This window comes from Lutzomyia longipalpis, chromosome 1 (assembly GCF_024334085.1).
Source record: "Lutzomyia longipalpis isolate SR_M1_2022 chromosome 1, ASM2433408v1".
Lineage (NCBI taxonomy): Eukaryota > Metazoa > Arthropoda > Insecta > Diptera > Psychodidae > Lutzomyia > Lutzomyia longipalpis.
In genome coordinates this window covers 21,717,955-21,840,336 of record NC_074707.1, presented here as the reverse complement: position 1 = coordinate 21,840,336, position 122,382 = coordinate 21,717,955, and the positions used below count along the sequence as shown (strand labels likewise).

The window sequence follows — 122,382 nt, the reverse complement described above, 5'->3', positions numbered from 1 at the left end:
CACTTCATATTTTTTTTCTTTAAATTTATTTTCTGTCTCGCTGTTCCATTAGGAATTTCCATCATTTTTTTTAAATTTATTTTTCATCCTTAGTGTGTTATGTGTGTTATATAGCTACAGACGACGAAAATGTAATTTGGCTTTGTGATAAATCTTGCCGAAAAGAAAAACCTTTTAAAATCGATTTGCAATTGATGAAAATCCAATTTTTTTTTGACAAAGCAAATTTAATTTTCTATCCAAATTAACCTTGCATTGAAGCTGACAATCATTCTATTTTTTGTTTTTAATTTTGACAAGATCATCCGTAAACCAAAATTACTTACTCTTCGTTCATAGAAATATTTTTTCTTCGTTAAAATGCTGAATATTATTTCTTTTTAATGAAAAACAAAAAAAAAACACGAAAATTTTATCGCCATTTAATTTTCATTTCCCTCAATTACGTTTAATTTTCATTTTTGCTATATTTTCTTCGCCTTGGTTATATCGAAAGAGTTAAATTTTATACCTTTTATTTCTTTTTACACTCTCAAAAAGTTTCCCACCTTTAAATGAAATTACCATTAATTTTTTTTCGTTTAAAAAAAAGTCAAAATTAATCAAAAGTTAATTTATTCAAAATTGAGATGTGTTAAATAAAAAAAACGCTACAAAAAAAATGGTTATCTTGTGTTTCTTTTTTTTCCAACGCAGTATAAAAATAATTTAAATATTTATTGGTACCATTTTGTGTTCTTTTATATTTTCTTTTCAATTAATCGACTATTTCTTGAATTTTTTTGACTATTTTTTTCTAAATAACAAATATCGATTGTTTTTATGTACAAAACCTCTGGTTTTTATGTGATTGATGGCGTATTTTAGATTGAGGATTGTGGGTTTGAGAAAAAGTTAATGAGAAGCCCCTTTATTCGTGCATTCTGCAATGGAGAGACTGCCTAAGTTTGTGAATTATTAAAGGAACATCATAGATCTTCGCCAAAAACAATTCTTCTCAAACATTCACTTTGATTTAATCAATTTTTTTTATATGAATGTAAAATGTTTTATCCATTTTATTTTAAATTCTCGCTTTCTATTTTTTTCAAAAATGTTTTTTTTGTTCCATTACAAATTTATTAATATATTATTACCAATATTACCATAAGATTACTTTTTTTCCTATAATCCTAAAAATTTCTTATTTTTTGCTATGTACACCATGTAGTGATGGAAGGAGAATTACATTAAGAATTCCCTTCTCAGCACCACAAACACAATATAAAAAATATCTCATCTTTCACAAAATAAGAATTAAATAAAGTCCTCTCTTAAATACAAAATATTAAACTTATAATTACAATTTATTATAATAAAAAATATGAAAGAGTATCATACTCTTTCCAAATTTGTACAATAATTCAAAAGATTTGCTAATGGAAAAGATGTTGTAAAGGAGGGAAAATCCGCAAGATAGACTTTGAAGTTCATTCAGTCAAAAATTCTTTTATTTTTGACAAGTTTTTGCAAGATTTTGACAGTTTGGATGTTAAAAGTCTTCCTGAAATTGCTATAAAACGGACAAACAGCGCCCTCATCTTGCATAAACGCTTGTGGTGGTGAATTTTGAAAGTTAAGCATGTTATAGCTCTTAACGTGCTACAAGATTCATTAAAAAAAAATTTCCACAAACCTTTTAGAAAGATCTTTAAAGATTTCTAGGAAAGAATAGTCTTGTATAGAATATGACTAAAAAAGAAAGAAACAAGGAAATAATTAAAGATTTTTGACAGAATCCACCCCTTTTCATTTTTTTAAGAAAACTTTTAATTAGAACCCAATAACTTCGCGCTCTGGAGCACCTTTGTTTTTTTTTTACACATAATTCAGCTACCTTCTGTCTTCACGTGAATATCACGTCCAAGGGTCATTTATGTTTATGTATCGTTCGAATGCAATTCGACCCCCAAATGGGAGAAAAAAAAGACGTCACACAGCACCCCAAAGAGCTCCATGTCACGCAAAGAATTGCCGCCAAAAGTTTATTTGGCGTCGCAAAAGGAAAGTAATAAGCAGTGTCGTGTAATAAACATGCCATTCAATCCTAACCTACATGGGTGACCAAAAAGGGTGGAACAAACTGAAATAAGAGATACACACGTATCAGTCGTATGAGAGACGACAAAAAATTCTACCTTTCTCATCTTATTAATTAAATATTACAGGTAGGATAAAGTATTAAAGACTCAGAGCGCTGAAAAAAATTCTCATTTCTCACCATAGGGTGTCTCTCAAGTGCAATACATAATTTTCAAATAAATCACGTTATTAACGAAGAATTTAGTTTGCTCATAATTTATGGATAAGAAATTATTTCATAGCGGTAAAGTGCAAATCCTGAAAAGGAACCAGAACACACTTGGCAATATTTCCTCAAAAAAAAAAAAGCATAAATATGATCACAGCATTTTGTAAAATGCTTCAATCAAGAAATTTAATAAATTAAAAAAAAAACAAATTTTTGGAACTGAATCAGATTTGTATTTCTCTCGAGAAACCCTTTACTTTTCCCTCTTTTTTTTCCATTTAGCTTTCTTCACAGTTTATTCTGTGAATGTTCGTCACAAAATTATTCAACTAAAGGAGACACAATGAAAATTAGATAAACTAGATAAATATCATAGATTTCATTGATAAATTTTAAAATAAAAATACCCCTTCATCGTCTCTTAATAAAACTCTGAAAATAGAGTTATTATTGTTTTCAAATATATGTATACGTGAAAAAAAAATGTTTAACCACCTTATAAATTTATAAGTTTGTATTATTAAATCCTCTATCATGTTATAATGATATTAGGTATTTTCTTCCTTCCTCCAAAATGTGTAATTATTCTCTATTAAATTCAAAAATTGTGTGTGTGTCTTTACTGCAAAGATTTTCCACAGCATCCGTGCACACAAAGTGTACAGAATTTCATCCAAAAAATTATTATTTTTTCATTTATTCTAATTCCCATCGCGGCAAACTTTCAAAATGTTGTTCATTTTGCTCATTGTGGCAGGTCTATATATATTTTTTTCCAAATTATTTATCTGCGAAAGAGCAGCATCTTAAATGGAGATGCAAAACGCATGCACAATACATTTTGAAATAAAAAATTGTATATGTGCTGCACAAAAATCACATTTTTTTTCAGCCAAAAAACATTCTCTTTCTTCCACAACATAATTCCAAACCCCTCCGTAAGTTTTCTTTTTTCTGGGACAATATGCAGCAAGTCAGTTCCTTTCGGAGGGATCTCACCAAATAAAAAAGCTCATAGAGTCCAAAGGTCAGGTTCTCAGTGCCAAATATGTGTAGTACTCTCACTCCCCCCGTAAGGATGATGAAAAGTTCATTTCATTGGTGGCTCACTCACTATTCCACAGTCACAGAGGTAGCCAGATGGTGTGGGAAGTCCACGGAATATTCTCGGGGGTATCTGGAGGCGGGGGACGTAGTTAAGTCTCCCGCTCCTTCTTCACCTTCAACTCTTCACCGAGAATTGTGGCAATTTCACCTTGCATAAAGGCCCAAGGTATCGTCGAATTGGCCAATGGACACTTTTCCCCGCTCGGGCAGTACACTTCCGCACCGGAGCCCTGAAAAAATGAGAACCAAAATTACCAAACTAATATACCTTCACACAAGCAAGCTCAATCACAAGTCGATTGGGGGTAATTGCTTCGAAATTACTTGGCCATAAGCCCAAGATTGCCTTATCTGAGGTTAATTTCTTTGCGCAGTACATAGCAACTATTATATAAACTATCCATACTTTCCTATATGTTGTACATACATAATGTTCTAGTACATTATAATCTAGAAAGTGTAATCAATGAAAAAGTTTAAGGCAGTCCGTGCTTTATATGCTTTTAGAAAAGAAAAAAACGAAGAAATCTGAACACTCTAAAAAATATTCAATTTCTTCTTACTTCAACAACAAGTTACATAAATGTCTGGAAAAATATGATAAATTTGAGAAGATTTCAATTTTGTTATTCATTCAAAATGCTTTGTGAATTATATCACTTTTATGATCATTTTTATGCTTCGAAAAAAAATTCAGCAAAGGGTTCAAAGCCCCTAAATTAACTCAAATGACTTGACTACATACACGTACAATTTTGCAAAACCCCTCGGCAATCATCAAGTGCAAGACATTTGCACGAAAACAGAAGACGGACTTGCTTTTAAAATGACTGGGGTTGCATTGCATACGGCAAAAGGTGAAGAAAAATGTATAAATATTCACCTGTCGCTTTATGCTCTCGCGACTGCAGGGGAAGCAGAATTTGTGATGATTTACAGATGGACACTGGACAAAGTGTGTGTCCTCGAGTCGCTCTTGACACAGAGTACACTTGAGGGTGGGATTGTTGGACGAATTACTGCCTGGGGCACCACCAGGACCCGCCTGGCTACCCGCCGATGGAACAGTAGCTCCACTTCCATCAACTGCCGGTGGGACACCACTTCCAGTGACGGGATTAGCTCCAGTACCAGCACCAACTGCAACACTCTGCCCTGGACCCGGAACACCACTCGGAGCTGGACCACCATTACCAATACCCGAGCTAGCTTGTGCCTCTGTCGATGTCACCGTAGTACTGGATACATGTCGCGATCCCGATGAGCGTCGTCCCGACGATGATCCTGCAAGTTAAATAAATTAAAGAAAACTATTAGAATTTTGAGGAATATTCTAAAAATTTTTATAAAATATTTTGAGATTTCTTTAGACAGAGAGACATATTTTTGTTGTTAGTAACAGAGACAAAATACAGGACAATTTGTTATGATGTTAAGTATACACAATTCCCGCGAATTCATCATCATCATCATCGAATCTTTTAGCATATTCCTTTTTCTCTCTTTCTCTCTCTCTTTATCTACTACCATATTCCTCATTCTCTCTGTCACAGAAATCCTTGTGTGAACCAAGAGCCTTGTTCCCCCTTAAATGCACCCTCGGACCGTGTGATGAAAAGCCCGCCAAAGTACCTGAACTATTGGGCGAATGCTGACTTCCCCGCGACGCTGATCTGGGTGGCGGAGGTCCTGGCGGACTTGGACCGCTCCTCGGACTTCCGGGCGGCAATGTCTCTGTAATAGACATCAGATTAGCCATCGGACTTTGCAATGGTGGTACTGGTGGTGCTGGAGGCGTTGAATCTCCCAGCGACACTTGTGGTAGTGGCATAGATGTTGGATAGACTACAAATCAAGAAAAAATTAGATTCACTGTAATTTGTCAATTTAAAATAATCCAATCTAAACTTTTGCTATGGGCTTTTACAACAAAACTAGCCTTCATGAAGATACGCAATGGTCGCAACATTTTTTTGGATAAATAACTAAACCTCCCCCTTGGCCAGAAATATTACAACATAATGCAGCATATCAGCATATCAAACTTTCTCTCCACAAGAAAATTATTTGTCCGGGATTTTTAAATTTTAACTAATCTTTATTATATTTCCACAAAAAAAACTAATTAAAATTATGGAAATACTTGTATAGTTAGTTAATTCATTTCTGCCATGAAGAGAGGTCTTTAACACAAACACTATATTTAAATGCATAGGCAAATGAAATGAGTGCCTAACTACATGAAACAATCATGAAATGCATCTATGTAATGTGAAAATGTTTAAAGAGATTTGATGTCCTTTTACAGTCTTATTGTTCTTTCTTAATGAACTTGCAATGCAACAGTTTGAATTAATCGGAATATAAACAGATAAATGATGAGCATGAAAATTTCTGGAAGTTGTGACTTGAGTACTAACTCTAATTTGGCTCTAGTTCTAACTGAAAGAACCAAAGTTTTCTTCCAAAGATATATAAAGTATAAGAATGTCTAACTTCATTCAACTATTTCAGTCCTAAACTTTAAATTTTAATCTCAAATAAAATCAAGTCTCAGAGCTAATCACTGACTTCTATGAATAAGTGCTACGTTGTGATAAACCTTTCGTCCTCTTTCTCCATTGATAAGATGTAGTTAGACCACTCAATTTGCACTACACACAATACCACAGGGCTCATCTTATTCATTTATTTGTGTCATCTTATCACAAAATGCGATAAGCGTGCTAAAAATTCATCAGCGTATTACTGAAACGGAACATAATTAATACCTATACGGATTTACTAGAGATAGATCATCAATTTCTTCTTAGTTGTTACAAAGAAAAGGAAACAATAAATATGAGATTTTCTTTTTAATTAGGTAGGGGTGATTGGATCTAAGAAAGTCAGACAAAGCGTTGGTGATAATGGATCTTTCCAACTTTATAAGACTTTCTTACGATCGGTCCAGCCGTTTTTAAAAAGTTCAATTGCCACAGACAAAAAATCAAATTTTTTTTCATAAATCTGCTTTTTAAAAAAAAATTGAAAGTAGTTTCATTCGATTATTCAAAGGCTATTGAATGATATAAGATTCTTAAAATCGTATAAACGATTCATTTTAACCAAATACGTAAAATTACATAAAAAAAAAGTCATAAGACTTTACTTGAAAATTGTACCTCATTCAAGTGATATTTTTGCAATATTATGCTAAAAAATATTGGTTTTTTAGATAAACACGAAAAAATATGTATCATCATTAACAGATGGGTTAGTTTATTCTCCTCTTGCTGCTTTGGTAAACATTTACACACTGACGTTGATTACGACAATCAATTCACAACGAATACGTTAACTGAGAATATATATACGAAAGACGTCGTGCCAATGTACAAGATGGAGTGCGCGGGGGGTGAACCTTTAAATGGCGAGTGGTGGGACGTGTAAAATGAGGCAAATGGCAAACCATGCGCATTCCGATACACTGACGTCGGCATATGTAATCTCAAATTTTTTTTTTTATTCTCAACTTGCATACTCTTCGTTGCTATTCCTAGCTTCGTCGTCTTCTCCTACACGAATCTCCGATATATCGTGTCGAGAGCGTCGAGAGGAAACATATGAAACCTAACCAAAATATTCCGTTTCAAATCTTATATAGACGGTTGAAACTCAGCACGTTTGCAATGTGAACTCATGCATCGGGCTCATACAATGTTGGAATCCATCGAATGGCGTTCAAAATTCAAAAAGGCAAAAAAACTGCAGCATTGACGCTTTATGTGATAATTTTCCCCTTTTTATTTGCAACTCGTGTCTTGTCTCCGATCCCGACACCATGGATATTTCGTAGCAATTCTACCATTTCTCTTTTGCTGACTCAAATGGCGTCACAGACACATTCTCGTTCACCCGACCGCTGCTATGTGAAATTCTTTTGATTGAGCTTTTTTTATAGAATCATTATCAGACAGAGGAGGAACAGAAAAAGAGGGTCCAATTTATTATGCGATAACAGCGATAACCCATCCCATTTTCGCGATAAGTATGACTGTAATTGGAATTGGACTTTTCTGTATAACCATTTAAGACGCTATTTTGCTGTGATTCCTCGAGAAAGTACATAATAAATGTTCTTCTAATTGAGTCACCAAAAGTGCTCTAGATCGGCTTAAAATCTGGTATAAAAGAAAGAAAGGAAAGAGTTAGAACCGAAGTTATGTTAGAAGATCTATTTCAACCTCCTCTGGTCATAGTCTAGAAAGTTTTGATATGACTCTAACTTCTTATCAAGGGTCAGTTCCATCACTTAGAATCAAAAAGCATTTGGTCTTGGTAACTGTTCCAATAATTGGGTTATTTAACAACTATTCTAGACGTTTATAGAAATTGAAATTTAACCTTGTTCCAATCAGAACCAAAACAGTTTTAAAAAAAAAAAGTCTATGGTTCTGCACGTTAGGTACTCAGACAACTTCTTTGGTTCTAAATGTTTAATTTGGTAACTAAAATAATCTTAAAACTCTTGTAAGTGCCTGAGTTTACTTCAACTGTTTTCTTATCTACAAGTATGTATGATTTTAAAAATGGCGCTCGTGGCTATCAACGTTCAACAGTTCACATTTTTCATTCGAGACAAAATAATTTAGAAGTTGTGTTTTGCTTTATCTCTCTCCACCATAATTGTATAGGGGAACGTGGCCCAATTGCGACCCCCTAAATTCTGTTTCAGAAGGATTGAAAAAAGTCATATTAAAATGAATTAAATCTTCCCAAGTTTGGTACCATTGGAAAGGTCATTTAATAGGCTAACTTTGTTCTATAGATGCAAACATTCTATCTCTTACCTGTTCTGAGTAATAATGGAATTAAAAAAAGTTGCTAAAATTGCACTTTTTCACCACGGTGTTCTAATTGCGACCCCCCGAGTGTTCTAATTGCGACCCCATATTTTTGCTGTAATTTGTGGGTTTTTCACCAGTAGATCACTTTTATCACTACTATAAATAGGAAAAACGCCATGAATTACCCGGAAAAGCCGGAAAATCAAGAATTTATTTTCATTCTTCCCCACATTTGTTTTGACATTTCGCCCTTGAGGTGACTACACACACTTTCACACACACCGACAATTGCGCACTCACTGACGTAATTCCCAGAAAATCCACGAAAATTCTTCTGAGGAATGCGTAAATTACACTAACTGCACTCCCCTTTGGCTGTAGGAACATTTTCACTGCGAAAAAACTTTCAAGAAACGTGAAAAAATATTGATTTTCCCGAAATCAAAACACAGCGCGGTCTGTGTGAGAGAGACACTTCCACACCACTACACGCATGCGCGACTGCTTTACCGTGGTGAATGGTGGAAATAGACGGTCCGAATTGAAACATTTTGGGGGACGCAATTAGACCATTCTGCATGTATTACATTTTCACTTAATTACTTAAAACACCTAAAATCTTTCAAAAAATTGTAAATCAAGTAATAAACTAGACCCTCTAAGCTACAGAAACGCGGCATAATATGAGACATAATAGTGGGAAAAAAACTCATATCAACTTCGTTTCTAAAATCAGAAAATGTCGGCCAAGTGCTGAAAATGAATTTTGATTTTTAATTCGTCCTGTTGTGTACCAAATTAATTGATTTTAGGCGCTAACATTATCTTACTATAATATCTTCATAATGTAGTGAAACTAATTTTATAATATTTCGTCATTTACGAGAAAAAGGGGCGGTCGCAATTGGGCGGCGGTCCGATTTGGGCCACGTTCCCCTACCCTAATAGTCATTTCTAACACACAGTTTTAAAATTTCCCCGCAAGATTTTGGAGGTGGAGACGCAAAAAAAACATCTGCCGCCTGCCTTATATTTATTTATAAAGTGTATTAATTTACTGTAAATATTTAACATATCACAGCATTCCAAGTATAAACATTTACCATTGTGTCATACCTTCCTGTTGAACATAACATATATACGACTTTTTATCTTCTAATTTGGAACTTTTTGATCTTTTGCGCAATTCTAAGGTCAAACAAATCTGTATTTTTTTTCTTAAATTTAGTTTATTATTTTTTTCTTAATCTTAAAAAGTCTGTCTCAATTGAGAGCTTGAGAGGGAGTATTTTTGTTTGTTTTAAATTGAAAAACCTCCTTGTAAGACAATAAACAGAGAGTCATATCTTGCTCAGTCGCGTATTTTCCAGCCAGATGATTATATTGCATATGTGAGACGAATGTCAGTTGAGCAAATGTGATGAGGAATGAAGAGAACCTTGATATCGGGCGCGATGACGTCAAGAGACTGAATGTTGGAGGTTTCAAAATTCACAGTTAGGTCAGGTTCGGTGGCAGAGAAAAGAAATCTTCCATCTTAAACGCGTCTCTTTCTCTCTCTCTCCACGTTTTTTTGCTAATATTTGAATCTTTATTAAGAAAATGTTGAGGAAACTATCAAGCAAAGGTTAGATTGAAAATATTTCTGTCGTCTGCATAGCTAAATAACCATAATTTTTTGGATATTTTTTCTATTTTACTACATCCGCTAAAGAATAGGTTTATGATATGTTTTTTTTTTCTATTTGTATATAGTTCACTTGTCATGTGTGTATGTTTTTTTTTTCATTCGTCTTTTCAATTGATTTTATTTTTATATACAGTCGTGCTCTCGTGGTAGGACCGTCGTCAAAATGACTTCTCCGCGGTAAAACGGCTTCAGAATGAAGAATTTTGCCTTCGCAGTGGGACAATTAGTATCCTACCTTTCCAATAGTACTAATTGTCCCACTGCGAAGGCAAAATACTTCATTCTGAAGCCGTTTTACCGCGGAGAAGTCATTTTGACGACGGTCCTACCACGAGAGCACGACTGTATTTCGTTTTTTTTTTTCTACAAGCAATGTCGGTCGAATATCACGTCACGCCAACCTTCCTCGCTCTCCGCGACAAAACAGTTTTATCCAATTGTGTACATTATGTATATCATACCACATGTACGTGAGCAATTTATATATAACATAAAAAGCAATTTAAATATAAATTGCGTGTTTTACCTTCTATCTTTTTTCTCTATACTTCTTCATTTTACCCGTCTCATACATTTACTCACAAAACTTTCCCATCTACAACGAGGAATAAATAGAGAAATATACTTTTTTTTTCAAAGTCGTGCCACCTAGAAAAAATTGTAGTGTATATAAATATACTTATCAAAAGATTTTCTTCGTCATGTGTTTTTCTAATTGCAATTATATGTATATGTGAGAAAAACAGACAAGTTCATGGGAATTTAATACAATTAGATCATAATTAAATTTAATTGAAACCTCCTTAAGTTGTCTGTACTGTATATAAAAGAGCCAGAGAGAAATCTCATTTTACGTTTAATTAACTGGGAAATTCTCGATGGACGCACATAATACTTTTTGCGGGACATGCTCGTAATACAAAACTACAAATTTTATCGATTTTGTGGCGAGTGGTGTGGCAAAAAAAATTCACCCCCGCCAGCGGGGGCGAATCATGTGAAAATGGGTGAAAAATAATATGGCAACGTCGCATTTACCGGATGCTGTCAGTCTAGTCGAGTAATAATCGAGTGTTACTAACGATTTCCTCCGCGCTACATACCGCGCATCCCCTTCACTACCCACCTTCGTCAACTTTCGGCTTAGTTGTCGTCGCGACTTCGTAGCTATTTACACATTACCCCCTTTCCCATCCCACTGGCGCGTTACACCCCGCTCCTACCTACATACCTACCCAAATCCCACATCACATTTCACATTCATCCAAACCAAACTCACACACAAGCGCAATTGCATAACTCGCTGACACCGACTTTCAATTGCGAGTCGATCGTGAAACCGTTCACGTGAATGTGTGTGTGTATTCAGTCGATACGTCAGGTGACGTCACGCGACCAACTATTTGTATGGCTTCACGCTGTTGCCAGTTTTGCTTGCGGCTTGCGCTGTTGAAGCCATAATAATACCAACACAACCATCTCTGTCGTACCCAAGCGCAACCATTCTTCGTTTTTTTTTTTCTTTCATCTGCGCAAAAAAGGCACTGCGTGGTGGCATACGTATTTGCTACATTCTCGTATGTCCACTGAGTGGAAAGAGAATAGCATACAAAACTATATACATATGTGGATAGACCGGTTTGAAAACCACTATATATATGCATAAATTGTGTGCTGTAATAAAAAAAAATATAAACTGCAAAGATAAAAATTAAATATAGCATGGATGGAACAGTATAAAGCGAAAGAACGGTAAGTAAAACTTACGGGCTGTGATTCTTTCTTTGTCAGTGAAATGTGAAATTAAATGAAAATTGAGGATGGGCAAATTTTGAGGAAGGCTTTCGCGCGCACCGAATCACAGCCAACGCGCAGATAATTTGTGAAATGCCTTAATCGTGGGCGTTGGCTGTGATTCGGTACGCGCGAAAGCCTTCCTCAAAATTTGCCCATCCTCAATTTTCATTTAATTTCACATTTCACTGACAAAGAAAGAATCACAGCCCGTAAGTTTTACTTACCGTTCTTTCGCTTTATACTGTTCCATCCATGCTATATTTAATTTTTATCTTTGCAGTTTATATATATTTATCTTTGCATTTTTATATGTATATATAATGTATATATCTATGCATTTATATATATTTTACTTTACTTTTATATGTGCATAAAAAAAAGCCCCGCTTCGCGGGGCGTTGGTCTTATGCAACTCAAGATATGACATGTTAACTTTAAAACGCGATATCTCCGGAACGGCTACATAGATTTTCTTCATTTTTGGCATGATATAAGATATTATAGCCAACTATAACATATCAAAATATGAAGCAAATCTATAAAGCGGTGCTCGAGATATTCATCGAAAACTCATCGAAAATTTTGTTTTCGATTTTAGCGCCACTTGCGGTCATTTTTTGAACTTGCGATGTTCCGAGCAGTTGTAGGGCTCATTAATATCTTTCATTTGAGTCCAAGTTGATCAAAATCGGTCAAGCCGTTCTCGAGTTATGGCCGATTTTCGATAAAAAATTGTGGCGGCCATATTGGCTAAACGGCTTGGCCGATTTTCGAAAATGAGGTATCGTTGGAAAGCTCTTGATGTCCCCTACAACATATCAAAATTTCAGATTTTTAGCTATTACAGGGGCTGAGATATAGCGAAAACAAAATTTAACAGTTATTCAAAATGGCGGACGCGGGGGTGGGGGGTTGGATTTGACTTCATAATCGGATGTCTTCCACCCGATATATGAACTTTGCCGTTGACCGCAAGTCTCTATCTATCACCGTTCTCTTGTAATTAAGCGAAAGGTTCCGGACGGACGGACGGACGGCCGGACGGACGGACCAATTTTTGGCGCATACGTTTTTTGGAATGTGGGGACCCTAATTCGTGGTCATCCCAAGTTTGAGCCCGATCTGACGACTTTGCATTTTTGAGTGTACACAGAAGCTGTGCTTCTTTGAAGAAAGAATCACAGCTAAAACGAGCCTGTTGGTGGATCTCTTGCGCTTCGCTGGGTAGCTGGACTAACTGGCTGACTTCACACACTCTTACATATTCTTGGTCCGTATGAACAACTTAGCTGTTCTCCATTCGTGCCATTATATGTATATATTTTGTTACGAGAAAACCCGTCAATCCGCTCAAGTGAAAACACACCAGCAGCGTCGCCATCATTCAATTTTCTGTGTCGTGCTGCTAAAAATCTCCCAACAAAAGCCATGAGGATTCATACAAATGCAGTATGCTAACCAAACCACAGTCAACTGAGCTAAAGAGAAAGGAAACCAGCACAAAATAAAAGCTACAAAAGAATGACAACATCGAATTGCATATGCGATTTTAGAGGAGGTGACAAGTGCATGATGTCAGTCAGAACCAGAGGAACACATTTTCAATGATTGTATGATGAACCTGAATCAAATATGACGAAGTCTGCCACGTATATAAGAAAGGATACAAAAGTTTGTAAACAAATCTTGAAATCCTAAACAAGAAGAAACAAAATCTAAGATCAGCATGTAGCTGATGATATTGTACTTGACTCGCATCCATCCCCCTCTGTGCAGTTTCAACGGATAAGCAAAAAAACAGCAATATCGCGAAAGTGGGTTGAGCGTGAAATGTTGCCTGATGGCTGCCTTTCCAGCTCTTTTTAATACTCGCCGCACAGTATATTTATTTAACTTCCTCTTGCCATCTTTTGAGCACCAAACGAAAGAACCAGCAAATGCGATACCACCGGTGATGTTGAGAGAAATGGAAGGGGGAGAAAAAAGAAAAAAATCGAATTCATGTTCCCAGAGGCGGAAAGAACCGTTAGGCATCGATCGAGGTTACCACGGGATTCCTAAAGTTATACCTCTTCTTGGAGAACTAACATACATACATATAATGCTTATACTTTTGTCCCTCCCGAGAAAGAGTCTTCAACCAACATCTTATGCTTTGAAATTAATTCACATTTAATAGGTGAGAAATTCACTGTTAGAAGAATTTACACAAAATCAGAACATCTATATAGGAGAAATTGCAAAAACACACCATCCGGGAAAATAATATCCAACAAAGAAATCTTTAGTTTAACTTTAAAAAAAACTTCTGTATGGTTTAGTAAACCAAAAATTTAAATAAATTTAAACTGATAAAATAATCAAAAATATTCTTAATTTCTTTAAATAGATTTGAAACCGAAATTGCGTCTTTGTTATGACGCCTGGCCCTAAACTTTTTAAACAAAGGTCTTTACAACACAAAAATCGAAATAGGGCTGAAATATATGTAGGTACCAGATGGATTCTCACATGCACGGAAAAGGCAGTTCGAAATCCTTTACGTTACTCCCCAAAAAAATGTCTTCTTCACAAAAGACAATTTGAAAAAAAAATCAGAATGGATTATAGAGAGAGAAAAAAAAGAATAGGACACAGAAACACAACACAAATGGGGTTGGTCACTTACCGAAAAAAACTGAAACGAAAAAAATTGTGTTATATTAGAAAAGTATTTGTGTCTTTCATCGCTAGACAACAATATATTGTGAAAACGTTAAAGAAAATGTGAAAAATGTTAGGAAACACACAAGATAATCTAAGAATAGGTATACATTCAACTTTCTGAATATTAATAATCCCTTTGTTGTCAAATATTCCGCAGATGGTGTTTGGACAATGTAAATAAAAATTTATATACTTTTGATAAAATTTCTCAATCTTTATTCTTATCCCATATCTTGAAAACCAATCATTTCGTTTCTGACAGAATCGATAAGAGTAGAATTTTAAATATAAATTTGTATCTAAAGAATTTGTCGATTAGGTGTGTCGAGTGATGGTCAATTTAGCGAAAAAAACACGCAAAGACGAGAGAGAAAGAGAGAGAGAAAGTGAAGTCTTCATGTCGAGGTCACAATAAGACGAAAATTCTTCAAGCTAAACTTTGAGACGCGATGATATTGCTAACGTCGATGACGATGATACAACAAGCATTCGCGCCGGATTTTTTTTTAACATAAAAGCCGAACATTTAAAACACAACACAAACTAGACAAAAGCCCTGTACTTCTTCAGTTCTTCTCTTTGTTTTTTTTTTTAAGCATGCCAATATTCATGTGAATTGAAATTGAAAAACAAAATATGGTAATGAACAATTTAACATCCAAAATTGGAAGAACCAAAGCGACAGGGTGCATTGGGTGCATGATAAGGGGAGTTTGATAATGTAAAAAGCTTTGTAATAAAAAAATATGCAACTCACCTCCGGGCTTGAAAGTTGCCGTGTCAAATGATGGTGCCCGAACTGGATGCTTATCCTTAAATGTGGGTTGTCTGTCGGGTACAAATGGGGCCGCAGGAAGGGATTCACCCCGTGTCAGTGGTGGTCTAACTGACGGTACATCGTCAGGACTACGCTTAACGCTGACACTCGGAACGCCGTCGGCATGTTCATCATCATCCGGTGGTGGACGTTTAAGGTTCACTGATAGAGCTGGTGGAGCTGCAGCAGCTCGATTAGACATGGGTAGATGATGTGGCGGCATATGAGACGATATACGCACAGGTCGTACCGTAGCTTCATGTGGTTCTAATTTTGTTGTATAATCCATAAGTCCGGGCGCCGCAGCGGCCGGACGCTGTAGTGCATAGGTGTGATGATGTGATGCAGGTACACCTCTATGTGCAGCTGCTACTTCACCATTTTCATGGGCCCTCTTGCCAGCTGAATGGGCACGTTTCATCTGACGTGCTGTATCCAGCACCAACTCAATCCGGTCGGCACCCTCATAGTTGACACAACCACGACATACGGCCTCACTGAAGTCATGGATCATAGCCCACGGCATCCGGGGTAGATCACATAAGTAGCAATGCTGGCGTTTTGTCTGTACAGACATTTTGATCCTTATATTTAAAAAGAAATTCTTCAAACACTACAGCTGCTGCTTGCTAATTGTTAAGGTATATCCTCTACACGGGATAATATCTCCTGAGATCACTCGCACAAAAATTATGACGAAAAATGTTTGTGAATCTCACATAAATATATTACTTTTTCACAAATTAGAATTTCCATCAAGTCTCAAGATTTAGTATTCCTGGATCTCAATATTCCTAATGGTTTAATTGCTTCCAAAATGTAAAAATTATTCACACTTCCCAGTTCAACTTCTTAACCGACGGCAAAATGATCCTTTTACAACAAATGCATCTATTTCTTTAATTTTCACTGCTGCTCCTATTTTTTTTTTTTTAGTTGTTCTTTGACCACAAATTAACTACACATAAGAATTATTATTTTTTCAAACTTTGCAGTTATTTTTTCTGCCTCAAATGTTCACATCACAAAAAAAAACAGCGAAAAGAAGTCTGCGTCCTATTCTCTATATCCTGGTAGAGAATGGAGAAAAAAACAACAAACACTTTCAATTTTGCTCTTATAATTCGCGAGTAGAGAATTTTTGCTCGTAGTGTGATGAAAATCACTTCTATTGGAATTGGATTGAGAATTATATTTTTTTCGTTTCACACAAAAATTCCACAGTCGCGAATCGCGCGAGCCTATCACATTGAATGAAGCGATGCTAAAATGTTCAAGTCGGACCTCCTTAGCCAACACACTCGGCACACCAACACAGCCCCAAAAAGCCGTGAGAGGCGTGTGTGCGGCATCTGGCATCCCTGTTCCTCTTCATGAATTGAGCATCTGGCATTTTACGGCGCGCAGAGGGAATGAGAAGTGAGATCATTGCCTCTCTCGCCTTGGCACTCTTTTGTATGCGTGCATGGTGTTTTCATCAAAAGCAAGTTTAGGTAAAATTAATGTATTTCACTTTTCATAAGACATCCCATAGTTTACTTTTATTCAAAGAAAAATCGTCCTAAATGAGTCAAACTATACAGCAATTCGATTTCCTTCTGATTTTGTTAGAGACACATTTGGGCACATCGAACTTTGAGTGTCCTGCTGGGACGTTTTAATCAAACAGTTGAAAAATTTCAGCGCATAGACGCCATCAAAAATATTCTTTAAAATTCTTAATTTTTTATTGAGAGACTGTGGCAAAAAGTTTGTGAATTGAAGAAAAGTAAGGAAGAGGATTCTAGTTTGTTTTGTGTGTGAAAAACAAACGCAACGACAATCCAACGTATCACATCATTGTAACAATTAACTGGCAGGCAATTTGCCTAAAACAATAGAAAAATTTGATCCTTTTTGCCGGAAATCTAAAGGACCTAATTGATTTACCTATATCTTTAATGGGTGCTACTTTATAAAATACTAAAATACCTTATCCCGAGATAAATCGAGATAAAAAAAAAGTAATTTCATTCAGTAAAACAGGAGGGATTGAAATCAATATTTTACATTTTGATGATGACATATTTTTTTCAAATAGTTTGTTTTGTAAATAAAAACTACTCGACCGATTTTAATCAAAATTTGTGGAAATCATCTTCGAAATACAGAGAATATTAAGAAAATTGTTTTGTTCAAATCGGATAGGTTTTCTTAGAGGTCAGGAGCAATCTTCAAGAAACTTAACCTCAATCTTCTTTTACGCGTTCTTATCACGTAATATCTGTTTTTATACCTGATTGTGAAGTATATTCTGGACTTCAAAACGTCTTAGTAAGAATGTACAATATATAAGAAAAAATTGTTTTTTTTTTAAGATCTAACTAATTTTTCTACAAATGCAGACTTATTTTCGTTAAATACAGTATACCGGATTCCCTTTTAACGTCCAACATTTGCGATAATTCTGTACACCATCTATGTGTGAGTGAGATTTTTCGTCACACAATCGATGCACTATAGAAACATATGTATATGTATATATTTCATTTTCAAGTATACGTTTGTCGCGTTCTCTTTAAAAAGTACCCTACTTTATGTGTGTGCGTGCTTCGTATATGCGTGTTCCAAATTCGTCACAGAACAAGAGCTGTGTTTGTAACGTTTTTCCCACCGAATGGTTCTTTTTTTGCTGCTCCGACATCACAGGGGTGGGAAAGTATCGCAGCAAAAAGTATCGTGCAAAGGAGTACATTAATACAATATTATTTGTCAGGGATAGATGTGATAGGAGAAAGAAGGGATCCATTTCCATCCACTCCTGCACACAGTCAAACAAAAAGTTGCCCCCTTGGATCTATTGATTTTTCCTTCTACCCAACTCGCAAGTGAGAAAAAAATGCCAAAATGGCGAAACCTTATTTTTCACGACTCTCGCAAAACGTGTAAAGTCACTTTGCACTTTGCTCGAACTTTGCTTCAGGTTAAAAACCTGAAAATCTGCATAGGCAACATTACAGAACTGAATTCTTTTGTATTATGCGCATATACATAGATATGAAAATATCAATAAAAAAAATTATAATTTGGTGCGACCATATTTAAACGTCCACGTCATTTAATTGAGGAAGAGATGTATGAAATTTTATCTACCTACATAAAAATGAAATTTGTGTACGACGTTTTTCCTCACTTTCAAGAGTAAATGAACTCGTCCAAAATTAACTTGACACCCATACTAATAATGCTTATTTCAGTTTTCTAACTGCATTTAAAGTTCCTACGTCTTCCCTCCACCCCTTCTATGCTTTTGCCCTCATACTCCATTGCATGTATATATAGCTGTTTCGATGTGAGTGAGTAGCTTTAACGGGCACGACGAAGGCAATTTCTGGGCCGAGACGGCTGCAGTGGGGTCTTCAAGTAGTACAACAGAGATACCACACTACCCAATGCATGTGCGAGAGAGGGAAGGAGAATTATGGGTAGGGCTACATCTCACGAAGACCCATGTTGGTGCGGAGAGACCGGAGAAACGTTGATGAATGCAGAATTATTGAATAGCATGACGTCACTGACGTCAAAGCCGCATGCGTTACAAAACGGAAAACCTCCCGTCGCTCTAGGTAGCGATTCAACATTACACGGTCGTCGAGCAATGAGAGACCGCTATTGCTTATCCTTACTGCCTGAACTACAAAAGTGGGAATGAGATGGGATTATAGCTACATACTGTGATGATGTAATTTGAGGAAAAATTATTCATCAAATAAAACAAAAAAAAAGTAGAACTATATATTTTGGAGGGACATGTCAAACATATTAATTATGTATGATGTACGAGTATATGCAATGTCAAAGTTGAAATTAACGTGACAGCAAAAAATTGCAAAATTAAAATTCTATGTGAAATGAGCGATTTTTTATTCAAACAAGTATGTAATATAGCATGTCTATTTTTATCATCACACAGCGCTACCATATCACCAGCAATAAAGTAAAAAATGATCATATGGCAAGGCAGAGATAAACACGACACACTCGTGTTTTTATTCTGATAAAATGTGTACATGGAGTTCGTAGTGAAAATTGCGTCTTGTATTATTCATCAATTCATTTATAGCTCTCCAGAGGGCGCAAAATGAGACAAAAAGCATTGAAAAAAAATCACGAATGTCGAAAGTTACATAACAAAATATTCCACATTGGCAGGCGAGGCATTTGCTTTGAGTGTGGTAGGATGTAAAAACGAGTCTGCAACGTCACGATGGGCTACTTGCCATGCACTACTACATCCTCAACATAGCGTCACACGAAGAGAGCCGAAAAATTATCGTGTGGTATTCGGAATATATATATTTTGTAATATAAATAAATACGTGTCCACATTTCCTCTCTCCCTCACTCCTCCCCCTTTCCATATGCTATGTACATATGATATAGTTATGTATGGATGACTATGCCTAGTTATGTTGACGTTTTCTTTACTCTTAAATTTACTTAATTAATTTGATTATTCATTCGTAAGTCACTTGCAGTCTTACTTGGTTGTAATAAGGCAAGGTCTTATGGTAGCCCCTTTATACGCTTTTAAATTTATACATATATAGGCAATGGTATATGAAATGTGAGTCATGGTGGGGTAAAATGGTATGGTAGGTAACCGAGAGAGATTCCTTCATGCACAGAAAAGATTCCCATGTGCCTCTTTCACGTTTACAACACAATATTCTAAATTTATACAGTTTCACTGGCTTTTTCGCCTCTTTTGCAGGTTGGAAGAAAATACACAAAGAACTTATTCGTTTCGTATATTCCCTTCAGAGCTCCTTGCTTTTCCTGCATTTTATTCTTCTTCAATAATTGCACTTTTTGTGGGTTTCTAAAGGAAAATCAAAGTTTACAATACATAAAATATGCCTAAAATTCTTTCTTTACTTCGACTGTAAATGTTTTGGTAGTCTTGGTTGTCTAACTAGGTAATTTTCATACCTAGTTCTTTTACAATTCAGCTTTACGAAAGCTCATTTCTAGGTTTAAGACTATATATAGCTTAAAGAACTAAACCGATATAAATTATTTTCTATAATAAATAAGGAAATGTTAATAAAAAAAGGTCCTACAACTTTTATATAGTAGGGCTGGTAGGTAGTAGACTGTTCAGACTTAATTAATAGATTTAAGCTTATATCAATTACTACAAAAACATAGGCAATTTTAGGCTTAACCCTAATAAGAATATTAGATTAGCATACAATATATGTACATTTTTTTAAAGTTTTAATGATGAACTCGGTTACTTTAAGTTTTAGTATTCTTTTCAAAAAACGCTGCGCTGCATTAGATTAGATAGTTATACAAATGCCAACCGTTGGCAAACATAAGTTAAGGAAAAAAACTCATAAAGAGAACAAACTTAAATTGCCAAAGCTTTTTAAGTCCTCAATAATAAAACGAAAAAAAAAGAATAGCCGACAATAAATTCAAGAGTTCCTCATATTCTGAATATCTTTTCACATAGGTATGGGTATCTGTGAACAGTTATAAGAGACAAGGAGTGGAAAATAGGATGAAGATAATAAATGAGGTGTGCTGTAAGTGCTATCGGTAACACGCGTGATATGTTATCAGAAGGGATGAAAAAAAACCTAAAATAAAGCTGTTTAAATATAAAGCTAACAATAGAGAAACTCTATGTAAGTTCTGATACTGCTAATCTTATCTGCTAAAGAAATAAACGAGATAATGGGGTTCTTTTTGGTGATACGCTGTCTTGGATACAATAAAGAGCCTCATTTTGAGAGTCTTATTTTTCACACTTCCCTGCTTTTCCTACCCACCTTAGGGCATTCACCTTTTCTGTCTAAAAAACTTTCCAGCTGCAACATTTTGTTAGTATGTATAAGATAGAATCAAGAACCCAAATGAGAAGATTCAATGCGGATGCATTTGGTGACCTCATTTTACTACAAAATGTTATTCTTTCACAACATCACCAACTGGAGTTCAGTAAAATATCTCCAAGGTGAGATGCTGGACGCGCTGATGTATGTTTCAATGTGAAATTTTACCTCGTCGTGACGACGATGATGGTGGAAAAGTATAGCGAATGAAGTGAAAAGTAATAGCGTGAAGGAGATTGGTAAGATGAGCAGACCATACCAAGATGGGTTAAAAAAAAAGAAAGAAAAATTCTTGAGTCTCGGAATCCGCGTCTTTCTTGTGCCTTTGAGGTCACACACCAGAGTCAAAAACGAGTTCCGAAAGTGGTCCATTGCTCTTTTCTTGGCTTTCCCCTTGCGGCAGACCCCGGTTCACCCTCCAACCTCTTAAAAATACCATTCTCTCTCAGGTGGATCAACTCTCAATCAACTTTCAATAATATTATTGGGTCGTATTAAGAATTCACAGCATAAATTTTCAAGTTGGCGAAAAGATGCAGAAACTATTCAAGAGTATAATGTAGGTTTTACTATTATAATTCGTCGTTGTTGTATCTTCATCGTATCAGGGTAACATAGGGCAAGCATTAAAACTAATTAAGACCTTCCTTATTGTCGAATCCCTAAAATCTATTAATTTTAGACAAAGAGCTTTTAAAATGGATAAGTACCAGATTTTTAATTAATTTTTTAGGGCGCTCTTTCAATTCCTCCCACCCACTAGCCGGAAAATCTTCTACTGTCCTATCTTCTTCTTAATATATAAAGCTGAAATGTTTGTCTGTCTGTGGTACATGAACTCCTCCTAAACGGCTGGGCCGATTTTGATGAAATTTGGTATGGGGGTAGAGGGGGTCAATACGAGTTGCAAGCGCTATATGGGATTCCGCTCCAACCCCCCTTTATAGCGCCCCCACAGAAAAATTGTTTTTTCCCATTTTCTACCTGCTGAAGGGTCAGATAACGGGATTTTTTTATTTTTAGAATTTCTCGGGGTACCGTATTATTCATCCCCCCTATTAATATACGCCCCCCTTTTATAGCTTAAAATGGTGATTGCTCACACATGATTGGGGGCTCGGGTTGACTAGTTCATTATGTATGAATGCAGCTTTAATTTACAAAATCCTTTACTTATGAACTTGCCAATATTATTAAAATATTTTTCAAATCACTCTTTTTTTTCCCTGTAACAACCGCTATTTTTAATAAAATTTTAATTATTTTGAACATTTGAGATTTTTCACATCTTCCCCGAAAATGAGCTATAATTTCAATTTCTGTTAATAACTAATTTAATCATTTTTTCTTGAATTATTCACATATAATTAGTAGAAAAGGTTTTGAAAGCATAAAAAAAAAAGAACTAAAGACGACTCTGAGTCACGCAAAGCTTTCGGGAAAGCTAAAAAATCGCATTTTCCTCTGATTGTGAGACAGATCATAAACTTGTTCTTGGTAAATCCGATAAAAATTAGAAAATATAGGTAGGTCCCATAGTAACATTATCTTTGAAGTTGGGCGCATGAGAAGAGATATGCTGAATATGCTCTATTGATTAATATTCAAAAAAGAAAAAAAAAGAAAAATTCTTCTTTCAGCTCTGTGTGCAACTCTCCAGAAGTAAAATTTATCCCGTAGCTATATAGAAGTATAGGATCGAGTACATGTAGCAGTTAGCTGCTTCGATGAGATGCTCTGCGCACACTCAATTCCTGGTAGCGAGTCCTGGCGGTTACCATGGTTCCGTTCTTGCCTGTGTATGGTACGGATATTACCCTCTCTTCCTGTGCGTCCTCTGTTGGTCCACCCACTCTCCTGACGTCGACGCGGTATGCTCATGGATCGATTGGAGTGCGAAGTTAGCCAGGGTCTGGGACGTGTTCCCGGAATTGAGTTGCGCGGGTGAGTGCCAAGTAAATGGAGGGTGGGGGTTTTAGATGAATTGTGTAAATGGGCCGCGGAAGTCTCCCCTCTTCGTCCGGAACTTGGGTGAAAAAAGGGAGAGAAAAAATGGTCATATGACACAGTAGAAAGATACTATAGGGTTGTGAAATGTGAGTGTATTTGTGCGCAGTGTAGGGTGAGTAAAATCAATATTTAGAGAATTTTCCACCCCGTCACACCCTCACACACAGGCACATAGCCAGGAGAAAGCTTTTAACGGGATAACATTAAAGTTTTCTCCAAAAAGGAAATCATTGACTTTTGCATGGTCAAAAATTAGTAGAAAAACATGAAATTTGGACTATTTCCATGTCTAATTTTATCAATTCCATATTATCAGGAAAATTCTTAATAAGTTATGTAATGTAATCCTTAATTTTCTTATATTTACATTTAGGAAAATTCACTTAACATCGTAATAGTAGATATTTAGCAGCAACAGTTTTCTTTTCATGTTACTGCCCACAACGTAGAATTTACTTTTTTCAATGAATTTTTGAAAGCTAATCGCTTTTATTTTCTAACGTTAGTTGTGGCTATTCCTTTTGTCTAGAATTTATATTAATTTAGTCTTCCTTCATTATAAAAATCAAAATCTCTTATTTATTATCTTTTATTTCTATGTGTATTAAAGTTATTATTATTATCATTTAGCAGTTTCGTTTTCGTAAAATGCCAAAAAAAATTATTTCCGATATAAAATTTACATAAAAAGAAGAATTTTCAGACCTTTTAAAAAAAACTTTAAACTTTAGAAGAGTTAGACTTAGAAGAGTCATAAGTTAGAAATGTCAAGAGTTAAAAAAAAGTCAAGATCTAGAGTTATAAAAGAAAACGTCTAACGTGTAAAGAGTTAAACATTCAAAGCTATTTTCAAAAGCTTATGTAACTAATGATAGAAATGTCAAACGTTCGAATTTTACGAATTGTCAAAGCTGATAATTGAACGCATAAAACGCCCCTTTAAATAGATTTCTAACTATGTACAACCCTGATTGAGAATATGGAGAATATTCTTCATAATTTTTTTCGTGCTTTCTTCTCTTTATTTTAATACATGATGTTTCGGAAATCTTTACCCCTTCTTCAGGACTAAAATACATTTCGGGGTTTTAGTCAGTAAAGTAAAAGTACATAACTTCATATTCGAACGGATAAAATATTATATACTTACATATTTCATTTTATCACATTACCCAACTGAACAACAATTGAAGGCAACGATAAGATAACACTGAAAGTATTTTTTTATCAGCCTCATGCTCGACTTACAATTATTCACGCCAGATATCAATTTGTTGTGTCATATTTTTTCCCTTGCTTATCGTATTTGGAGTGTGTATACATATTTCGTGTTTTATTGGAGCACATTGTAAGATAAGACTATCAACGTACATATACCTAAATATACATATACATATATGAGAAATGGAAAGAAAGTGATAATATTACTTACTGGGGGAAAATTAATATTTTACTTTTTTTTGGCAAGTATATGTGAGATTGGGACAAAAATGAATAAATGGGAATTTTTATTGTTATCACAAAGTTGATACGGTGTAATCTCATCATTCAGGAGTGCGATGTTGGAAAGACAGAAGACATTTTTTGGGCTTGTCATGTGATTAATTACGTTCGAACGTTAAATGAGTGATTTGCTGTGTTGTTTGCCACCCACTTAATCTAATCAAACACGCGATCATGCTATACTTTTATCAGCAAGTATGTAAGAAGATTGCCTCAAGATTGCCCAGTTGAATTACTCAAGCATCCTCGTGCTACAATCTTGTGTACAATCATTTTGGTTTTTCGTGACAATGTTGGAAAGCCCCATCGATTTTTTCATTTATTGCGCGTAAATGATCATAGAAAAGAATCTCTCAAAAATGTTTGAAATTCAGAACATGAATGGGCTCCACTTAAGAAACATGCTCTCAATTTAGTTATTATAAGATAAAGATTTGTTTCACGTTAAATTGCTTTTGAAAAGTCTCTATAATAAATTTTTTAGTATACTATACAAGCTTTTTCCCCTGGCCTTTTAGATTTATGTAACATTGCTAAGTAATAAAGTTTGTCGGTCAATTTGTACCAAATGAAATCTTCCAAAACGGCTGGACCGATCACGATGAAATTAATTATTGAGAACGTGGCCTATTTTGAACTTTTCAATGTCTTTTAATCTAATTTATTTGAAATCGATAAGGACTTAAACTTAGAAATTTATGGGATTAATTAGGGTATTTAATAAACTTTAAAATTATACCAAATTAAAATAAATTCAAGGTAAAAAAAATGTCGAAAAAGAAATTTATGCAAAATTTACCTAAAAACGGTAAAATTAGAATAACAAAAATTAAAATAACATATCTTTTCCAGTTAAAAGAACGTGTCGTATTCAGAGAAAAAATCTAATTGACAAAAAGAGTCAATTAAAATTAAAGAAATAAAAATCTTAGAACTAAATTTGATTTTTTTAGTTTATATACTCATATATATACTATACATATATAAAACCTAAATTATATGTAAAGCAGATTAACCATTCTGTAGATCACAAGTGCCTGTGGGGAAGATATACGCGGGAGACGGCATAAATTACATCAAGGCCTCAAGATGAGGTGGCCAATGTCTTGCAAACACTGGCAGAATGATTAAGCAAGTGAGCGTCGTAGAACGTGTTGTGGGTGCATAAAAGATGGAATTGTGTGACTCTCTGTACTGAGGAGTGTCCAATGTATGGGGTGCTGAATCCGTAAGACGTGATTAAAATAATTTCGGTGTCGCGTCACTCAAAATGGAATTTTAAATTGTTCAAATTTTCTCTATATGCCTTCCGTATACTACTCATGCAGAATCTCTTCGATAAGAAAAGGCGGATTTTCTTTTCAATAAAAGTTCTTCTCATAATGCAATTTCTATGAAGTCTTTGTATATTTCCTTGATGAGAAATTTCTGAAATTTCAATAATTTATGCACATTTTAATCTTCTTTATAATCCATTTAAATTTTTCTTTGAAAAGAAATTGCATTTTGCAGAATTATTTCAAGAAATTTCAGCAACAAAAAAACATGTCTTTAATGCTAAAAATTATAGTCCAGAAAAAATTTTCCTTATTAATTCTATTATAATAAACAAGTAAATGTTCTTTGTTCTAATATTTTTTGATTCTCTCTCATCCACTGGTAAAAATTACCGTCCGAATACATGCGGTAGAATTCTTTAAAAAAAAAACGTCCATCCGGTAGCATACCGTCAACGTTTCGACGGTGGTGTTGGCAAATGACAAGCATACATTGTGAGACGTCGCCAAAATTCCTTTGAGATTCATAAAAAAAATTATGCTTAGCCTCATATCGCATGATCCAAAAAGTGATCGGAGGCCCTAATCTGCGGATTATATTTGTCTAATATATCAGCATATGTAATTTAGGATATACATATAGCTCCAACATTTTTTTATAGTTTTTTAAAAACATTGGTATAAGGTGATCCAATTGATTAATCATTGATAATGTAAACTTTGGCGAGAACAAAATGAAGAAAGAATCACAGCTAAAAGACATAATACAGTCAGATATTGGTTAGCGTCACATCGGATGTACTCCTTTCGCTCGTTATTTTTAATGGGTGAAAAGAGTACGTCCGACGTGACGTTAACTAATACCTGACTGTATGTAGCAAATCTTTAAACATTGCAATAATGTTGTAGTTTGATTTTAAGTCAACAATTTCGTTACTTAGAGACCACATATGGGAGGCATTTTGCCCTAGGCCAGATTGTTCTTTTATGATTTTACTTGGCTTTGTGCCCGGAGGAAATTTGAAGTTACTAATTTTATAATTTTTTTTTTTAACAATGTTATTGTCTTTCTTTTTTTTAACTCAAGTATTATAAATTTAGTTATTCTTGGACATATGCCGAGCAATACATCATGCATCAAATCTACACAGCAAAATTTAAAGATGTCAAAATATTTTAAATCGCAAAATACTGTGCAATACAATATACTGTATTTCTTTTTTCCTCTTTTCAGACGGTCTTTCTGTTAAGACGGAGTCTCCGGCAACTGGTCGACGGTAATTTTTACCAGTAGTGTCAGTTTCTTCATTATATTTTCTCTGACTTAATTATTTTTCTTGTTTTTGGTTTTCATGTTATCTTTTGCTGAGACTTCATTAAAAAGCTAAAATAAATAATTTTATGATTTATTTTGTAAACTAGCGTGTGTACCGAATAAAACACTTGAACAAAAAACTATGCTTAGAAGCTTCTAAGTAAGATAGTTTCTATATTTTTATTCCATCTAATACCAAAAGGAATTTATTTGCCTTTTTTTTCGCTACAACTGTAATTCTAGCAAAGTGATCCCATTTCCTCGTATATACATACATATGTAGGTATCAAACGTACAGACAGCCTTTAGCAAAAAAAATCTCACTCTGGGGCTAAAGGGGGATGGAGGGTCGTGGTTGGACGTGACTTCCATAATACCAATGGTGTGAATGTTCGTAACTCTTGAGCTTGATATTTGCGTCAATACGTGAGCGGGTGGATCTTAACCGTGAGTCTGCAGACACACAATGACTAGCAAATAAAAGAAAAAAATATATAACATTTGGAAACTGAGAGGTGGTGAGAATTTTTATTTGTTTTTCTTTCTTATATTTCTAGAAGAAGAAAGTTTTTCTTGATGATGATCATATTGAAGAATATCAGAATTTATTGCTAAACTGAATTTAAAAATTTTAAACTTTTAAAGACAAAGTTAAGATGGGTTCCTGTTTCATCCCAGTTTAAAAGCGGTTGGATAGGACGTCTTAATAAAATTGGTCAAGACGGTTAGGTCCAACAGAACAACCTTGACGATCATAATCATTTATAGGTCGGTGTATAAAATTGATAACTCGTCATGTTATCAGGTTAAAAATGCGAAACCATTAACTTTTATTTAGCAATTTATTGGCCCATCTGACTTGATAACTTTTAAATGACCTTCAAAGGTGTGATTTTAATTTATCATATCAATTCGCACCACCTTAGCACATACCTATATGTTGGTACTTCGTTTAAACGGTGATAAAATAGAAGAAAGAGCGTGATTACAAAAATTACGCACGTATAGAATTTGTGATAAAGCAAAGGGAAACGCAATTGAGTAACATTTTAATCAGCTTGACGTTTTAGATACGGGGTTGAAATAACAATTGCCTGATGTTCCTTATCACACGCAATTAGCCACCTGATAATACTCCTCTTTCGAACATAAATGGTCTTTTTGTGCCCCCTCTACCTACACAATGTAACTACAAAGATTCACGAAAAAGGAAATATTTAAGATTTCTCTCCTAATTGATCCAAATTTTTTATGGAGCTTTTAAACCAATTTTAGACACATTTATACATCCAAAACTAATATTCTCAAGATTAACATCCACCTAATTTTATTTCAGAAGAGCCCCTGTGTCTCACATGAGGAAAATGGAATGATGGAAGCAATGATATGCAGAAAGAACATCTTTTCAAATATTAAAATTTATTAATTCATTTTCTTGTCTTTCATTTCCAAATATTTTGAAGAAATCTTTGATTAAACTTTCTATGTCTTTCTACTTTATAAATAAAATAACGTGATAGAGACTAAGAGTTGTGAGTGACTCAAGAGCATCCGGGAGCGTCATCAAAGTTTGTTGTATCAATTCAAAAGAATTTCTCCAGCCAAAATAGTATTCAGAACACTCAACATAGAAGCACGTTTCTGGTTAAATTCTTGGGATATACTCGGCGAGAGACGACGCATATTTCGTCGAGAGACTCTCACATGGGTTCATGGAGTATCAGAATTTTCTGAATGTTAATACCAGAGTGGAGATGATGGAGTGCTCATATTGATGCTAAATTTACTCATTTTCCAACATAAATTGCTCACAATGAATGAGTCTTTCATGTTGCTTCTGTAGCTTCAGTGTGGAAAATTTTTAGCTTCTTTCGATTTCTTTTCTTTCAAAACGTTCAGAATACTTTTCTTCTCAATTTTTTAATGCTGAAATCTCACTAATAAAGCAGAGCTTACAAACTACTGATTTCTCATGTCTGTAGGTCAATTTGGGAGAAAAGCTAAGATTTTTTTTTGATCTCTAATATTTATTTTCAAAAAAATATCTAAATTCTACAACATAAAATGAAATTTTTAACAAGTGAAAGCATATAATGTAGTAAAAAAAATGCTTCATGGATATTCCCCAATGAGAGGAACGCTATGAGATAAGAATACAAGACTTTGAGGGAAAGCCGGGCAGGAAATGTGGGTTCTACCGTTCTATGAGAGATAAACAAATGAAGTAAAAATAGTATAGGAAGGAGGCGATAAAAATTGTGTAGAAATTCTAAAATAAATACTATAAACAAGAAAGTAAGAGCAGAAAGAGGCGCGAATGAGCTTAACTCACTTAAGGAGCTGTGATTCTTTCAGTTTGCTGGCAGTTTAATTATTTTGTAGAATTTTGTGATTTTTATTTTGTCACAGCAACGTAATATAATTTGAAGAAAATCTACAATGATGGCGAATAAACTCCTTTAACCTAGCCTTTAATGCTTTTTTTTTTAAATCATTTTTTGTCTATCTTTTTCTTCCTTAGTTTGCACATTTTTTTCGTTTTCATTTTTTAAAATTATTTTTAAAGGCGAGAGATTTATTTGACACTGAAGAAAAGCCGGAGTTTTTTTTAATTTTTTTTTTTCATTAATAATTGATTTTCAGGTGAAAACTTTAATGGTAAATCGTTGAAAATTGGCATCGAACGTGTTAATTTTGATCAAATAACACGCATAATCATCGAATTTAAATCTCCCGCGGCACAGATGCAACCACCGGAATGTAGGCAATTGGCGGTATGAGTGAACCAGACCGCACTATCGTGTTATCTCGCTTACTCTGCTGGGTTTTCGCATTTTCCGGCGAATTTTCCGGCTGAGTGCAATTTTTGCACAGAAAGCAACTCCATGCTGATTAACAACAGGAAATTGGAATTTAATTTCTATAAAAAAATGCGAAAAAATGCACATAAAACATTCAGCTCCAAAAATTAAACCTTTCAAAGGTCACCTCATATGCGATGTGGGGTAATTTAGTAGGCGATTTTTGGACAAAAACATATGAAATGCATTGTATACAGTGAAAACTTGATAACGTCATATCTAATGCACTCTTCATGCCTATGAGCGAGAACAATACATCCTATATTATGCCAATTAGATCCTCAATGTAATATTTTGGCGTTCGGTGGAATTTTTGTTTACATCGAAGCAATTTTTCGATAAATTCCTCCAGAGAAGCTCATATTGTTGCAATTAATCAATAAACTCCACTAGCATGTGCGTAGACAATTTATTGCGTTGATTCGTGCGAACATGGACACCGAGGAGAGACAAAAGAATCTCCGGAAGAAGCTCGATCTTCTTGGTTTTCGGCAACCACTTCCTGTTTCCGGTGTTGGACTGGTGTCAGCTCTCCTGGAGGATCTCCTGAAGACTACAGATAGCTTGAAAGTGGCCAAGAAGGAGATTAATCAACTTCTTCAGGTAATTTTTCGAGTTTCAAAATTCAATTTTAGATTTTCCTTCTCATTTTTATGGATTTTTTCGTTTCTCTGTCCAGGAGAAGAGTGCCTGGGAACTGGGAGCGGAACCTTACAAGTGTGACAACTCAAAATTACTCAAAGAGTGCAACAAACTCAATTCAGACCTCATTCGGCAGCATGACAATTTTGAAATCAAAAGAGCGGAGTTTTTGAGGAAAATCCGGACGTTGGAGCTGGACAAGAGATACCTTGAGGAGCAATGCAAAGAGCTGGGAGGACGTGTGAGGGAGCTCGAGGTGAAATTCGTCCCTAAGGGAGACGTAAAGCACCACAAAGATGGGATGAATTTGATCAGGAAGCCCTTTGTGTCCACCGTGCGTTCCGGACTCCTGCCCAGTATGCCGGAGGGAGAAAAGGGTCCCTACAGGGTGTGTAGTGTATGCCCCAATGCTCGCTCTTGCAATGGGAATCGTCTGGAAATGGAGAAGATACAGAATGATGTACAAAATCGCGATGACTGTAAGAATTTTCATGAATTTCCCGATAATTTTCCTTTTCCCCAATCAAATCCTTTTTCTTTCCAGGCATTCAAGTTTTGAAGAAACAAATTGAAAGTAGAGATCGTGAAATTGAACGTCTAGGAAGTCTCTTGAGTGGTGGACGTCCTGTAACAACTTTGGCCAGAGATTGCTGCTTCCGCGGGGTTGGCTCAATGGCGGAAGACGTGGAAATTCTTCAGAAGCAAAAATGCGACTTGAAGAAGGAACTCAATGAAGCCCTCGTAGCACAACATGAAGCAATGCAGAGAGCAATGCGTCTTGCGGAGAGAAATTCAATTCTAGAACAAGATTACAGTGAGCTGGAAAAGACTGCCCTGGATCTGGAGACAAAGGCCAATAGGATGGCTTGTGACAAAGATCACGAGAATAGTGATCTTAAGAGACGCATTTCCGATCTCATGTCAACCATTGAGGTACTCCGTGCGGATGCAGAGAGGCTGGAAATGAACGAAATCTCTGGTTCGGTACGTGAGAAACTCGTTCAGGCACTGAAGAAGGAGAAAACCCTCCAGATGACAATTGAGAAGCTCCAGAAAAAGGTGACAAAGCTCAAAGCTAAGCTCTCCGAAGCAAAATCATCCGATGACATGAGTGCACGAGATTCCAGCCAAGTGAGGCGGGAAGAGACTGAATCTCTCCGGAAAGAGATAGCCACGCTACAGGACAAAGTGAGGAGCAATAGCGAAGTTAAGGAACTCAAACTGAAACTCAGCGAGAAGGAGCTGGAGATCAGGAATCTTCATCATGAGCTTAATCAGTTGAGACGGGATAAAATGTCCAATTTGGGAGAAATTTGCTCAGCTCGATCTCTCGGGCAATCCTCGGCAACGTTGCGGCAGGAACGGGAGAGGGAACTCATGAGGGGTGACTTGGAAAAGGCTAAAATAGAACGAGATGCCCTCCGAGATCGCCTTAAGATGGCAACTGAGGCACAACTGGAGGAGCAGAGGCGGTACGAAGGACTTCTTCAGGATATCAATGGAAGAATTGGCCGTTTGGAGGCAGAAAAGGCAGAACTCCTGAGTGCTCAAGGTCCCACGCAGATAACGGTGACCTTGCTGAAGGAGGAACTAAAGGAAGTCCGGGATCGCCTTAAGGATCTTCAGAATGAAAACAATGCTCTCAGAAGTACAAATAGCCACCTAAAGATACTCAATGAGCAAACGGAGAAGGTTCTCGTGCAGAATCACAACAAACTCATCCATTCGGAAGCCCAATTGGGTGAAACATCGTCCAAATTGAGCACATTGGATGCCACAAAGGAGCAACTGAGGCAGGAGCTTGACTGTGCACGAGGGCAAATAAGTCAGCTGCGTGCAAATGAGATTCAGCTGCAGAATGAGAAGGACAGCGTGGTGATTGAGCTTGATCAGAAAACAGAGAAAGCCTTCCACTTGGAGCAGGAAATTAAACGCCTCAAAATGGACAAGAGGGATCTGGAAGTGGTGCTTGATCAACTCAAACGACGCCTCGATGAGATGAGGAATGACAGCCATGAGCGTGAGAAGCAGTATCAGGATGTAGCGTGTGAAACGGGAACACTTCGGAGTCAAATTGGTACACTAAAGCGCAATGCTGATACAGCAAGGAGTGAGAATGGGCGTCTTGTGACAGAACTTACGGATTGTCAGTCTGAGTTGAAGCTGACACGGCAGAAGCTTAAGGAGACACAGAAGGAAGTTGATGGGTTGAGATTGCAGCTGCAGCAGTACGTGCAGGAAGTGGAACGGGCGGAGAATCTTCTAGCTAAGAAGGAACTCGAGCGTGAGGAAATGCTTGATCACTTCAAATCCCTCTCGCAGGATACAATAATGCTGGAGGGAAACAATCAGGCGCTCGAAATGATGACAGCGGAGACAAAGTGAGTAGTCTTTCTATCTTTATTCATGGCAAGAATACTCGCTAGACGGCTAGACTTTTTTCAAATCAACTATGCACATAAGTCCCGCCTTTTTGATAGAAGTAATGTAGTTCCGTAATTCAAATTCACTACTTAAGATCAGGCTAAAGTTTACTTTAACCAGGTTTGAATTTTTTAAGTTAGGCCTTCAAGTTTTTTAGGCTAGGCCTAAGTGTTTGAAGCTAGATGTAAGAGTTATAAACTAGACTTTCAGCTTTTTGTTCTAGACTTAAGCATTCTTAAGCTAGGTTTCTATTTTTCAAGCAAGGATTAAAAAATCAGAGCCAGCTGTTCAGCTCTTTTAACTAGGACTTCAGTTTTCTTTAAGGACCTTCAGGTCTTTTTTTTTAGACAACGCTTAAGCTTAAGTAACTCAGATCACGTTGACTGGCTGGATAAGGAGATTGATACACTCCTATCCGTAAAGTAGGTAAGCCGTCTATTACTTTTCTATAAGGAGAACAATAACACTAAGGGACCGGCCTAACTTTCTATACGGGACGTAGATCCACAATGTTTTTTTTTTTTTTCAATTGTAAAATTGGGCTCTCAAGTTTCTTTTTTATCTAGGACTAACGTTTTTTTTAATTTTTAAGCTAGACTGAAATTCTTAAAGTAGGCCTTACTTTGCATTAGCCAAAAACGTAAGTTTTTTTTTAAGATCAGGTTTTGAAGTTTTTAGCCTGATTATCTGGAAACCTTAAAAGTTTGATCGTACAAAACCAGACTTGGCCTAAAGACAACAAAACTTTTCTTTAAAATCTTAAGCCTATGCTTAAGAACGGATCTAAACTACGTTCTATTTAAATGCTGGGCTTTAGTGCAAGTTTTAATTGATTATTTGTAAACTTTGTAAAGCTTCCAAGAAGTACCTGCCTATTTTACTAAAACTTTATTGTTATCTTAATATTCTTGCAGGTTTTACCACACTTATTAATCTTTTATTTTATTTTATTTTGTTAACTTTTTATTTTCCTTTAACCCACCTCGAATGCACGAATGACAGGAAAGCTCTAACGGAATCAGAGGATCGTGTTTCTGCCCTTCTGAGTCAGCTGAAGCTGCGTGAAAGTGAAATTGAGGAATTTGAGAAGCAAGTCACAGTCCTGTCATCCCAAGTGGCCGTCCTGGAGGGAGATTTGGAAGATTGCAAAGATGACAAGAATAAACTTAAATCAGATCTCGATGCAATGCGTGAACTTTGCTCGAAGCTTGATCATCAGAAGGATAAATTTATGGAGGAAGTACAAGAGCTCACGTCAATCCGGGCAGATCTTGAGAAAGAACTCGAAAGGCTCCGAAGTCAGCTGGGAAGGAGTATTGTTAACGAAGGGGCCACCGAAAGTGCGAAGGATTTTGAGCAACAAACACTCCTTATTGCAAATCTCAATCAGGAAGTTTCGCATTTGCGTGGGAAAGTGGCCCAGTTGGAGATGGAGCTGAAGGAGGAGCATCGTGTGTGTGTTAGGAATGAAAATCTCGCCATGGAGTACAAGACACAACTACAGGAAGCACAGCAGAAGCTAACAGATGAACGCTATGAGCGTACAAAGATGCAAGAAGACACCGAATCAGTCAGCAGGTATCCAACTCTGTAGTTAGTTAGTTTTAGGTAGTTATTTAGCATAAATTAAATAGTTAAGTTTTAACGTGAGATTATCTTTCATACAAGTGGGAGAAGAAAAAGAAAATGCCTTAGATTCCATTGTACGGTGCGTGGAAAGAATTTCCTTGTGAGGAAGCCTTCAAAGGGTGTAAAAATGCGTCGCAAAAGAATTTATGCGAAATCCTCGAAGAATCCCTCCGAATCCTCAAAATCCATCTTCTCAGACGATACTCTCATCTGCTGGGATGATACATTTCCATCAACTATGCTTCCTTCAGGCATTGATGTTTTCCACGAGATTTCTCTTCATGATGTTCAAGAAGATGAAACTGAGGACAAAGCGCTCGACTAAATTATAATTTTTTTTTCAAAGAATCTGTGAGAAATTAACAAAAGAAAAAACATTTTATTTTCTACTCATTTCCCTCTGTATTTTATCTTGTCTTTCACTGTGTTACAAAAAAAAGATAAAGAAAAACAATCTTTTATACGTTCCTCTCTAATTTGGAGCTACACAGAATTCTATGGAGAAACGTGGAAAAGCTGCCAAGGGAGTTCTTCTCTAATAGTTGTTAAAAAGGGAGTTTTTGCAGTTTTTCATCGGGAGGATTGCCACTGTTTTTTTGTCAGATCCTTTCTATGGAAGGTCACATAATATATTTTATATTTAGTAGGTATTTTATAGAACTAATTTTACATAAAATTCTCTTATTTATAGTTGTTTAAATTTAAGGCACAAATACATTAACGAGTACTTTCCAATCACTCGCACTATTTTTCTCAATGTTTTCTCTAAAAATAAAAGTTTTTTATAAGCAATGAGATAGCTGTTTTTATTCTTCTTCCTCTCCTTTATTCTTTATTGTGTTTTATCTGTCTGTAGAACTGCTACATAAAATTTTCAAATTAGCAGATAATGGGGAAAAGGATGATTCTCTCAACGAAAAAATATAAAGAAGCATAAAAAAACAAAAATTCTTTAATTACTGTTGCAGCTCTATCTTATAATTTTCTTAAAATTTTTTAACAATGCCAAATACAGTGTAGGTGTCCCTTCAAGGGATGATTCAATTAATTTTTTTGCAACATTTGTGGGAACATAAAATCTTCATTTCCTTCAGCTTTGTTATACAAAAATAAACCAAACATGTTCTCTATGTTTTAGTTCTATTTTCCCCCTTTAATCATTTTTCTTCTTTCTTTTCCTCCCTCATTGTTGTTTCCTTACAAAATATTGCACTTAAAATATTAACTTTCTCATCGTATTATGTGGTGTGATAAAAAGAAACGTCTACAATGATTCATTCTTCGATAAATTGGTGCTCAAACTATCTTCTATAATGTTCTGAACTTCACCAAAATCCGTGCACATCTTACAGATCTTTATTTTTCTCTTACAAGAAAATATTTTAAAATAATTTTAAACAAACAAACAAGAAATAGGACAGAAAGTTTTTATAAGACAGTGTTTTTGTTGCTTCCCTTACTACATTATAACCTTCCATTCGACTATACAAATAAAATTAGGTTTCATTTTATATTAAAATTAGATAATAAAAATTATTTTAATAAAATCAGAGTATAAAGTAAAGAATTAAAAAGGATTTTTTTATCGTAATTATTCTCTCGTTATTTTCTTATCTATATATAATTCACAGCTGCAATGATCATTTTTTTGCAAAAAAAAAACTAACATTCACTTTTTTTTGTTACATCTCCACCACCCCCCGCCCAACAAATGTGTCAAATTGTGGTAAAATTTAAATTTTTCTCTAGCGAATTGTCCTTTTTCTCTGTTGGTATTTTATAAGGTGTACAATACACCCCCTATTAATAAATTACAATAAGCACTTTGTTTCATTTTTTCCTCTCGTTGTTGTGATTTTTTATCCTTCGAAGTTTTTTTTTCTTTCACATTTTTCATTAACTATTTTTCTTTCTCTTAAATTGGTGCATAACTTTCTTGTTCAGTTCATCTTTAAGAAAAATGTCCTTTTCGCAAAAGAAACACACACACACTGTTAATACCTAACTCTAAGAACTCTTCGAGGATCCTCTGGCCAGAAAATAAAAAAAAATTGACAATGCCCCAGAGATCTTGTCCAATTTATAACACCTCATCTTTTGCTCTACATGTGGATGGTTGCAGCCGTGTAGCGAGCTTCTCCCCTTCTCCATGACCACTGACTTGGACGGTACTGAAATTTCAAATAGACACACACACGAATATAGCATAAATTAGTCGCATTTAAAAAAAAAAATGTTAATAAAAACAATGCGAATTTATGGAGGGTACCAAACCAACCAAAAAGGAACCGAACTGAGAGGTTCACAAAATTCAATGAAATTTTGCAATTTCCAATGTACTTTCATATCATCATTCCCAATGTTTTTCAACTCTATTTCTTCAATGCAGGAAAACTGCTAAAAAATCTAGCAGGGCAAAATTTGTATTAACTAGCAGAATTTAAAATTCACTAGAATACACCGCGCTGATCTATATTTTTTACGCCCGAGATGGAACGCATCATCTCTCAATATGAACTACACGTTTATTAAGAATCATTTTTTATTCAAATTCTTCTTTAGGTCCTGAAGGGATACAAAACAAAATAAATTAAAATGAATTAACAATTTGAAATAAATAATTTGCTACAATTAACTCCCTTCAGGACCTTAATAAGAATTTGAATAAATCAATATATTGGAACTGTAGTTGTTTGATGTACTACTTTCCCGATGTTCATTGAGTATCTTTTTTCAAGCAGCCATTGGGCCAAATTATCTAATTTAACATTCTCCCACTCAATTTGGCGTTTTCTCAATTTGTTTCCGAAATGAAGACTCAATTTTTGCTGGAGATTTTGCAGATCTTCAATGTAGGAGGACCATTTTATCAAATTTCCCTCGGAATACTTCATTTTTACCGCTGTCGCGAAGTACCACCTCATCAATTTCACCATATGGGCTCCATCCAAATATACGTGAATATTATGTTCTTGTGTAGGATGGCTGAAAAAAGGGATCTTTCATTTTCCATTGTTCGAAGAGCTTCTTTCGCGACTCTTCGAATCCAATCAGTTTCATTTTCGAATTGCACCAAGAAGGGATACCTTTTTTGTTAATTAAGCTTACGTTTTGCCCATTTATGACTGCTTATTTGCATTTTGAAAATTTTATTTCGTTCTTTCGTCTTGAAAAATGAGGGAGGAATCTCCCTTTTTCAAGACTTTTTGTGATGATTGAATCCACATGGTTTTCCATTTATTACAATGCAAGCATATCATTATTTGCACAAATCTAATTTTAGTTCATATTCCATGTAAAGTAATTTTATTTTTTAATAAGACATCTATCTGACTTCTAAAACCCTATGCTTTGATAACTCCCATGTGCTGAATCAATCCCAGAAATATTTAAAATTATGAATTGGTAATTATCTTACCATTTCAAATGAGATAAGGAACTTTGGTGAAAAGATAGGAGTTTCAGGAGAGAATTTTTATGAAGATTTTAACCTACAATACAAAATTAAGAATTACCAAATAAGCAATAGTGCTTAAATGAAATTCTTACTCCATTTTCAGATCACAGATTATCATATTGTTCCTTTTTGAATTCCCATTTTCTCAAAAGCTATTTATCTCTTATGGCTTTTGTGTAAGCCTTTAAATCAGTGAAATGATTTATTGATAACTGAAATCAAATCGCTGAGATACTCTTTTTGTATATCATACAAAATTGTAAAATCGTCATCAACTTAAAACCCAATAAATCTAATGGCGAAGGAACGCGCTTTCTAGCTTCTGAGTGCTCATTTGGTCAGAACAGAATATCCTGATCGTTTCCTGACATTGTTCATGTTCATGATACCCAGTTTAATCATTTTTTGATTGAACTCTTCTGGCTCATTACCCAAATTGGGTAAGAAGAGTTCAACCAAGACATGATTAAACTGGGATAGGACTACATAGTTTAATAAAACTAATAAAGTTCTTAAGTCAATCTTATGCACTTGATTTGAGCATTTCAAACTAGCCATTCCAGTTTCCATATAAATTTTAACTGCTTCACAGCATAAATAAAAATTTGCTGAGAAAAAATGACCCATCAATCAGTGTTACAATGTAAGATTAATAAGACCTTTCGATTCAATCTCCACACAGGTTCCGCAACTATTTAGCTTACATTAACCTTTCTCTCTCTCTCTCAGTTCGCTTCATCTTGGTTTTATTTCTTTTTTTATAAAACTATATCGCAAAATTGCCAAGGAAGGTCAGGGTTTGATAAGAGAATCACACACAAAAAAGTGAATCATTTAAAATTAATTGAACACCAGATCAAATAACCTTGTATCCTCTTAGCTGCATTTGGTTGGAGGAGAGTAAAGCAAAGAAGAAAGAAAAAGTATATCAGACAATTACTAGGTCACCCAATGAAAGAGTCAAAGAAAAAAATATGATGACTCTGAAAGTCTTGAGATTCTTTCGTGAAAAAAAACTCAGCGCACGTTGTTTTCTGTCCAAAAGAAAACAAAATGCTAAATGAAAGTGAAGACTTCTCCTACACATTTTTCACCTTTACTTTGTATTTTTTTTGTTGCAGAAAAAATATGCTCATGTTTGTTTTTCTATGATTTCCTTCTTTTCCCATTCAATCTATACTCTAAAAATTACTCAAGTCTATCACATTGAGAAGCTAAGAAGTAAATAAAACTAAATATAAATTCCTTGCCATATTGAATATCTTTTGGCGTCTCTTTAGGCACAACAAGCAAAATATTTAATTCTTATTTTTCTTTGCATTAAATTGTTGATGTTAGCTGGTGAAAAAAAAGTTGTGTAAACATAACTTTATGTTTAAAAAAAGAAATTCCTTTTGCGTCAAATAGCCTGATAAACAATTTACTTGCAATTCAAGGAATTTGAATTATTAATTTATAAAAATTCTTCAATTTATGCTGAATCAAACATACAACATTTCTCGGAAAATTACATTTGATTTGCAAAAGAAAAAAAAATCAATAACTCGGCAATTCTAAAGTGAAACGTAACAGTTTTTCCACGCTGCTGTATGTTATGTCCTTCACACCAAACGGAAAAACGTCTGCGTGAAAAGTGTTGTGGAAAAAATCGACCATTGACCCTAAACTGGCGTCTCTAGCGATGTATGTTTGTTATTTTACTAATTCATCAACAAGTGAATTTTATATTAAACTTGCATTTTGCTTCGAATACAATGAGGGTTTGTTGTGAAATTTTTTTTATTTAACAAAAGCTTAGGAAATAAAACTTATTTCAATAGAAAATTTTCTTCATTTGATAAAAAAGCTTTTAAAAAAAATCTCAAGTTTCTTTCAAAATCATCTTTGGGGTTTTTTGAATTATTAGATATTGGGAGTTAAAGAATTGAAATAGATGCTCTTACCTGTATCAAAAACTGCCCACTCTTGGTATGTGGATTGCGGTAAGCGTATAAGATCCAGAGAACACCGGATAGAATGAGGACAATGGGAATGAGGAATCCAAGGACGGTTCCAACACCAGCACTATGTCCCGATCCATTGTCGATCGAGTCACTTGTGATGAGTTCTTTGGACACTGTATCAATGCCTCTGTGTACATCCTCGTGATTATCCGCACCACCACCCCCACGACGTCCCCCATCACCATCCGATGCACCCGAATGTGATGCATCCCATTGCTTCTCCCCACTTTCCGAACTATCACGCACACTATTTGCATTGTTACCCTTTTCACCGAGTGCTGGACACTTGAGTTCATCCACTATTTGCACCTTTTCGCATCCCTTCTGCACCCAATCATGCCTCTGACGATCCGTTCCTGTTGAGCACCTATTCACAGTTGGGCACCAATTGCACTGTAAAAGAAAGAAATCCCTTTTTTTATACATCTAATTTCAATGTAAAATATTCAAAAGATAATTTTCTTTTTATAAATTCTTTAATAGTTTGTTATGACTTTGTGCGATGCTTAGCTTTTAATTTGGAAAATCCAACAATTTTGCAATAAACATTTCCGAGAATAATCACTGTGAATGACACATTTAATGACTTGATTTATTTGCATGAGATGTTATTTGTTCATCTCGCATGATCATCATCGTCTCTCTATATCAGTATTTGTATACAGACTATGTATACCTAAATTTTGTTTATTAATTCAAATTAGAAATAAAAATAAATAAGAATAAGGGAGAAGTTTTTAGCTTTTTTTTTGAAATGCAAAAGAGAACAAACATGAAATTCAAGTCAATAAACTGAAAATGATCTTAAAATTTTATGGTCAATTTTTTTTAAATTTTAAACTTTACGACATAAGTTTTAATATCCCTCATTAAGACGAAAACGAGAACAATGATCCTTTTTTGCCTTTTTTAGAAATCTTAAGTTTCTGCGTAAAAATTATCACTAAAAGGCGTCTATTCAGAGGTATTCACGCAGGTTAAACGTATTCTTCGAGAAGACTAAAAACAACAGATGCAGCAATCACCAAACAGACTAATAATTTTCCTATGGGATTAGTTAAGAAATTCGTAAAAGAATTGCTTCATAATCCAAGCAATAACACCAAAATTGTATAATCTGAAGTTTTAAACACGTGAAACATTCGCGCTAACGTTTCATCTTAGAGTTTCAAAAAAGTTTTATTAAAACATTTTCATTTAGACCGTAATTAAATGTAAAAGTTTACAAGACAATCATTTCCGGATAAAAAATAATGTAGTCATCGACTTGTTAGAAGAAGCTGAACAATGTAAAAAAAAAATGATTCGAAAATATTTTGTGAAAACATAGCGCTGAAACATCAGCGTGAATGTTTCACACGCCCAATTAAAAAAAAATACAAAACAATGACGTCATGACTTCAAATTTAGGGTAAATCTTTGAGAATTTTCTCAGCCAATCCAATGCAAAAGTTGTTAGTTTGTTTTATGATTTTTGATCAATATTTTCTTTATTCTGGGTTTTACCACTGCGGAAAATTCTTTCTTCAGAAATTAAGAAATGTTTTTCCAGAATATTTAGTTTTATTAGAAACCTTCATCAGTAGTTAAAAATAAATATTTTCCAATTTTTGCTTCCTCAAAGAACGTTGTGACATGACCATACGTTAATGAATAGGCTCCTTTAAAATTTTCTTATAATACGTAAATGTTTAAAGGACTAAATATTAAACAAATAATTATTTTAAGAAATTATAAGTGAATAAAATGATAAATCTTCTTTTGATTCCAATGAAAACAATAATGAAAGATAATAAATCTCTCACTCTCAGCATATCAGTTATCTTTCTGTATACAGATTACAGAAAGAAAATGGGAGAATAAAAAAAAGAAAACGTGGAAAAAGTGAATGAATGACAATTAAAATCTTCCCTGCTCGCGGGATTTCTTCATTAATATATACCTCTATGTATATTGTTGTATATAAAATAAACTAAATAACCAATTTGACTCACCTTGAATGAGCTCAATTTTGTCAAGCACGCTACACAATCAGTGAGTGAGAGACAAGTTGGTTGTGCACTGAGATAGATAACCGTTCCATTCTTGATATCGCTGCTCTCGAAAGTCACTCGATGATACTCATAAATTGTCTTTCTCCTTGCGACTGAAATGAATTGAAAGAAAAAAAGAAAAAAAAAAGATGAAGTTGAGCATGCGAGACGATGTGAATTTAGCCGCATAGACTGAATGGGCGCATCACACACATTTTGACGACATAATATAGTTTAGTTTACTCACAGAATATTGTCTTGTCGCTGATGTATGCATCCGAGAGGCCAACTTTGACGGGATGCTTTTCATCTTTGATAGCTTCAATTGGCATCGGTACGGAATAGTAGGCAAACACAATGTCTCCACTCTTGTGGAGTGAGGCACTGAAGGTGAATGGCTTCTCTGTTTCATGATCCTGTAGAAATAGATTCTCCCACAATACTGTAAAGGCCGTTCCTGAAATATTTAAGAGAAAAAAAAACAATAAAATATTAAGTAAAATTGTTTAGAAAAAAAAAATATTCTTCCTGCAAAACTTCTTCGCGTTAAATGTTTTTTTTTACATGACACACCGTTGTCTTATCAACGAAGCAAATAAATTTTGTAGTTAAATTATCACCCCGGAAAACTCTCAAGGCACCCATTCTGCAAATTGCCTATATATACATGTGCAAACACATCACACACGCACTTTTTGTATGGATAGTTGCAACGCTTTTTAACAACATACTCAACATATATTATACAACTCACCGTTATCCAAATATTTCACATAAGACTTGTCGGAGATGCGGGAGTCGAAATTAGCCATCAATGGAGCAATATACTGTGTAGCTGCTAACCAGGAGTGAACGTACTCGCCAGTATAGAGAAATCCTCCTGTTGCAATTGTGATGTTTCGCAGGGGATTCCCATAGAAGGGGAAGTCAAATTTCAACTGAACCGTCTGGAAAATTGTATGTGAAAATAGAGTTTAATGATTGTGGTTTTATCGATAAAACATTTTCCATTTTATATTAGTTCACCTACTTTTAAAATTACCTACCCCGCGGTGATTGATTTAAAATTGAACAAAAATTACGAATTATTACAGAGAAAGAAAATTTAATTTAGTTATTTTTGTATTTTCATTATAAAACCTGCAAGCTCATTGAGCTTTTGTTTGTTAATGAAATTTTGAATGTTTTTTCCCTCCATTGAAAATCATTAAATTTTCCTTAAATGACTCTTTTACGGAATTTATGGAAACCGTGAACTCCGCCCCCACAAACATACCAACAAAAGTCATCGATCTCTTTCACCAACGCATAAAAAAGCAAAGATTTCTGTTACACATACCATTGCTCTTCTGTGGGATTTTGAGAGAAGCGTACTGATTGATAAATTCCCTAAACTCTGCAATACTTTATTAGCCATATCAGGATCCTCCATGACTGTGCTGTTGTAGTACGAATGATATTCTTCTTTGAATTGTGTGATGTTGTGCTCCAGAAGAGTTTTATTCATATCCACGTCGAATTTATCAAAATTATCCACAGAAATGTCATCATCTTTAACCTCATCACCGAGGAATTTTCCCAAACTCTGATTACTCGACGATCCTGAATCCTGTGGTGTGTTAATGTTGATGGGATCGGAGACTTTGGTTGGGAGTGGTGTTGTTGGGTAAACTATGAGAATATTTATGATTTTTTTTTTCAAGTGGAAAACTAACTAACTAATAATTGATTTAATGCAACAACATACCTTTCCTCTGACCCGTGCCATTGACACCCAACAGCTGCTGTCTGGAGTCCTTGAGAACCGGATCAACAGTGACAGTGGCCTCTGTAGAACTAGAGTTGGATGCTTCTGAACTTGTGGCAACTATGGGGGCTTTCGTTGTTACAGTTTCTTCTGATGCAGCCTTTGCCGGTGGGGTGGCTTGTCTCTTAAATCGCTCAACCGTCACATCATTATCATTCAGATGGGGTAAAAACGACTCACTTGTCTCATATTTGTGATAAATAGAAAGATCTACGAAGAGATAAAGCGAAAAATCCCCTCTGTAGCATACAGAAAATTTCTATTTTGAATTTCAATTAGTTAGAATAATACGAGAATCTGTTAAAAAAAAAGATGCGAAATAAGATGCCAAAATGCTTAATCTTTGAAACGTTATCCTCTTGCAATGCAAGAGAGTACCCAACTTCTCTATTTCAAAGCTTTTTTTTTTTTAATGATTTTCTCAAACATATCTCTCGATGTATTTTTCCACCATTACTCGTGACACTTTAAACAACAAAAATTTGTTTGCAAAATAGAAAGTCACAGAGAGTGGTGGAAAGCGTCTCTAATTCCGGAATTTCCCTCATGCTCTCCACTTAGAATATACAACACATAAATTGTTTTTCATCATCAGATATACAAAATAATTCCCACACAGGGTACACACAAAAAAAAATATAAAATCTATTTCTATCATAAATTTTCATTTTAAATCAGTATAAATATTTTTGAGTAGGAAGTTCTTATTACTCGATTCTATCGCACACACATATTCATATAGGAAAATAGACAATGTAGTGCCTATGCGATGATGATGACTGTAAATCATTGGTATTATTGCAAAAGAGCAAAAACACGCGTCAATTTCAATTAAATATTAAATTGGCGAGGAAGGCACGTCGTCTTATTTATATACTTCAAAGTCAATCAATAAAATGTTTTCAATCAAATTTTCAAATAAAGTAATTAAAAATAGATATATGAAAATAATAAGTGAGCAAAATAAAAGAATCAAAGAAATAGGAGTGGGGACAAAGACACCAGTAGCGTAGCCACAAAGAGCATGTTTAGGTGTTTGAATTAAAAATTCAGGCAGTTTTGCATTCGATTCAGAGAACAAAAGAAATAATTTCCAAGTAAAAAATTCACATAAAAAATTTAAAAAAAGGGAAATTTTCAAATTTTATTTAATTAAAATGAACGTCAGAATACTTCCAACAGCTGTAAAAATAAAAGGAACAGGATAAACGTTAGAAAAGGAGAGCCAAACAACATGAAAGAAATGTCAAATATTGGAAATAAATTATAAAGCGTTGGAAGAAAAATCAATTGTTGACCAATTATTGAAAAAATAAATACGATTCAATGTTAGAAAAAATGTCAATCTTACGAATAAAAGTTCAAACGTTGACAAAAAAACGTTTCATGTTTGAAAGAAAATATCAAATAATAGAGAATAAAATATGAAACGTTAGAAAACGATAGTTAATTTAAAAAAAAAAAGAAACTTCCGAAAAGAAATGTTAAATTTTAATACAAAATAATGTCAAATATTAGAACAAATGTCAACCGTTTGAAAAAAGGTTGAACGTTAGAAGAAAACGTCAAAAATTGGAGTAAACAGCAAATATCAGAAGAATAACATTTAACGTCTGAAAAAATATGTCAAACGTTCGAAAAAGAGCTTTAAGAGTTGAATGAACGTCAAACAGTGGAATAATGTCAAACATTAGAACTAAAACATCAAATGTCTCAAATAAAGTTAAACATTACAAAAAATTGTCAAGTTTTTTATTCATTTTGTGTAAAATTAGAAATTTTAGAAATTAAACGTGAAAATTAAAAAAAAAAGTTATACGTTTGTAAGAAATGGCCTGGGGGGGGGGTCGAACTTCGGGCCACCCACGGCCCCCAACACAACCTCCGCCTGCCTCAGCCATGTTCAGACTGACTAACTGTCAATATATCGGTCAATAGATTGACAGTCGGCCATTTTTTCTTCGAATTCAAATAAAACCAGTTGTGGAAAGGGCCCGCAATGGTTCAGGTGTATGGTGTAAAAAGGTGTGGGATTCCGGTCGACCACATAAAGGGCACGATGGGACTCGTCCCTCCCACGCTGACTGTAAAGGCACTGAACACAAACTCGAATATGCTGCCGCACCAGTTTCCTCATGCGAGGGAAGTAGAAGTTCCTTTTGATGGTGTCCAAACATCGCTGCATGCCATGATGGCCCATCTCATCATGGGCTCCCCGGATCACATGATGATGTAGTCCCTTGGGTACCACAAATTTTGCTTTTCCTGAAAATCTCACTTGTAAAGCCGACCATCGCACAGCAAAAATTCTTTCTTCCACTGGGCTGCTAAGTGTGAATCTTCTGACTTCCCTGCCAAAACTTCCATGATCTCCGCTAGTTTCGGGTCTTCCCGCTGTAATGTCGCCATCCAGCTTTCCGTATCCAATCCACCCATGTTAATGGTGATGGGTTCGACGGGAGGTACCATCAGAGAGGCTCGGCTGAGAGCATCAGGAGCTTGATGGCGGGATCCCGGTCGGTGTACAAGATCAAAGTCATACTGCTGTAACTTTACCCACCAGCGGGCAATTCGAGAGTTTAAGGCTCTCTTGGACTTGGTAGCTTGCAGAGACTGGCAATCAGTCACAACCGTGAATCGCTTCCCAAGAAGGTAGTACTGGAATTTTTCCAACGAAGCCAAAAGCCAATGTCTCTAATTCATAACTACTGTATAGAGATTCCGCAGAGTTTGTGGCACGGCTGAAGTAGGAGACGACTCTTTTGACCCCAGTGGCATCCTCTTGAAGGAGAATTCCACTAACTCCCGAACTACATGCATCGGTTAGCACCTCATGTCTCGCTTCCGGGTTGTAGAGCGTTAGAATTGGTTTTCTTAATAATTTTCTCAGATCTCAATAAAAAATCAGCTTCTCCGATAACACGTGGTTGACATCAATGACAAATGCCGGTTCCGCTGTAGGGTTTCTACTTCCGCTTATCTAAACCTTTCACGAGCAATTTCTTCCCGCGCGTACAAAATTTATTGGTTTGTCTAATATTTATTTTTATTCAATTTTTTTTTCTTTTTCACCACCTCCTGAGGGTTTTTCTCTCGGGAATAAAATACTATTTACATCGTAGTTTTCACACCCACACACGCACTTCGCGACATCTGTGGGATTAAATCCCACTTCTGATTTGTAAGAAATGGCCTAGTAGGGGGGTCGAACTTCGGGCCACCCACGGCCCCCAACACAACCTCCGCGTGCCGCAGCCATGTTCAGACTGACTAACTGTTAATCTATCGGTCAATAGATTGACAGTCGGCCATTTTTTCTTCGAATTCAAATAAAACCGTATGTGTTGGAGGCGCACCCGAAGAACACCTAGTGTTTCAGACGAAATTGGCCACTGAGGGGATTTTTTTAAACTCAGCCTAGGCCTCGGGATCTTACACGTTAGAATTTTACAAACTGTCAAAATACTGCTAATAATACAATTTACTCTCAATCTTCATAAACCTTGAATTCTAACCTAAAAGACTTTCTTTTTATTCCATTTTTAGTATCTTTTTTTTTCAGCGTATAATAACAATTTGTTTCCCTAAAAACACTCTCTTTGAATAGATTTCTAGCTACGCCCCTGAGCGACACTACCAATCTTACCCACTAAATACAAAGAGTTGGTTATTCAGAGAGAATCAAAGGAGGAAAAAAAGAGTTTGATATTAATATTCTTTTTTCGCCTTCAAAGAGGCGCCATGAGCACGTTCCTACTCAAATGGGTGCAAAAAGAATAAACTACTTTTTCTCCTAAGTATATATACGCCTTTATACAACATGAGTTATTAGTTAAAGCTTGTCTGTATAAAAATTGAAAATATATTTAATTTTTTTTATTATTCGTATCATCATATGGGATTCATTAATAAAACATCGTTCCAATTAGTGAGCAGAAAGCCAGTGTCTTTGAAAGCGAAATAAGTATGACTGGAACAGAGAGCAAAAGTATAAAACTCTCTGCAAATGCATTCACATCAATTAGTTACTTTATTATTATTAAAATCATTAAAATATTCCAAGTGTGAAAAAAGAGAATTTATATTATTTATTTATCTATTTTTATTTATTTCCTCATTCTTTGGAGTTTGTAGAGAAAAAAACTAGAATATTGAAGTTTGGTTCCTATGGCAGAACCAACATTAAAAGAAATAATAAAATACGATCCAGTGAATGTCTTTGTTTTTATTCTCTCTCTTCGTCTATTTTGCAAAAGATAATATAATTCCAGTCTAAATCTATAAAATTAATCAGCGTGAAAATCTGCTATGGAAATCAGCTAAATTTTCCTCTTTCCTAGAAATGATAATTCTAACTACCCTCTATTCCTTAATACGCGACTTTTGTTAGCTTAAAATCTTCCTCGCGTGTTTTTTTCAGCAAAAAATCTTAATTGTTTAATCGCCCAGAGTTATTTCAATTGCTCATTTTCCCTTCTATTTGTGAGTGAATTTTCAATGAGTTCACTCGCAGCTTTTCCTCTACACACAACACGCAAATTGAGATGAAATCCCACCGTATTTTTTTTTAGCACTTTTGCAATACATATTGTCATTTTCATTACAACAGTGTGTTGAAGAGAAAAATCGTCTCATTCGTTGGGGCGGTGTGTGTACGTTTAAGCTAATTAAATTACCTTCTGAACTCTTCAGGAGAGACAACGTTTTGTATTCTTCTGCACGGAGAAGACAAATGAAGAACATTATTCAGACACGACCTACAGTTTATGTACAAAAATTGCGCTACTTGTAGGTACCTCTATACAACTTTTTTTTTTCTTGAATGAAAACTCCAATACAGACAATACGAGGCAATAAAACTTTAATATGACACCGATCTTCATAAAAAGTTGATAAAATTCAATTTTTTTTAAATGTTCAACTGATGTCACGAATTGTGATCAAGTGGATATATTTGCAAGAAAAATGCTGTGTCAACCGTTTTAATAAAATTTTCACATGACCTAAATTAATCATGAACTTAATTTTTACCAAAAGTATACATATCAGCAAAATTGGAAGTTAAATTGTTTCATTTGGTCCCGCACAAATGAATGTTGAGAATTTAATTTCATCGAGAATAATTTCTTCGTTCTACTTGAATACACAAAAAAACAGTGACTTAAAAGCCTAAAATGGGGCAAAGTGGATCAGTGGGGGTGAAAAGAATCACATTTCATTTGAATAATTGGAATAACTTAATGTGCAAAAACAAATCTTCTTCACCAATTTTGATAGATTTTTTCCTTGAACTTCTTTCAAAGACAAAGGAATTGTTTATTTATTTAATTTATATAGAATAAAACATACAGAGGAACACAGAGTTAGTATATAGAGCTCTTAATATACTAACGCTCACTCTTTACACTTTGGAATATTCTATGAAAAGTAACAAGTAGTGTAATCACTTTATATTTTGTGATTTATGTGATTGTGTTAAACGCAAAATAACCCGAAAAGAAATAGAATGAGCAAAGATCACGAAACTTTTGTTTACGCATCTTCTTTCTCCAAAATGGTGATTCAATATCATTTGAAAAAAAAAATCTCCAATCGCGCCCCGCACACACACAAACTTTCCTGGACATTTGGGCACGTGGGCAGAGTGGATTGTCCTCAAAATGTGACCTATTAACCCCGCCAAAATTAATTTAATTTGTTTTTACTGCACAGTGCCATCACTCTGCAAAATACTACGTTGTCTCACAATCTCCTTGTCTAAATCATCACTCAAGGCATTTTTAACTCTCACAGACATTTATTTGATCGTTGCATTTTCAACTTCCCAATGCGAGTAGTGATTTTATGCAGATTTTTATCGAGGAGTGTGCATGCAAACATAAGTGATCGAATGATTTAGATTTTTTAGCTGTGATTCTTTCTTAAAAGAAGCACAGCTTCTGTGTACACTCAAAAATGCAAAGTCGTCAGATCGGGCTCAAACTTGGGATAAGCACGAATTAGAGTCCCCACATTCCAAAAAACGGTGGCGCCAAAAATCTTTCCGGCCGGCCGGCCGGCCGGCCGGCCGGAGTATAACGCTAATTTGCGCGAAAACGGTAATAGATAGAGACTTGCGGTCAACGGCAAAGTTAATATATTGGGTGAAAGAAATCCGATTATGAAGTCAAATCCAACGGTTACGTTATAATTCCGTACGTAAACCATGCGTACGTGGTTCATTTTGTGTACATTTGCGTACGTAATTAAAAAACAATTAAGTCAGGTAGTAATTCTTCCGTAGTTGGTACACTGCAGTAAATGTTGCGTCCGTTGCGACTTCTTAAAGACTTATTTTTGGTTGTCGTAGAAATGAGTCGGTTACATATAAATATTTTTTTTTATTTTCAGTTTTTTTTTATTGAAGAAGTAAAACCAAAATTGTATATTCCAAGGATAAATGCAGTAAATAAAATTATTATGTAAATAGTTTCTCTAATCAAATAATAAGCACGGAAATATTCAATATTTTATTCAACGCATTATGACTTCTTTAAGATTTCATTTTGGTGGTCATTCGCTTGTTTCTTTTTAACTGCGTTTTATTGTGATGTTAATTAACATTTTGCACTAAAATGTATCCATGAATTGTTTATAAGTAAATTACAACGATGAAATCATTTCAAAATGTGATTTATATTAAAAGATGAAGCAAAAATTGAATTTTATGTTCACGACTACCCACAACTTTACGTATCCTCATTACAAAGTGTTGTCAGAACTACGACAACACTACGACTACTTCTCTTAAAAAGTACCAAGTATTTAAATTTTTTGCATTATTTTATTGAAAAATCGTAGAGAAATTGTTGACGACTACTTATATGATTGCTTAAAATGGTATGTTTCATTTTGTTTGTAAGTTGACCTGTTGGCGCAGGTAGTGACCTTTTTTATTGGTCTTTAATTGTTTTTAAATTACGTACGCAATGCACTCGAAAAAGGTAACGTACGCATGGTTAACGTACGCAAATAACATGACACCAATCCAACCCCCCACCCCCCCGTCCGCCATTTTGAATAACTGTCAAATTTTGTTTTCGCTATATCTCAGCTCCTATTATAGGTAGAACTCTGAAATTTCGATATGTTATAGGGGCCATCAAGACCTTTCCAACGATACCTTATTTTCGAAAATCGGCCAAGCCGTTTAGCCAATATGGCCTTCACAATTTTTCATCGAAAATCGGCCATAACTCGAGAACGGCTTGACCGATTTTGATCAACCTGGGCTCAAATGAAAGATATTAACGAGCCCTACAACTGCTCGGAACATTGCAAGTTCAAAAAATGACCGCAAGTGGCGCTAAAATCGAAAACAAAATTTTCGATGAGTTTTCGATGAATATCTCGAGCACGGCTTTATAGAATTGCTTCATTTTTTGATATATTATAGTTGACTATAATATCTATCACCATGCCAAAAATGAAGAAAATCTATGTAGCCGTTCCGGAGATATCGCGTTTTAAAGTTTACATGTCATATCTTGAGTTGCATAAGTCCAACGCCCCGCGAAGCGGGGCGTTTTATATATATACATATAAAATAAAATAAAATATATATAAATGCATAGATATATACATTATATATACATATAAAAATGCAAAGATAAATATATATAAACTGCAAAGATAAAAATTAAATATAGCATGGATGGAACAGTATAAAGCGAAAGAACGGTAAGTAAAACTTACGGGCTGTGATTCTTTCTTTGTCAGTGAAATGTGAAATTGACGGAAAATTGAGGATGGGAAAATTTTGAGGAAGGCTTTCTCGCGTACCGAATCACAGCCAACGCCCACGATTAAGGCTTCTCACAAATTATCTGCGCGTTGGCTGTGATTCGGTGCGCGAGAAAGCCTTCCTCAAAATTTTCCCATCCTCAATTTTCCGTCAATTTCACATTTCACTGACAAAGAAAGAATCACAGCCCGTAAGTTTTACTTACCGTTCTTTCGCTTTATACTGTTCCATCCATGCTATATTTAATTTTTATCTTTGCAGTTTATATATATTTATCTTTTTTCAATAAAAAGAAGGAATTTTTGTTACAAAATTCATTTAACGTCTTTTTGAAGAATTTTAGGTATGATTTAGAAGACCTGGAGCCTCGTTGAAGTATGCAATTGAAAAACAAAAAATACCTGCAACGAAGCATTTGTGGTGAAGAACACAAACACACAAAGAAAATGTACTGGTAAGCTGACCAAGCTTACGGGAGCTGTGTTTCTTTCAGTGTACCAATTTTGTGAGAGCAAACTAGAACGCAAATTAATTTAAATACGCGCAAAGTCGGGAGAAGTTGAAAAGTCATCCCCCAGAAAATCTTTAAAACGCCATATCTCGGGAACGGCTCCATAGATTTTCGAGTTTGAGCTATCGTTGGAAAGGTCTTAACCTCAACTATAATATATTAAAATATGAAGCAAATCGATAATGAAATTTTCGAAAAATTCGAGTTCGAAATTTTCGAAAACTTTGTTTTTGACTTTAGCGCCTCTTGCGGTCATTTCTCGAAGTTGCAATGTTCTAGACATTTGTAGAGTTTCTCGAAACCTTTCATTTGCGCTTGAGTTGATCGAAATCGGACTTGTAGAACCCGAGATATGATATGCCAACTTTGGAAGGCTATATCTCGAGAACGGATCCATAGATTTTCTTCATTTTTGGCATGAAGCTAGATAATATGGTCAGCTACAACATATCAAAAAATGAAAAAAATTTATGTCGCCGTTTTCGAGATATTCATCGAAAACTAATCGAAAATTTTGTTTTTGATTTTTGGCCCCCTAGCGGTCACTTTTGAAACTTTGGATGTTCTAGAGAGTTGTAGGGTTTGTTGAGATCTTTCATTTGAGCCCGGGTTGATCAAAATCGGTCAAGCCGTTTTCGAGTTATGGTCGATTTTCGATAAAAAATTGTGGCGGCCATATTGACTAAACGGCTTGACCGATTTTCGAAAATGAGGTATCGTTGGAAAGGTCTAGATGGCCCCTACAACATATCAAAATTTCAGCCCTCTAGCTATAATAGCGGCTGAGATATAGCGAAAACAAAATTTTGAGGTTATCCAAAATGGCGGACGCGGGGGTGGGGGGTAAAATTTGACATCATAATCGGATGTCTTCCAGTCGATATTTAAACTTTGCCGTTTACCGCAAGTCTCTATCTATTACCGTTCTCTTGCAATTTAGCGATAGGTTCCGGCCGGACGGACGGACGGACGGCCGGCCGGAAAAATTTTTTTTGGCGCATACGTTTTTTGGAATGTGGGGACCCTAATTCGTGCTCATCCCAAGTTTGAGCCCGATCTGACGACTTTCGATTTTGCTCGGTACACAAAAGCTGTGTCTGAAAGAAACACAGCTAAAATAATTCCTTAAGTATTTTTCCGGTAATTAGTTCAATAACTTAAATACCTTTTATTTTATCTTTTTGATCGACAAGAGTTTGTAATAAACTTTTGTAATTTATCTTCTAGTCTAATGTAATAGTTATAACCCTTTACGGACTATGGAATCGTATACCCTTATCCAAACTTGAATCCTATCGTTATTTGAAATTTTTTAATAATTTTCTAAATTATTTTAGTAGCCCTGACCTAAACTAGGGTCTAGATAACAGTGGTTCTAGTTGCAAAACCCTTGACTTGAGGTTTCACAATCAAATGAGTGCAAATTCTATTGACTTGCGACTTTCTAAAATCTTTCACCCTAAAATTTCTTTCTATCCCTTACTCTCGAAGATCCTAGGGGAAAGAACTAGGTCGATTTTATAGAAATCTGAGTCCAGTATCCTTTTCTGTTCTTTGAAGGTTAAAGCGGTGTATCTTGTCTTGCTATTTTCATTCGTAGTTTCGTAGACCATAGGTCCAATTTATTGGCCCTGAACCTAGACTAAACTATTGTTTACCATTAACTTTTCCTGGAATCTTTTTAATTCTGTCAATTTCTTAGTCTTAAATATAAAACTTCTTTACACACACGTTATGTATATATATACATAATATACATAGAGATTCTACCACAAATGCCTGATACGTAACCACGAAGCGAGGGCATTTTAATAAGGCATTTATGAGTGACAGAAAATGATGATAAATGAAAAATAAAATGTACTCGATTATAAATTAAAATGTGCAAAGGATAGGGCAAGCAGAAAAATTCTTCTAGCTATTAAAAGAAAGAAAATAATATTCCTCCTAATAATAAAAGTACACGAGTTCATAATTTTTTAAAAAACTGTTTACATATTGGCAGATATGACTTCTTTGTCGTTCTCCTTGAGAGGTTCTGCACACATTAATACGCGATCTCTGCGGTATAGAGATGTAGCAATTTTTTATTGAGCTTCATCATATTTTTGCGAATCTCTGAACCCAAACGCCTTCCAGTTTGTTTTGGAATCCACGGGATTTCCAGTCTACATCAAACCACCAACTTCTTTCCTCATACACCTCGACTTCTTTCTCTCACCATCATTCCATTAAAAATAAAATATAACGGTAAAATATAAATATATATAGGTACATGGTACAGATTAAGGAGAAAAGGGAATGTACATGGTAAGTTTCACTTACGGGCTGTGATTCTTCCTTCAGAGGCCACGTTAAGTATATGTAAATGCAAAGTCTAATAGATAGCTGCAGAGTATGGATTAATCAGAAAAGGGAATGTACTGGTAAGTTTCACTTACGGGCTGTGATTCTTCCTTCAGAGGTCAGTCTAAATGTGATATTTGATATAAGTTTGGTGGTGCAAACTCTGGGGGAAGGCTAACTCGCGCATTGGCTGTGATTCGTGGCGCGAGTCATCCTTCCCCAGAGTTTGCACCACCAAACTTATATCAAATATCACATTTAGACTGACCTCTGAAGGAAGAATCACAGCCCGTAAGTGAAACTTACCAGTACATTCCCTTTTCTGATTAATCCATACTCTGCAGCTATCTATTAGACTTTGCATTTACATATACTTAACGTGGCCTCTGAAGGAAGAATCACAGTCCGTAAGTGAAACTTACCATGTACATTCCCTTTTCTCCTTAATCTGTACCATGTACCTATATATATTTATATTTTACCGTTATATTTTACTTTGCATTTACATTTATATTTATATACCTTATATATAAGGCGCCCCGCTTCGCGGGGCGCCAAATAGTTAGCGTACTAATTAAACATGCAACTATATATATTTATATTTTACCGTTATATTTTACTTTGCATTTATATTCATATACCGTATATATAAGGCGCCCCGCTTCGCGGGGCGCCTAAGATTTTGCGTATTGATTAAATAAAAAATTAAAACCCTTATATCTCTTGAACGGCTCCATAGATTTTCTTAAATAACCTATTGTTGGAAAGGTCTTGATCTCAACTATAACATACTGAAAATTTAACGAAATGCATAGTACAGTTTTTGAGATATTTAGACTTAAAAATTTTGGATATGCAAAATATTGACTTTAGCGCCTCTTGCGGTCACTTTTGAAACTTCGGATGTTCTAGACATTTGTAGGGCTTCACGAAACCTTTTATTTGCGCTTGAGTTGATCAAAATCGGACCTGTAGAACCCGAGATATGACATGCCAACTTTGGAAGGCTATATCTCGAGAACGGCGACATAGATTTTCTTCATTTTTGGCATGGAGCTAGATAATATAGTCAGCTATAATATAAGAAAATTTGAAGAAAATGCATCGTGTAGTTTTCGAGATATTCATCGAAAACTAATCGAAAATTTTGTTTTTGATTTTTGGCCCTCTAGCGGTCACTTTTGAAACTTCGGATGTTCTAGAGAGTTGTAGGGTTTATCGAGAGCTTTCATTTGACCCCGGGTTGATCAAAATCGGTCAAGCCGTCTTCGAGTTATGGTCGATTTTCGATGAAAAATTGTGGCGGCCATATTGACTAAACGGCTTAACCGATTTTCAAAAATGAGGTATCGTTGGAAAGGTCTTGATGGCCCCTACAACATATCAAAATTTCAGACCTCTAGCTATAATAGGGGCTGAGATATAGGCAAAACAAAATTAGGGGGTGTTCCAAAATGGCGGACGGAGGGGTGGGGGGGTGGATTTGACCTCACCATCAGACGACATCAGGCCGATATACTAACTTTGCCGTTGACCGCAAGTCTCTATCTATTACCGTTCTCTTGTAATTAAGCGACAAACTACGGCCGGCCGGCCGGCCGGACGGACGGACGGACGGACGGCCGGAAAAAAAATTTTTTGACATACGTTTTTTGGAATGTGGGGACCCTAATTCGTGCTCATCCAGAGTTTGAGCCCGATCTGACGACTTTGCATTTTAGGTGGTACACAGAAGCTGTGCTATTCTTTTCTTCGAAAGAATCACAGCTAAAACATGATCAATAAGCTTGAGGAAGGTGTATTGAGGAGACATCATACCATAGCGATGGTATGATAATTTTTCCGTGTGTGTTAAATGTATAATTGTTTAACCGAAGACTATTTGCTCATTGAGAAAAGACATATTTTTCGTATTTTTGTGTGGTGTTACTGCCATTTGGATGAAGTAGCCCCACTTTATTGATATCGACGAGAAGTGGATTCCGGGAAGACGTTGCGTTTAATTATAGGTTTTTCTATCTGCGATACTTTTCTCACTCTAGCTCTTTGCCTCTCACACTAAATCTCAGCATAATCTTCCTTCTCACAACATCTGTGTGCGTTTTATGTCGCCGTTTTATCTGTATTTCTTTGAGAAACAGCTTTTGTGTAGCATTTAAAATGCAATTTCATCAGAGTGGGTTTAAACTTGGTATGAGCAAGAATTAGGGTCCTTAGCTTATATTCGAAAATCGGTCAACCCGTTCAGCCAATATAGCCGTCGCAATTTTTCATTGAAAATCGGCCATAATTCCAAAACGGCTTAACCGATTTTAGTAAAATCGGAAATGAAAGCTTTCAAGAAGCTCTCACAAACTCGCAAAATCTAAAACTGAACGGTAGTAATTCTAGTTAGTCTGCACTAAAATTCTTTTTATCCTTAACTCCTGAAGATCCTAGGTGAAAGAACCAGGTCCCTCTAAACAAATACTTGATCTTATAATTCTTAGATATCAGACAAAGCGGGTTCAACGTCCAGTTGACCCCAATTTCTCCAGGTCTTCCCACTTAGCTAGATCATTTTAGGACCAATATATTGAAGATCTAGGGTTAAATGATTAACTTTTTCTGGGAGTTTTGAGTTTTCTTTATGAATGAGGATTTAAAAAGAAACGGCTTTAATCTAGAGATTAGTTCCAAGGATCTCCACTGCAAGCAATGGCGCTGTTGATTGTGGAGAAAGTGAGACAACGGCATATTTTCACGTGGTATCTCAGCTAGATTATTTCACTCGCACCTCACTATTATTGTCTTCCTTGCACAGTAGGATTTTTCTCACATTTTCCGTGAAATTCTCCAGTACAAATCGGGTTTTTTCAAGTCTATTAGGCGACGCCGCGTCGATGGGCATCGCCGGTTCAAATCGGTTAGAATTCCCACAGAAAAAAAGTCCGCAAAAGAAAACTAAAAGTTTGGCCCCTAAACCAACCCCGAAAGTTCCCTGGGGGCCCCCGGATCGCCCATAGAAACACCCGGAAAGCAAAAATTGAGTTTTTTCTCAAAAAATTGAATTTCAAAATTTCGTTTTGCACAAATACACACAAATCACAGAATGTAGTTGTAAATCCCACACACACCACCACAGCGCCCCCCCCCTATCAACGTAAATACGGAAAAACCATTTGTGACGGGAAATGGAGTTTTTCTTGAGAAATTCCACTTTTCCCCGCATTTTGGGGCGCCCGAAATACTGGAAGGGTGCGGAGAAATGTGAAAATTACCTCTTTTGGTGTATCCGAATGGTGCAATTGGCGAGAAAAGCACAAAAAAGAGGAATATTTGTAGAAAATCCATTTTTCCGTGCATAATGACTAAAATTACACGTAAAACTAACTAAAATGTCAAATAACTCGTCGACTGAAGCATCCATTCATGGAAATTGTGTCGAATGTCAGGGAGCGCGACGATTACACTGTTATTTTTTTTTAACGAAAAACTATTCAGAATTTTCTGAAAATAATTCTTTTTTTTTAGGTTTCTAGGGAGAATAAATACAATAGAATTTTCTTACAATTAATTTTACTATTTCTTTGTAGTCTTTGATTCTTTACAAAAAGACAATAAAAATCAGTTAAAAAAATAATTTGAAAAGAAGTTAAAAGTTTTCGGCGCAAAACCGCCGCCAAAGTCAATTCGGCGCATGACGTCGGCGAAGCGTTGTGTCACAATTTTGTGAATTTTCGGAATTTTTGTGGGTTTCTGTGGCTTTTTTTATTTTGACGAATTTTCTCCACCAACTTGCGAATTTCCTCCATAATCGTGTAATAAAATCCACCCAACATAAATGCTAGTAATGGAGAACCCCGAAGAAGTGCTACAAATCCTCGAGCGCTACACGAAATTGAAGCCAAAGGAGATCCCGCAGGAGCTGGAGGAGTACATTCGTCATGTAGCCAAAACCGGGGATACCGTCTACAGATGGCCAAATATTAAGTATTTATTCCGTGAGAAGTTAATCAATGTGATCAAGCAATTTCACGACTCCACACCATGTCTCGAAGGTAGGGCAGTTTTTTCGTTGTTGTTGCAAAGCTATTCTTGCGTCAGCAACAGCGTAATTGTGTCACCCGGACGCTCCTCTCATCCGGGTGAAGCTCAGAAGGGGGCAATGGGACTGACCTTCCACGTATTGGTTTTCATTGCAGATTTACCCCAGTACCCCAATGTGGATCCCTTCAACTATGAGACAATGAAGAATGGACTTTTAGAGCGTCTGGACACCTTCAATGCCGCACCATTTACAATCCAGAGAATTTCGGAGCTTCTCTCCGATCCCCGGAAGCAGTATACGCGAATTGATAAGTTTATGCGGGCAGTGGAGAAGAATATTTTAGGTGAGTGCCTCTGGAATTTTCCACAAAATGTTCCTCGAAGCTTGATTTTTCCCTATTTTTTGGGGGTTATGTTGCAGTTGTAAGTACCATAGAACCAGGCAGGAAAACGACTGACAGCGAGAATGGGGACAGTTTGGATTCCATGGTGAATGGAGACTTGCCAACGGATGTTGATGTGGATATTGACATGCCCAGTACTGCTCTCCCGTCAATAAATACCCTCACAACATCGGCAGCTGTTATTATGGCAGAAGTAGCTGCTGTGGCGAAATTTGTCTCCAGCGCCTCGAAGTCTCCCACTCCGGAGGACACATCGAATTTACCGGATACCCTTGAGACATCCGAAGCCGAGCCTGAGGTAAACATCACAGATAGCATAGAGAAATTCGAGGCAACACCACCAGAGGAGGGAGAGAAGATTGCCGACATCCAAGAGGCCTCAACATCCTCCCCGTTGGTGGTTATAAAACCACTGGAAAGTACTACGGAAGCACCCACCAAGGTGGAGGAAAGTGAAACATCCAATGAAGCCGCGGAAGTTGCAATTCCTGTGGAAGCTGCAACAATTGCTGAAAGCACCCCAGAAGAGGTGGAGAAAACCGATTCCGACAACTCCAATGTCACAATTTCATCTTCGTCATCGGATGACAGCAACAGTACGGATGAGAATGAAAGTTTACCGGGACAGGGATCAGATGTGGAGGATAAATCAACAACACCCGTAAGTACAGCTGTGTCTGAACCACCTGTTGGGGAGAAATTAGAGAAAACCGAAGAAGAAAATGTCTCAAATGAGGCTGAGGAGGTTGATCCCGCTGCACCTGCTGAAGCACCTTCGGAAGCCCTGAATGTTGGAGAGGAGGTTAAACCATCCCCCAATGCTGAAGCTGCCCCGGATACAAAGGAGAATGAAGAAATTCCAACGAATACGGAATGTCCGGTAGAGGAGGAAGTTCAGCAGGAGAAGCAACAAGAAGAATCCCCGGTGGAGCCTCAAGTGCCGGTGGAGACGGCCGTAAATGAACCAGTTGTACCCCAATCACCCCCAATTGCATTCCAATCAACCGATACGGACAAGAATCAAGTGCTAGAGTTGAGAAATCGCACCGAAGACGGTGAACCAGTTTGTAAGAAGCCCATGGAGAGTGAGATGCTGATTGAAGTACCACCAGCATTGCCACTGGATAACCCACCACCATCCACCTCAGTGGATCCAATTGACGTTGCATCGCAAATGGTGGCTGATGAGGGTACCCTCGTGCCCCCAAATGCCGGAGAACTGACGACGGATGAACCCCATGTGGGGGCCCCAGCCACGGGTGAATCCACTGACCTCGTCCTACCCCTCGAAGTGGCAGAAATGGAAGTGGCTCCGGTGCCCTCCGATGTGTCCGAAATGGCCACAGAGGAAGATCACACGGCAGCCAAGGTAGACGACGCCATGGAAGTGGATGAGAGTAGCATGGAGCCAATGGATCAGTAAGCCCCCTCCCCCCCCACACCCACACATTTCACCGATAAAATATTTTACACAGAAAAAAAAACTTTTAAGCAGCCCCCTCTCCCATAAATTAATTTTTACGTCTTAATAGAGATTACGTAGACATATTGACCTTTAGCATAATGTTTTTCATTTAATTAAACAAATTGTAAAATGCAGTATCGCTTCGAAAGGAAAAAAAAAGAAACATTTGCGCAGATATTTCAAGTTTGAAACGTTTGTATAACTTGAGATTTTTTTTTGGAGGAGATTAAATGTCGCATCTAAAATAATTCAGAGCTTTTTATTTATATCTACAAATTTCTTGTTTGTACCCTTTTTTCACATCGCCCAATTTACAACATTACGGCCCCTCAATCCCGAAGATCTCCGCAATGCCCTCATTATTGGTGAGAGAACACGAAAATTCCATATGTGCTGGACGTTCAAGTTTAATAAATGGTTGATGAGCTGCAAAAGATTGAGAGAATTGTAAGGGAAATGCCGGAGGGAGATCTTTAATCAGGGGATACTCACAGCTGTATTTCTCAAAATTGTGTACTTTGAAGCGATTAACTTCATCATTTGTGTGCTTCAGGAGAATCTCTGCTGTCTTTTGGCGCTCCTCCACGTCAGAATCATCGCTCTCGGGCGTTTCTTGGGGCTTTTTCACCTTCCTCGGACGTCCAGGACGACGCTTCTGTGGAACCGGAGACGGGGGTTTACTGTCCTCACTTGATTCTTTTTTTATGCGCTTCCTTGCGGATTCAAACGAACTGTCTTCTGGCTAAAAAGGGAGTTTTTTCAAGTAAAAAATTAACAGAATATCTTTCCGGGAGAAGATCTTAAAACTCACCTCCTGTTTGATAGCTTTGGCGGAAGCATTGGCAGGTTTGAGGGTACTCTTCTGGACGAGAGATCGTCCCTCTGTGGTCAGCAAACGTACATCAATCTCACGCATTTGTGATGAAACCTTCAGTGAAGGTCTATCCTGAACATTCTCAGTTTTAACCGATGGCACGGCTATTTGCATCTTTTCAGGACATCTCAGCACTAAAACAGCATCATCGCTGTAGCAATCAAGGAGATCATCCCGCGTAATGTACGCATATGACTGATTGACAATATCCTCAATGGAATTTCTCAGATTCTGCCTCATGTACACGCAATGCTGCGTCAGCTCTTCTTCCTCCTCCTTCAGCTGATTCGCAACACTCTGCAGCTGCGTTGCCCGTTGACTTGTTGTAGTCGGCAAGACGGATCCCCTGAAAAAAAAAAAACAATGAAGTTTCAATTCTCAAATAATTTTGAAGCGCGGGAAGTACCCCCTATCTCCCAAACTACATCATAGATGCCATTGGAGTGCTGCTTAGCCCCTAAAATGCAAAAAACAATACGAGAAATCGCCTCCGGGACTCACCTCCACTGAATGCTATTTTTGCTCTTCTTCTCAATCAACCCCACACCCTCCAGGACATTCGTGATGTCGTAGATTCGCCTCTTCTGCCGCACATGGAGCTCATCCGCAGCCTGCAAAATAACACGTAAAAAAAGTTTTCAAAACATGGAGTTCGCGCGACTCTGGCTTCCCCGCATTTTCGCCCAGTTCAAAATGCCACTCCCGCAAAAACATCCAGACCCCCTCGCTGGTACCCCAAACCACCTCGTAGTGCAGCAGAATGGGGCACATTGGTGGGAATTACTGTAAAACGCCAAGGAGACGGGAAAGAAAACTCACATATCGTAAATCGAGAAATCCATTTGAACTCTGTCGCAGTAACTCCACAAAACGCTTGGTGAGCAAACCCAGGGATTTGTCGTTGCGCTTGAACTCGTAGTAGGAATCGTCCATGCTTCAGGAAGTGCCAGGAAGGAAGATTTTCCAAAAATTATGACAAACTTTTTAACCTGCCGCCACAACTCATCAATTCCATCACCCATTCACGCATCTGCTACATAAAAGGGGTAGGATACGTGCTTTGCTACACAAGTCGTCGATCTCATTCAAACTGTCAAATTTTTTTCCTCAGGTACACTGTAAAAAACAAAACGTGACTTAAAAACGTTGTTTATTTTTTTCCTTATGTTTTTTGGGGATCCAAAAATTGCTGAGAATGGCCCCCTAGGGAGCTTTCAGGAGTGACTTGGGACCCGTAATCGTTGTAGACTTTGTGGTACGATTTTTGAGTGTTTTAGACTGGCGATGCCGATCAACGCGACGCTGCCATCTAAGCAAAATTAATCTAATTTTGCTGGAAAATGCGAGAAAATTGTGAAAAACCTTCCGTACGAGCGAGACAGTAACAATCATGCACGTGTGAATGAGAGAATCAAGGTAGGTCTCACTTCCTCCTCAACCAACAGCGCCAAAATAACAAAGCGGAGATTTTTAAAACATTAACGAACTAAATTTTGGCGCAAATTTTATTTTATTTTCTCTTCATTTTCTTGAATTTGTTCCCCTTGCCCCCTTTTGAGGACTTTATCCTCTTCCGGACGCCAACATACTGCTCAGTATCGTCGTCACTGCCATCGGCATTTTTCCTATTCTTCCCGGAACTCTTCTTATCTTCAATCTCCTTTAGAGCCACTTTGGCACTCCGTTGTGCCTCTCCAACTCTCTCCTGTAGCACCATCACCTCATCCTTGTCGCATTCATACTGCGGCAACTGTTTCCCAATTAGGTGTTCTATTCTCTGGTACAGCTCCACATCGTACTGCGTAACAAAGGTGATTGCCTTCCCGGAACGTCCCGCACGGGCTGTTCGACCCACACGATGAATGTAGTCCTTGCTGTGGGTGGGAATATCGAAATTCAACACAACGTCCACATGGGGGATGTCCAGACCACGAGATGCTACGTCCGTTGCAATTAGTATTGATCTGCTCTTTGCCTTGAATTTATTCAGAGCTGCCAGGCGCTTATTCTGTGACATTTGTCCATGAAGGGGCACTGCAGCCAGGCCCAATTCTCGCAGCATTAACGCTGTTCTCAGGGTATTGTTGCACGTACTGCAGAAGATCATGAAGCTATTGCCAGCGAGATCATTGAGAATATGCAGCAGGTAGATATCTTTGAATTTTGACGGGATAAACACGTAGTATTGCTGAAGTTTCTCAACTGTTTGATACTTGCTGGACACTTCAACTTTTACGGGATCCCGGAGACAAGCTCTCTGCAGCTTCCGGACTTTACTCGTCATGGTCGCACTGAAGAGGAATGTACGACGCTCTCGGGGAATTTCCTTGAGGATTTTATCCAATTCAACCTCGAAATCCATGTTGAGAATTCGATCTGCCTCATCCATCACGAGGTACTTTATGCGATCCAAATCGAATCCTTTTGTGTTTTCCAAGTGATCCAGCAAACGTCCGGGAGTGGCTATTACGATATGTGGACGCTTTGCCAGCTGAAGTGATTGCGCTGTCATGTCCATACCACCCACAATCACAGCTACTTTTAATCCTATACCGCTTCCTAGAAGAATAATTAATTCCTCATTAACTTATATCCTAAAGAACATTATCAGGATGAGAATTTTGTGAGGAAAATCAGTGGTAGTGACGAATGAAGAGTTTTCTCATCATTTTTTTTTGTAATCAATTAATCTTTATCATCATTGAAACACATGGAAAGGACAAAAAATTAGAGAAAAATGAAAGAAAACTCACCTAGAGCTTTGAATTGATCACCAATTTGATCAGCAAGTTCTCGTGTTGGTGTGAGGATGAGAGCAAACAGTGATTGCGGGGTCTCCATGAGACTCTGCAGGATAGGCAATGCGAAAGCAGCTGTCTTCCCGGATCCAGTTTCAGCCAATCCAATTACATCTTTCCCCTGAAGTGCCAGTGGAATGGCTTCTCGCTGAATTTTGCTTGGGCTCTTCCATTTGAGCTCAGCACATGCTTCACAGAGAACATCATTTAGACCCTGTAAAGGTACAAAGATGAGAATCATTAAAGCCCACGTGTTTTCCGCATTGCTAAGAACTGTAAACAATACGAAATTCATACCAAATCCTGCCATGAACAGCTTTTCTCCTTGTCCTCGGGATCAACCCCATTTTCCTCACCACTATTTACATCGCTATTCTCTTCACTTCCCCCGGAAATACCGTTTTTTTCCTCAATTTCAGCACCACTCTCAACTTCCGAATCTGACATTTTTGAGGTTATGTGTTAGTTTTGATTTTTATTAACCCTTTCGTGACAGTGCGAGTTGGTGAGTTCTATTTTTCGAAAAAATTTTCCGCCTACAAAGATAAATTGTAAAAACCAATAAAAAACCGTGGAAAATTATCAGAAAAGCATCTGAAAAAGGTCGAAAAAAACAAGAAAAACCTGTCTACAAAGAGGAAAATTGTAAGTTTTTTGGTTATGAAAATTTTTTGTCAAAATCAAAAAATTGAATTCTTCCGTTAAAAAATACATTTTCCGCCCGGAAATGCATCCAAAAAATGTGGATTTTTACATAAAATAATTATAGAATACCCCAAAACATTCTTTAGAACATTAGGAACCCTCTAGCAATGCGTAAAGTGATCGTTAAGCTTCATTCTTTCATGATCGGTCAAGCCGTTTCGGGGCTGTATAATTACAAGAAAAACACCGTACTTGCACTAAAAAAGCATTCCTTTATTAAATCATCTCTCCAAACGGTTTAATCGTTAATTCGTGTATCTGAACATGAGGAGGAGTTCCCAGGATGTGAAGTACACTTGCGGAGATATCCTCAGGAAGCAAATGTGGTCCCTGTGGGATCAAATCTCTGTGCTCCGGGAGAAAAATGTCAGTTAGTACGACTCCAGGACTCACAGAGGAGACTTTAATGTGCTTCTTGCTGCGAATAAATTCCTGGCGATGAATTTCCGTGATTGCAGTCACGGCAAATTTACTTGGAGGATAGATATTCAGCGATGGTTGACTGACCATTCCGAGGAAGTATTGCCCAACAATGCTGTTAATGTGGACAACATGGGAGTTCCTCCCGTGCTTCTCCATGGACTTGTAGGCTTCTCTTGTACAAAAAACGAGTCCCATCACATTTGTATCGATAACTTCTCGAATTGGTGTGGAGTTATCTGCATCAATGAGAGCTGTATCACGAATAACACCGGCGTTGTTGATGAGCACGTCGATCCCATTGAATTTGGCATCAATCAACTCAAAAACTCTTATAATTTCCTCTTCTTGCGACACATCGCACTTCATTGCGTGCAAATTAAATCGCAAATTTTCTGGAAGTTCCTTCTTGAGGGCTTCAATTCGGTCCACACGTCTGGCTAGTCCAACTGTTATCATTCCCGCCTTTACGAGATCCTTTACGAGTGCAGCACCAATTCCTGTGATTAGAATTTTTGTCTACTTTATCATTTTATTTCTTATTAATTTGTGAATGGAAAAGTTCACCTGATGAAGCACCAGTTACAACAGCAACTCGATTTTTCCACTGATCCATTTCTTAGTTTTCCTTATAAATCACACACAAATAAACCTTGAACTTCAAAAGATTGAGACGGCTGCAATAGCATCAGGAGTACAACTGATTTCTCATACACTATTCCCAGCTTATATACCACCTTACAAAAAATTTGATAAGATAAAAGCTGAGAGTTGAGATTACATTGAACTCTGTGTGAGTGAATGAATGATAAGGGAATGACCAAATAGGGAAGGCTGCCTAAAAAGGTAAAATTTTACCTAAATGGTGTTTCATTTTAAGGAAATTCCTCATTTGACCAAGCTAAACAAATTGATCAAGATTAATAAATATGAGATTGGTAGAACATAGAAGGGTAGGGTGCACTTCCTAAGATAGTAATTTGTATTAATAATTAATAATAATTTATTAAGTTCCTTATACAGACTAGTGTATCGGACATGTAATTTGTATTGAAACATTAAATACTTCATAATAGGGGAAGGGAAATGTTGTGCAGAAAAGTATTATTTTTCATGAAGCAAAGAGACGGAGGATTTTCCCAGGAAATTTTTCTCCTAACTCGTCATAAAAAAAATTAATAGCATTCGATCAAACCGCTTAGTACGTATATGTTACCATGTCCTGTGATGGAGTAATGATACAAAAAATCTTTGACCATGTAGGTCACAATAAAAATTATTTTGCCGGTAAAATGTGTGAAATTTTGGCATATTTTTAACTGGTTTATACTGTTGGGATTACAAAGCTATGTACAAAATGTATGTACATAACTAATGAGAAAAGTCACGCATCATTTTTTATTAATCAGCAAAGTTATAAAGTCTCTGTCATATTTACGTAACAGATATAGGTGTATATAGAATGATAAGGATGATAAAGCAAAACGTGACAATGATTTTCAGTAATAACAACCATATAACAAGAGAATTGCAAATGTTTTGGGTGTGGGAGATCGTGAATTGATCTCATTTAAATGTCATAAATTATAAATGAAAGGATAATTAGTTTTATGAGGTACATTATACATTTAAATTAATATTCATAATGTAGAACGTTACAATGATCTTGTGAGATTCTTTTATTTAAATTGATAATTAAAATTGTACGCGGTATATAAACGATTGCTATAAACACCTGAGTCATGCTTCTCAACGCATAAAATGCATTTTTTCTCTATAATATGTAGCTCTCAATTGCACAACTGATAGGAAGATTGTTTTAAAAATTTGCATTTAAATTTAATTCAAATACTGAAAAAGCGTCATATAAAATACGTCACACTTACAACAGCAAAATGTTGCGATATACATAGGTACAAATCTTAAGTGAAACCATCATCATTATGAGCTTTTTTTTCACGACGCGCAACAACTAGGGCTATATGCGATCTTAAGTGAAAATTTAAGAAAATCTCAAATCACATATTTCTAATCACTTATGTATACGTCTATTTAAAATTGTTATTTTTTATCTGAAACGTTGGTGAAATGGCGTATAAAAGCAAGAGAATATTATCACCAGAGTTCAGTTGTATTTCTAATTTGAAGACTCATACATCATTAAAAGCGCGTTAGCATGGAACAGTGGAAAAATCGTGTAGCTGTAGTCACAGGTGCTTCAGCAGGTAAAGAATAATTACAATGAATCGGCAAAAATTTTAGAGATAAGAAAAAAATTAATTTTGAACATAGGAATTGGTGCTGCGATTGCAAAGGATCTTGCGAAGGCGGGAATGATTACAATTGGATTAGCACGAAGGGTCGAAAGAGTTGAAGCTCTTAAAAAGGATCTTCCAGGAAATGTTCAAGGAAATCTTCACGCTGTGAAATGTGATGTGTCGAATGAGGATGATATTGTGAGAGTTTTCTCTGAAATTGATGCAAAGTTCAATGGGATTGATGTGTTGATCAACAATGCAGGTGTTGCTCGTCACACTGAACTGATTAATAAGGATAACTCCTCAAAAATTCGTGAGATAATTAACACAAATGTTTTCGGGGTTGTTTTCTGCACAAGAGAGGCCTACAAATCAATGGAGAAGCACGGAAGAAATTCCCATATTGTCCATATTAATAGTGTAGCTGGACATTACCAAATGCAAATACCTCTCTTAAATATCTACCCCGCAAGTAAACATGCAGTTACCGCCATAACGGAAATCCATCGCCAGGAATTTATAAGGAGCAAACATCACATCAAGGTGACCTCTGTGAGTCCTGGGGCTGTGAAAACTGAAATGATGCCAGATGATGTTGAGGAAAGGTTGGGCAAAATTCCATTCTTAGAGGCTGAAGATATTTCCCAGAGTGTCCTTCATGTCCTCGGAACACCTCCTCGTGTTCAAATTCACGAACTTATCATCAGACCTTTTGGGGAGAGATTTTAATGCTTTGTAAAAATTGTTCACAAAATACCATGTTGTTCAAAAAATAAATATTTTCTACTAAAATGTTCTTTCTTTAATTCTAAATAAAATAAAAAAAAACATAATATATAAACTGAGAATATGAGAAATGGATAGACTGAAATACACGAATACTCTTCATTGTATTATAATTCTTGATATATTCCTGATATATAGGTTCCTATTTTTCAAATTCTTTTAAAATGACTACGCTATACGCTAGGTTCCTCTTTTACCGTCACTCTGTCGTAAAATTAGGTATATACATACATATGTATACATTCAACTAATAAACTAGTATCTAACATTCGAAAAAAATCAGACCTATTTATTTCATTTGTTAGTGTTGATACTGTAGGTATCTATTTTATTTCACGTTATTACATATAATATAAAAGCAGGTAGGTACTTATACATATATACGCGAGTATGTGTACAATATGTTTATTTCAACCCAGAATTACTTGGCAATTTTTATTTTACATAATAAGAACATGATTTTACGAATCTTAGAAAAAATCATTCTAGAAACGAGGTAGATAAGATTTATGTATAAAAGTAGGAATAGACAAAGCACAAAATTCAGTTATATTTCGGCGCTAGAAGACTAAAGACAATCATTATAATCATGGAACAGTGGAAGAATCGCGTAGCTATTGTCACTGGTGCTTCGGCAGGTAAAAAAAAATAGTTTCAATGATGATTAGGCAAAAATTTTAAGACACGCAAAAAAAAAATTTATATGAAAATAGGAATTGGTGCGGCGATTGCAAAGGATCTCGCTAAGGCGGGAATGATAACAATTGGATTGGCACGAAGAGTGGAGAAAATTGAAGCACTGAAAAAGGATCTTCCAGAAAATGTTCAAGGAAATCTGCATGCTGTGAAATGTGATGTGTCCAATGAAGATGATATTGTGAGAGTTTTCTCCGAAATCGACAAAAAATTCAATGGGATTGATGTGTTAATCAACAATGCTGGAGTTGTCCGTGAAACTGAACTGATCAATAAGGATAATTCCTCAAAAATTCGTGAGGTGATCAATACGAATGTTTATGGGCTTGTTTTCTGTACAAGAGAGGCCTATAAATCAATGGAGAAGCATGGAAGAAATTCCCATGTTGTTCATATCAATAGTGTAGCTGGACATTACCCAGTACAAATACCTCTCTTAAATATCTACCCGGCAAGTAAACATGCGGTTACCGCTATAACGGAAATCCATCGCCAGGAATTTATAAGGAGCAAACATCACATCAAGGTGACCTCTGTGAGTCCTGGGGCTGTGAAAACAGAAATGGTTCCAGATGATGTTGAAGAAAAGTTTGGCAAAATTCCATTCCTTGAGGCTGAAGATATTTCCCAGAGTGTTCTTCATGTCCTCGGAACACCTCCTCGTGTTCAAATACACGAACTTATCATCAGACCTTTTGGGGAGAGGTTTTAATTCTTTGTTAAATTATTTTCACAAAATATTATACGTTATATTTTGTTAAAATGTTCTTTCTTTAATTCTGAATAAAAAGAGATTAAAATACACAAAAATCCTTCTCACCGTCTCAACAGACTTAATGCGTTAAAACATCAAGATCTTGTACTTAAATCTAACATTATACATATTTACCTATAACCTACATATAGGATATTAGTTGGTGTTCCACTTCGTGGTTAAGAGCAGTATTTAATTAATTATGGTTTTCGATTTATTCCAACGAACATAAATTCTTATTTTTAAAATTCCTTTAAGAGGGAGTATCATCTTTGGTTTCCCTTTTACCATCGCTCCTTGCCAAAGCAAGAAAAAAATTATTCGTTTGTCTATAATATGTAATTCTATTAAAACTTCTAAAGGGCTCAAGGATTACCTACATTAAATACAATGTAAAAAAAAACAAAGTTGTTGATAAATGTAGCAAAAGCTACCTTTATCAGTAGAGAAGACTGAAAAATCACATTTCCAAGATACTCCAACAAATTTTAATAAAATTTAATGATTGAATTTAAAAAATTCATAAGAAAAAAGGTTCACATACTTTTTTTTTTTTCAAAAATGGAATTTTATTAGAATAATTCAAAATTATATTATGAATTTGATATCCGAAAAATAAATGTTGATAATAATTCTGATTGGAGCATAAACAAGATAATTTTTAAATATCTTGTCATGGATACTTTAGCCTCTATCAGAAGAGGCTTTTAAAATTAAATAAAAAAACGTTCAATCAACAAAGTAGAATATAAAAGCGAAAACACATAAAGTACATAATTTAGTTTCATTTTGACTTTTGAAGACTACCATCATATATCGTGATTATGGAGCAGTGGAAAAATCGTTTAGCTATCGTCACTGGAGCTTCTTCAGGTAAAAAAAAATTCAATGATGATAAAGCAAAATATACCTAAGTAAAGATAAAAAGAAAAAACACCAAAACAGGAATTGGTGCTGCAATTGCAAAGGATCTCGCGAAAGCGGGAATGATTACAATTGGGTTGGCACGAAGAGTTGAAAGAGTTGAAGCTCTCAAGAAGGATCTTCCAGCAAATGTTCAAGGAAATCTTCATGCTGTAAAATGTGATGTGTCGAAAGAGGAAGAAATAATTAGAGTTTTCTCTGAAATTGACGCAAAATTCAATGGAATCGACGTGTTAATTAACAATGCAGCCGTCCTTCGGGAAGGAGCTTTAATCACTAAGGATAATTCTACGTCAGTCCGTGAAGTGTTGGACACTAATGTGTTGGGTGTGGTTTTCTGTACACGTGAAGCCTACAAATCAATGGAAAAACACGGAAGAAATTCTCACGTAGTACACATCAATAGTATAGTTGGACATAACATTATCAATGATCCGAAAATGGCTTCCACTAATATCTACACTGCAGGAAAATTCGCATTAACCGCCATAATGGAAATACATCGGCAGGAGTTCATAAGGAGCAAACATCACATTAAGGTGACTTCTGTTAGTCCAGGGGTTGTAAAAACGGAAATGGTGCCAGAGGACTTTGCTGAAAAATACGGCAACTTTTCTTTTCTTGAGCCTGAAGATGTATCCCATAGTATTCTTCATGTCCTTGGAACTCCTCCTCATGTTCAAATTCACGAATTAACTATTAAACCATTCGGAGAAACTTTTTAAATACATATTGGAAAAAAAGTTTTACAAATTAATACTGAATATGTTTATGTATGAACCCTTCGATTAAAGACATTTTTAACAATACAAAATAACAGGCATTTCTTATCACTCGCATATTTTATCACCAGTTACATAACTTCGTTAAATGTGTGATGTATATACATAATATTTCAATTTTATATATATGTACATAAAGATAGTATATCTCATATCAGAATTACTTGGCTGCTTATAATGTGAGCATGAATAAAGCCAGCTACCAGTGAGATAGATTAGATTCGTGTGCTGTACATAAAAGTGAAAAGACAAAGTAGAAAATTTAGTTATATTCTGGCTTTTGAAGAACACAGATATACTTTTTAAAATCATGGAACAGTGGAAGAATCGCGTAGCTATCGTAACAGGTGCTTCGGCAGGTAAAAATATTCATACAATGATGAAATAGCAGAAATTGAAACGAAAATTTTGGAGATAAAAAAACTTTATATTTAAAAATAGGAATTGGTGCTGCAATTGCAAAGGATCTTGCAAAGGCAGGAATGATAACAATTGGCTTAGCAAGAAGAGTTGAAAGAGTGGAAGCCCTCAAGAAGGATCTTCCAGCAAATGTTCAAGGAAATCTTCATGCTGTGAAATGTGATGTGTCAAATGAGGATGATATTGTGAGAGTATTTGCTTGGATTGATAAGAAATTCAATGGGATTGATGTGCTGATCAACAATGCCGGTATTCTTCGAGAAACTGAATTAATTAATAAGGATAACTCTTCAAAAATTCGCGAAGTGATCGACACTAATGTGTTGGGATTGGTTTTCTGTACGCGTGAGGCCTACAAATCAATGGAAAAGCACGGAAGAAATTCTCATGTTGTACATATTAACAGCATAGTTGGACATAATGTTATTCGAAATCTTCAAATGCCTTCTGGCAATATTTATCCTCCAAGTAAATTCGCCGTGACCGCCATAACGGAAATCCATCGTCAGGAGTTTATAAGGAGCAAACATCACATCAAGGTGACTTCTGTGAGCCCTGGGGCTGTGAAAACTGAGATTTTCCCCCAAGAAATGTTGGAGAAGTACCCCGATTTTCCATTTCTTGAATCTGAAGATATCTCCCAGAGTGTCCTTCATGTCCTTGGGACACCACCTCATGTTCAAATTCATGAATTAACTATTAAACCCTTTGGGGAACAGTTTTAAAAAAATCTAATATCATCGCTCTTAAAAAAATGATTTTACAAAATCAAGAAATATTTAAAATTTTTCTTAATCGATTGTATAATTTCATGCAAATAAAATTTTTCGTTGGCTAACAAAATTCACTTTTCTGACGTAAGATTGTGAAAATTCATGATCGTTTAAAGAATCAACATATCCTCAGGTGTTAAAATTGATAATTGAAAAATATTCCTTAATTTTTCACTTTTAGGAAATCAATAAATAAATCATTCAGTTACTATATCTACTTTCTTAAAATTCGACATTCATAAAGTTTAACTGGTGAACGACTATCTCAATAATAATATTACTTCCACAGCCTCACTCAAAAGAGTGTATGGGACTACCGTATATTTTGTCTATTTTATTCACATTATGTAAATTTTTATCTTAATATATAAAGCTGAAATGTTTGTCTGTCTGTTTGTGGCACATGAACTCCTCCGAAACGGCTGGGCCGATCTTGAAGAAATTTGGTATGGGGGTAGAGGGGGTCAATACGAGTTGCAAGCGCTATATGGGATTCCGCCCCAACCCCCCTTTATAGCGCCCCCACAGAAAAATTGATTTTTTCCCATTTTCTACCTGCTGAGGGGTCAGATAACGGGATTTTTTTATTTTAAAAATTTTTCGGGATACCGTATTATTCATCCCCCCACTAATATACGCCCCCCTTTTATAATTTAAAATGAAGTTTGCTCACACGTGATTGGGGGCTCGGGTTGACTAGTATAAAATAAACGCAATATAATATGAATAAACATAGTATTACTTGGCAGATTTTACTTTTCATTTAGGTACACTAAATATGACGCCTTTTAGAAAAAAAAATGTTCCAACACTGAGATAGATAAGGCTAATATATAAAAGTATGAAAATACAAAAGCAAAAATTCAGTTATATTCTCGCGTCTGAAGACTGAAGACATTCATTAAAAACATGGAACAGTGGAAGAATCGTGTTGCTATCGTCACTGGTGCTTCGGCAGGTAAAAAAAAATTATTTCAATAGTGATTTGGCAAAAATTTTAGAGATAAGGAAAAAACTAATTTTTACATAGGAATTGGTGCTGCAATTGCAAAGGATCTCGCTAAGGCGGGAATGATAACAATTGGATTAGCGCGAAGAGTGGAGAAAATTGAAACTCTGAAAAAGGATCTTCCAGCAAATGTTCAAGGAAATCTTCATGCTGTGAAATGTGATGTGTCGAAAGAAGAAGAAATAATTAGAGTTTTTTCTGAAATTGACGCAAAATTCAATGGAATCGATGTTCTCATTAACAATGCTGGAATTTTTCGAGAAACTGAATTAATTTATAAGGATAATTCTTCCAAAATTCGTGAAGTGGTCGATACAAACATTTTGGGTTTGGTTTTCTGTACAAGAGAGGCCTACAAATCAATGGAAAAGCACGGAAGGAATTCTCATGTTGTTCATATTAATAGTGTTGTTGGACACAACGTAATCCGAAATCTTCAAATGCCTTCCAGCAACATTTATGCTCCAAGTAAACATGCAGTTACCGCCATAACGGAAATCCATCGCCAGGAATTAATAAGGAGCAAGCATCACATCAAGGTGACTTCTATAAGCCCGGGAATTGTGAAAACTGAAATTGTTACAAGTGAATTGTTAGAAAAATTCGGCAATTTTCCGTACCTTGAGGCTGAAGACGTTTCCCAGAGTGTTCTTCATGTCCTTGGGACTCCTCCTCATGTTCAAATTCACGAGTTAACTATTAAACCGTTTGGGGAACAGTTTTGAAATTATAATATTAAAAACAAAACCATGGAAGATTTTTATTTTTTTATACTATGTAACTCAATCTATATTCTCAATCAGCCGATATTGTAATTGATATCTCGACAACATCTTTAAAGAAAATAAAATTTGTAAAATAATAAATGGATATTTATCTCAAATCTTTACAATCTCTTCCTGATTCTTGTGAATTAATTGGTTTTACTTAATTTTAAAAGGACGTACTTCTAAAAAAAATCAAAAATCATTTAACGTATTCAACTAATAAATTGATGATATCCGAAAAAAAAATTCTTCTGTTTCAAACGATTAATAATAATTTTATTATTCCCTTATACATGCAAGTGTTTTTGGGTTTAAACGATTAAATAAGACTATCTTATCTATTTTATTTCAAGTCATTGTAATATGTATATAATCTAACCATGTACCAACGCAACTAATGTATATGTATATTTCAACTCAGAATTACTCGGCAATTTTTATTTTACATAATAAGAACACGATTTTATGGATGGAAATTAAAGTCATTCCTGCAGTTAGATAGATATGATTTACGTATAAAAGTAGGAAAAAACGTCGCAGAAAATTTCAGTTTTATTGTGGTATCTGAAGACTAAAGACATTCATTAAAATCATGGAACAGTGGAAGAATCGCGTAGCTATCGTCACTGGTGCTTCGGCAGGTAAAAAAAATTATAATCAATGTTGATAAAGTGAAAATTTCGGAGATAAGAAAAATTTTTTTATGAAAATAGGAATTGGTGCGGCGATTGCAAAGGATCTCGCGAAGGCAGGAATGATTACAATTGGATTGGCGCGAAGAGTGGAAAGAGTTGAAGCTCTCAAGAAGGATCTTCCAGCAAATGTCCAAGGAAATCTTCATGCTGTCAAATGTGATGTGTCGAATGAGGATGATATTGTGAGAGTATTTGCTTGGATTGATAAGAAATTCAATGGGATTGATGTGTTGATCAACAATGCCGGTATTCTTCGAGAAACTGAATTAATTAATAAGGATAACTCTTCAAAAATTCGTGAAGTGATCAACACAAATGTATTGGGTTTGGTTTTCTGCACAAGAGAAGCCTACAAATCAATGGAAAAGCACGGAAGGAATTCTCACGTTGTCCATATTAACAGCGTGGTCGGACATAATATTATCCGAAATCTTCAAATGCCTTCTCATAATATTTATCCTCCAAGCAAATTCGCCGTGACCGCCATAGCGGAAATCCATCGTCAGGAATTTATAAGGAGCAAACATCACATCAAGGTGACTTCTGTGAGCCCTGGGGCTGTAAAGACCGAGATTGTTTCCAAAGAATTATTGGAAAAATTTGGTGATCTTCCTTTCCTTGAGGCTGAAGATGTGTCCCAGAGTGTCCTTCATGTCCTTGGCACCCCTCCCCATGTTCAAATTCATGAGTTAACCATTAAACCCTTTGGGGAACAATTTTAAAAAAAATATTAATTGTCTTATGATTAAATCACTTCCAAAATTACGTCTAGAAAATGATAAAATTCAGATAGATAATGTTGAATGTTTATAGAAAATAAACCTTCTAATATTTCAAATTGTTATCAATTTATTTCGCAATCGATTCTACTAACTTATCATTTGAGTACCTTAGTTGGGTATATAAACAGCGCATAGCACTCTAGTCAATTCAGTTAGTAATTGATATTGGTACCTACTAAAACAAACCAAATGGAACAGTGGAAAAATAGAGTAGCGATTGTTACAGGTGCTTCTTCAGGTATGAGAGATTTCCTGAGGAAAAAACCCGCCAAGTGGGTATTAAATCAAATATTATTTTTTGGCACTTGTGTCTCAATAGGTATAGGAGCAGCAATTGCAAAGGATCTCGCTAAGGCGGGAATGATAACTATTGGATTAGCAAGAAGGGTTGAAAAAGTTGAAGCTCTAAAGAAGGATCTTCCACCAAATCTTCAAGGAAATCTTCATGCTGTGAAATGTGATGTGTCGAAAGAGGAAGAAATAGTGAGGGTGTTCTCTGACATTGACGCAAAGTTCAATGGCATCGACGTTTTAATTAACAATGCTGGAATTATTCGATACACGAAGCTTATCAAAGCTGATAACTCAATCCCAATTCGCGAGGTGGTTGATACAAATATTTTAGGCCCTGTATTTTGCACGCGAGAGGCTTACAAATCAATGGAGAAGCACGGAAGAAATTCTCATGTTGTCCATATAAATAGCATTGTGGGTCATCATATATCCTTTGATCCCCAATTTGAGGTCAACATGTATCCTCCGTCGAAATTTGCAGTAACCGCCATAACGGAAGTACATCGTCAGGAATTTATTCGGAGTAAGCATCACATTAAAGTCACATCGGTGAGTCCTGGAGCAGTTCGAACGGAAATATTGCCTGAAGATGTTCTCAAAAGATTCCCTGATATGCCACTACTTGAACCTGCAGATGTGTCTCAGAGTATTATTCATATTTTATCTACACCACCACATGTTCAGATCCACGAGTTAACCATTAAACCATTTGGTGAACAATTTTAGTGGCTATTCAAAGTGAATAAAGAATGAATTCCGTCTTCTATTGATTTATGTTTAGCATATAATTAAAATTTATTAAATCTACTTGTGTGTGGAAGGTGTTGTGAATTCTTAGTCCAACAAATGTTGTATTAGCTGTGATTCTTTCGAAGAAAAGAATAGCACAGCTTCTGTGTACCACCTATTTTATATTTGGGAGATTAATTTTTCAGAGTCGAATGAGTCAATTCGATTTTTTTTCATCTTATAAATCCGCTAGATTCATTCTTCTCACGAAATAGTCATTCTACAAAAAATATCTGGTTTTATTCAGTAAACTGTGTACATGATCACAAAAAGTTTTATTGCGCTGCTTTTTTGATGAAATCTGCTGGGAATTACTTGTAATGGACAATGAAATACAATTCTCGTAAATTCTGCGTGAAATAATCTTCATTATATTTTTTTGGCAAGGAAACGTAATGTTTTATATCATTATAATTAAATTTTTATTTAAACAAATTCTTTTAAATTTGTACTATCAATTTTATGTCTGTTTTATGATACAAATTTATGTTAAGACCTTTTTAATTTACATTAAGAAACGAATCCAATTCTTTGATAGAATATGTCTTTGCGATTTAGCTGAAAAATGATTTTTTTTACAGTTTTTTTAAAAATATTTTTGCATTAATTTCTTTAAAAGTGTTGGTATCTACATTTGTATTTAAATAATACAGCCAAATAAAATATAAACACTATAATTTAATTTTCTTTTCATTACACCGAATTGTGCTTTATTTCAAATACATATTTACTACCACGCTTTAATAAAAAAAAAAAACTAATGACCTTCACGAAAGTTACATGACTAAAAACTAATACATAAATTTTGCACATTCAGCATGAAATCACAACTACTATGTACCATCATGCTAATATAAATACCACATAAGAATTTTTCAATTCATTCACTTATCTGTGGGAAGTTGTAAGAAATGGAACAGTGGAAGAATAAAGTCGCGGTTGTAACAGGAGCCTCTGCAGGTTGTTAGGGAATTTTAATTATTTCCTAACGAATGGATTAATTCAAAGGATTTTCTGCATTTTTAGGAATTGGGGCAGCAGTTGTGAAGGATCTTGCAAAGGCGGGAATGATAACAATTGGCTTAGCAAGAAGAGTTGAAAGAGTAGAGGCCCTCAAAAAGGATCTTCCGCCAAATCTTCAAGAAAATCTTCATGCTGTGAAATGTGATGTGTCGAAAGAAGAAGACATTGTGAGAGTTTTCTCTGAAATTGATGCGAAATTCAATGGAATTGACGTTTTAATTAACAATGCCGGGATTTTACGTTACACAGAACTCATCAAAAAGGATAATTCTGTTCCTGTGCGCAAGGTGATCGACACAAATGTTCTAGGTGTAGTCTTTTGCACGCGTGAGGCTTACAAATCAATGGAGAAGCACGGAAGAAATTCTCATGTTGTCCATATTAATAGTATTGCTGGTCACAATTTATTCTTTCCACCGGAAGGATCATTTAATATTTATCCTGCAAGTAAATTCGCCGTCACCGCAATAACTGAAATCCACCGGCAGGAATTTATAAAGAGCACGCATCACATTAAAGTGACTTCCGTGAGCCCGGGTTTAGTTAATACAGAAATATTTTTGCCTGAACATAAGGAAATGATTTCCAAGATGCCCGCTCTTGAACCCGAAGACATTTCTCAGAGTATTTTGTATGTCCTTGGCACACCGCCACGCGTTCAAGTTCACGAATTAACAATCAAACCGTTTGGTGAAATGTATTGAGGTATTGAGCTTTTAAATATGTATCGTTCTAAAAGCTCTTAATATACATTATGTATGTGATCTGTTATGTTAATTAAATTAACATATTTAAATCAACAAATTGAGAAATATTCTATGAGAATAATTTGTTGAATTTCTGCTTGTTAATTTATAAGAGCTTCGAAGAGGGTCACAAAAAGAGCTTTCATGAGTTATTGAAGCAGCAAAAAAGAAGTTAAAACTGTATTATGCATTTCCAGTTGGAGTTTTGCATTTGATTTAAATAAAATTCAACTTTGAAGAACCTCTGAAAATTTTATTTGTAACCTTTGTGCTTCTTGAGGACCGGGAATGATTTCTTGCATTAATTTTACACTTTTTTCAGAAATTTCTTATTTTCTTTTGTATTAAAAAAACATACAAGGATTCACAGGATCAAAAACTAAAAAAAAATTTTTACTAAAACTTCTTTACTCAATTGGCAATTTTAATTCTTTTAGAGTGCATAAAAATTGCATAAAATGTTTTAGTTCTCATAAACTTCAATCAGATTCTGTTAATGAGCTTTAGAACATTTTACGCGAACTTTCAACAAAATTAGTTGAAAATGGACTTTTTTAGACAAATTCCGGAAATTAATGAAAAAAATCTTAGAATATCAGAGTTAATTTCCCTCAAAGTTTGCGTACTTTGCAAAAAAAAAAACATTTTCTTATTTTAATATGTACTAAATACATACATTGCGGTCTCTAAAGGATTAAACAATGTTTGTTTTATGCGTTTTATGTATACATACTATGCAAACAGTCAGTAGAATATGCACAAAAATTACAAGAGGTTCAAAAAAGTATCATAATATTGAACAAATTGTGCATCATTCGCATTTAAATATCATGTTAAGCAATCATAAATATTATAACTTCCATTAATTATGTAAATTATGCAGATAAGTAATTTAATAATTAATAAATTGATCTTGAATTTTGCCAATTGCCGACTTCACTCTTTAATTTCAATTTCTGTTGCTTTTTTTTTTGTTGAGCGAAAGTGAGGAGATAATTTCACTTCGTTTGCATGAAAAAAAAGTTGATTTCCAACTGTACCCATAAGAATGATCTACTGACCTTTAGCAAGCTGCTAGATTACTTTTTTTTGTCATATTCCCAAAAATTCTGGTTTCTATTGTTAAATTAATAAAAAGTCTGGATCGAGAGATGATTTTGGTCAGTTGGTTTCGTACTTCCAAGTCGTTCGGGTGCTTAAAAATTTTATAAATTTCCTCCTTGCAACCATGGATCAGTGGAGCGGTCGTCTAGCAATTGTAACTGGTGCCTCATCAGGTAAATTGAATTTTTCTCAATTAAATTAACTTCTTCTTCTTCTTAATCTCCCTTATTCCTTTCTTTAAGTAAAAAAAAAAGAATTTTATAAAAAAATTGATTTCTTGCTCTTTCAAGAAAAATCTCAATTCTTAGAACAAATAAGAATGTGGAATAGTAATTAATTCTGTTCAAATAAAATTCTTCTTTTTCAGGAATTGGCGCAGCAATTACGATTGATCTCGTGAAAGCGGGAATGGTCGTTGTGGGTTTGGCGCGGAGAGTTGAACGAATTGAAGCCCTACAGAATGCCCTTCCAGCAGACGTCCGGATGAACTTGCACGCCCTTAAGTGCGATGTTACCAATGAAAAGGAAATTATTGATGTCTTCGGGAGGATCGACGCCCAATTCGGCGGCATTGATGTCCTCGTCAATAATGCCGGAGTTCTCCGCTATACTTCCCTCATTGAGCCCAACAATACAACACCAATTCGTGAGGTGATGGAGACGAATGTAATGGGGCTCATTTTCTGCACACGAGAAGCCTTCAAGTCCATGCAGAAGCACAAGAGGAATGCGCATGTTATTCACATGAATAGCATCATTGGGCACAAGGTGTACTGCAACGTCGAGCAGCCCTCAATCAATATCTACCCAGCGAGCAAGTATGCAGTTACGGCAATTACGGAAGTACATCGCCAGGAATTCATCAGGAGTAAGTGCCCCATTAAAGTGACTTCGGTGAGTCCTGGCCTCGTGAAGACTGAAATTTTCCAATCGGAAAATAAGGATATCTTCAAGGAGCTCCCCTGCTTGGAACCTGAAGATGTTTCCGCAAGTATTCTGCACATTTTGGGAACACCACCTCGTGTGCAAATCCACGAGATGCTCATCAAGCCCTTTGGGGAGCCATACTAAAAGTGAAACCAACTCAAAAGTCTGCCGTAAAAATTATCTGTGAATTATTTGTTTTTATGCATGTGTTGATTAATTATATATTTGTTATACCATTTGATCGCAATTTCGAAAGATTCTCGGTTAAAATTTATAAAAGAAAAACGTAAGTAATAAAATGTACATTTAAAAGAGATTTTTCTAGTTTTTTTAATTTATTAAAGGTTTCTTCTGTTCTCTTCAATTTTGCTTCTTCTCTTGATTTTCTTGCGATTTTTTCTTCAATCGCTTTTAGAAAGGTTCGAAATAAGTGCTGGTTGAATCTCCTTTTTTTTCTAATTGAAATTTTCTGATAGTCCTAATAATTTAATCAATCTAACAAGAACTAACTTAATGATAATTTTTGAGAAAGTCTATTTTATTATCTCTTTCAGTCGAAAATTAGTCATAAAAAATTGTTTTTCACATAAACTTTTCTCTTGGAAGATTTCAGAGGAAGAAATGTGCATTCAAATTGTTCAGAAAAAAGGTAAATTGGAGAATGCAAATTTTTCCAATCAGAATTAACAGATCGATTTTCTTTTCGGCAACTTAGATGATCTAAAATGCGATTTTCATGAAACTTTTGCTTGGGAAGATTTTAATAAAAAAAATCCTACGTTCTGGAAAAATGAAAATGGGAGAAAATCGAGGAAAGATCGCGAATTCTACCAAATTCCGAATTTCTTTTTCTTTTTCTCAAAAATCTTTTAGTCGATTTCCTTTTTAGCCTTTTCAGTAAATAATCTATTTTTTTTCTAAAAGCTTTACCTTGGAGAATTGTAACAAGGAAGAATGTGCTCTGAAAATTAGGAAAAAGCGAGAAAACTGAGATCAAATAGCAAGTTTTCTCAATCAAAAATGTTCTTCACAAAATGATCTTCTTTTTCACAAAACAGATCATTTTTTTTAATACATTTTTTCATGGAACTTTCAACTAGGAAAATTCACTAAAATCAAGGAAAAATAGCAAATTTTCCAATAAGAATGTTTTTATAATGTTACTTTTATAAATTAAGCTAATTGAAATCCATTTTTCATAGATTTTTTACTTAAATAAAAACTAAAATTGAACAAATATTCTTCAAAATAAGTCAAGGAAAAGGAAAATTACAGAAAACTTAATGAAAAACGCATTTTTCTTTATTTTACTACTTTTTGAATTTGGCGCCCTAAATTTAGTTCCAAAGGCCACCACTTTTTGGTATATTTTGTTGAAGAGAAAATGAGACGCGGTACGTCAATGATACTGTCTCCCTCACCCTTTCAGTTTTTCGCAATTTTCTTGCTTTTTCCGTTGAATTTTCCGGGGAAATTGTGTTTTTTGTGACCAGCAGAACACTTTTGAATTTTTGGCATCAAAAATTCCAAAAGTCACGAAAATCCATTTCCGGGAAAAAAAGTGCGTGTAAAATCCCCAACCGTCAAAAATTTCAAATTTTTAAACCCAACCGTCAAAATTTCCGCGGGCCCCAAATTCCGCACGGAGGAGCTTCCCGGGGGTCCAGGAGCACCCGTAAGTGTCACAGAAGCCCCAAAAACGTGTTTTGTGAGAAAAAATTGGCGGAAAAACAAGGAAATCACGAATTTTGTCGAAATACAAAAAAAAGTTCGTTAAAGCTCAAATTTTTCCGCGCAAGTTCCACACAAAAATGCGTTTGTAGTGGTAAATCCACACGTTCCACACGCAAACCATTTCCAATAAGAAAAATCGACATGTACCACAATGCGCGTGAAAGGGTTAACGCGAGAGTGAAACGTGAAGGAAGAAAAAGAAGAAACTTTCCGCACGCAAAGAAACTTCATGCCGTGTTTTTCATGGGAATTTAGTTGAATTTTGTGGCTCAAAGTAATGCAAAAAGGTAGTGAATTCCCAGGTTGTTAGTTCTAGAATAGATTATTCGAAATGGCTGAGGTTGTGCAGCGTCCACAGAGATTCTATTGTCATCTGTGCAGCTTAGAGATCGAGAACATTTCCTCGGTAAGAAGAAGATCTGTCATGCCCACCATGGGAGAAGATGGAAATTGCAAAGTTTCCATCTTTCTCAACGCCCGCGGGGGATGAGAGAAAAATTGTCTGGCCATGGGTTGCTTATGTGCCTTGTCTCCCTGTAGGATTTCACATGCCCCCTGTGCTCCGGGGGATTTATTGAGGAATTACCGGCGGCCGCGGCTGCAGAGCCCTCAAATGCTGACGATGTCGAGATGTCCGAGTCCGATGCCAATGTTTTCCCGGACCTCAATCATCGGCTGAACGATGAGCTCCTCTCCACGTTGTTCATGTCAATGACGGGCGCTAGACCGATACCACCGGACGGTGGTCCGGGCGAGGGACAAAGTACCGCCGCCCGGACACGCGGTCGCGCCAATCGGAATCCCCGCATTGGCGTCCACAATGTTAATCTGGACAGTTTTTTGCATGATTTTGTGATATCGGTCATGGGTGCAGGCCCCGGGACACCCATGTTCTTCATGGGTAATCCAGGAGACTACGCCTGGGGGCATGAAGGTATCGATACGATAGTGACGCAATTGCTGAATCAGATGGAAGGGACGGGACCGCCGCCCTTGGCGCGGGAGAAAATTGATGAGATACCCAAAGGTGAGATTTGTCAGGAGCAAGTAAACACCAAGCTGCAGTGCTCTGTGTGCTTAGAAGACTTTCAACTCAGTGAAACCGTGAGGCAGTTGCCGTGCTCGGTAAGATTCTCCTCCACCACCTCACACATCTTCTGTCACAGAATCTACAGAGGGATTAATTTTGTCCATTTTTGCTTTATTTATAGCATCTCTACCATGAGAATTGCATCGTGCCGTGGCTTGAATTGCACGGAACCTGCCCCATCTGCCGCAAAGCCCTGTCTCCAGAGGCTGAAGAATTCTCCCGGAGTAATTTAAATGCAGCTGCAACTCTGGCCGTAAATTCTCTGAGTGAGTATTCTAATGATTTTTCTTAAACTTCTTTTTATTTTATGGGGGATGTTGGAGAATTTGGCATTGTATTGTAGTTAACAGGGACGTATTTAGTTAACAGGGGCGCATTAGCAAAATAAATGTTGATTAAAAGGCTAAAAGTTGATTAGAAATAAGGCTACTGTATTTAAATAAGCAGCTTTTGACTATTTGTTTAAACGATTCTAACGTTTGACGTTTCTTTTTTAACCTTCATTCTAACATTTGACATCTTTGTCATTTTTTTTCTAACGTTTCAGGCTTACTTTGACTTTTATTCTAATTTATTTTTTTTTTGTAACGTTTGACATTTTCTACCTAGCGTTTGTCATTTCTTTTTTCACGATTGATTTTTCATTTCTAACGTTAGACGTTTTTTAACGTTCAAAATTTTCGGAATGAACGTTTCGGAACATAGTAAACGTTATTTGATGTTTCTTTTCTAACGTTTGAGACTTGTTTTTTAGAGTTTTTCGTTCTAGATAACGTTTAAAATACATTTTAATTTTTTTCAGTAGTTTTTAGCTGAAAATTTTTTTTTTACCTCAAAAGAAAAATCTGAACTGACTGAATTTTTACTTATTTAAGGATGCTAAGATTCTTTAATTAACCTTTAGCTATTAATTAGATCGGATTAACAGGATTAACACACAATTTGTCTAATTTATTTTTTTAAATTCTTTGCTTATTCATAGCACTTATCAAGTTCTAAGTCTCAGTTAAATAGAGTTATAAGTGGTTGATAAATCAGACTCGCATTTTCTCTATACATGCAATGAAATCTAAAATGTGGTTTGAAATGAAATTGGTTTTCCAGGAAATACACTTTACAGAACTGATAACGAAGCCCCAGGATCGTCGTCTAGTCAACAGAGCCAGCCACAAGCGTCAACAAATCCGTCAGATGCCAATCAGTCGGAGCACCACCGGGCAAGGAATCAGAGGCGCTATGACGATGACGATGGTCCGCCACAATTTGATTTTGATTAAGAAAAAGACAGACATCCCATCCTTGTTTTCCTGTAGTAAAGAAGGAAACATTGTGTTTGCGGTTTCATTGGACGAGACACAGAGATCACACTTTTTTTCCAAGTATGTTGTTTATTTATCAGTTTTAAAAGCATCTCTCTCCTCTCTTTCAATTCTCACACAATTTATGCGAACAAAGAAACATGTTCCCTGAGTTTTGTAATTTGTTCACTTTTGCCTCCCGCTCAATAATCGAATTGTATGAAAATTCCTTTTTAAAAGAAAAATTTATCACAAAACATTTTTGTCCATTTGCCGTGTGAATCACATAAAATTTACCTTTTTGTGGAGAGTATTGATGTGTTGAGTTTCTCGTACGTAGAAGAGGTGTTTTGTTGCGCGGCTTCACTTTGCGAATTTGCTTGTGACCAAAATAGGGCTAAGAAGAAGGGGAAAATGGAAAAGCAGCAAGAAGTATTAAGTTTATTACAAATAAATTGCAGAGAAAAACTATGAAAAGATTTCAGAAATCCGAGAAACTCGCTGAGATATGGTTATGCAATCTCACTCCAATGTAATCCCAATTAATTCTCAATCTAAATTATTCTCTCTATATATATTATAAATAAAGAAAAAATATATATATTCCTCCCAATTTGCAATAACACCCCCCTAATATTGGTGGGAGCATTGCCTGTAATTCCAGTAAAAAAAAACAAACCAACAATTAAAGAAAGAAAAGAATTGTTAATTTTTGTGAATGTTGATTAATTTTGTTCCAATGATACCCCCCAAGTTAACAAAAATTCCCTTTATTTCCTGTGTGAGTGATTGAGACGAAAATATGAAAAAAAGAAACTGAGAAAATATACAAAAAAAATCATAAACTATTACTATAGCTTCTATTGTAAACAAATGACATAGTTAGGTACTAAACGATTTGCTTAATTTATCACAGAAAACAGAAAAAAAGGAAATGAAGAAAAAGCGATGAAAAAAATCATAAACGGCGAGAAATTAATGAAAAAAAATAAAGTGTGAAGTCTCAAATAAACTGGCAGTTAATAAAAATGTAAAAACAAAGTCTCACGGGAATACTATTGTTCTTCCTGCTAGGTCTCTCTTTCTTTTGGAAAATTTTCAGCCACGACAGGAGACAAATTGGAGTTTTCCTCACATTTTTTTTTTGCAGTTTTGAAAGCGATTTCATAAATATAGTAAAACACAGGTTTGGCTATCTTTTTCTTCTTATCGTTCCTGACATATGTTTTTCTTATAAGACTTGCTACGTAATGTTTAACTAATTCACCAATTCTTTGACTCTTCTTATAGGATTTTGTCAATAGGGTAAAGAGAAATGCTTTTTGATAAAACCAGATAAGGTACCTACTAACAATGTTCCACTAAGACTAGATTGGTTAGATCTCGTATTTAGGCTTGCTTCGTCTATTAAAAAAGGAAGTTGAAACAGACTAGAAAGTTCCTTAAAACAAACCTAATTGAACATTTCGCAATTCTTAATTTGAGCCATTTGAGCAGTCCAATACTTAAGATCTATTCATGACTTTCAACAGAACATGATCCTTTTAATTTTCCTTAAATATTTTACGGTCAATTTCTTCATTACTTTGCATAAGATATCATTCTACAAAATTAATAAAATAGCCAAACGTCAAATAGTTAAAAAATTGAAAAATACAAAATCCTATATATTGGTTTAAGGACCCAGTGGGATGTTTTTGACCTATAGCTCATTTATGAAAATGCCTAATTTTGGTTAGTTACTTTTTTTTTATTTAGTGAGCCAAAACCTATGCAGGAGTTTGTCTTTAGGGTCCCTGTATATTTTGAGACTACAAAAGAACATCTCCAAGGATTCACAGGATCAGGACAGACGAAAAACCAAAAATGTCTTATTTGAGCTCCAAGAAGACCCCAAAAATTATTTTAACGTCATTCCATTCGCTAGATTCCTTAATGTCCTTAAACGGTTCAGGGTTTAAATGCATTGTACATAAACTTTTGATTTTAGGGGATGCAAAATATGCCCTTAAGGGCTACTGTAAGTACATAAGGGACGCAGATCTTTATTCCCAAATGGTGGTTCAATATTGTGAAGAATACGGAATTTTTTTGAATAAAATATGAAATAAGAATTAAAATTTAATTTTTATTAAAAGTCCCAAAAACTGAATTTTACAATTTTGCAAAAAAAAGATAATTGATTTTGGGGAATTGGGTCCTGCAGGATGTTACGTTGATTGAGCGTCCTTGTAGTGTAAGATTTTTTTAAATTTAAAGTTTAATACCCAACCATTTTACTTTACAGTCGTGCCTTGGCATAAGATAGTTTAGGATATACTCTTCACACTCATTATTTTCAATACGCGAGAGCAGTATATCCTAGACTATCTTATGCCAAGACACGAGTGTATTATTGATTCCAAAAAAACTTTTGCCTATATTTATCTTCTTGAAAGAAAAATCATTTCAAAATAAACTTTCATTCAATGAAATTTATGATATGTTTTTTTTTCTGAATTTATTTCATTTATTTTCCAATAATATAAATTATTAAAAAAAAAACTTCATAAAACCAAAATTAGACATGCTGCTGCACTTTTCATTTCCTCAAGTAAAATATTAATGAAAAAATTGTATTTCCTTTTGCAATATTTTTATTTAATTTGTTCCACTTTTTAAGTACATCATCTCTCTGTTTCTCTCTAATTTACACAATGAAAATCTACTTGTGGGACGGATGCTTATATCAGCATTTTGCTTGACCAAAACATTAATTTAATTTTGTTTCTCATGCATCTTGCTCCGTCGTGAAAGTGTTGTCATCATATCTTTTTTTATTGTCCATTTAAGATATGTTTTTGGACACTAATAAAAATGTTTAGTAAAGTGTACAAATCAATTATTTTTCAAAATATAATTAAAAGAGTTTAATTTATAGGAGAGAGAACAAAACCCTTACAATACTTTTGTTTCCAATAATTAATACATTAAAAAAGAAAGATTAAGGGGTAAAAAAGAGAACCCTAATGTCAACATTTTATGGCAAGAATAATTTAATATTAAAAAACAGTCTCTTAATAATATTCAAACAAAAATTGTTTAGAATAGAGAGAAAAAACAAACAAATAACATTATAACTAAATTTAGTAATATTTGGTGTGAAAATGATAATAATTTAGGGTGTTTCGGAATTAGCGGCAAAAATGTTTTTTTTTTCCTTTTTATTCAAAAATCAGTGGTGGAGATAATTCATTAAAAAAACTATCAAATTAATTGAAAATAATAAAAAAAATATTGATAATTTTGAGACACCCTATCGTGGAATGTTGTAATTTGATCAGCGCTGCATTATAATTTGTCTTTTTTTTTCTAAGAATCTTTATAAAAAGGCATGATATATTAATATTGATCCCATCTTCTTTAGATTATTGTGCATTTTCTTGCAAAGGACACTACAAAAATAATGTCCTTTACTAAAATTCAAAAAAGATTTCAGTGACGATATGCTGTGGGAATCAATTAATCATTTTTCTTTCCTTTCATTTTGTGCCTATTTGCCTATTCTTTTCGCGTGTTTGCTTATCAGACTAAAAAGAAAAATTAATAAAAATCAAATTAGGAAAACACTCATACACACAAAACCACTTTGGGTTTGAGTAGTTAGATTAATAAAAAAAAACAAAAAGATTTCTATAAATTAGAATCACCCTCATCGAGAGACTTATTCAAGTCACTCACTAAATTCGCCATAACATCGCTGTATGGGGAATTGGGACGAAAAGCCATCTCGAGGAGTTTGTCATCGCGGAAAAACTTGAAAATCTCATCCACCCGCGCAATACTCTTCTCCGTTAGGTGCCTCTTGATAATGGATTTGAGGAGGTATTGACATTCCGCCAGGGCTTTCTGTAGGTAGTTTATGTCGAAGCTAAAATCCACTTCATGGAAGGAAATTATAGCCATTTGAGTAACCTACAATGACAAAGAAACAATTCCATTCGTTTAAACATTATTCAGAATAAACCTTGCACCGAGGCTTCACCCTCTGAAAGTCAGTTGGTAGCCAATGAGAAAGCTTTGTCTAAATTGGCCAACCAATCAGAGCTCTTCGCTTGATTGCAGATTCTTCTTCTTATTCTTTTACATTTCAATTTAAAATTTATTTGAAAGGTGGAAATTCAGTGCAATGTTTAAGGAAATGAGAACAAACCTGAAATTTCTTGCGAAACTTCTCAGCTGTCTGCAATTCGGCATCATTGAATTCTTCATTGCGAATAAGGACGCCTATTTTAATCACAATCTTGATGATATTCTTCACAAGTTTCTCAGCTTGCTTCTTATCGGACTGTGTTCAAAGAAAAAGAACACACCATTTTTCTTTTTAATCACATTATCTAATCTCAACCACATGCGTCTCTTCATTCTTTTTTCGTATTGACATAAAATCAATTAAATAGAAGCGCAGTATATTAAGGGGGGGGGAAACAGAGAAATCCTCTGTTGTTACAAACTTACATGCAACTTTGCAAGACGATAGATGTTATCCAACAGTGAGGCAGTTGTGTCGTCAATGAAGGATTTTGCAATACTCTTATTTGCCATTCTCGAGAGAATTTTCTTCTGTGCACGGAGACCAATGTCTCGGGCACGAAATGCCGACGCTGAATCACTCATGACTGCAAAGAGAATTTTTTATTCAATTAGTCTTTTTGTAATAACTCCGCCTTGTGAGTGTACTGGAGGCAATTTTTACTGCTTGATTTATAAAAGGAAAACTAAATGTGATAAAGACACATTATTGCGCGAAGAAATGTGTTTATACAAGTGATTCAGAAAATGTATCACATGGCAAATAAATTGAAAGATTTATCAAATATGTTCAAGTGCGAGAACGACATTATTTTAAACGTTATAAAACCTAAAAGAATTTAAAATAGGTTTGTGGAGAAAAATTTCCTTTTTTTAGTACAAACGATCATCGATCTTACCCATCAATATGTAATTAAACTTTATGCAGATCAGCGTATAAATAGCGTTCTCTCTTCCACTATTATTAGCACCGCGAAGATGATTATATATTGAAAAATTAGAACGACAACATTATCGTGAAACAAAAACACGTCAATATGCACATTAACATAAATAAATATTTAGTGAGACCGTAAGTAATAAATTTTCTTCAGTTCATTTTTTAAAATTGATTTTTTTATGTGGAAAATGAATGCACTATTACAACTGGGGCAAATATAAATATCGGGGCTAATAAGAAAATTTCCCATTTGAAAGCTTTGGCTTTGTATGTCATATGGGAGATCTTTCATAAAGGAGTTTATTTAATAATGTTCCTTCGAGAAAGCACTCGGGATAGGTATAGTTTTGTATAAAATAAAAAATATCAGTAAAAAAAACGCTTAAAAAATCACAAATCGCCAAAAAAAACCATTTACATCCTGCAGAGCTTTCCACAAAAATACAAGGAATGACGTCATCTTTCTGTTTTTTTGTCTCTTTTACTACATGAAACATTAGCGCTAATGTATCATCGATGTTTTTTAATAAGCTATTTGTGAAGCAAATTGTAAATCTTTTGAAGAGAAAAAAAATATGTAAAAAAAAACCTTTCTATTTTCCAGAGAGTAAAGCACACGTAAATCTTTTAAAATAATCTAACTTACTGTACATAAAATATATGCTTCAGAGCTTCAATAAAGATAATCTTTATCTAAAAAAAAACATCAATCACAACAGGGAAATATTATGTTTTTAGTGCATTAAGTCAGACAAAGTACAAAAGGGGAGTATTTTCAAACAAATAATCTTTCTTGATCTTCTCCAGTTGATCGCTCTGGAAAAAAAGGAAATGCTTCAGTGCTTCTGATAGATGATCTTTTATCTCTAAAGTCTTGAAAGCATCAACTGAAACACTGAATGTTTTATGCATTTTCAAAGGGAAAAATTGTAGCAAAATGGGCGTGTATTTATGATTCTGAATTTTTCATTTTTTTATTTTCTCTTTCAATCGTTGTAAAATAAAAGTTAGTTACTTTGGCTTTTCTTTTACTTCATAACACAATCAAAAGTGAATAAACTCCTTTATTCATTCTTAACCAAAGAAAAACTTCACTTTCTTAGATGATCAATTTTTGCCATATTATTTTGTGCAAATTCTCGCATTAATTGGAATGAGGTGGTTTTTATTTAACCTCTCATGACCGTCAATTTTCAAACAGATCAAAGATCGTGGATAGTAAGCTTTGTTATAAAATCGTTACTAAATTATTTCTTTTCTTCGATAAAAACTCTTTGAATTTTTTCTTATCAATCAATTTATTATCAACGGTGTATTCTTTACTTTTTTATGTTTTTTGATAAAAAAAAATAGACACCGCATGATATACGTTCAAGCGAGAAATTTTCTCTATCCACGTGTAAAAATATTGATTTCCCACTAATTCGTTTGTTTGATTGACACGAGAAAAACTTCCATAGAGGGGAATAAGGTCATAAGTTACTGTACCTTACTACGATAAATATAAATATTTAACTTGAAAGTGAAAATTTGGTATCATCGTGTGAAATAAAAATAAAATGATGACATGCTCGTGGTGTGAAGGAAGATGTGGTGTGAAAAAGATTGTATGTCACGGTAGTTTGATAAATAAATTATTAACGACAAAAATATGTTCAGCAAAAGGTGAATTTTTTGTTGGGAGAAAAAAAAATGTCTATCAAACAGACAAAACGTCGGTATAATATCAAATCTAAAAATAATTCAAAGAAAATCAATGGTTTATGCTTTTCTATGATATAAAAAAACAAAGCTGAAAACGCTGAGAAGGTATAAGAAGAACAGACTGTTTTCCAATCATATTTCGCGTGAAATTAATAGAATTATATTCTTCTGAGAAAGTTTAATCGATGATGGGGTGAATTTAGTTAGAATTTCTTGTAGAAAATGAGCTTAAAGATGTTAATTAAGGTAAGATAAGAAGCTTATAATTAATAAACTATTTTTATTCACATGTTAGACTATTAATCTGAAGATATTCTTAATTGTTTGGGAAAAGGGTTTTTTATGCAATAAGGAGTCTATTCAATGATGTATGTGTCATGTCCTCCTCCAAAGTAAAATGCAGATTAAATGTAATCTTGCGGAGGATCAATTAGGAGCATACAAAATTGCTTAAAAAACTTCCACATTTTTCAAATTAAATTTAATTGCAAAAGATTGCCCAAAAATGCAATCAATGACGTCATCATTGTGGTTTTGTCCCTTCAAACACTGGAAACATTCCCGTTGATGTTTCATCAATATGTTTTCATCAGGTATTACTGAAATTGTTCAAATACTTTTCTTCTCGTTTTCTTCATCCAAATAACGATTTATATGAAAATGTTTTTTAAAATACTTTGTCGAAACATCAACGCGAATGTTTCATGCATTAAAAGAGACAAAAACACAAGAAAATATACAAGGCTGACATTTTTGTAAAGAACAAAAATGTCATAAATTTTGCAAAAATACCTTGTCAAAAAACACTGACAAAACATTAGCGCGAATGTTTCATGCTTTTAAAGAGACAAAATGCAGTTATTACGTCATTTAGCAGTTTTTGATTATTTTTTTTTTAATTCTCTACAATATTGCGCTTTCCCTGTATGTTCCCTCGAAGGAATTAATGATATTGAACATCAATGAATTTGCTCCTTTTTACCAGGCAGGTAAATTCAACAAAAAGCTTTCATTCAACCCATTTTCTCTGGCTCCATAATACGTGTCTCTCGGTTTACGTTTTAAAATGCCATAAAAGGACATGAGGCTGACCGTGCTCCAGGATAATGACCTCCACATCGAATCGATTGCAAATTTGGTGTGAGGATTCATGCCAAATTCCCTTGAAATAAAATATCTTGACCTCTTTTATTTTTACTATACAACAGACTGTTTTGTATAGTACCTACCTACTCACATTTCCCTCTGGCAGGAAGCTCATAAAAATATTCTGTGCAAAAATTGTCCACGCGAAACGAGAGTTTTTATCGCATTTTATCATCCACCCACAATGTTCCGTGCAAAGTGGGGGAGGATGATGCGTGCAAATGAGCCCTACCCGCGCGCGGTCAAGTTTAATGAAAGCCTCATCAACCTCGAAACTTTCCGTTTTGTGGTGTCCCTTTGGCCGCCACAAGGTTACATTGTCGATCGATACACGCTTCTTTATGTACCTTCAATTATGGAGGAAACACACCCACCCACCGCCTTGTCGGAGTTCACCTTCTCTGCTCCCTGTGCGAGGGCCCCATCCCATCGTCACATACACACACTTTGGGGCTTGGGGAAAATAATAGATTATCGCTACCATTTAATTATCTCTCTCTCGGCGGGAGTATGTCTCTTCGACACGGATTTCTCGGTGTGACAATGAGTGTTTGATGTGCGGAGTTTATCTCTCAAGAGGGTCTCTCCAATTACATTCACGTGGTATGCCCTGTGTTCTCCCTCCCCCTACATCCACGCATCATGTAATTCTACGGGCATGGGATGCAATTAAAAATGACTTTTGGGGCTCTCTGAAGGAGCATTGCCTTTTGCAGGTGCCACAGAGACATTTTTGGGTAAACAAAGAGGTGATAAAAGTTGAGGAGGAAATGGTAATGAGTGTGGGATGTTAAAAAAATGATATTTAAAACAAAAAAAAAGTTACCTGTGATCATCTGACACACTGGGAGGTATGGGGGTACAAGTAAAAAACCAAACTAAAGATGCAAACAGAATGCAAATTAAATTGAAAACGTGCCACAACTCAGATCATCAATTTGTGTGTGCGTAAAGAGGCCTGGATAAAATTGACGATGATTCTCTGCAAATAATAAAATAAAATATAATTTTATAAATTAAAGGAGGACGAACATAATAATAAAATGAAGCTTATGGGGGAAGTATGAATGAAAATGTGCGAGACGGTGTGTAAAAAATGAAAGTTATCACGCAGGAAATTGCATTTTGCTTCGTGTTTTTCTCTTTTTTCCATGAGAGAGATTATAAATTATAAATTTCCAGTGTGGTCTTCTTCTTCTTGTGTACTTGAGGAGGGCACTTACAGAGGCAATTTGCGCACTCGACCGTGACTTTTTGGTACATCAGCCAAGCCTGAAGCTCCAACAAATTCGTAGCTGCCATGTCGCGCGTCCCTGTGTCGTTATCCTGCCCGTAGGTCTGTCTTGTATTGGTCTTCCCTGCTGGATGGTAAACAGAGAAACTTTAGTGTTGTTCCGCCCACATTCTTCAGACGCATCATTGCGTGGCATCAACACCCGCGGAAATCATCAAGCCAATGGATCAGAGAGTGATTATAAATTTCACACACGCACTTCCCAATCTCATTGTGCAGGTGCTGCGTCTGCACAACGGCCAGGCCCAGCACCTAGCTAGAGTCTCTCTCATTCTCCTATAGGTTCATTGATCCACTTGCGAGACAATTTCAACGAAACACATTTTATCTCGCTGTGATATAAACTACCTACGTGTAATATTATTAACTTATTATAATTCCCTGTTGATGATAGCCGATAACGGGACTTCTGTAATTGATTTCACGACAAAATAAAGTGAAATCCCTCGCGAGCTATTCTTCCTTCCTTCCAATTCACTCTTTCCGTGCCACGGAAATCATTCTCACCGGGATGGTGCACTCAGGTAGGTAGCTGGGAGTCTCGGAAAGGGTTTCCCGCACCACAGGGAAGGCGTTCAAAGGGAAAAATCAACAGAGAGCCACAGCGCAACGTCTCGACGCCACGACACTTTGCTTTCAACTGATTGTGACAACTTTGAATTGGAGCCTCAGCGCTGAATTGTACCGGACGTAAATGTGACCGATGCAATGTTTGTCCCGCGACAGGTCATGATTTTTCAATGGGAAATTACTCTATATGCTTGTCCCGTAATGTCACACAACCGGCCAGAGTAATTAGAGATGTAATTTTATTTTTTGATGTTAGAAAATTGAGAATATTTATTAAATGCGCGTGATAAGGTTTTTCTTCAATAAAATTAAGTATTTTAGCAAATATGAGAGCCAATTATCTATGATGTAAAATATTATTTCCTATAATAGATTATCTTTGATTGAAAATATACATTAGCGAAAAAAATGGATTTATAAAAGAGTTATAAAATATTTGGGGCAGGATATTGAGATTGAAAATTACCATGAATAGGGATTGAAACTCATTGGATTAAAAAGAAGAATAAAAAACTGTTTACTTTTCAAATCAATTTATTTCAATATTTTGTAGCTTTGCCTTTACTGGCCTTAACTGCCTGGCAACGCCGCAGCATTGAATCAATCAGATTCTGACAATTTGATAATGAAATTGCCGCTCACTCCTGCAGCACGATCTCCCACAATTCTTTTTTATTTTATTTTTTGACCTGTGGCGACTCACTGCAATTTTCAATATCTTCCACAGGTGCTCAATAGGGTTCATGTCGGGCGATTGGGAAGACCACTCCAGCACTTCAACCCCATTGTCTTCCAAACACTTCTTGGCCTTTTTTGGAGGTGTGCTTGGGATCGTTATCCTGTATGAATATCCAATCATGCCGTAAGGATTTTTGGGCGTACGGGATCATGGTGTTTAGTAGGAGAATGTTCACGTATTGGTCTGTGTTCATATCTCCTTCAACTAAATGAAGGGGACCCACACCATTGTACGAAAAACACCTTCCAATATTCTATGTTCCCTCCCCCATGCTTCACGGTTTTGAGGGTGTGCTGAGGAAGAAATTCGGTGTTAGGGGACCGCCTTACCCAGAACATGTCATCAGACCCAAAGGACCCAAAGAGGTTTATTTTTGTCTCGTCGCTCCACAGTACTTTTTCCAATCATCCTTCAAGAATGTTTTAAAAAAGAAATTAAAAATCGTAATTTTCCGGGGGTGGAGGTGGAAAGGGGTGAAAAGTGGGTTTCTTTGTGGATTTGTATATTATGTGTCACATAGAAGATCAAATCATGTCTCGTGACTGTAGACTAAATTGCCTCGTGACCTCTAGAACGACAGTCTCATGATCTTCAGGGCGAGGTGTAAAAAATCGATTTTTAGTGATAGTATCGATACTATCTAAAACTATCGATAGAAATCAGTATTTTTTCGCATTTTTTATAAAAAAAATATTCCGAAGAAATTCAGTTTCTCGTGCTCAGAAGCCGATGCTGTGTCGATTGATATCAAAAACTTCAAAAGCCTAAAAGAATATACGTTACTGGAAAAAGTTTCCCGCGGTCCCGGAAGTTGTCCCGTTTTGTCTTGGGACACCTGGAAGAACAGTCCCGAGCGGCTCTGGAGATTTTTTTAAACCGAAAATAATTAAAATTAGAAATAATTAAAAATTAATTCAATTAATGATTTTATTTGAAACTACTGGGGCACACAAGCTTATTATGAGGGTAGTAATACAAAAATACGTGTGATTGAATTAAATCAAGTGTGGTTAATGCAGAAAATGAGAAGGAACCAGCCACAGGCAGGAGAAAATTTAGGCTTCAGCAGCAGCCATTTGAGACGGCGTGGCAGGTTCGTTGTCCTTTGCCTTCTTCTTGGATCCCGACACGATGTCATCGATGCGCAACAGGAGGATGGCTGTCTCAACGGCCGTCTTGTACACCTGCAGCTTCACGGAGATCGGCTCCCAAATGCCACGAACATTCATGTCGACAAGCTGGCCAGACTCCCCGTCGATGCCCCAGGTGCAGATGCCATCGCCAGTGTGTGAGGCATGCTTAGCCCGAAGCGCTGTGAGGGTGCGGATGATGTTGGCGCCACAGTTCTGAGCGAGAGTCTTGGGAATGATTTCCAGGGCATTTGCAACAGCACGATAAGGGCCCTGTACTTGTTTGCGCGTGAGTGCCTGCGAAATGGCCATTTCGATGGCACCTCCACCAGGCACGAGACGTGGTTCCAGCACCAGATTCTTCGCCACATGCAGAGCATCCTGCAGATTACGCTCTGTCTCACTGAGAATGTCCTTTGAGGCGCCACGGAGGAGGATTGTACACGCCTTGGGATCCTTGCAGTTTGTGATGAATGTGAAGTATTCATCGCCGATCTTCTTCACCTCAAAAAGGCCACATCCCGTGCCAATGTCCTTCTCTTGCAGCTCTTCCGTGCGATTCACAATGGTGGCTCCACAAGCACGGGCAATCCGGAGGTTGTCTGTCTTCCGGACGCGTCGAATAACAGTGATTCCAGCATTTCCGAGGTAGTGCTGTGCGAGATCTGACACACCTTTCTCCGTGAAGACCACATCGGGCTTCACATCGATGATATCCTTGCAGATACGCTGTACGTGCTCTTCCTCAATTTGCAGCATCCGCGTAAAGTCCGTCTCTGCGACAATTTCCACATTCGTCTGACTCTCGCCCTTCTTGTACTCCAGCGGGCAGTCCAGGAGCACAATCTTGGGATTTTCAATGTAGCGCTTCATCTTGGGATGCGTCACATCCTTATTCAGCATCACACCACGCAGCACGCAGGATTCATCAATGGATCCTCCGGGGACCTTTTCTACCTTTGCATACCGCTTAATGTCCACCTCTGTACGTCCATTCTCCGTGATCATTACCGTCTCCACTGCCTCCAGAGCAATTTTCACTGCCAACTCTGACCATCTGCCGATGAATTTCGTTCCAATGCACGATTCCACCACCTGAGCCAGGCGCTTCTTGTCAGAGCGATCGAGCGGGATGCTCAGCTCGTTCTCTGCGATCTTCTGAATGTCCTCCAGGGCTTCCCGGTACGCCCGGATGATGACAGTGGGATGAATTTGTTGTGACAAAAATGGCTCAGCCACAGCCAACATCTCCCCCGCGAGCACAATCACGGATGTCGTTCCATCCCCCACCTCCTCGTCTTGCGTCCTGGCAATCTCGATCATACTCTTTGCAGCCGGATGCTGCACTGTGATCTCGCGGAGGATAGCATTTCCGTCGTTTGTCATCACAATGCCCCCCATGGGATCCATGAGCATCTTCAGCATTGCCTGGGGACCCAAGCATGTCCGGATGACATCCGCAATGGCCTAGAAAATGCGGAAAACCCAAGAAAATGTGGGTAAAGTATGGTTAACACATGATTCACCCACTTCAGAACATAGAATGCCTTACCTTGCCGGCTGCGATGTTTTCCAGCTGAACTTTTCGTCCTGAATCTCGCTTTGTGTTCTGACCTGGGGGATGCGAAATTATCACGAATTGTGTCAATGGGAGTTAATTACATTTTTACTTACTCAGAACAATTATCGGGCCTTGTCCTCCGAACATTTTTGCGAAAATTTAGGAAGTCACGTTTTCTATGAAAGTCTTCAATGGACGTCAAAATAATCGAGAACATTCGTTGAAAAAAAATTCCCCATTAAACAGTATCCATGTGCAGTCCGGCATACTTTCCACGGACACGTCGCACTTATCTTGTTTTTTTTTTCATACCAAACCTTCATTATAAAAAGAAATTTACGGATACAATATTAAAGATTTGCAACTTAATTTCGTTTCTATATTTGTTTACTTAATCAAAAGTCCGGATATTTATTTAATTCTGAAAAATAATGAAATATCTGGCTGGACTGTGGAGTCTGGAATAACATTAGATTGTCCAATGACATGTCCATAACCCAAGTCAATCACATTAAGACAATTCTTTATGGGGCAAATGTGTGACAGAAGTTGAAGTGAGTGAGAAAATCAGGAAAAATATGGCTACTAATAATTATTTTGGATTTACTCACGGTGGAACACAATATGGGTGAGTAAAAATGTGTGAAAAGTATGCCCCGGGCGTCAGGGAATGAGTTTACGGTGAAATTCCGATGCGGGATCTGTGGGGGACAGTGGGAGATGGCCGTGAAAAAAGGCCGGCTGGAGGAGGAGGCAGTCTCCGTAATGGCGTCGATCAATAAGATTTAATTTGACAGACAAAAACTCCCGGAAATTCCTATCTTGAGGCACACGTACGCCACTTCCGGACTATCTCATGAGATGCCATTTTTGTTTTTCAGAACTGCTGCTACCGGGGCGGCCTACCCAGTTACCCAGGCAGGGTACATGCCAGCTACAGTGACGTACAATGCTCAGCGTCCAGCCGGATATGAAACCTATCAAGCCCCGACGACACAGGGAACCTATGCGAGTGAGTTTAATGGATTATTGATTATCCCTCCTATAGAACTCCTGGAGTTCCAATTTAAATGACTCTTTGTCCCCTTATTGAGATTTTTCTTTTCCTTTTTTGTCCAAAAAACCGATATTTGTGCGCAGCATCATTTTATTATGTATGTCGCGGGAAACACCCGGACAGAACTCTTATGTCAGGCCACTAATTCCATTGAATTGTTTTCCGTGTTTGTTATTCAAAAGCAATTAGTATGATTATCTCGTGTTGTCCAACGATATAATCACACCGAATGCCATGAATATGTAATGCCTCATAATCCTGCACTCTTGGACATCCTCCATGTCGACAGTGTTCTATTTTTAGGAAGAAAAAGCCAATGTTATGTGAATTTAATGAGGAAGATGTTTATTTGATTGTATTTCTTTCTTTGAAGGTACTGGAACAGCAACTCCAACATATGATTATGGTTATGGGCGCCCTGCACAGTCGTACGATACGTCCAAGACCTACTATCAGCAAGCTGGGGCAACCACAGCTTATTCCGGCCAAGCATATGACTCATCGACCACGGCCAAGGTAATGAAAAACTCTGAATTTCAATCTCCACAAGAAGAGCTTTATTAATTTTCTTTAGGTTGCTGGATACCAGACTACAACCTACGCCCAACCGGCTAGGGCAGCCGCTCAGCCAGCTAAAGTGACTCAGTACGTCACCCAACCTACCTATACGCAGGCAACAACTACAACAAACTCCACAACCAAGCGTAAGTATTTTTTTTTTAGTTGATATGATTTGGAGTTTTCGCAAGACTAACATGGAATTTTTCTCTAAAAAATATTTGAATGGCAAGCATAAAGCAATAAAATTAAATCTAAAAGCTCTCCGGTTTTAATATAGAACCCTGTCAACATGCAATTAGATTACGTTGACCGTAAAATCGCTCTCACGTAATTGTATACCGATAGTCACCCATTACTTCACAATAAAAGTAATCTCGTGGAGCTAAAGAATACGGTTCAATACGGTATACCAACTCATAACTATGAAACACGTTATGAATGACTTCAACACAAAAATTTAGCTTTTTCTGCCAAGTAATCATTTTTCCCCAAAAGAACATTTTGCTGACGTAAAAGAACAAAAGTTATTTTTGCACAATTCTATAAACTTTTATCATCATGTTTTGGAATTTGCGGATAGTTCGTGGAAGTTCTTTCAATTTTATTATAAATCAGCCTTGAAGTGGTTCTTGCGATCCACTCATATACAAAAAGAACTATAAATAAACTTTTCTCTCTCACTAATTTTATTGAGGGTCACTCACTCACATATAACCAATTGAGAGTGTCTCATTCTGCGTCTCTAATTGGTTTATTATGTTTAGTGTCAGAAGTAAACAGAACTATTTTGAGTATAATGTTTTCGATGAACCCTGTAAGTGATATTTTTGGCTAAGTTATGGAAATATCTTCCTTTTTGGAAGCTGTCATCTTGTCATTGGGAAAACGGTGAAACTTTTAAAATTTATAGTCTTTTCTCCCGCACAATGTGGAAAAATGGGAAATCAATAGAAGCTTTCGTTCTAATTTTGGAAATTCGCCTATTTTCAGAGTCTACCGCAACAACAAATGCTACAACTTACTCCAATATTGATGCTGCTCTCTACAGTGCAGCCGCAACCATGTATGTGGCTCAAAAGTCCAATAAAACTACGACTCCAGGGTAAATTGCATAAATAAAAAATATTAACAAATTATTTTTAATAAAAATTAAAATTAATAGACAGGGCAACTCGTGGCAGTACAAGAAGCCAGGTGTAGGTGGTGCCAATAAGCAGCGTTTCAAGCAGCCACCAAAGCCACAGCAATTGCACTACTGTGAAGTGTGCAAGATTAGCTGTGCCGGACCACAGACCTATCGTGAACATCTCGATGGGCAGAAGCACAAGAAACGCGAGGCCAGTCTCAAATTGTCGGCTACGGCAGCAAATATGGCACAGAATCGTGGGAATAGTCTGCATTGTGAGTTATGCGATGTCACATGTACGGGCTTTGATGCCTATGCTGCCCATGTGCGTGGCTCTAAGCACCAGAAAGTGGTGAAATTACACCAGAAGCTGGGTAAGCCAATTCCCTCCACGGATCCATTGACCAAGAAGCCGGCAAAGGTGAATTTTGTACCAGCTGGTACAGTAGAGAAGGAGGGTGGTGAGGCTGTTGCTCCTGGAACAACCGGAACAGAGAGTCAGGAAGAAGAAAGCACCATCCATATGCCCGTGGACGATGTGAAGCCTGTTGGGGTTGAGTATATTGAAGAGATTAAGGATGACGATGGGAAGATATTGAGTTTCAATTGCAAACTCTGTGAGTGCAAGTTTAATGATCCAAATGCCAAGGAGATGCACATGAAGGGACGTCGTCATCGGTTGCAGTACAAGAAGAAGGTACAACCGGATCTTGTTGTGGACATTAAACCATCGCCAAGGCGTCAGAAGATTGCCGAGGCAAAGGCACAGAGGGCTGCAATGCAAGAGGAGTACTGGAATCGTCGTCGTATGGCTGATGCTGATCTGGAGGATGATGAGAGGATCTACTGGGAGGAACGTCGTCGTTTTGAGGAGGAATTTGACTATATGAATTGGATGCAGCGTGGATTCCCAGGAGTTGGACCACGTGGACCTCATATGGGACGCGGTGGACCACCAATTGGACATCCCTTCTTTGGGGGAATTATGTCCGGGCGTCGTCCTGAGAGTTCAGATGATCGTCACGTTGTGGCGAGACATGCAGAAATTTATCCGAAGGAGGAGGAATTGCAGACAATTCAGCGTATTGTTTCGCACACGGAGAGGGCTCTCAAGTATGTGTCGGATGCCCTGGCTGACACGGGAAAGGGAACAAATGCCAAGGCTGGTGATGGGGCACAGCAGAAGGCAAATGTTGATTGCAAGAATGAACCGTCAAAGAAGGAGGATGGACGTGACAACCAAATGTTTTCCTTCCAAAAGGACGCCGAGGGATCTGTGCGTGTCCTCAAGGGGGTCATGCGTGTGGGATTATTGGCTAAAGGTAGGTGGAATCATTAATTTCTTCCTGCTTTCATCTTTTCGTGGCTTTAACTGTTTTTTTTTGCCTGAATTTTAGGTCTTCTACTACAGGGTGACACACTCGTGCAACTTGTAGTGCTATGCGCTGAAAAACCCACAACATTGCTGCTCAAGAAGGTGGCAAATGAGCTACCGGTTCAGCTGAAGAAGGTGTACGAAGAGCATTCGTACACCGTGACCATGGCCCCAGTTGAGGGTGCTGTACTTGTAAGTGATGGACAGATAACTGTGAAGGTGTCACTCACATCGCCACTACTCCGTGAGCCAGGTATTTTCTGTGGTTTTGTAAAAACAAAACAAATCTGCATTTTTCCCCAACAACCCCCAAACAAAAAAAGTTTTCTCCGCCCAAAAAGGGTTCAGAAAAAAAAAATTTATTGTGGTTAAAATATTTTCGATTTCGATTTGCCAGTTTCAATTTACAACCCCATCCCCTCTTTCTAATGCATTGCAATTCTTTCTTTTTTATTATTACTTATTTTACAAAATATTAATCAAACTTTCTTCTTCTATGTGATTATACTACAATATACAATATTCTTTTGTACCATCTCGTGAAAAAAAATGTGCATCCGATCTGTGGAGATCGTGTGGAGATGATCAAACTGAAATTGGTGTTTCGAAATCGTGAGAGCCTTTTTCCCCCTCGATGCGTGATAACGTGATTATTTACTGAGAGTTTTATATTTTATTTTATTTATTATTCAATAATATCCTTATTTTATATATATTTTTATTTAAAGATCTATTTCAACATACATACAAATGCGTGTGTGTGAATTTTTCCCTCTATATACGACTGATTACAAGAAATTGATGAAGAAAAAACAAATCAAATTCATTTTATGTTGAGGCCTATTTTTTGGCTGTGTGTCTTTCCAGAGTTTTTTTTTTGGTTTTCGATGATCGGTTAAGAAAAAATCAAGTAATTGCCCAAAATATATTTTATTTTGCTCGGAAGCGCTTCTCATTTACCATAGAAAGGGATATTAGCGAAAAAATAGGCTCAAGGAAATCCTAAATTATTATTATTAGTGTGCTAAAAAGAAAATAAAATATGAGATAAAGTGTTTATGAACGAAAGGGAACAAAATATCTTCACGGATAAATAAATATTGGACAACAAATCAGTTTCTTATAACGTAACCTACCTATCGTTAATTTTATTAAATTAGAGAAATTCAATTAATGATCTTTTTTCATCATTCTGTCCAATACTTATTGAGTTGAAATTTCAGGGATAATTTGTTCTTTATAATTTTAAAAATTAAGAATAATGTTCCTTAAGTGAGTGAGAACATTCTGGTTAATTAATCATCAACACAACAGCAGCACAATTGGAATGTCTAACGAGCTTAACGTACGGAAAATTCGCGTAAAACAATTTCCCTTTAAATTTAAACACATCCAAAACGGCTAATGAATATCCTTTTTTCCATAACACAAAAAAATAATTATTTGTTTACGGAATAAAGACATCCGATTGATACTGTGTTGTCCATTTCACAAAAAATATTCTGTTTAATATTGTATTTAATATAAATAAGTGTTTATATGAGGGAAGAAGTTGTGTTCACAGAGTGGCTTAGTCAATGTGTTTCCATACTTCAAAAAGAATCTAAAGGTATTATTAAAAGGAACAGTTTTAGAACTTTTTCTTTGCTTAGAACATTGCAACTTTGAGAAATGACCGCAAGAGGCGCTTAAATCATAAAACAAAATTTGCATAACATTTAAAGGGATGTATCTTCGACGTTCAATAATTTGATTTTTCTGAAATTTTGATATGTACGTTAATTTTTGTTTAAACTAATTTTAAAAATAAAACCTATCGCCGTTTATGAAGTATAGCTCTCCGAAAAATTCTTAGAGCTATATCTCTATAGATTTCTAAAATTCTTTTATAAAATATTCTAATCAATTACTTAGGTAACAGTAATATTTGAATGATCGTTAAACGTTTAAAAAATATTCAGTCGTTCAGTCTAGAAGGTGGCCAAAATTTAACAAAAAGTTTAGCTAGAAAGCTTATAAATTTACTTTAATCGTAGCTAATTCATTTTCTTTTTTTTTTATTGATTTGGAAACTATTGACTGGAACACTTTGTGTTACACAAATAATCAGTTTTTTATCATTGTGTTTTTTAAATCAGAAATTAAAAACAAAATACAATGATTCTATAATAATAATAATAATAATATATTGCAAAACCGATCTCGACTCAGTTTAAAACATCATTTAATGCGGGGAATAATTGTCCAAAATGTGTGCATAAAATGAGAGAGATAAAAATTGAAAAGATGACGTTGCGTTATTACAAAGAACACGTGAAGAAAAGAAAGAATAAAAATGAAGTGTGGGTGCTGTACAGGATTTTTGACCATGCACACGGCAATGCATCCAACTCATCAACAGGAGCGTCATTCTGTTGGTAAATCCTCCAAAAAATAAAAAAAACCAAAAGTGCTGAAATAGGAAATGAAAATGTTTCGGAACTGTTGGAATAATTCCCTTTTGTAGATTTCTTTTAGTTCTTTCCTTTTTTTGTAGCACAATATTTCTTTTTTTTTAATATCAAAATAATGTGGTTTATTTTATTGTCTTTAAAAGCGGATAAATACGGCGTCTTTATAGTAAAAAAAAATGAAAATATAACACCTTAACCAATTTTATTTAAAAAAAATGAATTTATGCAAATATCATCCAAATGAATGATTTTAGAGAAAACCCTTATTTTTTTTTATTTGCAAACATACAATACTTACTATATTTTATGTGGAGAATTTATCAAGTAGAGAAACAAACGAAGAAGAAGAAAAAAAGCCAGTAAACCTGAAAAGAAAGCAGTGGAGTGTATTTTAATGGTCAAACACCCTGTTACTATCATCCCCACTTTAGATATGAACAATGCAACTGCCACTGAACAACCGGTTCAGAATACAGAAGATCTTCTGCCACGCGAACCCTGTCTGCAGGCTCTTGCCGCATTGAGGCATGCAAAATGGTTCCAGGTTGGTTTAATGTTATCTGAAATACAATTTTTATTTATTCTTTTTTTTTTAAAATAATATGACGTATAAAAGCTAAAAAGAAAAGTTTTATTCTTAAAAAAAATTATACATATTCTAGATTTAACTCTAAAAATAAATTTTATCTTATATGACACATTTTGTTGAACGAATCAATGCGATTGATTTTATTATGTGGGTGTCTGATTTTGGACCTATAAAACCGTAAAATGAAGATTTGAATTACAATTGCTTGTTCTTTTATTTCAATTAGTATTTTTTTTTAAACAAAAAAAAAACAGCTGTTTAAATAAACCTTGCACTGAAGCTACACACCATGATGACGTAGTAAATCGACGAGTTAGGTAGCCAATAAAAATGCTTTGTCTGAATTTAATAGCCAATCACAGAGCTTTTTTTTTTTTTTTCAAAAACCGAATTCTCATTTAAAGAATTTTAACTTTACGCGATTGTTCTTTTCGATCATTTTTTTTTTGTTTTTTCGTTAGTTTCAGTGCAAGATTTAGATTAAAAAGGAACCTTTGACTTAAGACTAAAATTTCAAAATTTTAATTTTATCGTTTTATGGGTCAGAGTGATTTGATTTGGAGTTTTAGATTTAAGATAAAATGCAATAAACACTTTGTTTTCATTGTTAATAGTTTTATAATTTAGAATTTTAAGAATATTACAGTCCCCATTATCAGATTTGGGGCTTTTTTTTTGAAGACGAAGAAAAGAAAATTGAGAATGATTTGTTTAAAAAGAGAAAAATATGCACCTCCTAGAAGAATCGTTTGTATGTATGTGTAGATATGAAAGCATAAATTACATTATTTTTTTCATGTGATAATAATGTGATTTGAGAGTTATTACAAAATAATATTTGCTAAAGAAAATTTAAGTGAGGTGCCATTAGATAAAAAATTGTAAAAAAAAAAGTATTTTGCTAAGTAATTATTTTTTTTGCTTTTCATTTTTTATTTTCTTGCTCTACGAACACACAAATTTAGGCCAGAGCTACAGGATTACAATCGTGTGTTATGGTTATGAGAGTCCTCCGTGATTTGTGCCAGCGCACTCCAATGTGGTCTCCACTTAGCCAATGGGTGAGTTTCAAAAATACAAAAGAGGATTCAGAATGTATTCAGACGATTTTCACAGAAAAATGCAAACAATGACGTCATGATTGCATTTTTTGTTTCTCTAAATACATGAAACATTTGCGCCAATGTTTCATCGTTGACTTTAAACAATGTGTTTTATTGTAACGTTAAAATAACGTTAAAAACAGGCAATGGAATTGTTTACGGAGAAAGTAATCTCTTCGGCGAGTATCCCACTGAGTCCGGGTGATTGTATAAGGCGTGTGATGGAGGCTGCTGCCTCGGGACTCTTCATAAATGGCCCGGGGATTATGGATCCGTGCGAAAAGGAGCCGCACGATGCATTCAGTGGGCTCAGCAAGCAGCAGAGGGAGGACCTCACATCATCAGCTCAAACATTTCTACGCTACGTTGCATTTCGGCAAATTCACAAGGTTCTGGGGATGGATCCGCTGCCACAGCCGAAGTTTGTACCACGTCAGTGGCGCTTCAACCGCAAGCGTAGGCGTTCTGGCACAGATGGAGCTGAGAATGAAGGTGAATTACCTTTTCAACTGGGAGGGTATTAAAATTAATTCCTGGGATGTTTTTTTTGCAGGTGATCAAGTTTCTTCAACTGATGGCAAGATGGTGAAGAAGGATGAGGGTGTTGTAGGCGATAAGATGGATTCAGAGTCCATGAAGTAGAGAGGATTGGCTTTACGCACTCCAATAGACGCGTAAAAGTTTATAAATTTAACCACAATTTGAATTTTAAATTATGTATTGAATGAAATATAAAATTTAGAAATATATAGATTTCAATTGAGGGTCTATGAATACTTCCCGAGCATAAAAAAAAATATGAAATGTATTCAGAGCAAATATGTATTTCAATTCCAATAAAAAGAAGTCATTGAAAAAATAAATAAAATTGTTTTCATTTGCTTTGGCTTTGATTATTCTACTTTTTTTTTGATAATGAAAATGAGTTTTTTAAAGATCTTAGAAAAAATTGAGAAATGTTTATAAAACAACTTAAATTTTCCTCGATTTTTTTTTATAAGTTTTACATTCTAATCACGTAGGAAATCTACAAATTAGGACCACTAAGAAGATTCAACTTAACTGCTTTCCATGAAGTTTTTCTCGGATTTTCCTTATAAATTAATGAAATATTTTTAAGTTAAAATATTCTTGAATGTGAGGATGGACTTGTGACCCCGATTGATTAGTCAGGCGTTAAAAAATGACGTATTCCCTTATTTTTTTTATCGAGAAATTGTAAAATTTTCCCGGAAAAACTGATTTCGTTTTTTTTTTTTTTTGAGAGTAACGGATATTTTGAATTTAAGTTTTGAAATCGACGAAAATCTCGAAAAATTGCGAAAACCCGACTGTGTGAACAAGACAGAACCATGTTTTCCGGCAATGTGTGAGCGAGACATTACAAATTTAGTTAATTCATCGACTCTCGATGAATTTGTTTGTTTACATTTTTATCATTTCGCATTTTTCATTAACTTTTTTATAAAAATGGACGGGAAAAAAATCTCTTTTGGCTTCAGCAAAATAGTGAAAAAACCCCAACTAATCAGTGCGCCCCGGAAGGAAGAGAAAGTGGAGCTTATAGAATGCCTTGAGGGACAGGAAATCAAAATATCGGGGTAAGTATAGGATGTTCTAACCTCAAACTTTCTCCCGCTAATCGTTTTGTGATGTTTATTTCAGGAAAACAAGCCCTATTGTGAGCGCCCCATTGGTGATTCCGCTGAAAAATGGTACCTCCCCACTCGATAGACTTGTGCAGGAAAAGAAATCCACAGAAAAACCAACACATGAAGTAGGAAATGTGGAAAATGCGGGGCCAAAAGAGGAGGAGACACTGGAACAGAGAGCTGCCCGGGAGATTATTGAGGGTCTTCAGGAGGCAAACAATGCAGATGAGCAAAAGACCTTTGCAGTTCCCTTGAAGGCTGATGAATTGCCACTCGATGGAGCTGTAGAGTCCACAATGGATGACTACGAGGATGTTCCAATTCAGCAATTTGGTTTAGCCATGCTCCGCGGGATGGGATGGAAAGATGAGGAGCACAAGGAGAAGAAAATTGAGGAAATCGTCGTATGTAGACCCAAAGGATTGGGCCTGGGAGCTGATAAAGTTGTTAAATCCACAAAACCCCAAAGCAGCAGTTCCACAACGAATCAGGGAGACTTGAAGGTCAAGAAGGGTGCCTTTGTGAAGATTTTGGGGGGAAAGTTTGCCAACAAGTATGGTCAAGTTGAGGGGATTGACGAGGAGACAGGAAGGATAAATGTGAAACTTGCCCTGGGTGGCAGGGAATCAATCAGCGAGTACCTCGTTGAAGCTGTCACGGAGAAGGAATATCAGCAGAATCGTAAAGTGATAAGTAAGTTTGTTTCTTTTGCATAAAAATTTATTTTAAAATTCAATTTATTCTTTTATTAAATTCACAGATGTTGAAAAATACGAAGAGTACAAAAAGAAGCAGGAAGATTCGGAGAGAAACAAATCTTCACACCACCGTAGTAGTTCTTCGAGGCAAGAAAAAGATTCCAGGAGGGAGAGGAGTCGCAGCAGAGAGCGACAAAAGTCCCCGAAATTGAAAAGTAAAAAGAAACACCGAAGAGATTCTTCAAGTTCAGAATCAGCAGATGAGCGCCACAGGAGGAGGCACACGAGTAGTCGCAGAGACAGAGATGATGACCATCGTGATTCCCGGAAATCTTCCAAAAGTAGCCATCGCGATAGACACCGATGATTGAGGATGAATAAATGTGTTGAAGTGAGGTAAGCTTGTTTATCAATTCATACAGCCAAAGTCTATGAAATCCGTCACATTCCCGCGCATTCTGGCCTCATAGGCCTCTCTGTTGTTCGCACGATAGGTGTGCTCAGGTTCTGCATTGTATTGCTCCACGTAGCACGTGTCCAGTGGTGTAGTGAAGGTACACATGGCCATTCCAATCTTCCCAAATTTCCTTAGATGCTCCTCAAAGACAGCCCTGGGGAATTGCTCAGATGCATCCCCTCCCAGTTTCTCAAGGAGCTCAGCAAGGGCGTTGTAATAGGTGTCAAGGCAGGCGCTGAAATGTTGATCCCGGAAGGATTTATCGGTGCATGTGAAAATGAAATAGACAACATCCAGTACTGGGGATGCATAGCGAGACATTTGCCAGTCAATTAGGGTGATTTTACTGGGATTATTCGCCCCATTAGCATGGCAGAACATGAGATTATTGATCCAGCAATCCCCGTGATTGATAACGGCATACGGTTCGGCATTTTTCCCCTCAATTCTTTCCGCAACGTCTGCCCACATTGCTGTTTCCCATCGTTGAAAGAACTTCCGGGCATCCTCCTCCTCTGGCATCAGGACTGTTTGGAGGAGTCGGCAATTTTTCCCCTGTAGCGATTCCATGTCACTCTTCCTCATGAATTTAGTAAGAAAGTCATCGAGGTGCTGAAATTGTGCCAGGATTTGGGGTTTCTCCCTACGGAGTGCCAGGGAGACAGCATGAAGACGTCCCAGCTGTGTGAAGAGCATCTTAACGTGCGCAACGGAGGGGACTTTGCGTTTCTCCAGCATGTCAAAACCCTCATATTTGAGATCATCAAATATGAGGGCTGCCTCCTCGGTTTCCGCGCAGTAGCCAGCATAGTGGCATGTGGGGAAAGCGAAAAAACCCTCATCATCCCGCACTCCCTTCTCCCGCTGGAGACGTACCATTTCCGGCAACACGTGACGGTACATGAAGATCTCACGCTCAAACATATCCATATTTGTAAAGGTGTCCGTATCGTTGGGATTTCGCTTGAGGTGCTTGCAAATGAGACGAATTTCAGCACCACTATCCTCATCCACAATTACCACTCGAGTCACCACACCAATAAAGCCATCCCCCTGGCTGGAGCCCTTCTCAAAGGCATACCGCGGTCGACGTATGCCACGCTCACGGGCAATTCCCAAAAGCACATCAGCCACAAAATCAGGGCACCTGCAAGCATTGTCCGTTGATGCTATCCTAAATGCCATCACACCGCACACACTCCTCAAACCCTCACGGGAGGTATTTCACAACGTTGACCAACAACAAGAGTATATAAATGAGCTAAGCACACTCACGCAGTCGAGACGAGATGGAGTGGAGAGAACAGCGAAAATGCTAGCTCTAGGAGTGATCAAGTGGAATTATTGCGTGGCTCTTATCGCGCAAATTACGCGATAATGGCGATAACAGTGATAGATACTCAAATAATAGAGTAATACACCAAATAATAATAATACTTCAATTCCGCCCAATTGCTTAAATTATGCTGAAAGCACATGGATTGACGCTTACATACATACATACGTAGTGCAGTAGATTTTATGCTTTTGGCAAGGTTTTTGGTTTCCCAATTATCGAAGCGTAATTTTTTATGCTTTCACAGTTTATTTTTGGCCTCTCTATGTGTGGAATGAAAAGCAGAATTATATTTTTGCGTAGGTTTTTGGTGCCAAAAAAGCTAAATTGATTTACAAATTATGTGTATTGAAGCTTTTTAATTTTAGTTTTTTTCATGTTGAAACTTTTAATATTTGAAAAACCTACAAAAGCGCTTTTATGATCAAACTTCCTGTGTGAATTTGTTGAAGATTTAATGTTGTGTGTAATATGAAAGTTTTTTTTTAATCAGAACAGTTTATTGTATCAGGCATATGAAGGGGCCTTTTTGAGTATTAATAAAACGTAAAAAAATTACTAAATATAGCAAGAATATTTCAATTAGGTCAGGAACGAAAAATAATTCGAAGCTAGATAGCGGAGAGCTTTAAAAAAATTTAGCACGGTAAAAATGAGAACCCTGAGAGTCTAGCGTTAGGAAGATTTTAATAAAACTACAAACTATGTTAACTGCTGTTACGTTCGAATGACCAGATTTCGATCATTGTAACGTTTGAGAGTCTTTTTAAAACTTTTTAAGTCTAATTCGAATGTTTTGTCATTTCCTTTTCATTTACGACATATCCGAATGTGTGATATCACATTTCATAAGTTTGCCCTTTTATGTCTAACGTTTGACCTGTATTCTAACGTTTAATTTTCTAGGGTTTGTCATTTACTTTCTAACCTCAGTCATTTGTTTTTGAACATTTGACATTTCTTGTTTGACGTCACTTCTAACGTTTGACGTTTTTTCTCTAAATTTTGACATCCATTTAAACGTTTGACGTTTCTTACGTTTGTTATTTCATTTCTAGTGTTTGAAAACTTAATTTTGCATAATATTAAGATTTTTTTTTTCCCATTTAAAACCTTGGACATAAGTTTAGACTAAAGTCTCCGGTTTGTCCACATTATAAGTCGCCTCATACTCTTATAAAAATTTTGCTTTTAATTTTTAATTCCTCCCTCTCCCAAAAATCTTGTTCTTCACAAATAATTTAAAAAAAACAGTGATAAATCTCTCCCAAGTTAAGTGACAAATATCGCATAAATTATTCGGATATTCTAACAGATATCAAATTAAAATTTTCCATGATGCAGAGGAGAAGAGAGAAAAAGAACTTTTCCAATCTTTTTCTCAAAAAAATGTTACCAGGTGATGTTATCTCGCACCGAAACTCAAGATAATGTCATTTAATGAGAAGTTATTATTATATATTTATAATCCACATGCTTTTTAATATAGCTAACATAATAATTCGTATATATTCCAGATTAACAGAAAGTAATTTATAGAGACAATAAAGTATTAAGGATCGATAAAATGTAAAGTCCGAAGAGATTAAATATTGGTTTTCCATGCTATTGCAGCGTTTTCACATGCAATAAAATTGATTAATTGAAGTCCAGCTTGTAATTTTGGGGGATTCACTCCATCCAAATGCAATTTTGCTCGCCCCTTTAGTACAAACAATATTTCATGTAAGGATCAACGGGGAGCAATTGCTGGAAGGATATCAAAGAATATAATTCATTCGTTGGATTTCATTGATTTCACCATCCAGTGGATTTTCAAATTAAATCTACACGACGACACTTCAATGGGGGGTGGTGGTAATATGAGTGCGGGGATTAAAATAATAACTCTTTGCGCTGTTCAAATGTCCCAAGGTTCGTTGAGTATGCTGTCCTGACTATTGTACCGATTTTAATGAGTTCTGTTGAATTTTTAAGGGGACAAAATGGGATTTCTTTGCGTTGTCTGGCGTCAAATTTCTCGGAATTCTTTTAGCATCCCTTTCACGCATCTTCTGTAAATTCTCCATGAATTTCATTGCATTCTGGAGGTAAGAAACGTGACTTTGTAGGGATTTTGTTTGTTCTTCTAGGTGAGAAAGAAAGGTTGCGTCATTGTCTCTGGTCTGGGCTACGACTGGCTGAGTTTGGGTTAATGTTGCTGTGATAGAGGAGATCGGGGTTAACTGGGTTGGTGTATTTGTGGTGAGTCTCGGGGATGTTTCGGAGTAATTTTGTTGCATTGGTGACGATGATTGATTTGTAGAAAATAGCAATTCTTGACCTCTCGAAATTTTATCTCTGTCAACTTCCATTTTATGCTGTACGTCAACATCCAGCAGGAAGTGAGGAGATTTGGAGTAAATAGAACCCGCATCTTTTACCATATTATCCACATGAGAAAATCCATCTTCCACCCCCTGGGTGGTGCTCTTAAACCTTCCCACACACTCTTCAATGCAATCCTTGATGACCGAATCATTGGACAGGTGGTCAATATTCTCATTATGTGCAACCCTGATTGTGATGCAGACAATATATACGGGACGTTTCTTCCTGCCACCACACTTCCATACCTTCTTGATGGTCTTCAGCAGCCGGATGTTGGTACAGGGTTGCCCATTAATAAAGACCAATTGAATGGTCGATGAGTGATGGAACTTTGTCCCCCAGAAGGCCTCAATGGCAATATTGTTGCTAGCTTTGCTCATCGAATTGAATTCCATGCCGTCCAAATTGTAAATTGATGTGACTTTCTCCGTAATTGATTTTGCTCTGGAAAACATGCAACAATATACATGGTAATGCATTGATAGTGAATAGCGTTGGATCCTGCAAATTGCATAAAATATCCCCCATGAAAGTGATTTACTACCACCACCCATCTAGTAAATTCCATATATATATATAACGTTTACCCTGATTTAGCGCAATGACACTTTTAGGATCAATCGATATCGTTTTACACCCCATTTTATATTGTGTAAAGATGCTTTAGTTGATGGTTTTAATGGTTTTAATAAACTAAATTCTAATAAGCTATAGGGGAAGATGGGGTGCAGCTAGTTGCTTTGCATTGAAATAATTTATTTTGTAGCTCTAATCTCATTATGCTCAACAATTTCTTTCGCATGGTATAAAAGCATTTTCTAATTTAGCTATGAAATAAGAAAATAAAAAGGAAATTTCACTGTGATTTCAGACTAAAGACGGTTAAGAGACTATAAGAAAAATATTTAAACATTTCCAGTAGAAAATTCCTTTTTCAAAATGTTTTCGAACAATGGAGAGCATTCTTCTGCAAACAAAGACATAAAAATGAAAAAAAAAATCTCATGTGTACGTAGAAATAAAAGAGAAGTTTTATTTCCGAGAAGGATAAAATGCTCAAGATATTTTATTATCTATTTTTTGCAAAACATCCAGATTTCTGTATATACATATACATACTTCTATTTTTGAGCGGTTTTCTTGAATAAAATAAATGTGAAATATAAAAAAAGGGAAAATGTTTCAAATTGCATTAAAATAAAAGATTTTACTATTAAAGAATTCTTAAAAAGGGGTTTATTCGTTTCTGTAATGATAAATCCGTCATTCGAGGAAGTAATTCGCACAAATTTTTAAGGAATAAAATAAAAGTAAAATAAATCGCCGAAAAGAAGTCGGGATCAGTCTGTGGGATATTTTTTTTAAATAAGTAATTTGTGATCAACACCCTATACTTACTTTTTCACCCCAAAAATGAGCTTTTTGCCCTTGAGATCCATGAGAGTGATGGACATTTGGTAGTGGGCAACGGCAAAACTTTTCACATAATTGACGATATTCTTGCGAAATTTCTCAAATCGCTCCATAATTGATAATTGAACGTTTGTCAATGTAAAAGTTGTGCCGGCGGCATGTCTCTGGTGACATGGACTTTCGGCGGTACACGAAATTGCTTTTGGGGTGTCTCTCAGTGGCGTCGAGTTGTGCCAGCAGCAGCCAAAGGTTCCGTTGCCGCCTCCATTCACCTTCGTGCTCTTGGGTGCCAATAAAACTTTGTTGTGGAATTTCATTATGGTAGATTTTTCCATAGACTCCGTCATTGTTTCAATTAAAACTTCTTCGGCGGTGGTAATTAAATCGAGGAAAGTTGTTTTCCCAATTTCGCTGATTTCACTCCATGAAATGCCGGCACCGTTGTCGGCAATTTGTAAATACGGATACTCCAAATCGATACGAATTGTTACCGATGTGGCCCCCGTGGAGACGCTATGCCGCAACTTCTCAATAGGGGAGAGCATGGTGGGCGAGGGGAGGTAAAATTTATTACTTTCCTATGCAAATTACCAAATTCACTACATTAAATTAATAGTCGTCGTACCAGGGACTTGAGAACACCCAAGAAACCGCATCTTTCTCTACACATCCGCATCCTTTTCACACCCATCGCATTGCCATCACTTTCCCATGGAAAACTTCTTCCCTTCCTGCCGTCCATTTTCGTCACTTCGCACTTTTCAATTCACTGGGAAAAGCTCCCTGCTGAAGACCACACTACTGGGTGTATCGATATGCGTCATTGATTTGAACTTTTATCGAGAGAAGATCGGAGGAATGGGGGGATAAATGATTCGAATGTGCCGTTGCTTTGTATTTTGGGCTTCTCTCTCACAGCACTCTTCTTCCAAAATTTGTTCCTCTTTTTTGTGCCAATATATTGTTAATTTATCTTCCAAGTGAGAAAAAATCTTATTTTTTCTACTTGAATTATAGCCAAGATTTAGATAAAATATTTTCTGCACCCTCCTTAAATATTTTCTTGAAAATTCTTTGTCATCAATTACCTTAGAAAAAAATCATAAAAACATATAAAAATCATTTCCTAAGGACAGTTTAAGTCTACGCAGTTAAGGTTTTTCTTAAGAAATTATGAAAACAAAATATTTCTAGGTTTGAAAAAAAAATTTAAAATTGTAAAATAGCGACAAATACTATACATTCAAATAGAACGTCAAACATTAGGAAATAAATGTCAATCGCTCGATGGGAAATGTTGATCGTTAGAATAAATGACAAATGTTAGAAAAAAATGTCAATTGTTCAAAAAGGAACGTCTACCGTTAGAAAAGACTTAAAAAAAAACGTTTAACGTGAAAAAGTAATTTTAAACTTATGAAAAAATTACTTCTAATATTAAATGAAATGTTAAACCTTATGAAGAAAACGTTAAGCGTTAGGAAAGATGTCAAACGTCCAACGTTAGAATTTTAAACTTGCTGCTACTACTACGAATACCACGGCGATTTATTAGTTTAGCTAGTGTAATATTTTCATTCTTCTGAAGCTTCGACTTCTAAATAATTCCTTCTAAATCATTTAATAACGTTTAACGTTTCTCAAAAAAAATGTTTTCTAACAACACCCCTAAAATCAATTTTTCCTTACTCACTCATTTTCCCAAGTCACCCCTATTCCTTTATAAAATTGAATTTACATTTTTATCATTTAGGTACATTTTATCACTCACAAAACCTTCCACAAATTAAATTATTTTCAATTTAATTCAATTAAATTGTGAGGAAGATAAGATTAACCAAAGAATCTGGTTAATTATTTAAAACAAATTCCCTTCTTATTAGCTAACACCCGCAAAAATATGTGTTAATAAATTAAAGAGTCATTAAGTTTTATTAGTCTTTATGATTTTGATGACCGAAATTTCATAAAATGTTACCTTTATATTATTTCTAGCATTTTAATCATAATTTTATTGCATGTAAAGGAATTGAGTGTTTAGCATCAAAATTAGTGCCCTTTTGTGGTCATCACACACACCCCTCTTGGAAAATCACTAAATCGCTAAACTGATATGTTAAATAACAATATACAACATTTTTTTACGTTATGTTTACCGTTTATCTTACACACACCCTTTGTAAACATTTTCACAGCATGCAAAACGATTGTTTAAAAAGGAATGTGTGAAAATGATTTATGCTCTTCGGAAGCGATAAATTTGCTGGAAGAACACGCAATATTTTCTTCAAAGAACAGACGAACGCGAGGGCTGCTTAGCATGACAAACTAGGTGTGTAGCTTGGTTGACATATCTTTATTGCTCTTTGATCTGAAATTGTATATTATGTAGGTGCTTTTTTCCTTTTGTCATTTTGTCTACCGTGAGAATTTCACAAAAGGTGAGAATTTGTAGAAAATCGCCCATCTCTGATTTGCCTCATTCTTCTACCCCAATGAGCACAAAGAGCACCATTTTGTGACTTCCGGGGCGGTTTGGGGAAGGTAAACCGGGAGGTGTTTATATAATACTCTCATCGTCGTACACCCCTTCTCGTGGTATTCTACATATAGGGAATGAGTGCAGTTTGAGTGTGTATGGAACTTCAATAACGCGACATATTTTTTATGACTTCACTTATATCACGTAAGGGCGGGTGGGTTGGTTGCTTATGGGGTTTGTTGGGTGGGGAATTTATGCGCCATCAGATGGTGTATATATATGGAAGGCCGGAAGAACGTGCCTCTTTATATTTAATATGTACTGAAAATACTTTCCATGGCACTCATAAGGGGAGACTATGGGAATTTTTCGTGTGGCATAAGTGCTGGAAGGTAAAGGAAAAAGAATGAAAAAGAAAATGGATGTATTCATATGCATGTTTCTCACAAGTAAATTTTGTCACCTTTTTTTCCCCTTTACACAAACCCCCCACCTCTTGTAATGCCTCAAAAGAAAAATCTCCAGAGGGTGCGTTTTGTATGGGTTCTATTCAGATGGGACCTATGAGTTGGGTCTAGGGTATGAAGGAATGCTTCTCCTGATATACATTTCTTAATACATTCTCCTGCATCTTATCCGCATTGAAATATTCAGTTTCTTTTGACACACAACTCTTCCTTCCTCTTCTTGTTCTTATATATCCCCCCACGGTCCCCTATTCTCATCCCCCTGCATGACTATCAATCACGCTAACGACACCATGAATCATATTTTCACCGTTTTCCCGGGTCCATATCAGTTCAAGTTGATGATTCCTCCCTTCTTATCTCCATACTGTATTTTACTACACACAATATGTATGTTATGTACATATATATGTAAGTTATATAAAATATTTTTAGGCAAAGCATTCTAATACATTTATATTCGCAAAGATAAAATATTTCTTGAGGGATTTTACGATTTTCGATGGTGGAATGTGTAATAAAAATGGGAGAAGCATCTTTATTGGCTTCCTCAGAGATGGAGACATTGCGTGCGGGCGGCTTGTGGGGCTTCTTCTCAGACCCATGGGGCTCCTAACTCGTCATTTTCATCCCTTCGTCATGTTCATTATTCGTCTAATTTGTGAATTTTATTCACTACGAGCAGAGGAAAATTATTTACTCTCTCGCGCTGTTTGCCAACATTTTGATTTTCTTTTTCGCGTGTGCATCCCACGGAAAATATATAAGCAATAAAAAAACATATTAAAATCGAAATTATTATTCATTTTCCTTGCCATATATATTTACATCAATATACGGTAAGAATGTTATGCACGAGGCATAGTGTAAGTCCCCCGCATGTAACCAAAATTGGCTTTTAAATTATTGTAGGGGATCATTAAAGATTCAAAATAAGCGTGGTCATTTCCCGGAAAAGCGCTGGGAAACCTACGAATTTTCCGGTTTTTGGTGTAACCTATATTGATTTATTTCTCAATTTCTATCAATTGTAGAATATTGCGATTGGTGTCAAATGAAAGCTATATCAATGCTTAATATTATATATTAAAACCATTTTCCAAAATGCACAAGAAGGTGAAAATTCGGAAAGATTTTCCGAACACGCATTTTTTTTTCGCCTCCCATTTCCACAATATTGCATGGGACCACCTGGAACATCCCTCATTTTGTAGCTTTTTTAATCCCCTTTCATTTGGTATAGCACTTGCTGGGGAAATCTGCTGGGAAAACTGTTTTTTTTTTTTTTAGTGATTTTCAATGTTGGAAAAACTCACTATTCGAAGGCTGCAATGTTATACCGGAGCTCACACCGACTTAGCCGATTTAACAATGCAGCCCTCGTATTGCCATCTCATCAATATTGCATTAGTTAGAAAGAGACAACACGATTCCTCTTGAAGCTTTCAAAGCTAAGCTAAGCTGCTGGGAAAACTGTTTTTTTTTTTAGTGATTTTCAATGTTGGAAAAACTCACTATTCGAGGGCTGCAATGTTATACAATGTATAACATTGTATAACATTGTATAACATTGTATTGCATTGTTAAATCGGCTAAGTCGGTGTGAGCTTCGGTATAACATTGCAAGTACTCTGCGTTGATAGTGAGTTTTTCCAACATTGAAAATCACTAAAAAAAAAAAAAAACAGTTTTCCCAGCAGATTTCCCCAGCAAGTGCTATACCAAATGAAAGGGGATTAAAAAAGCTACAAAATGAGGGATGTTCCAGGTGGTCCCATGCAATATTGTGGAAATGGGAGGCGAAAAAAAAATGCGTGTTCGGAAAATCTTTCCGAATTTTCACCTTCTTGTGCATTTTGGAAAATGGTTTTAATATATAATATTAAGCATTGATATAGCTTTCATTTGACACCAATCGCAATATTCTACAATTGATAGAAATTGAGAAATAAATCAATATAGGTTACACCAAAAACCGGAAAATTCGTAGGTTTCCCAGCGCTTTTCCGGGAAATGACCACGCTTATTTTGAATCTTTAATGATCCCCTACAATAATTTAAAAGCCAATTTTGGTTACATGCGGGGGACTTACACTATGCCTCGTGCATAACATTCTTTCTTATGTATGACTTGGCAAATAAAACTTGAGAATATTCTTCTACATAACGTTCATTTTTTATTAAAGAATAAAGCTGATTGTTTTTCATTTAATATGAAACAGTTTCTTTTTACAATAAAAAGACACTTTAATTGTCTTTTTAGCACGATAAAGTTTTAAATTTCTTTTTAATTGAAAATGTATGTTATGGGAAAATATCAAAGAGTCAGAAGTGCCAAATAATACAAAAATTTTAATTCAAATTTAATCACAAGTCCCAAAAAGAGTCTCGGAATTTAGCAAGTAATGAAATAACTTCACACAGAGACGATTAAAATATATATAACTGAATTGAATGCCTTTTATTGAGCATTTCTGTGGAAAATTGAGCAAAAAAGCAAATAAGCGAAGAAAGGAAAATCATAATTGTATTTTATTTGCATGGCGTGAGAGAGAGAAAGGTGCATGAAATGTGAGACGAAAAGAGAAGCTTTCACAGGATGCCGAATCCCTTCAAATTTCACCCCCGAAAGCGGATCATTGAAGCTGATGGAATGAACGAAAAAGGGGGGCGGCAAAAGCATGAGTGGAATTTGTGAATTTGATAGTTTAATTCAAAGTGAAATGTCGGGTATGTGCGTGTGTATACACTGAGGATTGAGGAGGCGAGAGGTATTGTTGTTGCTTTAGAAGAAAGATTCAAATTCTCCAATCTCACCATCGTCTTTCCACCCACACCCCCAATTCCCCATAGAGAGTGTTATCTCGTATCCCAAGCAGTTATAGTCGGTATGCAGAGTATTTGAGTGTGTTACTAATAAAATGGTGGATAAAATATTCCAATTTAATTTGTACATACACACACCCCACCGCACAGATATTGAAGTGAAAAGGCAAAAAGGAGGGAAGAGATATCAACAGACGCTGATAATATTGTTTTATGGAACTTTTAAGTACACACACGCAAGTTGGGAAAAGCTTTGCCTCACCTAACACATGAAAATACTTGTGAAAATGTGTCCCACATAGACGGATGCGGGGAAAGACAATTTATGCAACTTTTCTGCTTTTCAAGAAGATATTTTTCTCTCCCATAATTCCACAAAAGATATAAAAGTTTTCTGAACTTTTCTAGCAACTTTTCCATACGCGTTTTTTTCTCTTTTTTTTCTTTACATGAAAAAGCAGTGCTTTTGTGGTTTCTTCAAGGAGTTAAAAAGAAACCCTCAAAGTTAGTGAACAATTTATGCAATAGATATTTTTCGAATCAGTTAGACTGTTTTGTTGTTTTCTTGCGATCTGAACTTATTATTTATTTATTATCTAAAACAAAAATTGATTTATCAAAATTAATAAATTAAAATTTTATATTAATGAGAAAATTAATTTATTCCACTAAAATAATCAACATAGGTTTAAAAAAAATTCTCCCCCTTTTAAATGATATATTTTAGAATCGAAAACAAAAATTTTTCTTTATGGTTATTAAGTCAGGTTAACTAATTAAATTTAGAATACGATTTTTATATAATCCAAAATGCATTGTAGAGAGCAACATAATGATAAATTACTCCTATAAAATGAGAGTACCTATATAATAATTCAATTTTTAAATAATTTTGAAGAACTCGCGAAGGTTGATAAAGAACAAAGAGGCTTTTTACATCCCCATACAATATTCCATTATCGTCAAAAGCATACGAGAAGGTACCTCGCTGCTTATGGTGTTGATCATGCCTGGTGTGAGTCCAAAAGTGATTTATGTCTGACTTTCATTCAATGCTTCGCGTGGAGCACCTCCACCACCACCTGTTTCCCAGTGAATTGGGTGGATTAACGCCCCGGTGAGCTTTAGCTTCGTATTTTTTTTAGAAGCACCCCCCAACTTGTTTGGAAGATTTTGGAGTGTCCCACATTTTTGAGCGAAATTACGACAAGGCATCACAGGAAGAAAAAGTGAGGAAACTTTCTCATCATTAGCGTTTCTTTCAACGATTTCCCTCTCAAGAGAGCCCGTACTCAAATTATTAATTCAATTGGGCCAACATTCAGCATGGGTTTTCGCTACATCCTTTTCCCAAAGAAATTTTGTATGAAATGCAAGAAACATTCGCGCTTTACAACCACCATTTCTTTGAGACTTTAATTATGATGCAGAATTTCTACAACTCACGGCGTTGGTGGGGGAAAAAGTTTTCGCGAATTTTCTCGTAGAAATGTGAAACATTGAGAAGCTCTTGAGATTGTAAATTGGAGAATTTCCGGTTTTGCTTCTTTCGCAGCCAATAAAGTCATAAAATTGCAGGGCAATCGAATTTCACGGGATCTGTAAGTACTGTAAAGCAATAAAGTTCACTGGGAGCTTTTATGGCAACGAAGTAAATATAGGAGGTAGCGAACAAATCATTTTCACCCATGGCCAATCATTGGGAGCTTTTTACGATAAGCCACACGGGAATGGACAGTTCAATTTGTCCGTTAATGATCTTTCTCGCAGAACCATGACGCATGTCGTCAGAAACTTCCGGTATGATTTAAAACAAGGAAGCTATTTTACAAATGACCTTCTATTAAAAAGGAATTTATATCTAAGTCCTGATAAAAGGGTTAACCGAAGGATTTGCAAAAAAATCAAGCTCAATTTAAAGTTCTTTTCTCTCAAAAAGAGAAACTCAAAATATATGTAAAGGAAAGGGATATGTTGATCATAAAAAAAAATATTGAACGCAATGTTGCTCCTACAGCATTCTCTTGGCACAGCGGGTGGCCAAACTTCCCCAACGCAGTGTTTCCTTGGCGGAAACTTAAAATCCTTAAAACAATGCCGAGGCAAACCCGTCCAGCAGTGGCTGGAATTTATTCGTAGCTTCCGAAACTCTGTGGCGAATCTCTGGTCGCACCACGGGGAGGCTTCCCACCGAGAC

At 36.0% G+C, this 122,382-nt stretch overlaps 23 protein-coding genes and 1 long non-coding RNA gene across 37 annotated transcripts; 15 read left to right on the top strand and 9 right to left on the bottom strand.

Annotated features, from left to right (window-relative positions):
* Window positions 1-2,500: 2,500 nt before the first annotated feature.
* LOC129797022 (interferon regulatory factor 2-binding protein 2) lies at window positions 2,501-16,542 on the bottom strand. Of its 3 annotated transcripts, none has more exons than XM_055839251.1 (4): window positions 15,177-16,503; window positions 5,030-5,242; window positions 4,281-4,681; window positions 2,501-3,627 (listed from the first exon to the last, which is right to left on the bottom strand). In XM_055839251.1, exons 1-4 carry the CDS (start codon window positions 15,811-15,813, stop codon window positions 3,487-3,489), a joined length of 1,392 nt encoding a protein of 463 aa, XP_055695226.1. In that variant the 5' UTR covers window positions 15,814-16,503; the 3' UTR covers window positions 2,501-3,486. The 3 variants fall into 3 exon arrangements, with proteins under 3 accessions (XP_055695226.1, XP_055695227.1, XP_055695228.1); XM_055839252.1 differs by having other exon boundaries at window positions 5,030-5,131; XM_055839253.1 differs by lacking the exon at window positions 5,030-5,242 and having other exon boundaries at window positions 15,177-16,542.
* A 7,849-nt stretch (window positions 16,543-24,391) lies between these two features.
* Window positions 24,392-28,768, top strand: LOC129797068 (uncharacterized). The gene is made up of 3 exons (XR_008751302.1): window positions 24,392-24,476; window positions 27,143-27,185; window positions 28,560-28,768. It is a non-coding gene; the product is annotated as an uncharacterized LOC129797068 (long non-coding RNA).
* A 1,596-nt stretch (window positions 28,769-30,364) lies between these two features.
* LOC129796977 (centrosomal protein of 135 kDa-like) lies at window positions 30,365-35,172 on the top strand. Of its 2 annotated transcripts, none has more exons than XM_055839161.1 (5): window positions 30,365-30,687; window positions 30,764-31,205; window positions 31,271-33,107; window positions 34,153-34,728; window positions 34,819-35,172. In XM_055839161.1, exons 1-5 carry the CDS (start codon window positions 30,517-30,519, stop codon window positions 35,102-35,104), a joined length of 3,312 nt encoding a protein of 1,103 aa, XP_055695136.1. In that variant the 5' UTR covers window positions 30,365-30,516; the 3' UTR covers window positions 35,105-35,172. The 2 variants fall into 2 exon arrangements, with proteins under 2 accessions (XP_055695136.1, XP_055695137.1); XM_055839162.1 differs by having other exon boundaries at window positions 34,153-34,758; window positions 34,819-34,930.
* On the bottom strand, window positions 35,157-58,127 carry LOC129797001 (plexin domain-containing protein 2). 2 transcript variants are annotated; one of them, XM_055839222.1, is made up of 8 exons: window positions 57,980-58,127; window positions 44,020-44,289; window positions 43,612-43,943; window positions 43,027-43,219; window positions 42,520-42,729; window positions 42,234-42,385; window positions 40,180-40,632; window positions 35,157-36,950 (listed from the first exon to the last, which is right to left on the bottom strand). In XM_055839222.1, the coding sequence occupies exons 1-8, from the start codon at window positions 58,062-58,064 to the stop codon at window positions 36,882-36,884; spliced, it is 1,764 nt and encodes a 587-aa protein (XP_055695197.1). In that variant the 5' UTR covers window positions 58,065-58,127; the 3' UTR covers window positions 35,157-36,881. The 2 variants fall into 2 exon arrangements, with proteins under 2 accessions (XP_055695197.1, XP_055695198.1); XM_055839223.1 differs by lacking the exon at window positions 35,157-36,950 and adding an exon at window positions 37,912-39,116 and having other exon boundaries at window positions 57,980-58,102.
* A 257-nt stretch (window positions 58,128-58,384) lies between these two features.
* LOC129796999 (serine/threonine-protein phosphatase 4 regulatory subunit 2) lies at window positions 58,385-60,865 on the top strand. The gene is made up of 3 exons (XM_055839220.1): window positions 58,385-58,759; window positions 58,904-59,092; window positions 59,170-60,865. The coding sequence occupies exons 1-3, from the start codon at window positions 58,543-58,545 to the stop codon at window positions 60,573-60,575; spliced, it is 1,812 nt and encodes a 603-aa protein (XP_055695195.1). The 5' UTR covers window positions 58,385-58,542; the 3' UTR covers window positions 60,576-60,865.
* LOC129797039 (transcription factor E2F5) lies at window positions 60,858-62,526 on the bottom strand. Its single transcript, XM_055839281.1, has 5 exons — window positions 62,311-62,526; window positions 61,993-62,102; window positions 61,429-61,837; window positions 61,110-61,359; window positions 60,858-61,043 (listed from the first exon to the last, which is right to left on the bottom strand). Exons 1-5 carry the CDS (start codon window positions 62,422-62,424, stop codon window positions 60,937-60,939), a joined length of 990 nt encoding a protein of 329 aa, XP_055695256.1. The 5' UTR covers window positions 62,425-62,526; the 3' UTR covers window positions 60,858-60,936.
* A 452-nt stretch (window positions 62,527-62,978) lies between these two features.
* LOC129797019 (ATP-dependent RNA helicase DDX47) lies at window positions 62,979-64,772 on the bottom strand. The gene is made up of 3 exons (XM_055839249.1): window positions 64,587-64,772; window positions 64,245-64,503; window positions 62,979-64,050 (listed from the first exon to the last, which is right to left on the bottom strand). Exons 1-3 carry the CDS (start codon window positions 64,734-64,736, stop codon window positions 63,002-63,004), a joined length of 1,458 nt encoding a protein of 485 aa, XP_055695224.1. The 5' UTR covers window positions 64,737-64,772; the 3' UTR covers window positions 62,979-63,001.
* A 13-nt stretch (window positions 64,773-64,785) lies between these two features.
* Window positions 64,786-74,682, top strand: LOC129797054 (farnesol dehydrogenase-like). Of its 2 annotated transcripts, XM_055839304.1 has the most exons (3): window positions 64,786-64,934; window positions 73,575-73,765; window positions 73,838-74,682. In XM_055839304.1, exons 2-3 carry the CDS (start codon window positions 73,717-73,719, stop codon window positions 74,539-74,541), a joined length of 753 nt encoding a protein of 250 aa, XP_055695279.1. In that variant the 5' UTR covers window positions 64,786-64,934; window positions 73,575-73,716; the 3' UTR covers window positions 74,542-74,682. The 2 variants fall into 2 exon arrangements, with proteins under 2 accessions (XP_055695279.1, XP_055695278.1); XM_055839303.1 differs by lacking the exon at window positions 64,786-64,934 and having other exon boundaries at window positions 72,999-73,765.
* On the bottom strand, window positions 65,187-66,115 carry LOC129797049 (farnesol dehydrogenase-like). The gene is made up of 2 exons (XM_055839299.1): window positions 65,982-66,115; window positions 65,187-65,914 (listed from the first exon to the last, which is right to left on the bottom strand). Exons 1-2 carry the CDS (start codon window positions 66,028-66,030, stop codon window positions 65,211-65,213), a joined length of 753 nt encoding a protein of 250 aa, XP_055695274.1. The 5' UTR covers window positions 66,031-66,115; the 3' UTR covers window positions 65,187-65,210.
* On the top strand, window positions 67,530-68,480 carry LOC129797058 (farnesol dehydrogenase-like). The gene is made up of 2 exons (XM_055839307.1): window positions 67,530-67,639; window positions 67,707-68,480. The coding sequence occupies exons 1-2, from the start codon at window positions 67,591-67,593 to the stop codon at window positions 68,399-68,401; spliced, it is 744 nt and encodes a 247-aa protein (XP_055695282.1). The 5' UTR covers window positions 67,530-67,590; the 3' UTR covers window positions 68,402-68,480.
* On the top strand, window positions 68,926-69,964 carry LOC129797059 (farnesol dehydrogenase-like). Its single transcript, XM_055839309.1, has 2 exons — window positions 68,926-69,096; window positions 69,172-69,964. Exons 1-2 carry the CDS (start codon window positions 69,048-69,050, stop codon window positions 69,864-69,866), a joined length of 744 nt encoding a protein of 247 aa, XP_055695284.1. The 5' UTR covers window positions 68,926-69,047; the 3' UTR covers window positions 69,867-69,964.
* Window positions 70,688-72,877, top strand: LOC129797050 (farnesol dehydrogenase-like). Its single transcript, XM_055839300.1, has 2 exons — window positions 70,688-70,781; window positions 70,854-72,877. The coding sequence occupies exons 1-2, from the start codon at window positions 70,733-70,735 to the stop codon at window positions 71,555-71,557; spliced, it is 753 nt and encodes a 250-aa protein (XP_055695275.1). The 5' UTR covers window positions 70,688-70,732; the 3' UTR covers window positions 71,558-72,877.
* On the top strand, window positions 71,865-72,877 carry LOC129797052 (farnesol dehydrogenase-like). Its single transcript, XM_055839301.1, has 2 exons — window positions 71,865-71,973; window positions 72,056-72,877. Exons 1-2 carry the CDS (start codon window positions 71,925-71,927, stop codon window positions 72,757-72,759), a joined length of 753 nt encoding a protein of 250 aa, XP_055695276.1. The 5' UTR covers window positions 71,865-71,924; the 3' UTR covers window positions 72,760-72,877.
* A 252-nt stretch (window positions 74,683-74,934) lies between the features above and the next one.
* On the top strand, window positions 74,935-76,116 carry LOC129797053 (farnesol dehydrogenase-like). The gene is made up of 2 exons (XM_055839302.1): window positions 74,935-75,224; window positions 75,297-76,116. The coding sequence occupies exons 1-2, from the start codon at window positions 75,176-75,178 to the stop codon at window positions 75,998-76,000; spliced, it is 753 nt and encodes a 250-aa protein (XP_055695277.1). The 5' UTR covers window positions 74,935-75,175; the 3' UTR covers window positions 76,001-76,116.
* An 85-nt stretch (window positions 76,117-76,201) lies between these two features.
* LOC129797056 (farnesol dehydrogenase-like) lies at window positions 76,202-77,120 on the top strand. Its single transcript, XM_055839305.1, has 2 exons — window positions 76,202-76,298; window positions 76,380-77,120. The coding sequence occupies exons 1-2, from the start codon at window positions 76,250-76,252 to the stop codon at window positions 77,078-77,080; spliced, it is 750 nt and encodes a 249-aa protein (XP_055695280.1). The 5' UTR covers window positions 76,202-76,249; the 3' UTR covers window positions 77,081-77,120.
* An 827-nt stretch (window positions 77,121-77,947) lies between these two features.
* LOC129797057 (farnesol dehydrogenase-like) lies at window positions 77,948-79,839 on the top strand. The gene is made up of 2 exons (XM_055839306.1): window positions 77,948-78,103; window positions 78,170-79,839. Exons 1-2 carry the CDS (start codon window positions 78,055-78,057, stop codon window positions 78,868-78,870), a joined length of 750 nt encoding a protein of 249 aa, XP_055695281.1. The 5' UTR covers window positions 77,948-78,054; the 3' UTR covers window positions 78,871-79,839.
* Window positions 79,840-80,054: 215 nt separating this feature from the next.
* LOC129797048 (farnesol dehydrogenase-like) lies at window positions 80,055-81,259 on the top strand. Its single transcript, XM_055839298.1, has 2 exons — window positions 80,055-80,189; window positions 80,384-81,259. The coding sequence occupies exons 1-2, from the start codon at window positions 80,141-80,143 to the stop codon at window positions 81,085-81,087; spliced, it is 753 nt and encodes a 250-aa protein (XP_055695273.1). The 5' UTR covers window positions 80,055-80,140; the 3' UTR covers window positions 81,088-81,259.
* Window positions 81,260-82,827: 1,568 nt separating this feature from the next.
* Window positions 82,828-95,637, top strand: LOC129797040 (E3 ubiquitin-protein ligase Iruka). 2 transcript variants are annotated; one of them, XR_008751300.1, is made up of 5 exons: window positions 82,854-83,083; window positions 83,218-83,802; window positions 83,889-84,033; window positions 84,872-85,146; window positions 95,518-95,637. XR_008751300.1 is itself a non-coding variant. In XM_055839282.1 (4 exons), exons 1-4 carry the CDS (start codon window positions 83,009-83,011, stop codon window positions 85,042-85,044), a joined length of 978 nt encoding a protein of 325 aa, XP_055695257.1. In that variant the 5' UTR covers window positions 82,828-83,008; the 3' UTR covers window positions 85,045-86,077. The 2 variants fall into 2 exon arrangements, 1 of the variants encoding a protein (XP_055695257.1); XM_055839282.1 differs by lacking the exon at window positions 95,518-95,637 and having other exon boundaries at window positions 82,828-83,083; window positions 84,872-86,077.
* Window positions 87,684-94,882, bottom strand: LOC129797061 (protein salivary glands marred). 7 transcript variants are annotated; one of them, XM_055839316.1, is made up of 6 exons: window positions 94,573-94,882; window positions 94,150-94,284; window positions 93,753-93,908; window positions 89,563-89,723; window positions 89,258-89,392; window positions 87,684-89,019 (listed from the first exon to the last, which is right to left on the bottom strand). In XM_055839316.1, the coding sequence occupies exons 3-6, from the start codon at window positions 93,760-93,762 to the stop codon at window positions 88,738-88,740; spliced, it is 588 nt and encodes a 195-aa protein (XP_055695291.1). In that variant the 5' UTR covers window positions 93,763-93,908; window positions 94,150-94,284; window positions 94,573-94,882; the 3' UTR covers window positions 87,684-88,737. The 7 variants fall into 7 exon arrangements, with proteins under 7 accessions (XP_055695291.1, XP_055695292.1, XP_055695287.1 ...); XM_055839317.1 differs by having other exon boundaries at window positions 94,150-94,287; window positions 94,589-94,868; XM_055839312.1 differs by having other exon boundaries at window positions 94,150-94,287; window positions 94,569-94,857.
* Window positions 95,638-96,438: 801 nt separating the features above from the next.
* Window positions 96,439-98,462, bottom strand: LOC129797010 (T-complex protein 1 subunit gamma). The gene is made up of 3 exons (XM_055839237.1): window positions 98,334-98,462; window positions 98,212-98,273; window positions 96,439-98,126 (listed from the first exon to the last, which is right to left on the bottom strand). The coding sequence occupies exons 1-3, from the start codon at window positions 98,365-98,367 to the stop codon at window positions 96,585-96,587; spliced, it is 1,638 nt and encodes a 545-aa protein (XP_055695212.1). The 5' UTR covers window positions 98,368-98,462; the 3' UTR covers window positions 96,439-96,584.
* A 252-nt stretch (window positions 98,463-98,714) lies between these two features.
* On the top strand, window positions 98,715-107,252 carry LOC129796984 (zinc finger RNA-binding protein 2). Of its 2 annotated transcripts, none has more exons than XM_055839179.1 (11): window positions 98,715-98,848; window positions 99,102-99,232; window positions 99,651-99,793; window positions 99,867-99,981; window positions 100,829-100,940; window positions 101,001-102,286; window positions 102,362-102,592; window positions 105,224-105,336; window positions 106,347-106,442; window positions 106,628-106,976; window positions 107,038-107,252. In XM_055839179.1, the coding sequence occupies exons 1-11, from the start codon at window positions 98,799-98,801 to the stop codon at window positions 107,124-107,126; spliced, it is 2,715 nt and encodes a 904-aa protein (XP_055695154.1). In that variant the 5' UTR covers window positions 98,715-98,798; the 3' UTR covers window positions 107,127-107,252. The 2 variants fall into 2 exon arrangements, with proteins under 2 accessions (XP_055695154.1, XP_055695153.1); XM_055839178.1 differs by having other exon boundaries at window positions 99,852-99,981.
* A 645-nt stretch (window positions 107,253-107,897) lies between these two features.
* LOC129797034 (G-patch domain and KOW motifs-containing protein) lies at window positions 107,898-109,230 on the top strand. The gene is made up of 3 exons (XM_055839274.1): window positions 107,898-108,085; window positions 108,150-108,829; window positions 108,897-109,230. Exons 1-3 carry the CDS (start codon window positions 107,955-107,957, stop codon window positions 109,199-109,201), a joined length of 1,116 nt encoding a protein of 371 aa, XP_055695249.1. The 5' UTR covers window positions 107,898-107,954; the 3' UTR covers window positions 109,202-109,230.
* On the bottom strand, window positions 108,835-110,476 carry LOC129797028 (uncharacterized). The gene has a single exon (XM_055839266.1). It carries the CDS (start codon window positions 110,474-110,476, stop codon window positions 109,244-109,246), a length of 1,233 nt encoding a protein of 410 aa, XP_055695241.1. The 3' UTR covers window positions 108,835-109,243.
* Window positions 110,477-112,058: 1,582 nt separating this feature from the next.
* Window positions 112,059-115,273, bottom strand: LOC129797018 (uncharacterized). Its single transcript, XM_055839248.1, has 3 exons — window positions 115,036-115,273; window positions 114,396-114,934; window positions 112,059-113,441 (listed from the first exon to the last, which is right to left on the bottom strand). The coding sequence occupies exons 1-3, from the start codon at window positions 115,150-115,152 to the stop codon at window positions 112,565-112,567; spliced, it is 1,533 nt and encodes a 510-aa protein (XP_055695223.1). The 5' UTR covers window positions 115,153-115,273; the 3' UTR covers window positions 112,059-112,564.
* Window positions 115,274-122,382: the final 7,109 nt, after the last annotated feature.

Excerpts from the sequence above, each read along its gene's own strand:
- LOC129797010 (XM_055839237.1), bottom strand. The coding sequence starts at position 98,367 with ATGTTCGGAGGACAAGGCCCGATAATTGTTCTGA. Across the intron at positions 98,274-98,333 it reads AGGCCCGATAATTGTTCTGA|GTCAGAACACAAAGCGAGAT; the intron begins GTAAGTAAAAAT and ends CGCATCCCCCAG. Across the intron at positions 98,127-98,211 it reads AAAACATCGCAGCCGGCAAG|GCCATTGCGGATGTCATCCG; the intron begins GTAAGGCATTCT and ends CGCATTTTCTAG.
- LOC129796999 (XM_055839220.1), top strand. The coding sequence starts at position 58,543 with ATGCTAGTAATGGAGAACCCCGAAGAAGTGCTACAAATCCTCGAGCGC. Across the intron at positions 58,760-58,903 it reads CTCCACACCATGTCTCGAAG|ATTTACCCCAGTACCCCAAT; the intron begins GTAGGGCAGTTT and ends TTTTCATTGCAG. Across the intron at positions 59,093-59,169 it reads AGTGGAGAAGAATATTTTAG|TTGTAAGTACCATAGAACCA; the intron begins GTGAGTGCCTCT and ends GTTATGTTGCAG.
- LOC129797052 (XM_055839301.1), top strand. The coding sequence starts at position 71,925 with ATGGAACAGTGGAAGAATCGCGTAGCTATCGTAACAGGTGCTTCGGCA. Across the intron at positions 71,974-72,055 it reads CGTAACAGGTGCTTCGGCAG|GAATTGGTGCTGCAATTGCA; the intron begins GTAAAAATATTC and ends ATTTAAAAATAG.
- LOC129797056 (XM_055839305.1), top strand. The coding sequence starts at position 76,250 with ATGGAACAGTGGAAAAATAGAGTAGCGATTGTTACAGGTGCTTCTTCA. Across the intron at positions 76,299-76,379 it reads TGTTACAGGTGCTTCTTCAG|GTATAGGAGCAGCAATTGCA; the intron begins GTATGAGAGATT and ends GTGTCTCAATAG.
- LOC129797034 (XM_055839274.1), top strand. The coding sequence starts at position 107,955 with ATGGACGGGAAAAAAATCTCTTTTGGCTTCAGCAAAATAGTGAAAAAA. Across the intron at positions 108,086-108,149 it reads CAGGAAATCAAAATATCGGG|GAAAACAAGCCCTATTGTGA; the intron begins GTAAGTATAGGA and ends TGTTTATTTCAG. Across the intron at positions 108,830-108,896 it reads GCAGAATCGTAAAGTGATAA|ATGTTGAAAAATACGAAGAG; the intron begins GTAAGTTTGTTT and ends TTAAATTCACAG.
- LOC129797057 (XM_055839306.1), top strand. The coding sequence starts at position 78,055 with ATGGAACAGTGGAAGAATAAAGTCGCGGTTGTAACAGGAGCCTCTGCA. Across the intron at positions 78,104-78,169 it reads TGTAACAGGAGCCTCTGCAG|GAATTGGGGCAGCAGTTGTG; the intron begins GTTGTTAGGGAA and ends CTGCATTTTTAG.
- LOC129797050 (XM_055839300.1), top strand. The coding sequence starts at position 70,733 with ATGGAGCAGTGGAAAAATCGTTTAGCTATCGTCACTGGAGCTTCTTCA. Across the intron at positions 70,782-70,853 it reads CGTCACTGGAGCTTCTTCAG|GAATTGGTGCTGCAATTGCA; the intron begins GTAAAAAAAAAT and ends ACACCAAAACAG.
- LOC129797048 (XM_055839298.1), top strand. The coding sequence starts at position 80,141 with ATGGATCAGTGGAGCGGTCGTCTAGCAATTGTAACTGGTGCCTCATCA. Across the intron at positions 80,190-80,383 it reads TGTAACTGGTGCCTCATCAG|GAATTGGCGCAGCAATTACG; the intron begins GTAAATTGAATT and ends CTTCTTTTTCAG.
- LOC129797049 (XM_055839299.1), bottom strand. The coding sequence starts at position 66,030 with ATGGATCAGTGGAAAAATCGAGTTGCTGTTGTAACTGGTGCTTCATCA. Across the intron at positions 65,915-65,981 it reads TGTAACTGGTGCTTCATCAG|GAATTGGTGCTGCACTCGTA; the intron begins GTGAACTTTTCC and ends TTCTAATCACAG.
- LOC129797019 (XM_055839249.1), bottom strand. The coding sequence starts at position 64,736 with ATGTCAGATTCGGAAGTTGAGAGTGGTGCTGAAATTGAGGAAAAAAAC. Across the intron at positions 64,504-64,586 it reads GCTGTTCATGGCAGGATTTG|GGTCTAAATGATGTTCTCTG; the intron begins GTATGAATTTCG and ends GTACCTTTACAG. Across the intron at positions 64,051-64,244 it reads TGATCAATTCAAAGCTCTAG|GAAGCGGTATAGGATTAAAA; the intron begins GTGAGTTTTCTT and ends TTATTCTTCTAG.
- LOC129797018 (XM_055839248.1), bottom strand. The coding sequence starts at position 115,152 with ATGGACGGCAGGAAGGGAAGAAGTTTTCCATGGGAAAGTGATGGCAAT. Across the intron at positions 114,935-115,035 it reads TGGGTGTTCTCAAGTCCCTG|TTGCGGCATAGCGTCTCCAC; the intron begins GTACGACGACTA and ends CCTATTGAGAAG. Across the intron at positions 113,442-114,395 it reads CTCATTTTTGGGGTGAAAAA|AGCAAAATCAATTACGGAGA; the intron begins GTAAGTATAGGG and ends CATGTTTTCCAG.
- LOC129797053 (XM_055839302.1), top strand. The coding sequence starts at position 75,176 with ATGGAACAGTGGAAGAATCGCGTAGCTATCGTCACTGGTGCTTCGGCA. Across the intron at positions 75,225-75,296 it reads CGTCACTGGTGCTTCGGCAG|GAATTGGTGCGGCGATTGCA; the intron begins GTAAAAAAAATT and ends TTATGAAAATAG.
- LOC129796977 (XM_055839161.1), top strand. The coding sequence starts at position 30,517 with ATGGACACCGAGGAGAGACAAAAGAATCTCCGGAAGAAGCTCGATCTT. Across the intron at positions 31,206-31,270 it reads TGTACAAAATCGCGATGACT|GCATTCAAGTTTTGAAGAAA; the intron begins GTAAGAATTTTC and ends TTTTCTTTCCAG. Across the intron at positions 33,108-34,152 it reads ATGATGACAGCGGAGACAAA|GAAAGCTCTAACGGAATCAG; the intron begins GTGAGTAGTCTT and ends CACGAATGACAG.
- LOC129797059 (XM_055839309.1), top strand. The coding sequence starts at position 69,048 with ATGGAACAGTGGAAGAATCGCGTAGCTATTGTCACTGGTGCTTCGGCA. Across the intron at positions 69,097-69,171 it reads TGTCACTGGTGCTTCGGCAG|GAATTGGTGCGGCGATTGCA; the intron begins GTAAAAAAAAAT and ends ATATGAAAATAG.
- LOC129796984 (XM_055839178.1), top strand. The coding sequence starts at position 98,799 with ATGGCTACTAATAATTATTTTGGATTTACTCACGGTGGAACACAATAT. Across the intron at positions 106,443-106,627 it reads GGTCTCCACTTAGCCAATGG|GCAATGGAATTGTTTACGGA; the intron begins GTGAGTTTCAAA and ends CGTTAAAAACAG. Across the intron at positions 106,977-107,037 it reads AGATGGAGCTGAGAATGAAG|GTGATCAAGTTTCTTCAACT; the intron begins GTGAATTACCTT and ends TTTTTTTTGCAG.
- LOC129797028 (XM_055839266.1), bottom strand. The coding sequence starts at position 110,476 with ATGGCATTTAGGATAGCATCAACGGACAATGCTTGCAGGTGCCCTGAT.
- LOC129797040 (XM_055839282.1), top strand. The coding sequence starts at position 83,009 with ATGGCTGAGGTTGTGCAGCGTCCACAGAGATTCTATTGTCATCTGTGC. Across the intron at positions 83,084-83,217 it reads AGATCGAGAACATTTCCTCG|GATTTCACATGCCCCCTGTG; the intron begins GTAAGAAGAAGA and ends GTCTCCCTGTAG. Across the intron at positions 84,034-84,871 it reads TCTGGCCGTAAATTCTCTGA|GAAATACACTTTACAGAACT; the intron begins GTGAGTATTCTA and ends TTGGTTTTCCAG.
- LOC129797001 (XM_055839222.1), bottom strand. The coding sequence starts at position 58,064 with ATGCACGGAAAAATGGATTTTCTACAAATATTCCTCTTTTTTGTGCTT. Across the intron at positions 42,730-43,026 it reads TGTGAAATATTTGGATAACG|GAACGGCCTTTACAGTATTG; the intron begins GTGAGTTGTATA and ends TAAATATTTCAG. Across the intron at positions 40,633-42,233 it reads CAAAATTGAGCTCATTCAAG|TGCAATTGGTGCCCAACTGT; the intron begins GTGAGTCAAATT and ends TTTCTTTTACAG.
- LOC129797054 (XM_055839304.1), top strand. The coding sequence starts at position 73,717 with ATGGAACAGTGGAAGAATCGTGTTGCTATCGTCACTGGTGCTTCGGCA. Across the intron at positions 73,766-73,837 it reads CGTCACTGGTGCTTCGGCAG|GAATTGGTGCTGCAATTGCA; the intron begins GTAAAAAAAAAT and ends ATTTTTACATAG.
- LOC129797058 (XM_055839307.1), top strand. The coding sequence starts at position 67,591 with ATGGAACAGTGGAAAAATCGTGTAGCTGTAGTCACAGGTGCTTCAGCA. Across the intron at positions 67,640-67,706 it reads AGTCACAGGTGCTTCAGCAG|GAATTGGTGCTGCGATTGCA; the intron begins GTAAAGAATAAT and ends TTTTGAACATAG.
- LOC129797039 (XM_055839281.1), bottom strand. The coding sequence starts at position 62,424 with ATGGACGATTCCTACTACGAGTTCAAGCGCAACGACAAATCCCTGGGT. Across the intron at positions 62,103-62,310 it reads GATTTCTCGATTTACGATAT|GCTGCGGATGAGCTCCATGT; the intron begins GTGAGTTTTCTT and ends GTTATTTTGCAG. Across the intron at positions 61,360-61,428 it reads CCAAAGCTATCAAACAGGAG|CCAGAAGACAGTTCGTTTGA; the intron begins GTGAGTTTTAAG and ends CTCCCTTTTTAG.
- LOC129797022 (XM_055839251.1), bottom strand. The coding sequence starts at position 15,813 with ATGTCTGTACAGACAAAACGCCAGCATTGCTACTTATGTGATCTACCC. Across the intron at positions 5,243-15,176 it reads GGCAACTTTCAAGCCCGGAG|TCTATCCAACATCTATGCCA; the intron begins GTGAGTTGCATA and ends CTTGATTTGTAG. Across the intron at positions 4,682-5,029 it reads GCATTCGCCCAATAGTTCAG|GATCATCGTCGGGACGACGC; the intron begins GTACTTTGGCGG and ends TTTAACTTGCAG.
- LOC129797061 (XM_055839316.1), bottom strand. Across the intron at positions 89,393-89,562 it reads ATCGTCTTGCAAAGTTGCAT|TCCGATAAGAAGCAAGCTGA; the intron begins GTAAGTTTGTAA and ends CTTTGAACACAG. Across the intron at positions 89,020-89,257 it reads AGTTTCGCAAGAAATTTCAG|GTTACTCAAATGGCTATAAT; the intron begins GTTTGTTCTCAT and ends TTGTCATTGTAG.